The sequence below is a fragment of the Ammospiza nelsoni genome, chromosome 7 (genome assembly GCF_027579445.1).
Source record: "Ammospiza nelsoni isolate bAmmNel1 chromosome 7, bAmmNel1.pri, whole genome shotgun sequence".
Classification (NCBI taxonomy): Eukaryota; Metazoa; Chordata; class Aves; order Passeriformes; family Passerellidae; genus Ammospiza; species Ammospiza nelsoni.
This window is the reverse complement of record NC_080639.1, coordinates 18,574,875-18,696,770: the sequence shown is the minus strand read 5'-3', so window position 1 is coordinate 18,696,770 and position 121,896 is coordinate 18,574,875. Positions and strand designations below refer to the sequence as shown.

The window sequence follows — 121,896 nt, the reverse complement described above, 5'->3', positions numbered from 1 at the left end:
GATCTTGCAACCTGACTTGCACATCACCACACCAAACTTAGATCTGGAACCTCATGTATTCAATTGTAAAATCATGCAATGCTCAACAAGGACATAGACAGGAAACTAATTCCTGGTTGAGTCCTTTCCACACTCAGTCTCTAGTGGTTTTTGACACAGAGATATGATACCAATGCTTTCAGTGCAAACACAATGACTTCAGAATTCAGAGTTTATCTGCACCAACGAGTCACTGATAAGGGAAGCACTTTCCAAAGCAGTTTGGGTTTGTTTTTTCCTTTTTTCTTAAAGGCCAATAAGTCAAGAAAATACATTTTGAAAAGGACAACCAAGCAAAGCTTTCTGGCAAACCCTGTGCAATATTGCAGGAGCAGAGGGACCCAGGCCCTCACCATTTCTGTGGGGTTGCAGCAATGTTTCAGCTGCCGCTTTGCTGCTTGTTGTCAGAAAACAGCTTCTTGGGCCCCCACAGGAAAACTGCTCTCCTTTCTGCTCCCACATGGATGCATTTTCATGACAAATGTGTCTTAAACTCTTCAAGGGTAAGAAAGGCCAAAAAAAATCCAAGTAGTTTATTGTCTGAGTGCTCAAATCAAAAGCAATAATCCAGATTATAATGTTATACAATATTAAAATAATTTCCTTCTTGCAGCATATAACCATTAGCCATACAAAGACAGAAAACCTCACTAAAACACTGGAAGTAATATTGCCTGCATTCTGCCCAGTTCTTTGAAGGAATGAATAACATTGTGTAGGCACTATATTTTATTTCACTTGGTTTTGCATGGAGATAAACAGCTTCAAAAGTTCAGGTGGATCATTACTGAACAGTTGTTTTCCCTATTCTTTCTCCTTTGTTTCAAGGTTTGATCACAGGGCTGCTTGCTCTAAAGATTTCTTTACTGTGTGCACAACAGAATGCCTTCCTGCTGATTGTGGAGAATTCATAACCTCCTTAAAGCATCCTGCTGCTCTGAAAACTTGAGAGTGAAGGGCAGATGCAGCTGCAACAGCTGCAAGACTGCAGTTGTTTCTCAGAGAAAGCCACTATTCTAGCTTTAAGAAATTGTCCCAGATCTAGGGATTTCCTCATCTATTTTTAGCAAGCACAAACAAGACAGATTTGTTGGTGCTTTTCAGACTGCATTTGCCAATCTCCCCAAACTCTTCTTGTTCTGCCTACTTAAATGTGCTGCCATGACAATTTACTCCCACTAAAACAGGGCTGCTCTGGTCCTGTTTCTACTCCCTCCTCTTTCTCTGCAGCTGCACTGGCTGTTGGCCAATGCCAGTGTCTGGGAAAATAACCAGCAGCACTCCAGAGGGACAGAGGAGTGCTGCATCACAGCAACAGCAGCGAGCACAGAGCAGCCCAAACTCTCAGACGACCCTTTTACTGACCTGTGCTCTCAGTGCCCTTGTTAATCAGATGCTTTAATCTGCAGCAGTTTACTGAAATACCATACAAAACAAGAGTCAAGGTTAAGGATTTCCTTACCCATCCACAAACTCCTTCCCAGCCCACCAAACTGATGTCATGCCATCTTCAGAGACTTCTGCAGTGACGTCAGTGGGACAGATTAGATTTCTCACCAGCCTGCAGAACACGTCTCAGAGCCCCCCAGTCTGACTACAGCCCAGGCAGCTGCTGCTGCCAGCACTGTGCAACGGAGTAGGGCAGCATGGACCAGCAGATGCAGGAATTCAAACAAAGCATGGAGAAAGCAGATCCATAAACAACACAACCCCTGTCACAATGAAGTGCAAACCCACAGAAAGATGAAACATTGCAGAGCTCTCTTCTGTTGGCTCCAGGTATAAAGCCAGACTACCTCCATCAGTGAGCTCATATCACGTGCAGGCTCCTATGCCCCACTTACATTTATAAATATATTTAAATAGAACCATAAGGTTTCATTTTTATTATTTATTCTTCCTGTACAAATAAAACCTGTAATTCAACTCTAAAAGCCAGTTTATGGTAGTTACTTTTTCAGAAGTCTATTCCAGAGGCCAAATTTTAGTTTTGTTAATTTTTTAGAGTTTATATTCTACTCTGAGCAGTCAAGGAGGCAAACTATATCATGGAGAAGCTTAAACCGTTCCTTGGTAGTTCATAAGAAGAGTAGAAGGGATGGCTTCCCCTGAGCTCCTTGGAGAATGACAAGCCAGAGGGAAAAGCCTCCTACCAGGAGAGACAGATGAGCAGTCAGGGAAGCAGAAGTGGCTTTCAGCTCTTTTCATACAGTGAAGGCCAAATGGTATTTTAGTATCAAATAACAGTAAGGTGTGGCTACCAACTAGGTATGAAATTTTATCCAGCCCTTGGCAGGGGAAACCTCCCTGACCTGCCTGAGGCCAGCTGCAGAGGCAGAAGGAGCTCCCAAGAGCTGGGCAGCGTGGTGTCCCTGCCACTGCTGGCCCAGCTTGGAGAGCTGCACCTTCCCTTGAACTCTTTATCTTCTTCTCTCAAAGCCTTAATGTGCTGTAAAGTGTGGAATACCAGGGAAAAAATATGAAAACTTGGTGTCAATGTAAAAAAAGCATTTGCTCAAAATATCCAGTAGTTACCACTAGATGGCATTTTGTTCTTGAGAAACCAGCGAGACACAGATTTGGCATTGTTACGCTCAGCAGGAGACAGTACAAAATGAAATTACTTACTTCATTCGGTTAATAATCTATTGTCTATTGTCTTGTAAAACATTACTAACAGAAGAAATTTAGTTTGCAGATTGATAAATCCTATTTATTTAACTATAGCTTGTGACTCTTCAACCCTCCACTCAGGTAGGTAGGGGTTTGAGCTATTGCCAGCATTTACCAAAAATCCCTTCCACACTTTAAATGAAAGACAAATGTAGCCCAAGTCACAGACTTTGAGCATGCCATGGAAATCTGCCAGATATGCCTTGCTCCAGTAACTGTATACAGTATTTCCTGTGTTATTTTTGGATAAACCCTTAAAACAGATTGCAGTATAAAAAGGAGTTTCCATTCAGGAAGAGAGCTGAAATAATAATTTAACAACATTTAGTTATTAATATTATATTTTTCAGTGTTTCATTTTAGTTTCAGCTTGTACAAGCTGTGATGATTTACATTTTTAATCTCCACAGGGTACAGTGTATCACACCAGGGTGTGCAATGAAGCTCTGCTGGGTACAACCTGGGGTGACATATAGGTGGTATTGTTTAATATGACATTGTTTGGCATTTGCAAACCTCTGTGTCAGATTAAACCAAGCAGGAGTGTCTCCTTTACTCTGCAGCAGGGGTAAGGATGTAAGGAGACTGTACATGATGATGCACAGCAAATCTGTGCACTGCTCAAATTTTCTTTGACTAAATTATGTTTACTGACAGAAGCGTTGATGGTCATTAGCAGTGGCTAAATCCAATCCTGCTCTTGTACTTGCTTAAAAAAGACTCATTATAGAAGGAACCTTACTTCACTAAGATAAAATTAATCCTCACCTCTTTCTAAAACAGGCACAATCTTCTTTGAAGTTGGTAATGTAGAAAAGCTGCTTTAAGTCAATTATTTTATGAATTTGTGTGTTGCAAAACTTCAAACAGCTTTATATAGCCTTAATGATTATATACTTGCACTTTTTTTTAGTTTAAATTCAGCTTAGTACTATTCTCCATCAACATAAACTGGACTAGAATATATCAGTAGACATGTGAAACCAAAAGTTTTCAATCTGTCAAAGTTTGTAACAATTTAACTCTGACAAAGAGATGACATTTTCTTCAACTGACAAGACCTGTGGGACTTATGCACCCTCCAGAACATGTCTGAGTGTCTGGCACATTATAAAGTGCATTTCCCTGAAGGAGGGGTGTGTGCCATTATCCAATATGTGACAACAACAACAAAACCTAAACCAGACATGAAATTACAAGAGCAGGTAAAGATTGTGAATTTCTTTCTTGAAATGAAAGAACTGTGCCAGACCTGTGTAACAAGGAAATGTACAGAATTTATATAACTAACTGGTACTTACAATATAAGGGAAGCATCCCAGTCAGTATACTGTGTTCCCATCCCAAGAAACCAGTGCTGTGACAAATACAAGCCTGCAGTCAGCTCAGAAGCAGCATTCTGGTTGTATGGTGACTGGGAACAGAGCTCAAGGCTCTGGGGCCAGCAACCTTCCTACACAGCATTCAAGTGAGTGCTGCATAATTTATAAAAGAGTAAAGTCCTATTAGAATCAGGACTCTAAAAAGTTTGGGTAAATAGTTAGATACAGGATAAAGAAATGTTTTGCATATTCACACATGTATTCAAGTAATAAATTGTAAACTTAATCGCTTAAGAGTCATTAAATATGCGAACAAAATGAGCAAGTGCTCAAAATGTCATGCAGGGAAATAGATAGCATCTCCTCAGTATTTACAAGGATTATGCATTTTTTCCAGGAAAAATCATTAGCCCTCTCCAGCAATTCTGCTGAAAGAAAGGACAGAAAGCAAGAAGACTGAAATATTAGCCTTTTGCTTGTTTTCTAACCATAGCCAGGCTGACTATAAAGTCTCTTGGCATTTTACAGCCAGAATGACTGTGCTTTACATTATATCACCTTTAAGAGTATCTTTCTCAACACAGCATTATGAATAACAGGATGTTTATACTACTTACCTCAAGTGAGATCAAAACATTTCTACCATCACTGTAAACATTTGGAAGAAACAGATCTTCACAGAATGCATCTTTGTGTCAGAGGAAAGGGCTGCTATAATTGAGCAGTGAAATGCAGCACCGTCTTGGTGCAGATGTCTCCCCTCTCAGTTTCATTTTCTCCATTTATTCAGGGTATTTTATTTTGTTTGCTGCTAAGGCAGAGGGCTCGTGCTCTCCTTGCTCATCTCCTTTCTCCCCTGATTAGAATCCCAGATGTAGGACAGATATATTTTCACATTTTCTTTTTAAACATAAGCAAATTAGTAGGTTTTTTTCAAATCACTCAGTTAATAAAATGCAGCAGCCCAGTTGTCTCTCAAAGGCAGTATTTTTGCCGCCTGTAATGGTCTAGAACAAGTGATTCAGCTAAAGGGAGGGAAATACTATTCACTGACCATGCTAGTACTAGCTTGCAGCTAAACAAGAGCAGGAACATTTTGGGCAGTAGGAAAAAACAGACCTTAACTTTCATCTTTCAGGTAGCTAAGCAGAGCCATCAGACCAGCTTTCAGCACATTCCATCCACCTGGGCACAGATGGTGTCAAACGGAGCTGTAATAGCTCATGCTTGTACTGTGATGTACTGAGGTAGCCACAGGCAAGAGTGAGGGGAGGGAAATACGGCTGCCTGCAATCCTGTTTGTCTGAAACTCCCTGGCAGTGCCTCGTTCCTGAAGCTCATCTCAGCCCAGCACTGACAGTCCTCCCTAAGCCAGAGTATTCTCCCTTAAGCTCCTTATTTGCAAACTGAGCATCACCAGGCCCTGCTGCCCAAGGTGCTTACAAACACTGCCCACTCTCTGCCCTGCTCTGTTTCTGCTGTTGGTATTAAAACCGAAGAAGAGTTCCTAGAAGCACGACTCCTGTTCTTGGCTTCAAGCTGTTCTGTACCTTCTGTGCTTGTTAACATTTCTAGTCAGTCTATGCAGCTTAAGCTACTGTCTCTTTACCTGTGGAGTAAAAATTATAAATGTCCTTGCATAATGATTTTACAGTACTTTTCTGATTAATGATTCATCCCCCATTAAATTAAGTTACAGGTAGTTTATCTAAGAACCTCCTCTCCTGTGCCTCCTCTTCCCCCCAAAAATGAAGAGGATAAAGTGTTTATAAAAATACACATCATTGTAGAAAATGGTAATAGAAGAGGGATAAAGATTTTGAGCAAGGGGTAAAATACACTAATTACAGAAACTGGATCAGGTTTATGCATCTTGTTCTACTGACAGCCATGTGATTAGATGATAACTCACCTCACAGCTACAAAGTTAACAACTCTTATCTGGAGAAGGTTGCAGTTTGCAGAGTTATGAAGCCCTCAGCATACAACCTGCACTCATTAGTTGTGCACAGCATCTGCAATGAAATCTTTTGTAACACTCCAAAGTCCTTCCATACCTAAATATATATAATGTATCTTAGCTAGGAAGATATAAATATCAAGATAACATAAGCTTCTTGTATCTATTTTAGCTGAAGACAAGGTACAAAGTGTGCAGAAATTCATTTTCTGACTTCTGGAAATGGAAGTTTGCTATTGAGGGTTAAGACAACTGAGGAGGAAGCAATATGAAAAAAGAAAGAATTCCACATGGAATAGTATAAGCACTTTCTGGGGCTCATCACACAAAGAAAAATATTTTGAACAGGAAGAAAGTAAAGAAAAAGAAAGGTCATGATCCTACATTCCATAAGGGAAGGAAAAAATAAGAGAAAAAAAAAGTCACACTAAACCCTAAACTTAAAAGGAATATTACCACTGAAGAATATGAAACTTTGAAAATTTCATGATAAAATCGTCCAAATCAACTCTACACAGCATTACACAACACAAGTTAAATAAATCCTACCTGTGTTACTTTTGATTCAATGGTTAAAAACAGATGTAAAGACTACTGCAAACCAATCTTACACTGACTGCTCTGCAGCGTAAATGAGCACAGTTCCAATTATGTCTCTACTGAGGGAAGCAACAGGCAGCATATAAATGCAAACAGCCTTCATTAGACACATTGTCATGAGTATATTAATCATGTCAAGAAGCATTGCTCAAGTTTCCTTCAGTGCAATTTAACATACCTTACTTTATTAGGATGCACTTAATTTCACTATGCTTTCTCCTCATTATCATTTATGATGACCAATTAAAATGTTTGTGTCTGTCTCTAAGCAAATTACTCCTGTAATTCAGGTAGCTGAGACCACTGTTCATCCCACACTTCTGTCATCTCCTTCTCTCAGTGCAGTATCTTCCTTTTAGAGGCCCAGCCACTCTTACCATTGCAAACAGAAAAAAATCCCTTACTTAAAATGAATAATTAAGATATAAACCTGAGTCTTTTTACAGCACAGACATTAAGAAGTGGGCTGGTTCTCCTCCCCTCACCCAGAGTACCTGTGTTATAAAGCCTTTTGTTCCCCTGGAGTCACCAGCACAACTCATAGTCAGAAAAAGAACGTAGTGAAGCAAGGGAGGCCTCACACGTTTTTCTCATTGGGTTAGAAGCTGTGTGCAGCTTCACTTCATTTTGTCCATACATGGAACAAATGCAGACACACAGCAACTTTACTCTTTCATTTCCTTCAAAACCTTCATACTGGGGCTCTGGCACAAGCTTTCAAATGATAACAGAATGTGTCATTCCACACATGTTTCCAACATCCATAAATAAGCCCAAACCATTTTTACTATTCTAAACATCAGGTGTGAGGGCATGATTTTTTCTGAACCCTTGACAACACAACTGTGAGCCATTTATCTGATTACAGCTGTTATTTCTGGCTTAATGTATATTGAAATAAGATTAAAATAACTGGAAGTTAGGTGGAAATTCTAATTACACACAGTGCTTTTGCTGTGGAACTCAGGGCAACCAGGAATGGCTGAGCAACATCTGGGATCACCAAGCTATATTTATGAACTCATTTATCTGTGGATTACCTTGGGCTCCTGGAACTAATGATACAATGCTTGTTCCTCAGCAGCTGCTGGAGCTCAGCTGCAGAGCAATGGTATTTACCTTATTTTCTCAAGAAACATACGTGTTCTCATTTACATAACATTACTTTGACATTACAGTAATGACTTCCAGAAAAACACTGATAATTGCAAGGATGAAGAAAGAAGGCTGAAGACAGAGCGGCCTTTTAGAACAATTATAATTTCATTAAAATAGGAACATAACTTAAAGATAGATTTTATTCTCTTTGATGATTTACTCATGCAAACTGCACATAAAAGAAAACAGTACAGTTTGTGAAACATGTCAAATGTAAAGACCCAAAATGCTAAGTACAGAAGTAGTGTGACAACGTCTCAAAACGGAATCCATGGTAGTACGGCTAATACCTGTTCTCTATTTGCTGAACACAGATTTTAATGGTTCTTTTTCCAGCCCCACTGTTAAATTCATTAACTGTTTACACATCTCCTATACACTTATGTAGACTTATTTTACAAGCGCAACAGTTTTGTTATAAAAAAACTCCCCTTATATGATTTAAAAGCCTTTGTGTTTAGGAGGGCAAATTATAGTATGATCAATGAGGCCGCATCTAGTCCACCAAACCTACAATGAAAAGTGACTGTAGAGCTTTCTTGCAGAATTCACACTTTGTGCCTTTGCAATTCATTTCTTTCTCGTGAGAGGTCCATTGTATTTAACCATCCTGGAAACGTTCAATAACTGTTACAGCTTTTTATCTTGAAATTGGGAAAGTAAAGACTTTTAAACACATGAGGTTATCAACACAACTTTCTTAGTTTTAAAATACAAAATATTTAAATTCCCTAATATTTTCATGCTTAAAGCCCTGCAATGATACATATATGACTTAGATACTTTGTCCAGTTTTCAGTACAGTATGGTTGTATATATATTGCAGAAATTATATTTTCCTGTGAATCAATTACATTTTTAGATTTAAAACTGAACCGAATAGAAATCTGATGGCACTGACACTTAAAAAATGCATGGTATAGTGTGGAGAAGGAAGAGCAAATGAACTACACAACCCATTATAAATGCAATAAATCTTTGTTATATACATAATGGAATCCTGCTTTACTGCCAGTTGCTACTATGCATCTGTTTTTGCTATTATACAAAGTTTTCCGACCTGAAAGCACACATCTACTTTTTTTAAAACAACTTAATCTATTGTAAAATATTGTACTGTATTTTGAACATGAGTACAGAATCAAAATAGATAATGGCACATTTAAAAAACTCAGTATCCTACAGATGATTGGATAATGAGAAAAAGTGTACCTACAATCATCTCATCAGAAACAAACTACATCATGGAATGTTAGTTATCCAAGTTCGCACAGTAAATAACATTTTAAAACTGCAATCACCTATCAGCCAGCATCACATTGAAGGCATCTTTAAACATTCAAGCAAAAGACTGCTGGCATTAACTACTGAACCATTCTCACACACACACCACACACACCACATTATAATTACATTGTTTCCAAGATACGGTAGATACTGATTTTTTTTTTCCACAAGAAAGGTATCAAAATTTTTGCTACTAAAAGATGACAGTGCTTACACAAGAATTAAGTACAAGTTAGCTTGCAAATACAAGACAATGACAAAAAAAAGTCGAGTTGTCTGAAGAAGGATTTTAGGCTTTTCTGGCATCCAAAACCATGAGTAAACTCCTTAGTCTGCGACTCAAAAATCCACAAAATACAACCTACTTTGGAATAACAAGTATTCCATACTTGATAACCCTGTATTTTACAATATGCTTACTGGTTTCAGCCTAGCAACAAGGGGTGGTTATAGATATCTATTCTGACTGGAGAATTAAAGCTCTCCTCACACCAGAATCAAGTGTTGGAGTGGGAAAAAAAAACCCACCTGACCTCAATAAAAAAAAAAATCAAATCTATTTAGTAATGATCCTCATCTAGGATTGGTATGTGCATAAGTACTGTATCTCATATACTGTACTGGCCCTATTAAACAAATTAAAGACCCCAACAGTTAAAAGCCAACCAAAATGCTATACATAAAAAACCCAAATGTTTTTCTTCCAATGTTCTTCCTCTCATAATGTGCAAAACAACAAAAAGGCAAAAAGACTAAAAGCAAATTTACTGTTACTGTCTTTCTCTTGCCTAGTGCTTTATGACCTTGCTAACTTTACAAAGTCAATAGGGACTATGCAGAACTTTGGTATAAAAATGTCACATAATATTCCTATCACAGTCTTGGGGATGACCTTTAGTAATTCACCCCAATGTTTGTTAAAATAATACCAAATTAAAAATGAAATAAACCACATTGTACTGTACACACACTTTACACATTAAGCACAAAAAATAACTAGTAAAACTAATACTTAAAAAAAAAGTCTTTCACAAAGAGACCAGAACTGGTGTTCCGTCTTATTTCCACCTGCCAATTGTTAAAGCCAAATTTAAGTTGGATTTTTAAAAACGAATAATTTTAAGCTACAATTTCTCCTAGATGGAGACTGGTCTGTTGTTGGTTTCCCTTTAAAGTCACAGATGTGTATCTAAGGAACTGATGCAAGCAAGTTTGTAATCAACTTCCCGAGGGCTGGGCCTGGGAGGGAGGCGCCAGGACGATCTGGGACAGCACGGGCTCCGAGCTCTGGTCCGCCATCTGCGTGAGCACCGAGGTGGCCACGGCCTCCGCCTTGGACGTGGAGCTGACGCCGTTGGAAGTGCTGACGGAGCTGTGCTGGATCGCCTCCGTGTGCGGGCTGCTGGGCACCGAGATGTCCTCCGAGCTGTCGTCCTTGTCTGCAGCTGAACAACAACAGCAGCTCATTTATTCTGTGCTGGAACGCACCCACCGCCTCCCAGCCACAGCAATCACCCCCCCCTAAATAGCTAACACTCGTGCTGTAATGCAGCACAAATTGCAAAACGAGCTTATTTCCGTTTATTAGAAAGAAAATACTATTTTGTAAGCAGAAAAACCAGACTGCGGTATGGACTAGTCAGGAAACCAGAGCATTTTCACATCTTCAAGGCCATGATTAAAATTTCCTGCCTAGTAAATCAGCCAGTGGGTACTATGCCTAATTCTAATGATGCATGTTCACATCAGTAAACATTATTCACAGACTACAAAATGCTATTTATTGTGTCTGCTTAGTAATCAAACAAGAATAATTCTACATTCAGTAATAAATATTTGCCATCATGACTAAGATATCTGAAAAAATATTACTTACACCACTATATTTACTGGACAATGCTCACATGAGTATTCAGCCTCCATTCTTTTAACAGAATGAAGTTCCATAATTTTACAAATGCCTCTTAATAGGTTTTAAAATCATTAAAGCTGGCTTAAAAATATTTTTGGAATATTTCAGGTGTTCTCCACATAACCAAAGTGAATTAGCCATAGAATTACATCATTTTTTCCCATGACAGACGGTAAGCAGGTTAAAAAAATTACCACTGTGCAAAAATAAAATTTCCAAAATTATCATGACTTAACATGTCCCTCTTGCACAGACATTCTAGTCATGCTAAAATCATCCTTTTTTCCCAGAGCTGCAGAAGTTAGCCAAGGTATTATGCAAACACTGCCGAACTAAAAGTTTGAATTCAAAACTAAAAAACCAAGAACAGAAAATTATCCTACTGTTTTTCCCTCAAAAATAGAAAAACTAATGCTGAATTTTATTGTAACTTTTTAATATCACTTTGTGCTACTTAATGTTTGCAAGTACTTTTCACAGCAGTTTTATAAACAGACCAAAACCAGTATCCAGGTAGCATATTAGAAGTCCCTTTTAAACTACTACTGACTACCCTGACACAAACATAGCCAGAAGCAGGCATGAACTATTGCTTGGGACAAAGCAATGGAATAAAGCTTGATCTTCTCTAGTCTTGTCTTTGCAGTCCCTTCCAGATTTGCTTGAGATTGGCCTACAAGTTCAGAAGTGCCTCAGAGAAACAATGGGAAAGGATGACACTACCACGGGGAGACAAGCAGTGCTGTGGAATCATGTCCTCATTTCCACAAAAAAACAGGCTAACAGCAGCAACTAAAAGGAACATTAAGTGTGAAAAACCAATAGTGAACTAGTGAAATAAAGTTTATGTTTTACTGAGGTTTATATGACATGCTAGCTAGAAAATTTACTAACTTAGCAAGTCAAGACCCCAGTATAAAGATCTTTGAGCAGCCCTATGCATGCTAAGAACAAACTCCTCTTCAAAGCTTGAGAACAACTGTTCTATTATTGACTGCTTCTAGAAAAGAATGGTAAGGTCAAAAAGGATGGGTAGGCAAGGAAACTGCTGATTTTTTTTTCTCAGAAATACTGCCTACAGGAGCAAGGTGGCAATCTCTCCTCAAGTGCACTAAAAGAGCAAAGAGTAAAATGTAATAGCTTGGAAGTTAGAATACTCTTATCCACAAGGCCAACTGTTTTACAGATCCTGCACTTTTTTAAAAACAGACCGTTCAAACATTAAAGGAGACAGATACTGGTGACACAGAACTAGATCTGCTGACAAGTACTGCATATCCAAAGGTTTCATAATAACTGCAAACAGCAAGAAAATCAAGGTATTTCCAAAAGACATTTGTGACCCTTAGGAGAGTTTGCCCATTCAAGAACAGAAAGAATAAGAACAAGTGCCAATTTAGTTGGAAGTATTGAACAGGATATAATCTTTACCATACCTCTAGCAAGACCTACAAGATCTCACATAAAACAAGCAAGAAGGAACACATGCAAACTTTGTTAAAAATAGAAACCCTAGTGCCACTTCCTGAAAAATACTCCATTACTAATTATGAGAGCAGCATATTTTTTCCTCAGACAGAATGAAATGGCAGCAAGTGGGATGACATGTATCAAATACAATCTCTCTGCTGTAACACCTGCTCCTCCTCTTCAGAACTGCTGTTATTCTCCTATGAATCTCAATCTTCCTATCAGCTTCTTTTGCTGATTCCCAATGTCTGGGTTGTCCTGAACCTCCTCATTCTCAATAAAAATGGTTAGTTTTAAATGCTACGAGCCAAAGAAGAAGTTGAAGTACATCACTATCTTTCAGCCAGAGAAGAAAAGTCTTACACTGTTCTGTCTTCTTTAACACATTTCTGAACGCAAAAGAAATGTAATAATATGAAATAATATCACAGTGGTAAAGAACATGAGAAAGGCCTGGTTTTCTGACTTTGATGGGTTCTGGAAGATCCTATAAGCAATGTGAGAAACATTGATGAGTACAGAGGTGACCACCAATGTACAAGAGCAGTGTTCATATCTTAAAGTAGATAAACAAACATGCTGTGCTGAAGACAAAAAAGTGTACAATTCAGGTATTTTCAAATGCCAGGAGGCAGAGAGGGGGAGCCTACAGCAGACAGGTGATTATATAAAACATAGAGCTAACACTAATTTATGACAATAAACTGGACTGGAAGCATAAATATTTGCAATAACTACAAAGCAATATTTAGAAATGAGGTGACACCCTAAAGAATAGCTATATGAATTTTTTTCAATGTCCATCCTAATGTAGTCCTAACTTTACAGGAAAATGGCCAAAAACTGAAAAAACCCTCAATTTGAAGAATTAAAACCAAACAAGAAAATCCACTCAACGAACATAGAAGGTATTTAGAAGTCATCCTATCACAGAGATGGCTTGTTTTCTTAAGCCTGAAGACTGGGAATGATGAACAAAGGCTTTTAGAAGAAGACAGAAAAGTCATACTTAAATTCTGACAGATTCTTTTTTTCTTTTTTTTCTTAGTTGACCGAAGAATTGCCAGGCACAGGACTGTGATTTCAAGAGTATGACTGATACATAACAGAATCATACTGTAGCTAACAATTTAAAAAAAAAATAATTTTAGCTTTTTAATGGCTTCCCCTGCTTTGCCTCACATCAAGGAAAATGCACAGTTCAAATTAGAAATCAATTCAAAGAAATGTTTGCTGTATATTAGAAGGCTGAAAATTTACAGAGCTACATCACATGAACTTTCCTGAAGGCTACGTAGCTCCTAGACAGGCTGTGTCATGAGGAGCAAGCCACTAAGGATATGGAACACAATGTGGGCTAGACTAGGCCATAAGGAAGATTTAAAGAGCACTAAAACAGCCACAGACTCCTGAGGATATACTAAAAAGTACCCTTTTCAAACAGCCAAACATTGCTGCTATTTGCTTCTTACCTACTGTGTTACCACCACAGTAAGCATTGCTTACCAATAGCTTTCAGTAAGGTAAGCAAACCAAGAGGGAGGGATTTCAGTCTTCAGAAGGAAAAACCCACCTAAACCAAAACAGGAGTGCGTACACAAGCACTGACATGATCCTGAATTCCTTTTGCTCCCCTGATAATCACTAACAAGAAAGAAGCCTCATGGTAATTCTCATCAGGCCATGCAGGGACTACAGAGGGACCTAAGCCTATAAATGGTTTTTTCCAGGGAGTTGTCCTTTGTGAATGTCCCCTGCAGGCACTCAAGAAGCATTGCCTGTCCAGAACAGCCTGCAGGAACACAGTGGTTTGAGAGGTTCAAATCATTCAAGGTCTGAAACTGGCTGGTCACCTTCTATCTTTCTTTTTAAAACTAGCCACAGAAAGAACACAAACCGCCCCTTTTAACGCCCCCTACACTGCAGCCATCTATCTATCTATCTATCTATCTATCTATCTATCTATCTATCTATCTATCTATCTATCTATCTATCTATCTATCTACCTACCTATCTACCTACCTACCTACCTACTTTTGTACTCTGTTTTGAAAAATTCTCTTGAATGTTAAAATGTCCTTGTGAAAAATATGGGAAAATATCTAAAAAACCCTCTTTCTCCCTTAAAAAAAACCACAAACTCTGAATACCACAACACATTTTCTTCTCACTAGTTTTCACCTTTGTCCTATTACAAGCCCAAAAAAAACCCTAACAAAATAAAGGGGGTATTTATGGAAGACTTTTAGAAATTATCTAGTATAGAAGATAACATGAAAAATAAATGAACAGCATCTAGATATCTTGTATACAGAGCACTCTCCCAATCCACAGCTGAAGATGCAGTCAGAACCAACAGCATCCTTGTCTGGAAAATAAAGAATTTTAAGCTGGCTGACTCCAAGTAAAATATCCATTTTCTGGTTTCTCTGTCCTGATGACACCGTCTTTTGAAGCAGGCACAAGACTTTAAAATAAGGAAAACACGATCCCAAAAACAATTTTAGAGAAAGGGCTACATGCATTGTTGTGCTTTTCACTTGGCCTGAGAAAAAAATGTGTTTGGGAAATACAAAAGATCTTAAAAAATATGTAAAAGTGAAGGCCAAATGATAGATTATTTGTTCCTATTTAAGGGCATAATGCATGAAAAGCCATTAAATTGTGGACTTGGCTGTTAAAATGTGGTCTATGCAGTGCACAACAGTCAGCACTGCAGGAGATCTTTAGGCTGGGGTCTTCAATTTCTTCCAGAGACAAGACTGTTAAACCACTCACTACATTTTTGAAGCAATTCTACTTTGATTATTTTATGAATGTAATGTTTATTTAAATACACTTTATAGGAACACCATATCATGACCACATTGACTGAAACAATTTTTTCTCTCATAAACTGTACTGTGGATATGTCACTTAGCCAACATACTTTCCTAATAATATTCATGCAGAGATAATGTGACAAAATCCTTTCAGAGGAATGGCATTACAACTATCATTCATGTTAAGCTTTTACTTTCAACAGACTTTCCAAGAAACTGAGCTATACTTCCAATTTCCTTGCATAATACTATTTTCCTCTAAAATGTAGGCTTTTGCCACTGATTAGTATTTTAGGTCTGATTCATTTTGTATTCTTTACTGAATCAGAAGGATAGTCCTTTACTGAGGGCTGAAAACAAGCACTACTAGACAGGCCATTCACTAATCCTTCAACAAAGAAATCCTTGGCACGGAATCACTTTGACAGTTTATGACTTACGATGAAATATTTTACATCCCAATTCAGGAACATGAATCCTCAAAACATCAAAATTTAAGACACCTATGCTTTGTTTTTTGTGTGGGTTTTTTGTTAAAAACCTTGCATGCATAATGCCATCCCCCTAGTAGCTTCTGTATGAAATTATGTTGTTCTGTCAGATAGGAGCCATAATGGCCTCATCCCTGCAGCAATCATTGTTAATATAAATCCCAAACGTATTTCTATACTGTTCCAATTTATTCCAAGATGCTATTTTCTGTCTTGTCAAAATGACTGGAGATCAAAGGACCAAGATTTATAAGCTCAAAACTGACAAAATCAGTATTCTAAATATATATGGCAATACAGAGTTGCTAAATCTCCTGAATCTTTTAAATTAAAAAATATTGCCCATTCTGATGAAATTGCTTACAATGACTACAAGTAAAGATGGTGGCTATTAAGTTTTATCGCAAGCACCTGAGGATCTGTTTGCATGCAGTACAAAATGTTCCTTTATTCTCCTGAATTACTGACACTGGCAAATTAAAATGAAGTGGCTACATATGGCAGAAACAATCTTCACATTTACAAATATCTTGAAATATCACTAAATCATAAAAACGAAAGCTGTGGGTTATATATTATGAATGTTGCCTAATGCATTCCCAGCTCAGTTACTTGTAACAAATTTGTGTACAATGGACAAAATTGGCCATTTATTCTACAGCAGCAGCAGCTGGTTCTGGCACTGTGTATCACAGCCAAAAAGGAAGCTACAAGTCAGCAAAGCATAATTAACCTTTAAAATGCTGGAAGGATGAAAAGTAAATAGAACAACTTAAAATAAAAATATGGACTAGAAAATATTGGTATTGACAGTGTCAGTATTCTCCTCAATACTAGAATTGTCTTCAAAAATACCCTCTCTATAGAAAAGAAGTCATTTAATGTGGATATCAAAACAAACTAGAAGACATTGTACAGTAGGAGCCGTGAACCTGCATCTGATTATTTTAATGGCTTGACTGATCCTGGATGTTATGGTAAATGAGGACAGCTGTTATAGTACCTCTACTGAAATCTCATTACAATGAAGGAAAAACACCCACAAGGACCTTTCACTGTACTAGGCTATGATAAAGTAGAAAAAATGGTTTATAGTGTGCTCTTAATACTTTAATTATATTTTCCAAAGCAGGTGTAGTAACTGATAGTCCTTAAATGTTAATTATCATATGCATTCATTAAACCAACATAAACCTTTCAATGTTATGCAACAATTCAATTTTGACTTAAACATATATTTTTAAATATCACGTAATATTTCCTATCTTCCAATAACTTCAAGCTTATAAAAAAAAGATCTTTAATGTAATATATGTAATATTAGAACCACAGTTCTCAATTTTAATGCTCATTCAGTTCATTTTGGCAGTATTTCATTGATGCAGCCTCAGGCTATAGGTAATGGAACATTACTCACTATGATAGCCAGATTTCTTCTGCATGGCAGTTACAGGGCAATCTTTATGAGCCAGAAGAAGCTGTTTCAGCTGTGCCACTTCATTTCTCAGCAGGGTGACTTCATTCTAAAGGAGAAGAAAGTTATGTACTTTACCAGGCTCAAACGACACGTTTTGAAGGTAAGCATTAAGTTTTATAGGATTTTCAGTTGTTCATTTAGGGGTAGCTGAAACACAAGCAGTTTCAATTTGGTATATACTGAAATATATACATATATTTATTTTATCTTAGAAAATGCAAATATTAGCTGAAACTTGGCTAGCTTTGTTACATTTACTGGGATATGCTTGGGTTTTCCTAAAAAATATAATATATGTTTTTCAGTTTGCAGATGCAGCGTCTACATATAGTCTCATTCACATGATCCAGCTACTGTGAGACGCTTCTGGAAGATTTTGTGATGAATTTTAATCAAAGTAAACCTACATTTAGCTCCACACATTTTAACAAATGTCATGACCAACATTAAAAAAAGGGAAAAATAGAAAAGAAAATCCAAAAAGCCAATGCAGAATAATTTTCTAGTGACTCTATTTATACTTGGACTTCAAAAAAAGAAAATCTCATGTAGTGGAAAATAATTTAGCAAATATTGGTTGATCTCCAGACTGATTTTTATTTTGGCAGCCATACATAAACATGGTCTCTGAAGGAATCATTGATAATAATGACAAAATCCGGAGATGTCGCTAAAGCACAGTGCAATCTAAGAGACAGCACCTGCACAATCCAGTGCCTGGATTCATTTCCAGACTCTGCCTTTCCATTGCTGGGTGACCTTGAGCAAGGTCATTTCACTGCTTTGTGCTCCAACTTGGCCATTTGTAAATGGAGAGCTGCAATACTTACCCTCTCTGGAAAGCAGCTTGGTGCCTAGAGACGAGGAGTGCTATGTAACTGCATTGCATGTGACAATCCAAATTAAGAATGGTGTGGCATTTTGATAGACCCATTTTTACTTTATAGAGTAGAAAAATATTTATGAATCAAATTATCTGTAATGCTTTGTGATCCCCGTATCTGGACACAATATGTGTTTTTCATGGGTTATTTTATTTTGAATATAAATCTTTTCTATTAACACTTGAAGTTATTTCAAATACAAGAACCTTTGCATATTATTGTAATATACCACACATGTGACATAATTATTCAGTAAATGTTTATGTTTCTGCATTTAGAAGCAAGTTAAAGAAAAAAACAAACAGCAGAGGGAAACTAGATGGCATCTGAAATTATGTGCAAAATAAACTACAAGAAAGTCAACCTATTTACTTGCAAGCAAGAAATAAGGCAATGCAGCCAGAGATGAGATGAATTACAAGTTAAAGGATTCCAAAAGAAAACAATTCTTCCAGAACAGAACTTATTAGGTTTAATTACACTAAGTAACTAAAATATCAGATTGTTCAAAGAAAAGCTCCTCTTTTGTGTTCCCTCTCTCTCCATTTAGAAGCCTTTATACCTGCAAAATCCTCTTGAGGTCTCCTTTTCTATTCAGTCCTTTCATGTGTAGAATACCCTTTAAAAACTTTTTATTAAAAGCAAAAGCTGCAAGATGCCAAAAATCTGACTTCACAGACATTTGTAATGAAAGAAAAATGTGACTGCAAACAAAAAGGTTTGCAATGATAGAAACCCAACCAAAAGCCCCACAAATTCTCTACCAGGCGGCACTACACGTCCTGAAACCTCAGGCTGTTAAGAAAGCACAGGACTACTGCCTCCAGCTCTGTCTGCCCTTAGTTCACCATGTTATTTACTGCGAAGCCACAAATCTTGATATGCAGGCAGCTGCACAGAAGTGACAGAGGTTGGGTAGCAAAAACCACACTGATGTAGTTTTGAGACACCTGATGACCTACAGAAGCAACAGTGTCCAAGACTAGAAATTTTCTCTTATGCCTCCCACATTTTAAGGAAGAATTTTATATACAAACAGCACATATAAGCATGAAGTTGCTGTTCATCTGTGGAAGTAAAATTATATGTTTATGAAAAGTTTTTATAATGCAGTTTATAGCTCAATGTCAGCTGTATCAAAAATATTAAGACCACTGCCATCATAAATACAAAAAGCAATACATTACCTTACATTATCCTATTAAAGCAAACTTGAAAAACATGGATCAGCATTCCTATATAAGAGACTGAGGTAATTTCTAGAACAATGGTAGCTGTATATTCCATAACAACACCACTGGTGCCAACAGTACCACATACAATGCACACACCACTTGTGACACTAGAGCAGAGTTCTGTCTGCTGGACACAGGGATGGGGAATGTCACAGAAAGGAATCTGGTTGCCATTTACGTATCACCAGTAAGAACCACTTCTAACTGGTAAAGGGGGCTGTTTAGGACCCATTCTTATACATATTTGCTTGAGACAACAGTAAGTCCTTCCATCTCATTCAAAACATGTGAATGTGTGGTGGTCATTACATATGTGGTTAACCTGTGGAAAACAGGCTACCAAGAAACACATGAAATAAACACTTTTAACAGGTGGCACGAACAAAGATTACTTCAGATTTTCACACTGGAAAGGTTCTCATCATCAGTGAGACAGAACCAAGCGCAGGCACCAACAACTCTTTAAAGTAGTACATAATATAGCCCACATGCTGTTGAGAAGAATTTGTTATGTTCCTGCATTTCAAAATGTGCTAGCATTAGAAAGAACGTTTCTGGAGGAAAGTATATTGACTTGTACCTGCACTCCATCCTTCAAAAGATGCCTTCCCTCCTGCATTCTTACGAAGGGAGGACACAGTGTATGACACATTCTTTTTTATCTGCCTATTCCTCCCTGTATCCAAAATGCAGATGTAATAGTGGGACCATGGGACCACATTAGCCCTTACTCAGCATGGTGTGGGACAACATTTATGATATGTTATTACTCAAAGTATCATCAGAGGCAGGTAAATGTGACTTCTGGGGATAGGGGACTGCCTGTGGCTGAGTTAAACAGCATTCTTCCTGCTTCCTTTTTGGGCAACTTCCTCTATGGAAAAGGATCTTTACTTATGGGCATACTTTCAAAATTTAGCCTTCCTAAACAGCTTCTGCAGCATCAGTACAAATCATCACTCAATTGCTGCTAACTGAAAACCCACTGGGACCTCATGAGGAAGACAGGCCATTCTTCTAAAGCTTCACCTTTTAAGATTATTAAAGCAACAGGGACCAAATACAGAACATGTAATACACTTTGGCATCTGATCCTGCAATGTGGCTCCGTGGCCACTGTGAGCATTGTCAATACCTTCTTATACTCTGCAGGATTTTGCAAGGCACAGAGGCCACACAAGGTGAGGAATAAAATTTAAGACCAACAAACAAGTTAACAATAAATAGAAAACACAGTTCTCAAGAATCAAAACAGTAAATAACCTTCAAAATATTAGAAGCATGAAAAAAACTTACACAGCAGAACCTATAACAAAGGCAGCCTAACTAACCTATATATGTTACTGGTGATGTAATAGATGGAAATTTTCCTTTAAGCAAATATTTGAAAAATACTGCTTCAAAATGAAGTTACCTTCAAACATTTATAAGAAGAACTTGACAGCAGCTAATATACAGAAAAAAATAAATACATCAACCAAGTAAACCTCCTCAAAGTTCATATGTACTGTCACCAGCTTGCAGTCTTACAGCCCTTCCCACTGCCATGGGAGCCTCTGACACAGGCATTGCAGAAGGCCAGTAACAGCACTGAATGGAGTCAGAATTGTTACATGCAGCAATGCAGTGCAGGTGTTCCACTATGAACCTGCTTTTGGAAATGTGACTCTTGGTAAATTCAGCTGGGCAGGCCACTTATACATTAAACTAAAATGAACTACTAAACCCGCATTAAGGCAAAACTCCAAACTTATTAAATTTTCTATTAAATATAAAGTAAATAATCATGGGTCATTACTGCCCAGTCTGCTGATTAGCTGCATCTAATTATTATGGAAATATATGATTGATTAATGTTTTCACATAAAGCACAGTGTAATTATTTCTCTGATATCCAATTTTCTTTTCAAGTTTTGCTGTTCTTTACCATTAACAGTTTTGCTTTTGGTAGACTGTAAGAAAATCTTTCTTGAATTCACTGTTACTGAATTAACACTTGTAAACATTTTGTTTCTTGGACTTATGTGATTTTTTTGTTATAAAACTTGGCATATATATGTGAAAGAGAGTTCACATGATACCAAACATTACTTTCGCTAAAAAACTGAATTATGGCTGATTTTTTTCATTCTCCTTCACTCCTTTCTTTGATTATTTAAGCTACAGTGCTACGTATTATTATGTAATTAATGGACTTAATTGAGGGCACTAAATGAGTATGTCTAAAGACTGAACAGGTGTGAGAAGAATACATATTTGCAAGAAATTTAACTAATGCTTGTGCAGAGTGTCATGACTCTTGGAACACAGGAAACCATTTCACGGTGTGTGCTCAGGTAGGAATCTTTTACATTTCAGGGTCTGGGATGCTGAATATTTTTAAAGACACAAACATGAAGATGACTGATACACTGTAACTTTGATTACATGATAAAAAATAACCTCAACATGTCCTACTTTCCTGTTGATCAAATTGTGATGTTTTCTATACCAAACAGCAGGAGAGGTGAGTTTTCATAGGAAGATGATGATGTGTGAATTTGACTCAGTGAACAGCTCTGATGAAGAAAAACAAGTGACACTTGAACATATCAAACTAAGTCTCACCACATTTTCTAAATGAATGCTTCACAGTTTTTCCTTTCAGCAACTTTCAAAACAAAGCTTTTAGACTTTTTATTCTGAAAACAATAATTTCTGCCAATTTTTAATGTGCTGCTGGGAAACATTAGGAAAGTACGCTTTAATATTTAATAGCAGTTTAAACAAAAGGGTCATGGATTGTTTTACTGGGGAAAAGTACATTCACATGGTGACTTTCTGAGATCAGATGAGGTGGAAAAATGACCTGCAACATACACTGGCCCTACCCTCTTGTATCACACTTCATCTCTATAGGATTTAGGTGCTGCTGGTTAAAATTTACAATGCCACTGCTGTACCCATTCTGTGGGCAAAAGAGGCCCTCAGTATCCACTGATATCAACCTGGCACCTTTCACAAGCATTACATTCACTTTAAAGGCAAAAAGTGAAGTTGAAAAGAACTTGAAGGAAATAAGCCCAAAACTTACTCAAATAACCCAGGCCATGACACAAATAAAGAGCTAGATGTGTTCAAGGTAAGACTATTACTTTGCTCACAAGTGTTTATTCCAACACATCTTGTCATCTTAGTTTAGTATCATAGCCTGAAAGTTACTTCAAATGGAACAAAGGACAGAAGGGTATGATCCCTAAATTTACATATCTTGAAATATGAGTATGTTTTCATCCTCTAATTTTACTGCTATATGCAACTAGTTGTGAATTTCAAGCCCGAGCTGAGCCACCAGTTATAAAACCATTTATATTTCCGATTTCATGCAAAGTTTTGAGGTCCACTGATGAAGGATCACCATGTAAGAACAAAAAAACAACTTCCTAATTTTTCCTTGAAATAAAAGGTATACCATACCTGTAACTGGCCATTTAGTGAGCTCAGGTCCTCAGCTTTCTTCTCCAATGACTGCACCCAGACTTTCCGTTTCTGCCGGCACCTGGAGGCAGCAGCGCGGTTTCTCTCCAAGAACTTTCTCCTTTTCTCATCAGGGTCTTCATTGGCAGCTCTTCTTCGCCGACCGCCTGTATTCGGTGTCTGTGGCGTAGGCTGAGCTGGTGATGCCTGAAAACAGCCATGACTTAACCTACAGCTCTGGTGTAAGCAGCCAGCACATCCTGAGAAAAGCATTCAGGGCATTTCTAAATACATTCAGGTGAAAGCTGTGCCCATTTAACTCTACAGGGATGTTTTTAAATCTTTTACCCATACTTCCTCTCCTGATCATCTTACATTAACGTATTGCATCCAAAACAGCTTTCAAGCTAGATTTAGTAGGAAATGAATTTTCTATTTTTGACTCTTCCCACACACCTAGTCACAACTGAAAAATGACACAATTGCTTATGCCCACTACACAGAAGCTGTTTGACAAATTCTGGCAGCGCTGAGACTCTCTGATCCCTGGATCTCCAGATAGCAAATTCCTGCTCATTCATGTGTTCCCCAGCACTGAGTAACAATTTCCCTTAATCTACCCACATTACATGACAGTATCAAAATACTTCAATACTTTAAATTATACATTAGACTAATTTCACAGTTGTATACAGACCCTAGACAATGATTTAATGTAACAATATAATGGGTCTTAAAATCCTTTAAAGAGATAAGCTAGAACATAACTGTCCACATGACATTTAAAGGTGCATCTCCACATTCAGTCCTGCACAGCAAGAAAGTTTTATTTTTATATTAAAAACTCCAAACATGTATCAGCTGGCATATAAATTTGACATTAATTCTAAATAGCTAAGAATAAAAAAAACCTGGGAACTCAAATCAGTGTTTTAAGAATGAAACACTTGCTATTTTTGATTAATACTAATTGTAAAATAACTCTAAGACAATCAAACAGCAACTTTCATCTTGAAAATTCTGCTATGTGATATTTTGAAAAATATTCTTTAGAAAACCTCAAGGCAGTATGGGGAAAGAGCAGCTTTAAGAAAGATCTTTTTACATTGGGTCACTTTTTTCCCCTGTTCTGTTCCAAACATATTTGTTTTGATACATTATTTGATTTCACTGGCCAGGGTAAGAATCTGAGGCTTTCGTTGCAGATAAGTCCTGTCAGTTCTGGGCCAGCTTTTATAAACTTAATATTATGCTACGAATTCTGAAAATATCTCTTTGAGATTTTTATAAGCATTTTGAAAACACATTACAAGAGGTTTTTAGAAACAGAACAGCTGCAATCCTCCAGGATTCACCAGGAAGTGTATCTTTCCTCCAGCAGCAGGCCCACTTCCAGTCTGACTTAGAGGTTTTGTCTTTTACTCCCCTGCTCTGATCCATCATCCCAAAAGGATAACAAAACACAACTTAAACCAGAGACCCCCTTCCATAGCCTGAGATGATGAAGTACCCTTAATGACACAAATGAAACTCTTCCTGTGGCAGCCCAGAAAAGATCCTTCAAGCAAATTAACACAAGCATGATACCTGATGCAATAAAAAAATGTCTAAGCACACTTATGATTAAAAAAAAAAACAAAAACATAAAACAGATGCAACAGAAACACAAAATAAAAACACTTATTTTTTCAAATATATATATATTGACCAGCTGTAAAAATTTCAGCTATCACAGAATCTCTTAACAGTGAACTTCAGAAATCAGGACTTAGTTCTAAATTTGAGCAGATAGATACTACCTGTTTTGAAATCATCATCTTGGATAATAGGTTTTAGAAGCATTTAAAAATATGTAAGACCTGAAAACATTTTACTGCTATAGAGCTATTGATTAAAAGAGGAGTCTGTAATCTCTATTTTACAGACCAAGAGTATAGAAAAAATATATGTATTTTCAAAATGAAAGGAGGAGGTAGGAGGCACATGCCCCCTCCTGTCATACCGGTGTTTCAGTTGTTGAAGTTGCAGGCTGTTGGAGTGACTGTGGTCGTGGTTCCTCTGACTGAGTCCTAACCAACCCACTTGCATGTCCCTTGGCAGTATCTCCATTTGTTACCTGAGGGTGCTGCTGGGTCAAGGCTGCTTTCAATCTCTGAAAGCAGAAAATAAAGAAGAAAAAGAAAAGAAATATTCTATCATGCTAGCTTGAATGATTAATCATTTATATAAGCAGTTACTTCCACTTTGGAAACAGGAACTCCAACTCATAAACAGGTGTTTCTTTTTACAGGCTTTCAAAAGTGACCTATGTATATACCTAAAAACAGGGGGGTAAATTCCTGCAGTCATTATAAGAGCAATGAGGTTTACATAAGATCCCAGGAAGGGAAGGATGGTAAACTATATGGAGAAGTAAGCAGAAAGCCTCATCTGTAGTGAACTGTGCTCACAAACAGATGAGTGGAAGGCCATAAACAGAAGGTGGTAGTACCAGAAGAGTAACGATGACACATTGTTAGAAAGAAAACAGGGAACAACCAGAACACAAGCATCTTTCCACTTGAAAAATTCTGGTGCTCTCTATCTCTATTCATTGTTAAATAGCTTGTTATGCCTCCACTAATTCATGGTCTTTACAAATACTCACCTCTGCAATCCTTCCTATGGGTAATTACATAAAAGCCAAGATCGTTGCTGAAACAAACATCTAAACACTAAGAAGCTTCAGGTTATATGTAAAGATTATTTATGTAGAAATATGCAAGATAACTACTACAGCATGCTACTTTGCAGTAAAAAACTGCTAAAAGGTTTCATGTTCTTCCTTTACTGCAGACAGCCACTATGAAGAACAGTAATGTGCAAGTTCAGCTGTATCTAATATACCCAAGAGTTATTGACAACCTGATGGATGATTTCAGAGCACTTTACTTTACTGACTGCCTGTTGAAAAACACTTCATTCAACTTTTGGTGAAATCTATTAAAACTGCAATATAATACATTCCATTTTAAACTATTTCGTAATCTTAAGTGATAAAGTGTCCAATTTCAGCAGATACAACTGCTTGTAATTCCAGATTCTTTCTTAAATTTCCATGAGTACTGTATAATTTATCATTAATTTTTTTTGTTTTACTGAAGAATTTACCTTACTAGAGAAATGGTGTTAGAAAATGTTTTTCTACTGAGCACCAGATTTTTTAAGAATCCAATACAAGTTTAAGAGAAGATTAATGACTTAAACACATAAGTTTGTGAAAATTCTGATATCTTGTAACATCATATTTTGAAATATGAACAAAGTGTCACCCACATACTAACATTACTAGGATATCTTAAGAATACTAGAGAGAGGCAGCATTTCGCCAGCTCAGGATAAACAGAAAACTTTGCACCTATTTATGTAGATATTCTCTATAAACTGTAGTATCCAATGTCTCCCAACAATTAAGTCAGTGAAGTAAAGTAACAGCTCTCTGCTACCTTCCATGGTGACAGGCTTTCCTGGATCCTATGCTACAATTAAAACAACAGATTGCAGATTACCTCTGTCAAAACTGCAAAATATTTTCATGTCTGAAATATGGCAAGTTACCATCTTGGTAACTTGGATTTGGTAGCACATACCAAGCACCAGCAGGTATCCTAACTGAGGGCTACAAAGAGAACCAAGAAACTCCAACCCTCCTCTACTGGCCTGCTATTAAGGAATCTTTAGCCAGTGACTTCTGTAGTAGGTCTATTCTGTAGAGATTGCTCTGGACTGAATTAGCAGCACATTACATCAGTTAGGAACCATTCAAGTGCACATGAAAATTAGGAGTTAATCCCAACAGCTAAATGAGCTGTTGTTCCTCATCTCATTTACTGCATCAACTTCCTAAATTCCCCAGAATAAAGAAGACACTTCAGAAAACTACACAAACCAAATTTACTGCAGTTTCCAGCACTCAAATTTAACAACAAAAATTTAGGATAGCTGCAAGCATTAGATCAGGATAATAAAAAAATTAAGATAATATGTCCATAACTTTTAGTATATTTACAGCACTCTGAAAGCCCTTAGATAGTTAACACTTTAATTAAACTCAAGAATTGACTTGTACCTTCCTAATTCTCCTTGGAAAAACAAGCTAACAAAAACATTTCAGTCCCTGTCTCCAGCAGGTCTAAGTATTTTCTAAATGTCTAACTAAAATTACTAAAACCAAACTCTATGATCTAACTGCAAAGTTGATGGCTGATTCCTCTCTCTCTTTAAGTAATCCTGGCGTCTAAATTGTAAAATCTTCTACACAACCACTACCAGGACTACTAGGGAAACATATCACATCCAACTCAGTTTTAAAAATAATGGTTTTCTAAAGAAACTAGCAAGTATTTAATACCAATACGACAATAACTTTTCTGTATGTTACTAAGATAAGATTTTTTGCAGTGTATTTTCATTTATGACTTGAATAACTTTAGAAGCATCTCTTTTATCATAACTTGCTGTTAGGCAAGATGTGACAAATTTTCATCAGTCCTAATCAAGAGAGCAGTGAAAGTACAAATCAGTTAAAGGGTACACTCTCTTCTACTTCAAGCTGTCATACTAGGAGAGATTTCAAAGTTACCATCTCAAAAATGACGCGTATTGGGTTTGCATGGTAACTGATGAGTTTGCACTGGGACGTGCAAACAAAGTTGGACTTTACTTACTGTAATGCCAACATTTAAACATTATATCCTGTAAATTCATAAATAAACAAACTCCTTTTGAGGATTAGATTGTTAAATGTAATGTACTACGAAAACAGGAATGGGAAATAATTAGATTTGATTTCAAATTACAAAGTTTGAAAGTTGAAATTAAAGTAGTTAGGAATCAATAGTCCACAAATGCAGACACATTGTGAAAATCTGAAGAATATTTACAGATTTTCACAAGGAGATTTCCAGCTTGTGTGTTTAATAAGTTTCATATTTTAAAAGGTAATGCTGGAGTAAAATACTATATGGGTGTTGTGCTTCTTATGACAGTTAACCCAAATTCAACGAGAATCTCATTTTTAACAATCAAGACTACAGATACATATATTAGAATAAATGTATATAAGCATTTTTACGTGGAAAAACTCGATGACAACCGAGGGTTTTTGTTATTATTTGGTTATAGGTGAACTAACCAGATAGGTTAATAGCTTTTAAAATCTTTATTAGCAAGGTTTTATCATTCATGTATATCCTTGAAAACAAATCCTCACCACATCTGTCAAAATTTGGTAGGACTGGATCATTCCATCAAGAGCTCACAGAAACAAGATAATATACTCCAGAAACAATTTGTGAAAAACTCAGATCCATATTTCATATCTGCCACAAAAGCTCATCAGAGTAATAACCCTCCTTCTCCTGGGTGTTATCCTACCATCTGCTCCTCTATTACTTATCTTTATTTTGCAACTAATTAACAGCATAATCTTCTAAATTCAGCAAGTTAATTATCATTATTGTGGTCTTTGCAGCATCATCAGTCCTTATGAAGTCTTGTCTCTCCACCCCCAGAGAACATATGAAAATGAAGTAGGTTGTGAGAGGGTCTGTTTCTTTAGAGTAGGCTCATTAGGTGTTTGCTGATTAGCTCGGCATGCAGAGAGACAGGTCAGAAGAATTCTGCTGAACACAAGGTCCCATGCCGGGCTCCAGCAAGTTAATGTTGGTTTCTGAACATTTGCCAAGCTGCCCTCTGTCACTTCTCAGTAGAAACCTCCTGCAAAAAGTCTACTGGTTGCCTACTGAGTGCAAGGTATTTTTTATATTGTGACAAAAAGTTTTGCATGGGAAGGAGGAGACAGAGGGAAACATTCCATATTAAAGCCATTTTGAAATTCTTCAGAAACTTCTGCAATCCACACTGAACAGACTGAATGCTAAGTTCGCAACCACAAGCTGCACACTCAAAAAGGATGTTTTACAGCTGCAACTTGAGGCTCATGTTCCATACACAGAAAACATACAATTACAGATCTTCTCATAAGAATGTCAGAAGCAATTCTACAGTTATTTAAAATCATGCATCCTTATCTTAGTGAGGAAGTTTTTTGGGAGTTTTAAGTTTTTTGGTTTTTTTTAAAGACAGTTATTGCATCTACTTCTAAGCCTAAAAATACTACAAAATTGACATACATATGATTTTACTTAAGTAAGTGAAAGTTAGTTTCCTTAGCACACTGACAAACATGGAATCATGTCAGAAAAACTGACAATTTATATTAAGTGTGCCACAGAAATCTGAAACTCATTTTTACTCCTACTGAATGTCATTCTTAGTATAAGATGTAAGAATATTTTCAAAATAGTAGCAGTAAAAGACAAGGCTGTGTCTGAATAAAATCTCTAGTAATTTTGTACTTCAATTCTACAAGCAGGAGAGAAAAAGGATCCAAGAATGTTCAAAACGATAGTAACAGTGCTTTTCACAGCTGTGAATGGACCGGCTCTGTTCACTACAATAAATTCAATACTTAGGCAACAAAATTAAAATGCAATCTGATTTCATGCAATTCTTTCACAGCACTGGAACACATCAAGCACTATATATGTTTCTGTAGTGAAAGAGACCCTAAGATTGTACTTAATGCACTCCTTCACTTAAGGTCAACTGTTTCAGCTGAGAGCCTCTTGCAAGAATGTCACCAGTCATAAGGATTTGGCTCACTGCACATACAATTTTTAAATTTTTGTCTGTCATCACTTTTATGCATTCCTTTTTTTTAATTACTATTTTTTTCTTCCCAGTTATTAGTCCTTGTAGTTGGTATACATTTTTCTATCTGCTATTTCACTTAGTGAACCTGTTCCCACATACCACTGCTCCTCTATGGAATTCATACAATCATTTAATGTCAGGCAACTTGACCAGTAAGCAGAGAAAAGAGCATTTCAGCAAAGAATGAACAGAGTTTGAGAGGTGACATCCCAGTAACTTGCTTCGCATCAATAACCAAAACTGCCACGCTGAAGGAGTTTGACACTTAGACTGAAAACTTTATGAACATAGAAATAAATACACAGTTTTGATTATTATGCGTTAAACTTGGACATCCCTAATAAAAAAATCCTTTCAAATGCTGTAAGAGAGACCATTTGCAAAAATAAAAGTCTCCAAAAGTTGTCCATTGTGGGAAAAAATTCTCAGCAAGTGCCTCAGTTCCTTTAGCCTTAAAGGGTTGTACGATTTCTAGGACAGCTAAAGAAAAATTTTAACTATGCTATAGGAAGGCATCCAATGTCCACAACCAAAGACATCTGCCAGTTATTTTAAGTTTTAGATTTTGGAAATTAAAATATCAATTTTGTTTGTTTACTAAAGTTCATTCATGAAATTATAAAGAAGAAATACACTTCTTCTTTGTACAATTTGGCAACTCGTAACCGAACAGGTATTCATCAAAATAAAAATTTGTTCTTCTCATGTTAATTCAAATACAAAACTGAAGTTATCTAAATTCATATTTAAATTTCAGATCATTAGGAAAGAAGCACTGCATTCTCTAATTTGACTTTTATCAATCTCACGTTCACTCAAAAAAAGTCTATACAACAGTAGCCTTTAGTAAGCAAGTAAGAGTGAAATGAATGAGGAATGTAATCAGAGCACAAAGTTATTTTCTTACTATAAACTTCTAAAATGTGTTAGCTCCTTGAAATATGCAGAAATAGCCTCTGCAAAGAAAGGCACAGAGCACAAAAGAAAGTGGTTTGTGGCAGGTATTTCATCCGAAACCTAGCCATACCTTCAACTGGACAGCTCCAGATCTGGTAACAATGCAACAATGTGGTGCTATTTCACATTAAATTTACTACAACCAGTTTTTCAGAAATTTTACTCAACTTCTGAAGTTATTAGATCTGTGTCAACTTAGGAAACCTTGAAATAGCATTGTGGTGTGATAGCAGAAAATGCAGATCACCATAATAGCAAGTATGATTCTTCAATACAGGAGAGGTTCAAACAACTACTGCCAACACCACATATGATAAAACCCTTTGGAGATATAAATAAACCATGTTAACTTTCCAAACTCTGTATCCCATACAGTACAATGCTTACTTAAATACCCAAGGAAGCTAGGAAAGTTAGGAATCTATTCCTGCATGTTTTTTTGTATTTGCTACATATTCTACTCTTACGTTTTATAATGCAATACAAAAATTCCATGAGATTACAAGGTCCGTCTATAAAGAACAACAAAAACTTTCCTGAAATAATAAGTAAGAAATAAAGCAGCAGTCAAAACAATTCCAAATACCTATACTCCTGGGAATGCTGTGAAAGGAACATCACAGCTTCAACCCTTCATCTGGCTTTTTGTTCAAAATACACTGCTGACAGACTTCATAGGTTCATAAAATTGTTTAGGCTATAAAAGACCTTTAAGATTAAGTCTGACCATTAAGCCAGAACTGCCAAGTCCACCACTAAACCATGGCCCTAAGTGTCACATCTCCATCTCATTTAAACACCTCCAGGGATGGTGACTTCACCACTTCCCTGGGGACCCTGTTTAATACTTGACAACCCTTTCAGAGAATAAATTTTTCCTAAAAGTCCAATCTATACCTTCCTTGGTGCAACTTGAGGCAGTTTTCTCTCATTCTATCAGTTGCTGTTTAGAAGAGGCCGAGTCCCACCTGGCTACACCCTCCTTTCAGGTAGCTGTACAGAGCATGGAGATCCCCCTTGAGCTTCCTTTTCTCCTGGCTAAACAGCTCCAGCCCCCTCAGCCACTCTTCAAAGGGCTTTCTCTCTCGACCCTTCACCTACTCCCCTGCTCGTCTCTGGACATGCTCCACCACCTCAATGTCTGCCTTGCAGTGACGGGCCCAGAACTGAACACGGAACTCGAGGTGTGTCTGCACCACTGCTGAGTACAGGGGAACAGTCCCTGCCCTGGTGCTGCTTGTCACACTATTGCTGATTCTGGTACAAGCCAGGATGCCACTGGCTTTCTTGGCCACCTGGCCACTGCTGGTTCATGTTAAGTTGGCTGCTGACCAGCACCCCCAGGTCCTGTCCCAACAAGCAGCTTTCCAGCCACCCTGTCCACAGCCCATGGCACTGCCTGGGGTTGCTGTGATCCAAGAGCAGGACTTGGCACTTTGCCATGTAGAACCTCATACAAATGGCCTCAGCCCACTGATTCAGCCTGTCCAGATCCCTCTGCAGAGCTTTCCTACCTTTCTGCACACCAACACTTTTGCCCAGCTTGGTGCCATCTGCAAACTGACTGAGGGAGCACCCATTCCCCTGTCCTGACCAGTGATAATGATACTACACAGAACTGGCCCCAACACTGAGCCCTGGGGAACACTGCTTGTAACTGGCCACCAACTGGATTTAACTCCATTGACCACCACTTTTTGGACTCAGCCATCCAGCCAGTTCTTTTACCCAGCAGACTGTATCTGTCTAAGCCACGAGCAGTTTCCCCAGGAGAATGCTGTGGCAAACAGTGTCAAAGCCTTTAGTAAAGTCCATGTAGACAACACTGACAGCCTGTCACAGATCCATGCTGGCTGGATCTGATCCTGCCTGTTCCGTGTGTGCTACGATGATCAAGATCATCTGCTCCATGACCTTCCTCAGTGCAGAGGTCAAGCTGAGAGGCCTGCAGTTCCCTGGATCCTCCTTCCAGCCCCTCCTGAACATAAGCATCACATTTACCAACCTCCAGTCACAGCTAGCCAGGGCTGCTGGTAAACGATGTAAAGCGGCTTTACTGAGCTTCTGCCCTAGCTCCCTCCGTACCCTAGGGATCCCATCCAGTCCCATAACCTTCTGTGTGTCTTAGGGCTCTAGCAGGTTGGATTAGAGAGGCCTTGCTCTCCTCCACATGGCTGTCTTCCAGCTCAAGGTGCTGGGTACCCAGAGAGGAACTAGTCTTACTACTAAAGACTGAAGCAAAAAAAAAAAAAACCATGAAGTACTTCTGCTTTTTCCTCATTTTTGCCTCTATGCTTCCCCCCATATCCAATAAAAGATGGAGATTTTCCTTGGACATCCTTGTGTTGCTGATGTACTTAGAGAAATATATTTAGTTATCTTTTACAGAGTAACCAGATTAAGTTTTAGCTGGGCTTTGGCCCTGCATAACTTCACAACATCCACCTAGTCCTGAGCTGCAGGTCCCTTATCCCACAGGTCACACACTTCCCTTTTTCTCCTGTGCTCCAGCCAAGGCTCTCTGTTCAGCCAGGCCAATCCTCATTGCTGGCTCATCTTTCAGCACATGGCAACAGCTGCTCCTGCACCTTTAAGATTTACTTCTTAAAACATGTCCTGGACTCCTCTGCCCTTCAGAACTGCCTCCCAACAAGAAGGAGAAATGTGGCTGTAATAGGCAAAAGGACACAGGGCATGTTCCCAGAGTTCAGCTAACTTAACCATACCAATCAATCCACAAATTGCTGTATACCATTAATACATGAAGCATACACTGTTGATTTATTAAATTTCAGTGAATTAGCTTATTTTTCAACATTAAATGTGAACTATTAAGGAAATGAAAAGTGAGCTGTAAAACTAAATATTGTCTTCTCTTGGCTTAACCAGGAACACAAGTGAAAAATAAACCTGCTCTGCAAAGAATTTAGTATGCAGCAAGCAAAATTATTTTTAAGAGAGACATGAAAAAAAGGGTTTGATATCACAAAGATTTGAATTAAAAAATTAAATTGAACTTTGCAGTTAATAAACCATCACGTATCTGCCAACAATGCATCCCATGGCACAGTGAATTACTCTTACTCTTGGAGGCTTTTCTACATAAACATTAAGTTTCTCATTAAATTGCTTTTACTTTCAGGGGGATAAGAAATTACGTTTTTTATTTCTGTGAATAGGCACTATATAAAAGTAAATGAGCATAAGAAATATACATAATTCTGATATTCTTGAATTCTGCTCATGCTTGATGTCAAGAAACAAGGAAAGGAAATACTGCAAATATCCTTTTTACAGTCTCACTTAAAAAAAAGATAAGCAATCATGAAGTGCATATATTAGCTAAATTGTAACGAGAAGGCTAATGAGACTGTTAAATTTTAAGTCTAATGATCTTTGTTTTCCTTTGCATTTGAGTGATTGCTTCTTCCAATGTGAGATCAAAGTCTTCACCACACACATGTATTTCCTCTCTGCCTTTAAATCACTCTAAGAGAAAATCACTCAGCAGTACACTAAAAACCTAATTTCTTGACCATCTAAAAAATTATTTGGAACCAATTCCTCCTGGATTTCAAACAGAATTCAGAGTGGAGTCTTCTGATTCTAAAACATGTTCAATTTCAGAGAAAATAGTTCTTGCTTTCACTTGTTTTACATTCTTCTCTCCTGGATTTAAGGTAAATTAACTTTGTAAGAGCTGGTTACATTTAAGTATTTTCTGAGGTATTAAAAGATTCCTTTTCCCATTCCCAGGGAGACAAGGATGCACAAAAACAGACCTCCTTCCCTTATGTCCTCCTCTACACTATTTCAGAAGTCATTGTGCTCAGCAGAGCAGGGAAATGAAGGAAGATCTGAGAGCATCAGGCAGAGTCAGTGCACCTCTCCACAGCACTTTCAGTATTTGGTGAGCGTGGTCTAGGTGTGCTCACTCTATGGGAATCCCTTTACTCCAGAAAAACCAGACTCACTGTTTCTCATACTGTGGCTTGAGAAGGGAAAACGGGTAAGGAAAGAAAGCCCACAGGTTTAGATCAAGAGAAATGAGATATCTAAGAATGTTAAGGGCATCCTCCCACTTACCAATATCAATGCAGAAAAATATATTTTATCTAGCAGGTGTTCCTGATTCTCTTTTAGTACAAAGCAAGAGCTGAAGAAAGAGGAACACTATTTCACAGGATAGATACTGTTCATGGAGGCATTGTGTAAATATATAAATGGGTTAGTTATTGTTTAATAATAGATCTTCTATTGCTTTAGAACAGTTGGAACAAACAAGACAGAAAAAAAAGAAGCGACTGCCTAATGCTGTATAAAATATTTCAATAAATTGATAAATTCAAACTACCATCTTAAATGGTTACTAATATTCAGTAAAAAGAACTACCCCCCCAATCAAACAAAATCCAAACCCATCTTTTGCTTGTTTTAGACATTTTCCAAATAATTCCCAACTCCCCCCAAAAACACCCAACACAACAGAAACAACCTCCACACAGAATAATTTGTTAACTATATGAGTACTACATATTTAATTGCAAAACTCTTGCCAAATGGATTATATTCAGTTGGGAGTCTGAAAACATTTAAAAACCCTTATTTTTCTTAGTTTAAGAAATATCCTTCTTTTAGGCAGAAACATTCTGCTTCTCTGAAAGAAATGTTCACATGCCACTAATCTTGTCTTTCTCCCAGCTAGCATTTCTGATCCTCTGATACACAAAGTAAGAAGGAGTTTAGTTAGAAAGTTTATTTAAAAGAATGACTAAAAATAAAATAAAAATGGCCATTAAGAACAGAACTAACATAGGCTGGAATTGGAAAGAACTGTAAAATAAATGCAGCTGTTATTTTTCTGGTTTTATTAAATTTGTATTTGCAGAATTTAGACTAATAAAAGAAAACTAAAGCTGTTTTAAAAAGCAATAGAATGTAATTAATTTCTCAAGTTATTCTTCTTGAGGAATAATGGAGTTTTTCACTTACCAATTTAGCCTCAGACTGCACTGGCTGTGGGGAGGAAGGCCCTGGGATTCCTGGGATACTAGGCACCATGGTGACAGGTCTAACAAGCTGACCAGATAAAGTATAAAAATGAAGAAAACCTGAGTATGTTATCATAATAGAGAGCATTTGACAGCACTACCCTCTGAAGCCAAAACAGCTATCAAGGTGCTTAAAACTAAGTTCTATGCTGCACTTATGCAAATCTGCTCCACTTTCAAATTAATATAGCATCATGCTTACTTACTGGAACTGCAGCAGGGACATGCACATTAGAATTTGTGATAGATGCAGGAATAGCAACAGGCATGGTTTGTCCATTAGGAAGATGTAACAGCAGAGGAAAAGGACCTGGAACTGGACTGAAAAAGGAATGAACTATATAAAAGAAAACTTATCCAGAGAAGAGAACAAGTTTACACATTATTTTAAATTGGTTTGTTTCTTTATAGGTGTAATGTATAATTTATTTGGAGATCAAAAATATGAACTTAGTGATGTGGAGAACATGGCATTATATCTCACATGTAGTGAAAGTCCAATGTTTCATGTGTAGTAAAGCACCACATTACACCAAAGCATCTGAAATTCATATATTAACTGCAGAAACAGTAACTGAAAGTAATTCAGATTTTCAAATTCTGCAAGAAAACGTTTTACTAAGATTTATGTAACTTACACTATTGGTCTGTTAGATGATGGAGCCTGGGTGATAACAGTACTAGAAGTTGGTGATGGTATTGCCTGCTGAATAATAACACTCGAGTCAGAACTCGTAAGCAGTACATTGGGAACCTGGAGCGATGCTGGACGAACTATTGTTGATGTAGGCTGTGCAGTCTGCTGCAGCGACACTTCCTGAGGAAAAACAAGGCTTCATCAGTTTGTAAAATACAATTACAGACCACTAATTCCAACTGTTAAATGAATGCAGTTTGATGGAACAAACCAGAATTTCTGTAACATTATGCAAATAGAATCAGTTATAGAATTAAAAACATTCAAAAAAACTCCCTCTGGATGAATCATTTAAACCACCAAAGTAAAATTGGTTTAACAACAGTGATTTTACTTTTACGACAAACCTGGCCCAATTTATTCTAAGGCTACTATTATTTCTTATTGCTTCTAATTCAGTTTTGATCAGATTTTAATTTTTTTCCCCAAGAAACCCATGGTTCTACCAGCACCATCATGTTTACCCACAATCCGCATAAGGAAAATGTTTTATGATGTCCTTATGTACATTTCAGTTTCAGTCCATTGCTCTGGATTTAAACAAGAGAAACATGACATTTATGGTTCAGTAAAAACAATAACAACAAAAACATTTTTGACCCTTTTTCTGTAGCTCTCTAACTAGAGTGATTAAGAGTACTTGGAATGTTATATTCAGAGCTCTGCAAAATACATGCATGTCCTGTATATTTAATCATAGCAAATAAACTTTCTTAAGTGCAAATAAAGAGTAGACAGAAATCCCTATAGCTCTTAGCTTAGCAACCAGGTAAAGCACATTATCAATTGAATGCTGATATTATTTGCTGTTTCTGAAAACCCAGAAAGGCCTTACTGTAACCTATGCCTTCCTTCTCAGGAAACTCAATATTGCCAGACTTCAATTTACCTTCACACAGACTTTTTGGCAAGTTATTTTTTTGACAATGCTTACTGCAATCAATGACACATAAAATCATATTTTTAAGACCAGCAAACTTTAGTTGCTCTGCTGGTAAACAGTAATTCAAAGAGAAATCTCTATACCTGTGTCACACAGACTGCACTGATTATTATTTTCTTTGAATGAAGCTTGAGTTTTGAAAATTTATCCACAAAGCTTTAAGTAGTAAACTCTGAGTTGTCTAAGCAGATTGCTTGTCTTTGTATATATTAATGCACAAATGTGTGGGAACCTCTGAGCAATTCTTAGAACTGTAAGCTTGCTGGCAAACTGTGGGCTTTACAAAAGAAAAGACTTTAGATTATGAAATCTTCTGCCTCCAAAAGCTCAGAGGCTAGATTTGTCATCAGGGTTCACTAGTTCATTCATGCTTTTTCCCAAGGGACCTAAAAGACTATTCACAGTCAATGAAAGTTTTTGGACAATAACAGTGAGCTGTGCTGAGGAAAGTGAAATTGTTGTAGTATCAATCTGGGGTATAATATTTGACAGTTCTTAGCACTACAGATGAGCATTCAGTAATAAGAAGACAACTAGTACAGAATTCTGGAAACAGAAAAAAAGCCCAATCACATTGTTAATACAGGATTAAACACTTCTTTGCAAGTAAGGAACTTGGTATAACATCTTACAGATCTTATTCAGGAGTCACAGGGAGAATATAAATGAGACTGAACTGCTTGACTGTGGGAAATTCAGAGCTCAGAACCAGCTGAATCTGTATGCTAGCATGAACAAGCTGCACAACCCAAGCAATATCATGGTGGTCCTCACATGTGAACAAAGACTACAAGACCATATGTACACTTGATAAAGAATGGACCCTTGGAAGGACTTTCACAGAATCACAGATTGTTTGGAGCTGTAAGTGACCTTTAGAAACCACTCCACTCCATGCCTTCTGCCATGGCTAGGAACATTTTTCATGAGATCAGGTGCCTCAGAGTCCCAGTCAGCCTGACTCCGAGCACTTTCTGAACCCAGCCTAGAAGTTGCTGGTGTGTCAGTAGCACCTCCTACCTCTGGGCAAGCAGCTGGGATTGCCTCCCAACTGCTGCTGAAAGCAGGTAACTACATACAAGTGAGACAGTAAGGGAGGGCATTCTGTCAACACTTCTTTGCTGTTCATACAGAAGGTTAATTAACGCACATTCTAATAAATACTAATTGTAAAACTTGACCTTTCCCTGGCTTGAACACCTATCAGGAAAGGGACAATCTGAAATTTTTAGACACAATGTTCTGTGGAAACCAGATTTCAGCAATAGTCAAAAGATTAATGTCCAAAATTCTGAAATAAATCTGTAGAATTCTGAAAATGGAAACCTCACATACATTTGTTTCTGTGTTATTAAAATGGCAGTTATGCTTTGTTTACAAGATCAGAAACTATCTTCAGCCATTAAAAAATTTTCACCCTCCTCTTTACACTAACTTGCTCTTTGCTACATTGAAAAATGCATGCAGGAGCCTGTTACTGCAACAACGTGGCAAAAACATAAGCTGCAGATTTGAGAAGTATTGCTTTAGAGTAAACTCTTATAAGCATATAAAAACAAAACCATATATCCAATAGTCTGATGAGAGATTCTAATTGATCACTAATGCATTGCACTAATGAAGTCTAAATTTTGTCTGGAATAAAATACATTGTAAATATATTCCCCCAAAGAACAAGAAAAACAGTGCTGAATTTGCAGTCATAAGATTAAATGAAAGAGACCTTAACTTTACCTACCTTTCCTTACAGGACAGAAGTCTAAGCCCACCCAAAGGTACTAGACTTACTAAAAGGACTTCTCCAACTCTTGTAATTCCTATTCTTGAAACTAAAACCCACTGAATGGGAAATTACAGAACAGGATAGTTACTTTAAATGTTCTCAGATGTGCATATTTGCAAGTATCCCCCAATCAAAATCAAATTTCATGCAATAACTTTCCAATGCTATCAAAAATACATAGAATTCTTTATAAAGAAATGTAGATGGCCAGAACTAATACTGTATTTGATTATTACTGTAAGAAAGCAACTGGTTTTAAAGTAATTAAATTATGCAGTTAGCTACCTGGCAACAACTAAGCAACTTTTAAAACTCTGTTGAGGGTTTCCCTTTTAAAGTCCTGTCAATAAACAACTACAATGTTTGAAAGCTCTTATTACTTCAAGGCTTAAAGACTTTATACACATCTAATGATATCTTGGCCTATTCAAAGCAAAGTACCAACTCTTACTGAGCCTAACAGAACTCATGGAACTCTTACAAAGCTAGGAAAATAATTAAGCATACTTTTTTTGAGAGTCTCCAAGGAATTATTTTGACATCTACAAGGACAATTAGAACTGCCTTGCACAAACATAAATAGGCTGTAATCATTTATGACTACTAAAATATATGCAGCCAACAAAATGGTTACAGTTAAAACCATTTATGTCCTGAAAAGATCCCTTCTCTCCTTCAATACATCTGCACAAGGAGAACAGAAAAATCTAACTAAACAGCACTCTGCTCACATTTGTCACTGTCTGCAGGTCACATGGAGCTGTACACTCCAAGCAGCACCCCCAGCCTTGCTGAGCTTGTCGCTACAATCAGACACGAGAATGGCATTGAGCAGCAGCACTGGCACAGTGACACACCCAAACTGCACCATCACTGACACAAGTTTATAAATACTGCTAAGCATTGAGATAGAATTTTCACTTGTAATGATGCTAATGAGATACTGAGCCATGATTGTATGAAGATAGTAATATTATCTTATGCCAAAGTTAGATTACTTGGAATAGGTATTTGCAGCAAAAAAATAAACTAACCTCTGAAATAAAGACTTAAGATTTGAACTGTGATTCACTTAATCCAAGCAGCTCTTAACATTTAGTCCTTTAAATGCTTTTACTATTTTTGAGACTGCATGATTGCCTTGATTAACCACGATTACTTGTCCTTGCTAACTATGAAACTCAGGAAAACTTAGTAAGGACAAATCTGAATTAAAACTCTTTACAACTTCTGTCACACACTTAAGGTTGTCCTCCCAGAAGTTACTCTGGCAGTATTAGAGTTGAAACAGAGAGGTTCAGAATGGATCCAAAGAAAAACATTCTGCCCACAGGAACAGCCTGGTACTGGAGCAGGTGGCACTGAGGCTGGGCAGCCTCTCTCTCACAGAGGGTTCAAGACCAGACTGTGCAAAGTGCTGAGTAACTTGGTCTCATCTTAGAAGTAACCCCAGCTTTGAGCAGGATGTTGGACAGGAAATCCAGCAGTCCCTTCCAGCCTGAATTACCTGGGACCTGAAAAAGTCTTGCTGATTCCTGGGAGTGAGGCACCTAAGCCCCTCATACACACACTGCCCACTGAAGATGCACATAAGGACTGACTAGAGCTATCTCTATGCTTTATTATGGTCTGCTCCTAATGTCTGTATTTATTGAAGACTAGAAATAATTAACTCCCTAATTCTGCTACATTTTCTGTACTTCAAGAGAGCTCCACAAGATAAAAACACTGCAAATCACATACTGAAGTCATCACTACTATGATGATGCATAAACAACAATAAAGAGCCCTTTTAGTCTTTTCTAAGATAGCATAAATATTAAATTTTATTTCTTTTTTGGCTTTACTGGATTGCCAGCTTTACTGGGAGCAATTACTCCAGTGAACAAAGCTAACTGAAGAATTGAACAAGTTACCTATATTTCCACTGGAATGTAGCAAATGAAATCTCTCTTCCTTTCAACTACAGTGTGGCTATCCCCATATACAATAAATTTACAGATTATCAGAAAGTTGAAAAATAAATTCCAAGAAGAGAAAAATAAAGGTTCTGACCTTTTCATCATTGGTAGTAGACTCTGGATGAGGTAAAGGACTATCTTGATGAGTTGTCTCTACAACTGAAGGTTCTTCAATTTTATTTCTTATAATTGGTGTTGCAAGAGGGGACAAATCTAGAGGCATCTATGAGCAACAATGTAAAACAAAATTAGTAAATGTTTTAAAAACAAAACTGAGTGAGAAAATATAAATAACTGAAGAGAAATATCAGCCCATTACAAGACAGAGGTGCTGATGTTTGAAAGGTCTTGATGCAGATGCATTATCAGTCAAGGCTATTTTACCAGCACCTAAATGAACACTAATCTTCAGTAACACAAATGTCTTTCAACACTTATGTTAGACAAAATGTTTTCTTCTTGAGAATTAAAAACATTCCTAAAGTTTTTGCATTTCCAATTGCAGCTAATAATTATTGAAAAAACAAATTTTATATTACTACACAGGTAAAATTCAGCAGGACATCTAAAATGCCTTAAAGAAATTGAGCTACAAAAGTACTTAAAACAATACTATAGATTTGAAAGCCTATATTCCTGTCTAGTCTGCTATCCAAATACTTTTGGAAGAAATTTCCCCCATAGAAGTTTTTCCAAATGCTTTTATTTTCAATTAAATTCCTAGCTTTCCTGTGCAATATATTACTAATAGACAGGGAAGACTGTAAGAAGAAGAATCCCTTCTCATATCACAAATGACTATGAAATATTACAGAAAAAACTCAACTATCAATGCCCTAGATTTTCCACACTTTATTAAATCATCCAGAGATATGGCAGGACTGTGTTTTTCCTTGTAACACAGAGGGCAGCTTGGAAAATTAGTATCAATTCAAGAAATAGACAAAATGTTTAATATAATTTACAATAGATAGAGCCTTCTCCAAGACAGTAGTGAGTTATACAGAAAATAGTCTTGGTAAGTCAAAAATCAATTTTACTATATGTCATGGTCTAGAAACAGTCAGCATACAGCAACTAAAAAAAGTAAACTTATAAATACATTATTTGATACAGCTGTTACAAAGTAAGATTGAGGCTTGGTCAGTAATGGATAATAATCCATCCTACTCACAAGTACCCCTCAAAATCTTTACTGAAACAAAATGAAGCCACTGATTCTGCAAAACCCATAAAAATGGATATAAAACCATATTTTTAATCACTACCTATAGAAGTCAACCAGGTAATCAACTAAAGACAAAATTAGTCAAAGGGGACATTGAACAAAATTTTTTACTTGCAGAAGAATTTAAATGTTTAAGTTCCTCATCAGTTATGACCGGGAAGCATTGATATACATAATGACAGTAACACTTAAATTATGGCAAATTCCTCACAAAAACATGAAGTTGCTAAACAGATACAGCTCAAGTTTTTACAATATTTCAATCTGTACACTAAAAAATAAGTAGATCTTTATGTTGTAATCAACAGTTTCTGGGTAAAAGTGATTTCAACACATAATGAATATAACCATACCCAAATTACTGACACTTTATAAATTTAGTCAGTACTTAATTCTCATTATCATGATGACTGATTCTTACAGTAACATCAGTATTCAAAACCAATCAAAATTATCTGTGTTCACATACTATGGTTTTCATGGGTGTTTTTCCTTGTGCTAAAAACTTTGTGTAGACTCCTTTTCTGTTTATTCAGGACCTCAGGAAATTTCAATCAAAACTAGTGGCTAACTTCAACAGATATAGATTAGATACTCACATGATTAGGACAATGTGTCCCATTATCAATGCTAAATATGAAAAATTATTCAGGTAAACTAAACTTCAGAAGAGTAATCACAGATTTGTATTCTCTACATACAACACATATAAGCAGCTAACATGATTATTGGCAATACATAAATCCAAAGTTTGCTTTTTCAATGGAATTTCTGATATTAAAAAAGTGGAAGCTCTGAGGAAAAAAAATGTTTTGAACATACTTTTTTAATGTCATCTTCAGAAGCCTTTTTAAACTCATTTTCAAAAGGACTTGCTAATTCATTGAATAGGCCCACTTCTTCACAGTTCTTCAAGAATCGAGTTGGTGTTGGTGTCTGATCTGAAAAGAAGTGTATAAAACCCCCACAATTTTATTTTTACAATACCATTTATGAACCTACTTGTCCTAAATAATTTTCAGAATATAAACAAACAGAAAGAGGCGAGGAGGTGGCCGGGATCCCTCGGGCTGCATTCTGCCCTGCAGGGAGGCAGCTGGCAGGCAAACTCCACCTGCTGGAGACCATCACCCCGAGCCTGCAAAGCACCCTGCCAGCTCTAGCAGGAACCACAGCATTTCCTTTGGGGCCACGAACCACAGGGAGCCATTCTCGAGTGCACAGCACAACACTTCAATCAGCAAGCAGACTCTATTTGCAAATAGAGGTAAGGACTACATGAAGGCTTTTAATCAGAAAACAAATGAGAGAAGTGCACAGCTGAAAGCCAGGTCGCTTCCTTTACTAATCTAACAACAGCAGTGGTTACTTCCAAGAGCACAAACTTCTAAAGGAAAGTGTGACTGTGCACAAGATTGCATTGACTCCTAAGATGCCTCTGGATCAAGCTAGAATCATAAGACTTCTGGCATCTGGGTGACTATCCCATGAAGAAGTTTCAAAAACTTTATAGAAAATTCCTGTTAGTACATAAATTTGCCTTATTTCACTGTTATTATCAGGTCAAAATTAACTATACTTGCCAAGAAGTTACTTGCATTTAAAATACTGTAAAGCGGCGTGATTGCGTGGACTTATTATGCCTGGTGTCTGCAACAGTTATTACACTGGAATGTGGCTGCACAGAGACACTCCCATGATTTCATTTTTAAACATCTGATTATTGGAAAGGTCCCTTTGCTTGTGGTGTAATTGACAAGGAGTACATCCAGAAATTTAAAATTTTTAACTGCTAGTTTAGGAGCAATATTTTTTAATCTGCTCATTGTAACACATTAGCAATGTACAAGGGAAAAAAAAATAGAAAATGTCTGAAAGTCTTTCTGAAGTTCATTTAGGCTGCTCCACCACTGAAAAAAACCCAGACTGACTGTACCTTCAGCATACTTAGCACATGCTAAGTTTGCATGCGCTATCATTCAAAAATTCTCAAATGTATAATGCAGTCAATCATCCATTGGTGATTACTTCTGATCCTGCACAAAAGCTGTAATTACTAAGGGTATAACATGAATTCAGAGGTGGGAATAAAGTATTTTGAATTTAGGCCAAAATAAAAACAAAAGATTTGATCTTTCTTTTACTATCCCATTGGAAGAATAATCACTGATTCATTCTTCTAATATCACCATGACATGTAAAAGATGCTACGTATTTTAAAATTTAAGAGACAAGTAATATCAATGAAAAATTAGAACTGAAATACAGTTTAATTTAGTTACAGGTCCTCTTAGGAGTAGTCTTTACTAGCATGTTTTTAATAAATGCTTATATAATTAAATCAATTATATAAGTATTGATAATTTTAAAATATTTGGATTATATATCAGATACAAATAAAAGTAACTTATGGAGAATACTGGCTTCAAATTCTGACATGCACTATGTAAGAAAACACTGCCTAAGCACACACTGCAGATAAGTTTAGTGCAGAAAATGGATCACATTCTCTAAACGTGAATCTATGCATTATGCACAGAAAATGCATAAAGCACATGCCCATTCCAGCAGAAAAGTGACCAAACCTAATATAAGTGTATGCTTACCAGCCACAATGACACTGTCATTCCGAGCCGGCCCAAATTTCAGTGTCATCTCATGTTTGTGTTTATGGACAGCCAAATGATCCTCATTGGTAAAACGCTGCAGCAGGAAGTTTTAAGAAACAGTTGTAATTGGGAGTGTGAACACAACAAATGCCATTCCACAGAAAGCAACTTTTACAACATGTTAAACTACCATTACTATGTTAAAATACAAACCTCTATGGCAGATAGATCTTGTTCCTTGGCCAAGTACCGAGCAGAAATATTATAAAACTCAAATTATGTTAGTAATAACTAAATATACCAGGGAAATTGCAGTGTAAGTACTTGCATTAATCAAAAGTCCAAGATAACATTTCAGAGTGCTGCAGCCTCCATCAACCATCAGCAAACAGCCATTTGCTGTATTAATGGATCTTGACAACGTCTAGTAATTGATCACCACTACTTGATTACTGCATTGTGTGTATTACATTAATGAGAATTGATCTGTAATCACAAACTTCACTGCATTTAATAGTGTAAAGATAAAATAAAATTAAATACTATAGCTCCTGCCCCTGACAATTTACTACATAAAACAAGAGACAGGTAGAATAGGTAACACTAGAACAAGGCCAGACAAAAACACTGTGAATTATCTAAACCTTACCAGCATTTTAAAAACCTCTCAGGTTTGCTCATTTCATGTATACTTTCCCCAATATTTGGGGTATATGCTATAAAAAAGCAGTAAGCAGACAAACTAAGTTCTGTAAAACAGATATTCTTACTTTCACTATTTGTTTATTTTCACTAATTTGCTATGCATCTGTAATGGTGGGTGAAATTAGTGTTTCAATTGACATAATCTAAGAAAACATTTCCCAAGATGCAGCTTTCCTAAAAACAACACATTTTACACAAAACATTGAAATTCTTAATTTTGAGCTCCAGTTTATGTTTCTGGTTATGCCTCACTAATTTAAGTCATTCCACATATAAGAGATCCATGTCAAGAATCACCTCTCAGGAACTAACACTCCAACTGAATTCACCTCAGAGTACAGTAATTCAGAATGTTTCCATGAGAAAGGACATGTGCATATGGAACTGTGAGGGAAATTAAAAATGCATGATCACTGCAAGACAGGGTGAAACAAGCAAGGGACTTTTTTCTCCCTTATAACTTTATTGCCCTAAGCTCCAAATGCCCAGCTCTCTGTAACTCTTGCACCCTATCTCTGCATACAGCATAGACGAGAAATTTATGCATTCTATCACACCAAGAGACTTAAGTCTGTCTTTCTGTCCTCACTGAGTGGGGGAGCAGCCCTTCCAGAGGGAAGATGATGTCCAGAGCCTGCCTTCCTCTCTGCTCTACAGTACAAAGCTGACATCTGCGACATGAACTTCTCTCTTCACCTTCCCTGGAATCACTGGCTGGTGTAGACCTACATGCTATAAATTCTTGCTTTTCAGCAAAACAAATACTTAGTAGCAATTATCATAAGCCCCTTTTCTTCAATCTGTAAAAATACATTTCATTGTTTTACTTTTATTTGAACAATGCTAATAACTTCAGTTCAGACCATTACCTGGCCACATCCAGGGGCAGTACATAAAAAGGGTTTGTCATCACTCATATTCCACAGGTCGTTGTGCTACCTGTATTAAAATTAGAATGTAACAAATTTAACAAGTAATGCAACAAATTATCACTATATCAACAAGCTATTTTAATATTCTTTGGGCGAGAATTTCTGCCTTGTGGCTATAGTAATATTCTAAATACCCATGATTCAGAGCATGGATTTCAAGCTCGTCAGGAAGCTACTCAAAATCTACCACACAGTTACACCTCAAGCAGAAATCCACATGTTCACATGTAACATGACTAACTGCAAAAAGTATCTGAAAACACAGTAAGAACAACTTGTCACTGAAATCAAATACATTGTAATAATGATCCAATTCTCAGCTAAAAAGAGATCAGAGCAGCAGACAACACCATGCAGTCAAGGTTCTGGTGCCAACGGATGAAGAAGTAGCGTTCATTCCTCAGCCTTTTCACAATCCTTATTTAAAGCTCATCATTAGAGATAAGTTGGCACATAGCCCTTAATGTAAACTGTTATGAATTTAATTACAAAAACATGTACTTTAGTAATGTTTCAGCTACTTAATTACTGACAGGCTAAAAATACTTAATAAAGAAGTAAGGTATTAATGATATTTGGTGCTATTTTGCATACTCACCCCACACACTAATACACATACCTGCCAGATTTCACATATAAAACTGTTTCATATGGCAAGCTATCATATCCTCCTTTTCATGGCAATAAACTGTAACTAAAAGAAGATATTAATTACTATGCATGCTAAAAATATAATAATGAATGATTTTGTAAATATAAATGAGAAAATGTCCACTATTCACCCATGAAACACAACAATTTTTCAAATAAATAGTTTACTTCAATACATCCTTTAATTAGTTGTGGCATCTGTGGCTTTGCCTTGGAGGAAATACATTCATCTTTAAATGAGAATTTGTATGGAGAACTAACAATGATAGTTCTGAACACTATTTAGATTGATGAAGGAAATAAAGGCGAATAAAGATGTTTTTATGATTAAAGAGCACAGGCAGAATAAACCCATGTCATGCCCAGCATACTGGTCATGTAGAGTTGCAAGGATTCTCAAACTGTCTAACCATCCTAAGAATGTAAACTTCTGGTACACATCTGGGCACTAGACACAAGACTTATCAAGTAAACATAAGCAAATAATTTCAGACTGATTACCTCAGAGATCTGTAGGAATACATTATCTGATCCTTCTGGATGTACCTGTACAGTAAAAAAACCACTGTGTACAGATCTTTTTGGACAGTCTTTCAAAGAGGAGGAGATCTTGGTAATTTTCACCCAACAGCAAAGAAAGAAAAACCTGGCATGCAGGATACTGTAAACTGTCACTTCTAAATATATATGTTGCAAGGAATGGGGATAGTGAGCTGAGATCAGAAGTCAAGAGAGATGTATGGCTGCCAGAAACTTCAGTCTTTGGCACTGACAGCTCAGGGAAACATTTACATCCCAAAGAAAGGATGCCAAAGCAAATCAGAGATGAAGACTGTTCCACTGTCTGCGAAGAGTTCATAACATGTCTCAAGTTTCTGAAGGAATGAAGTATTTTTTTAACTGTTCAAACTGTGAACTTGGTACTTTCACTAATAATGAATATTAACAAAATTATAGGCAAGTCTGAATACACATGACTAAGGCTTCAGGGTAAGAAATAAGGTCCTTATCCATGACACCTTAAGAGTATATCCTTTCAACATGTGGAACTTCAACACAGTTAACAGCTATCCCACTATTCTTCAGCAATGCAACAACCTCATTTCTTCAAATGCAGGCTCAAACTAATAGAGTTAGTCTTGTTTAGATCTCAAGAGGAATTAGTTTTTGTGAACCTGTCATCATAGGGCACTGTATATGTATTTAATGGCTACATATGCCACCATATGCCAATACAGACATATGGATAAGTATTATGACCAGACAAGTAATACCCATATCAGAAATGTCTAATGGTGGAAGAAACAATTATGATTTGGTTTCTCTAAATCCAAAACATGAAGGTTTTGATTAACTGAAATACACGTAGGACATTTTTATTACTCTATTACTATGTCTCCTTGTCAGTCTCTGAGAGATGCAGTTTCAGCCATAAAATCAGCTCCCTCCATGCTTTCAGTATTTTTTGTAGGTGAGAAGATGTAAATCTTTTAGGTCCATTTATTTTCTCTTTTCAAGGAATATTACTAAATCTCATATTTGCATGTGAAATTCCTATCTGGTTCTATGTCTTAGTTTGTGAAGCCTGTGAATTTTGAATGCCTGATATACAAGTAGAAAATCAATCCTTGTGAAAAAGAAAAGCAGCGCTGTCCTTCTGGCAAATTTACTGGAAAAAAGTTGGAGATAAATTCATTTCCTCATCTTTGTAACATTATTTGACTGCAGGCCAAATGGAATTTCGTGAGGTAATCCCTTGTAAAGAGATTCCAGATAACATCTGAAGAAAAAAAATTATGTTGAAGCACTGAAATTCTTGCACCTAAAAGAAGTTCACTTGCATTCTGAGCAAGACCCTGGACATTTTAAATCTAAACAGAAACTGGATCTGACAGGATGGGAAAACAAAGGGCTCGCATTTGTTAGTGCAGCCAAATTGGTAAGAATGTATTTACCTATTACAAAGGCTTGCAAGGCTTGCACTTAGAACAAAATAACTCCATGCAACAGTGGAGGCTGAGGGGCAACTGCCCGTCAAGCAGCTTTGGGGCAGAACCTGTAACTCACGGTGGACAACAAACCCAACACGATTCAGCAGCATGTCACTTGTAGCACTGAAAGACAAGAGGCCACTGGGATGAATTAACAAAGGCACAGCAATGAGATGAAGGGAAGTGATTACTGTTCTTTATCTGGCACTCTACAGCTGAAGTGCCATACCCAGACAGCTGATGATCTGGAGAGAAAACATCTGGGGCCCCATCAGAACAGTCAGGAGGCTGGACTATTACATAACAAGAGGAAGCAAAGTTTGCTCAGAATGGAGAAGGAGGATCTGCTTGCTGTCATAAAGTATCTAATTATTGATATAGAAAAGTCAGATCCAGACTTTAGGCAGAGTATAATAAAAGGACTGAGATGCAACATTCATGAGACACATCAAGAAAGTTAGGAGCAAGTGTACAGGAAAAGGAAAACACAGCGTTAAAAAAAAAAAAATCCCACAACACTGGAACAGGTGTCAAGCAGGGCTGTGGAATCTCAGCCTTGCAGAAATTCAGAATTTGACTGGATAAAATTCTGTGCAATCCAAATTAACTCTGAAATTTAAAACATGCCATCAAGACATCATAGCAAGGAACAGAGGTGAAAAATTGTAATGGACAATCCAAACTTGGGTAATGTTCTCACACCTTTAGAAGACCCTGCAAGGTCAAAAACCTGTTGCTGCTACAAAATACACACAAACCCCATCCTTTGCATCCTCTTTTCCTTCTGGATTGCATGTTGCCTGACATAACAAAACTAACACAGAGAAGGCAAATTTTCAGGAAAAAATGTTGGTAATTGCCACTCTAATTTCAAAGGAGTCTCTCTGTTGTAGACTGACTGCTCAAAGTGAGAATATCACAGTAAGAAAGAATAATTCAGAAAATACCTCTCCCCTGAAAACCGAAACAGCAACTTAGATGCCTTTTTGACAAAAATGTTACTCACCCACCCAAATGAGAAATGTAACACATGAAGTGATAACCCTGTCCCTAGAGGGGAATTAGAGTCACCCTGGACTGTTACCTAGGCAACAGCTAACACCTTGTCCCAGAGAAAAAAAGAGAGCTCCTGCAGGAATCCAATATGAATGTGAAACTCCAGCCTTAACTCATCTCTTCAGATAAAAATGAACATTCAGTGAAATGATTCTTACTACAGTCCACTGAACCACAACTTGCTTCTGTAAGCTTCAAACTCCACATTCCTTTCAGTAGCATAAAGAAATCCATATGTAGAATTCCAGTCACACAGTAACAGCATCACAGCTGAACACAAGGAAAACTTGAAATAATCTTTATAGTATAATCAACTTCAGTACTAAAACCACACTAATAACCTCACCTTTTTGGTGTTTGTTCTGAACTTTCAACACAGAAGTAAAATACACTCACATCATGCCTATTTAAAATGTAGCAAGCCTCTTTCGTGATGTTTGGAATGTAAACGGTACAGTAAACTATATAAATAAGTATATATCCGTCTTGAAAATATATCTAATATGGAGAAAAAAAAAAAAAAAGAGTTTCCAAATAATTCACTAATACTTATTTAAAAAATAAAAATGTCTCCATAAAATGTCACATTAATATGTATCTAAATGTGCTACAAAAATAGCTTCAACAATTATCTGCATATTTCCATAAGATTTTAATTAAACACCTTGGGTACACTTGATGGAAACTATTACTACATAGCTGAGGCTTGTTTCCAAAACCTTTCAGAAGACAATCTTACAAAGAATAGAAGCCTACACTGACTTAAGCCATGTTTTGTTGGCTTATTTAAGTGGTAAAGATTCTTCTGATTTCTCTTAATTGCGTACATACAGGAGTATGGAAAATGCAACTGACACTTTGTTTCAAAATTTTTCCACTGAACACTTAAGCAGCTGTTTAAAATGCATATGTATCAATAGTCCTTGCAAAAACTTTTTCCAATTTGCTGAGAAAAGTAATTCTTCACACGTACCTACTAAAGACTCAGCAGACTTGCAGCTAAAGCCTCTACTTTACCTGTAGAAAGCAAGGTGTGTGTGAAAAGATGTCCATGCACAGAGCTGTTCACAGGCTGTGCACTCCTACCCTGGGATTCATTATTTTAAGCACTGTAGCAATACAGAGGCTGCCCTCCTGTAACATCAGGGCTGATACAAACAGCACAGAGGAAAATTGCCAGAACTGAGCACACAAAAGACAGCTATGAATACACGTAACCCCACAAACAAACAAAAACTGTGAAACTTTTGAAGGACAGCACTCTTCTTCTGGCCAACATGCAAGAAGAGATGCATATTTTCACAAGTGTGTCACCCTCCTAAACTGGACAGTCCACAGAGGACAATCTGTCAGTCTGCACCTACAGCAGTAGCTGATTTATCTCCTGCTGCCCATGTGAGAAGCACGCCCAAGCCCCACAGCTACACTGACCACTTGCAGTGGCTCCAGCCCACAAAACATCTGTGCACTGTGGTTTGAAAAAGGTGAGAGATGGACAGAAACTGTACCAGGCCATTGAGACAAGGCAGAATTACAGCAGTACATCAGCTACAGACAGAGTGCTTGTGTTACAGCACCACTGATGCCTTTTCCTACGGATGTTTGCACTTCCTCAAGAGCTGCCATGTCTAGTCAACATTTCCTTTTATTCATCACATTGCATCTGGGACTGTGCCCCCTTTTACTGCAAGATACAAAGCCTCACTGTATACAGAATTATTAACTCTTACCAAACTCATCTGTTGAAGTCATCATAGTGTGTAACTACTTTAGGTATGGTAAGACTTTACTTTAAAGCTTCATTTTATAATAGCAAACTGAAGCATAAAAGAACCAGGTCAAAATTTTAAACTTTCACCAACTCTTAAGAGTTTTACTTAAGAGTACATACTTATTCAAGGTAAAGTGAATGGAACATATTTGCCACAGTAAAGAATAACATTCTCCTAATGGTTACCTGGAGAGCTGAATTTAGTGTTTTGCTTAGCTCCTTCCAAGATGTCCACAGATGGGGAGGAGGTAGACATTTTTATTGTCTAAATTTAAACACCTCACAATTAAGAGATGGTTTTTTCATGCAACCAAGCCAACAATAACAAAATTCAAAATGAACATGGTGTCTTCATACTTTCAACACGTACATACAGCATTCATTTAATAAATTTTAATCACTTCCCACACTTTGAAAGAGTCTATCTTTATTTCCACAATTTTCTGCACACGTAGATTTGCAAGTTGTGATTTCAGTAAAAATCAGAAGTTAGTAGGCAGAATACACTACTTAAGGAGGAACATAAATTTGAAAAAAAAGTCATTTGTATTTTAAAAGGAAGTACTCTACTTACCTAGAGGGACTGGAGCTATATTTTCTGTTTCCTATAAAGCAAAACAAGAAGAGGTGAAGCAAAACCAGTGTAATTAATACTTGACCATTTCATGACACTTCCAGAAGTGATCTGCCTGTATTTTGTGCAATATTGTCAAATATGACAGTCCTAAAAAATAAAACTGAAAAATGAAGGAAATGGAGGAGATACAACCTGAAAATTTAAAACATTCCTACTCATAATGAAAGTGGGATTGGCAGAAACTAACCTTGTAGATTCTGCAAGAAAACTATAAACCCTAGTCCAGAGCATTTAAAGTTCATAACTACCAATGGCTGGCAAACAGAAAAACAGGAGCTTCTTCCTCATATTACACTGCTAGCACAAGGTTCAATTTTTTTCTTTTTAAAAGTCAAATGTTAGGCACTTTTTGCTGATATTATTAGTTAACTGCTAATATCTGATGTCTAAAGTTAATTCCATACCTTCCACCATTTGTCTAAATTCTATAAAGGACAACACATCTGGACAAGAAGAAACAAAATGGATGATTGACTTAATTTCCAATAAGAACACGACAGCCAGTAGGACAGATAGTCACAAATACAGGAACAAAGCAATTTAACTCCTTCAGCTGCAGGAGTGGCTTCCTCCACAAGAAGATCCATTTCTGGCAAACAGAGAGCACTAATGGCATAAAGAAAGGTCCTTGGGCTTAACATCTCCTGCTGGCTGAACATGGTGGCTTCTAATTCAACTCTCTGGCTTAAGCATTCTTCAGAGACACCCCTGATCTTTCTTTAATTTACTAAAAATTCAAGCTGTTTGAATACAGCACTTGTAGATAAGCAAAATGCCAATGAACCTCATAAAAGAAATATAGAGGGGTTCATATTCCTCCCATCTTCTCACAATTTGCTTACAGAGATATTGGGCCTTGCTTTCCCCAGTTCATTTATCTAAGTTTGAACATCTTCAACCTAACAAACATTAGAGATCCAACCTCACTTTTCTACACTTGTTTCAACAAAACTTAAAAACCAAGCTTACCAAAAAGTTACTTGCTTTTCACATTTTCTTCGATTGCATCCCCAAAGTCTAAAATTAAATTAATTAATTGAGAATTTAACTCTAAAAATCTTTAAATATATCAAATATCTCACTACAGGATTCCTCTTGCTCATTAACACAGAATGATCTTTTTCTTTTCTGTAAGCATTTACATAAATGACCACTGGATTTACCTAGGAAGGAAACATAATATATTGCTTGGAATGCCTTGCTTAAGCAAAGCTCTTATCTCAAGTGAATCTAATGGAAAAGTTCTCAGGCTGGACTGAAGATGACACTGAACAAAGCTGAAAACAGTACATCATAAATGTGAAAAAAACCCACTGATTGCATAATTATTAAATATTGACTAATATTTTTGTAACTAACTACATCCAAAGCCTCCTTAGAGTGCATATTATATGTTAAACAAATACAGTTCAGTTATGCAGAACAATGGTAACCTAAAATCTATTCAATATTAAAATAGCAGTTAAAAATATTGAATCACATTTGCTCCTTTGAAAATAGAAAATGCATAATTTTTATACAGGCATTCAAGTCTATGTCAAGAATCCATTAAGAATGCTGATACTATAAATAACTTCAAGATAGGAAACCTTCATGGAGGTAAAAATATACATTTGTAAGATTAAGTTAATTAAGAGTAGAAGAAAAAAAAGCTGATGACAGAAAAGGAATTTTTAGCACTAGGCCCATTCAAAATTTAATGAAACAAGAATGAAAATAATACCACAGTTCATGGTGTTCAACATGGTCACAAAAGGAAAGCAGCATGAAAAGCAAGATTATTAATAAAAGTATGTATGATGAAATTTAAGATCTGAAAGGATCTTATATTAGATGCTGCATAGCCTAGAAGTTTCTGGAAAAAGACCTACCAAACATATTCCTGTCTCTAGAATTCAAATCAGGGTAGAAATATCAACTAGATTGTAAAGATGATCAAAAGCTCAACTACTTGATTAAGCATTAGCATACAATGTCAGTACTGAAACATAAAATCCCAATGGATTTTTAAAAGAGCTGCTTCACTCCATGTACACATTAAGGTCTCATTATTTGACAATTCTTTTGAGGCATTATATAACAACCAGTCCCTGACAAAATTATTGTTTAGTTTTTTAACAAGACAGCTTGACAATTTTGATTCTGGATTGCATAATTATAAACACTTCAGAGTTAATTCAAGTGAATGCCAAACTGGAGTACACTTTGTCCCTCTGAAATGAAGTTCATTAACAGGCAGCAACCTGTTTCACTGGATGGCTAAAGAAATTCCACCTGGAACACCTGAGAAGAGCAGAACCACAAGGACTGCTCTGATCCTATCAGCTCGTGCTGAATTTAACATCTTACCAGACCCAGCCGTCTAATCACCCAAACTTCAGAACATGTGTTTTTATTACCTCTTACCCAGCTTTATGCTCAGCAAGAAGTGTGGATGTGACATTCACTGCCATGAGTAGAATACGTCAAACAGAAAACAAAACCACTGTTTTAAAAGGTGGCAAATAAAACACGTTTCAGCCATGTTTGTGGTCGCTGTTTGGAAAGAAGGGGATGATTCAGAATGCTCAGATTATTCAAATTCCTCACTTCAGCACAAGAAAACAGGTGACAGTATCACTACTGGAAGATAAACACCCCTGGGAGAAAACAACAGGACAAAAAGCAAGTGAGGCACACAGAGTGCAAGAATGGGGCACATAAACACACTAATGGATCTCCCTCCAAAAACAGGGATGCAAAACCGCTGGAGAATGAGTAAGACCGCAGAAGCAACATGGCAGCACACATTTCCCCTAACTCCAAACATGACGTTACATCTTGACATAAAACATTTGTGCCTTAAACACCGTGCAGCTATCGCTAATCGAGGGTCTGTGACATGTTTTTTCACGTGAAAGCCGCAGAGACTTTTTATTTGACAACTCGAGCGGCATTACGCACAATAATAGGCAAAGTCAACGAGGCAGCAGCTCCAGGAGGTTCAGCTCCATGGCCAGACACCAGGCAGGCCGGCACCTGGTGCCGAGGAGCTGTTCTTACCCCCCGCCCGGCATCCCCCACACCCGCACCCTTCCCGGCACCGGCACGGGCAAGTTCTCCTCCAGAGCCGAGGATGGATGGAGCCGGGGCCTCCCCGGAGCGGAGGGAGGCGGAAAGGCGAGGCCCGGCTGCCCGCTCCTCCCGCTCTCCACGCCGCGGGCCGGGCCCGGGGCGGCTGCCGGCGATGCCCCGGCGGGGCACCGCTCCCGGACGCGCCGCAGCCCCCGTCACCCACCCACCGACCCGCCTCGCCGCCCCGCGCCCCGGGCCGCCCGCCAGGCCCTACCTCCGGGCGGGTGCCGGTGTCCGCGGCGCCGGCCGGGCCGCCCCGCCCCGCTCTAGGGGCGGCGGGAGCCGCAGGCCGCGCTGGGGGAGGGGGCTGCCGCGGAGAGGAGCGGTGGCGCCATGTTACTGCCTCCCGGGCATCCCCCGCCCACCGCCGCGCCGCGCCGCTCCCGCCCCGCCGCCCCCGCCCCCGCCCGGCCGGCGCCGCCGCAGCGCGGAGGGAGGAGGAGCCGCCGCGCCGGGCCGAGCCGGGCCGGGCCGTGTTTACAAACTCACCCGCAACGCCGCCGGACCGCACATTAAAGGCCGGGTCCCCCGCGGGCTTCCGTCACCTCTCGCGAGAGCCGCGCTGACACCTCCGCGGGGCGGGGCGGTCACGCGGCGCGGGGGCGGGGGCGGGGCCGGCCCCGGTCCCCACAGCGACCCCGGCCGGGCCCGGACATGGCGGGACTCGGGCACGGCCAGGCCGGGCACAGCCATTGCAGGGCCAAGCGATGGCCGGACTGCGCCGCGGCACGGCCGGCACCGCTCCCGTGGTGGGGCGGGACTGCTGCGGCCGTGGCCGAGGGGAGCTCAGCATGAGGTGCCCGTCCTCTGCAGCGGGGTGTGCAGGACGGCCGGCAGCTGAGGACTGCAGGCAGCACGTAGTGAATAAAGCACTGCAAGGCCTCTCTCAGCGGCAAGGCTTCATGCGCCTGTCACATCCAACTTTTGGAACAATCAGCGCTCCAAAGCCCTGGACTGCCGAGATTCCCCATCTCTCAACACACCTGCTCTCATGTGCCTGAAGCCATGGGTGTGCTAAACACTCACCTTGGTTAATGTATCAAAAATGCCGAAGCACTGTAGAATAATGGCAAACGCCTGTATTTTACACAGGAGGAACTAAAAGAATTTTGGATTCGTTAAAAAAGTAGCATAACCCTATATGGCAACACAGTTTAGCTAGTGTACTCTGAATCACACATGAAGCCTTAATTCTGTGCATGTGCATCATTTGATCTTGTTCTGAGACTGATCTAAGATTGCAAGGCCGTAACAAAAAAGTACTTCTAAAAAAGTATCAGTTCCAGTAAAATACATTTTGGCTGAGTTTCTCTGAACTTGCACAAGACAGTAGGGTATGTTTCATTTCTTGTGTATGGTTTTGGTGGGCACTGTACAGCACTTCTGCAAAGTTCTTTAAGATATGGCAGGATAGAAAGCACTGCATTAAAGTACACTGTTTAGTTAAAGGTGGAATTATTCTTTAAAGTAGCACGTTGCAAGAACTCAATTGTACATGCAGAAGAGAGGAATAGAGATCTTTCTTCAGAGAGCAACTGAGACCTGTATTGGAAACAACTATTTTTTGATGGCTTAGCTTCACCATTACACAGCAGCAGCAGTCCTAAGCCTGGACTAAGAAACTGAACTACAGGTGCCTTTCTTCAGTGTGAAATTCATGCAAAAATCAAAGAAAAGGAAAGCAGGAAAAGGGAAAAAAACAGCAGCAGGATGTTCAATTTTACCTGCAGCATGGGATGAATCACTTTTACCTGCAGCTGTAACTTAAGAGCCTAATTGGTAACTTTAACATTTTCTTCATTTTCCATTAGAATAACATGGATATTTCAGAGGTTTAGCTGGCTTTAGCTGGCTTCATCTTCAACAATGAAACATGAACAGTAAGTCTTTCAATCCGGAGAACCTACAAGACAAGTTCATGAGCTGACCATCTCTGAGTTCAGCATGGTCCATGTCAGAAGAAACTGAAAAAGGTTTTGGGGAAGTAACGCCTACAGTAACAGAAGATTTCTTGATGGAAGCTCTTACAGGAAGATCAAGAAATCTTTGTTTTGCTGCCCTATTAAGGCAAAGAGACTGGGTTGGGGTTTTTTGTAAGAAAAAAAGTCTTTTACACATTTATAATTGTTACTTTTGTGAGCATTTTGGCAAACTGAGGGTACTCCCTGTCAGACACTCAAATTGACCAACTGAGCTCTGTTGGGAAGGGATTCCATGTGCCCTGTAATAGTTCACCTGTCAGTATTTGCCCATCACTGACTAACTCTAAGCCCCTTATTGTCCATAAGGAGGATAATCCTCAGTGTGAAGGTTTGTTGCCTTGTTTTGAAAGTCCTCAATTAATCTTTATCTGCAGAACCCAGATCTGATTCTGTCCCCACTGGTGTAGTTAAACAGCCACTCTGCCTGAGTTTGGCCTATGCTCGCCAGTCTAAGAGTGAGTTTAAAGGCAAAAAGCTTGGGGAGATGCTACTACTAAAACAACCTTCACATCCACATTTAGAATCACCAAGATGTCCACTGCCTTTTAGGCAGATCCCAAGAAAAAGGGTTCATGTTGAAAGGGTGGTAAAAGATGGGACGTAAATCCAAAACTCATCATTCGAACCCTGATTCAAACAACTCACGGTGACTCAGGTGCCTTTCTTAGTGCAGTTACAGAGCAGTAATTCAGCCAGGTCTTCTATCTCCACCAAACACCATTACAACTCAGCAGAAACATTTTATATGCAAAAAAATTCCTCAGCTGAGTTAGCAGAGCTGGAGCTGGACTTGACCAAGTCAAATCTGAAGATGCCTGTTTGGCCAAATCTCAGTGGTAGCTGAAGCTTGAATAAGCTAAGTCCACTGGACTGTCCATGATTTGAGGAAATAGACTGCCACCTCACATGCCTGTAGAGATCACTGCTGTACTGAAAGAAGAGAAAAAAGTTCACCACCTACCATGACAGCAATACAGAGGTGAAATTTAGAGTCCAGAATACCTTTCAGCCAGGACAAATGCACTGTGAGCTTTGCAAATCAGTGGCTTCCAAGAATGGGTAATAGCAGGTCCCTAAAATCAGCACTGCATGAGCATGGACCACACGGAAGATACCTGCAATGTGCTTCACCTCCTACCTCCTCACTCCTCAAAACCCCCACTTCCTGATCTACTCATGTAAGACACTACTAATATTGTTCTAAAGCTACTAATTTGCTTCCTATTCTACACTTCTGAAATTCACATATATAAAAGAACATTCTCTGTATTGCAGATTACTGTTTTCTACTAAGAACTTGTGGGGCAAGTTATGTCTTGTGCTAGGTTCTAGAATTTTGCTACACAAATTCTACAATCATTTAGGTTGTGAAACACCTTTAAGGAAAGGTGTTTTAGACCTTTAAGATCATTAAGTCCAACTGTTAACACTGCAAAGTCCACCATAAACTAAAGTGGTCTAAAGTCCACTAAACCGTATTTCTTTGAATACCCACTTGGTACTTTTTAATTCAGATTAAAACAAAATCTTACCCACACCTTACACTTATTTTAGTTATTAATAATTTCTGCATTTCCTCCAATAAAAATTCCTATATTAATTCAGTAATTACTTAACAGCAAGATGACAAAACATTTAACAAGCTTGGCTTGCATTCTTACAAAGTTCAGCTTTATTTTTTGTTATATATCGGATTATTTAGTATTCTGGATAAGGTTTGAGATGCTATCAAGCCCCGCACCAGGTAGGTATAGTAGCACACAGTGCTTTCCTCCAAGTATGGATGACACCATAAATCCATTTAGACTGCTACAAGAGAAGCAGAGGTAGATACTGCAGCTATTTTTTTTAACCAAAATGCTTTAATCCTAATGCTCTTCAAAGAATGTGTGAGATAATGCAAGGCTGACTACAAAACTGGAAAGCTGGAAGCTCTTTGAATTAGTTGATGCCAAAAATGCAGTAACTAAATGAAATATAATGTCCATGTATCACAACTAAATTCCTTGGACTGCACTAAAGCAGTTGTATATTTAGCTCAATGGGGACACTGGTCAGATCCAAGTGCAAAGCCTACCATGGTAATCAAAATATCTGGTGTGTGTGAAAACTGATACGAAGTGTCCTATCACCTTCATGGATTTCTGTTTGGCTCCTTCTATCAAGAGGCGCCAGAACGTGTGTCAGCTAGCTTAAGCAAAAACAAAAACACAAGAGAAGGAACAAGGCCAGAAGTACAGACTTAATCTCTGCATCCTTTGATCTTTTAAGTATATGCCACGTTAATTTTAATAAATGAAATGTTTGACTGGAAGAGTGCTATACATATGTCATTATTAGGAGCAATCCGTGGAGACTGAATTACAAAATGTCATCTTCCAGATACCCTAGTGAGAAAGACAATAAATGAAGGCAACAAGTTGACAGTTAAAGTTGTTATCTTTAATGAAATGACTTTGGAAATAGCATTAATTTCCATGACACCAACATTTTGGGAGTCCCGTAAAATGCAGTTACATTCCAATGCCAATATTACAGGCAGATCTCCATTCACATGGCAAATAGGATCAAGAAAGCAACCATCAGACAGAAGAGACCCATAGCTTCAGACAGGGCGAATCCCAGGATAGCATATGAGAACAGCTGCTGCTTCAGAGAAGGATTTCTAAAAGAAAGAGAAGGCGTAAGTCTTTTTTATCCTTACAATTAAGATGTTTTTCATGCAGTTTAACCTCATAGTTCCTTGCAACAGATACTGAAATGGGAAAATCCAATAAATCCAAGCAATTTTTTGCAAGGATCTCACTGAAGACAAATTAGCTGGCAATTAAGACTAGACTCAGGTCTAACTTAGAAATTTATTTCACATCTGTGACATGAGAACCACACTCCCAAGGAATTTCATGTGTATTATGTTTTAACCAACTCTCAAGGCAAATACAGGAACTGAAACCACTTAAGAGTAGGAAAAAACTAACAAAAAAAGTTGAAGCAGTTTGTTGCAAAAATGCAATGAGTATGCCTTCAAGAAGTGAGAGGAGAAAATCTCCAATATAAATCTATGAAGCAATGTTCTACCACTGCTTATTGACATGTTCATGCCAAATTCAAAACTTGATATAAGAATTTTGTATTGAAAACACTTGTTTCTTGAAGTGGAAAGTGAGCTTCCTTGTCTTCGAAAAGGCTTAAAAATCTTTACCAAGAAGTTAAGACTTAACTGGTTGAAAAGTAGTGAAGAACATGAGACTTCTTTTATGCCTGTATCAGTTCTGCTCTTCCATGATGTCATGTGAACTACTTCTATTACTGGAATGTTGTACAATTACCTGAAAGTTCATCCCTACTACAAAATCCTCACCCTTGCCCCCTTCAGATTTCTAGAAGGAACTCATTTGCTAAAACAACTGCATATTCTGAGATGCAAAGCTAAATGTGTTCAAAAACATCCATTCCTAAACGATTCTGAATATGAAGACTATTTAGGACTTTTCCTCTTACATGGGGAAAAATACAGGCTGGATTTTTATTTCAGTTCTGGAACTGAATGCTCAAACACTGGACTTCAGGGACCAAAAGACCAACCAAGTCTAATGATGCAATTTCTTTCATGGCTCTCCTCCAGGAAGAGTGTACAAAGTTCTGAATTTAACAACAGAGCCATCCTGATGAATATGGTACAGTTTCATAAGATTCTCTTCAGCCATGTGTATCAGTAACAGTAATAATTAACAGAATTTATTACACTACCATTATATTTTCTACAGTTCAGCTGTCTCAAGATACATCTGCATACAATTAAATACTTTTTAAAGAGAGAGAGATTGATTACCTGGCATAACCAATGATTAGACTACCGAAGACTGTTCCAATTCCAGCACCAGAACCAGCCACACCTACTGTGGCTGCACCAGCACCAATGAATTTGGCAGCAGTGTCAATGTCCCTGCTGATAGCACTAGTCTGGAATTCCCTAAGTGCTAGTTGGGAGACAGTATTTTGGGCCCCGATAACTGTTGACTTGCCCTAAAAACAAAACATAAGAAAACATTATATTCAGACAAAAGACCATGTGACAGCATTATTATGCAGTTTTAAAAGTTGTATTAGATCCATTGTCTACTTATTATTCAGAGTGATGAGACTGTTAAGTCATAAATTTCAGAATGTTACCTGTTCCACCTGAAAGTATCAACTTTAAACGTCAAAGACTTCTCAGGGGAAAGAGCAAGACAGCCACGAGTATTATTAGGTGTTTGACTTAAAGCAAGTTTCACACTATAGGTATTGAGTTAGTACAAGTGAACTCTAGGTTGAGGACATTTAGGCTCACCAGGTAATTTAGGAAGATACAGAATTTTGTTTATAAGGTACCTCTCCATTCTTGACCTCTGGCCTAGACAACACAGATGCCGAAATTGGTCTGTACAAGACTCTTGATCCAGCACGGATCTGTAAGAGGAGGAAAAAAACTATAAAAAAATGAAACATTTGATCACAGCAGTTCCATACAATACTCTGTAAGACAGTAAGACTATTAGCTACTAAGCCATTTGTCTTCCTTGAAAGACAGCAATCTCTGAAAGCTGCATACACAATAAACGATACGGAAGCAAGCACTGCCATGCAATCTGACAGCGCCGTTTTCAGAAGATATATAGTAAATAGCCACACCATTCAGTGAACATATACATGCATTATGCTGACAGAAAATGGAGCAAAACAGCGACAAAAAATCCCGACCGACCGTGAAGCAGTGAAACACATTTCAAAATGAACAAATAAAAGCCATCAAAATGATTTTCCAAGTTGTTGAATGCACAGATGTAACCTAGACTTTTAAATTTAGCGAGGCACAAATGAATGAATCGTTTTTCACAAGCGGCCTGCATGTGTCCTTGGGCTCCCAGCAGTCTAAGGTCATATCGGCTCTTGCACAAAGCTGTTCCTGCAGGGAAAACCTGGGCCTGGACCATGCACAATGAGACCTTCTGCAGGCCAGAGAGGGCATTTTCATGCAGGACAATCTTTTACCTCCGCAAGGACAAAGAACTGCGGCCTTGCCCAGGACAAGCAACAGGCTGGAGTTTGACCTACAGCGAGGCTCGGAGCGCAGCAGGCCCGGGAGCTGCTGGCGGCGCTGACCTCCCCCTCCCTGGGCCCCCGCTCGCCCTGGCAGCGGGCCCCGGCCGCGCCAAGGAGGCAGGAAGGAGAACGCGGCCCTGCCGCAGTCTGCCCGACCCCCGCCCCCACTCCTTCGCTCTCGGGCGGGCAGCGCTGGGCACGGGCCCGTCCCAGGCCGCTGCCGCGGTGCTCGGAGGCCCGTCCGACCCGCGATCGCCCCGCCGCCGGCACCGACCCCGCCGCCGACACGGACGGGGCCGGTGACGAAGCGCAGGCGCCCCCCGCGCACCCCCACTCACCAGGGAGGGCGAGGTGGCGAGCTTGGCGCAGGCGAACATCTTAGCTGGCGGCGTCCCGGGGCTCAGGATCCGGCGTCTCTGCAGAGAGAGGGAGAGGGTGAGGGTGCGGCGGGCGGGGGCGGCGATGGGCGCGGATGGCGGGAGTGGCGGGGCTCTCACCGCTGCGGTGCCGCGCTCGGGCCGACGGGCGGGAGGGCTGGGCCGGCTCTGCGCAGGCGCGGCGGGGCCGGGCGGCGGAAGGGGCGGAGCGCGGCCAAGGTCACTTTGTGCCGGCGCCATTGGCGGCGACGGGGGGCGTGGGGTGTGCGCGTCGCTTCCTCGCGCAGCCGCAGTGCGCCCGCCGCGCGCTGGGGGCGTGGTTCGGCCGTGAGGGCGGTACCGTCAGCGTGTCGCTGTGGCACCGTGAGAGTGTCGCCTCGTCACCGTGAGGGTGCCACCGTGAGAGTGGTACCGTGAGAGTGTCACCATGTCACCGTCAAGGTGGCACCGTGTCACCGTGAGGGCGGCGCTGCCGAGGGCGGTGTCAATGTCGGTGTCCCTGGCGCTCGGGTCACGGCAGGGAAAGGGGGCGCGTCCGAGGACACCCGTTGTGTGCAAGAAGCCCCTACTGTTCCATTAGTCATTTCTGCACCATGAGCGGATTCACACCCAAGTAACGAAAGAATCCTTTGTAATCAAGATTAACCGAAATAGGATTATCTTCACTGAGCTGAGCATGTGTTCCTGAGATTCCCACTTTAATCACTTACATGTACTTTGATGTTTTTCATTTGATAATGAGATTGTTATTTTAATAGTAATTTGCAATTGTAAGTGGTATTAGTGCCAACTAGTAAAAATGCTGAAAAATCGACGTTGTGGCTAAAACCCTGGGAAACATTTATCTAAGTTGTACAATTTTCATTGGATACAATCTGCGCCATAAAAGGAAATTCTAAAATTGTGTGCTGCCAGAGGTCTCCAATGGACCAAGTAAGGGGCTGTGTGTGTATTTGGGGATGGGAACAGTCTCAGGACGGGTGCTGGTCTCCTGCAGACTTCTAGGACAATTGATGTTGCTGTCACTGGTTAATCCACAGGTGCCACAAAGCTGAGACATGCTCCATATCAGCAACCTGAACACCCCCCTACAAACTTTCAAGGTTTGAAAGGTGCTTTCAGCAGCTGCCTACTAGTGTTAACCATATTGTTACTTTTATAAACTACAACACACTGTCTTCTGATCCATAGGTACAGGGGAGAGAAATCAGTTGTAAGTCCAAAGGTGAGAGGCAACAGAACAATTTGAATTTCCTGGCCTTCTGCTCCCTGCCTCAATCCCGCAGCAAGCTTGGTTTGGTTCCAGTGTGCATCCAGAATCTTAGTAACAACAGTAAAAAGTCAGTCTGTAAAAAGGCCAGCAAAAGAGGTTATAAGCCAGTGGTTTTGGTTTTTTAGTTTTTTTCCTTGTCACAGCTTACACACATTTTTTTGGCAACTGAGGTGCATGGGCAGATCTGACATGTCTGCCACATGGTTCTTCCATAGACGAACACTAAGAAATAAATATCAGTGGCAAAACCCTTTAATGTTTAGGCAGAACTTTTCATTCAATAATTCAGTCATTCATTCATTCATTCAAAAAAATCCAATCCATATGCTATTGTGGGAATAAGTGTTTCCATCACCATGAATAACACCATAAAGCAAAGGCGAATGCTGCAGTGTTGGAATGACTCAGAGGTGACATGCTGCTGCACAGTGACATTTCTGAAGATGGGTACTTCACCTTAGGAAGTGCAGCAGCCAGCAGGGTTCTGCAACAAAGGAATTCACTTCCTCACAGAAGGAAGCACAGCAGTTAGAGACATGCTTTCTCACTGGGAAACTGGAGGTCTGGACCTCCAGGCATGAAACAAATCTTCCCTCAGCTCTCATGAATGGAGAAGAAAGTGAAAATGACACTCCTGTGTACACACAGCACAAAGTCACACGGACTCAAAACCGCATTAAACAAAAGCACTCTTCTTTCACAAAAGAAATGCTCTCTTCTGTCACAATTCCCACCCCAGAATGTTTTCTAAAGATGCATTCACAAGCCATTTGTTGTGAGCCATGTCAAAACCACTATTAAACACTGGTTTATTGTTGCTTTTAAGGCATAACATCTGATATTGTACTGTAAATGTGACTCAGCTGTTCCTTTCAGGAGGATTTTGAAGAGCTGTTACTGATCTCTGGGGGCCAGGCTGAGTTTAATTCAAGAAGAACTTCATAAAGAAACACTTGTTACTCTCACACAGTTTCCTATCCTATGGCTGACCTGCTGTTAGGTCCCCAAGGAAGGGCATCAGTGCACTAAAGACAGTGTAATTTCTAGTTGCTCACTACATTTTTGAAAATCTTTTTAGGCAGGTTCTGAGTTTTCCAATTGTCTCTCCCTGTCAGGACCAGTTATGCACATGGGCAGTAGCCAAGGATGCCAGAGGAGATATTCTCCCCACTTTGCCCTGGGCAGGGAAGACAGAGTGCAGATGATTGAGCAGTACCTGGTGCCTGAAGAGCCAGTCCTCTCCCACAGCTCCTGTGGCCTTACAATTCCCTGCTGCCGAGCTAGGTTTGTGTCAGAGCAGTAAGAACAGCAAGTGATCACTAGCTGTGGTTCCACCAGTATGGCCTTCTCCTTTCCCAGAAAGGAAAGAGAAATTTTCCAAGATTTCTAAAAAACCTCTCTTGGAACCATAAGGCTTCTCGCAGTCTTTTTGTCCTTATTTTAAGAAAAGAAACATCTGTTTCACCCTCACTGCCAAGCAGCTCATTTGGTTCACTGATGGATCCATGCACCAGTCCTAGAGTGACATGAACTTTCACTTTATAACTCTGAAATAAATTGGCATCTACACATATCAGGCTCTGAATATTACCATACACGAGTATCAGCAGAATGGATGTTGCATATAAATGGCATTTTTCTGGTGACTTCTTAGAGTGCTATCAAGCCTTATATTTGTCCAGAAAGCAGGTAATAAGGCAGTTGGGAACAGTACCCATAAACTGGAATGCTTGCCTGATAGATATGGGCTGGTTTTCCTCCAGGTACAGGCAAATAATGGTAGTTGCATACTGGTTCAGTTGAGCAAGTACAGTCCTGTGCAATGCTAAATAAATGAGCATGTCCTGAGTGCTTTGCACTAGAGGGTCTGCCAGAATTCAACATTTATTATTAATAACTTATAAAACATGAATGTCTATATCTGAACGTTCTATACTTGCTGAAGGAGAAATCTTGGCTAGTTAAGAGAAATCCCATTGTCCAAAGCCTAAATAAAATGTTCTGCTGCTAGATCGAAACCTATTCCTTCAGGTTAAATTTTATCTCCCAGCAGAGGATTATTAACTCAAAACATGTCACACACTCATACTAGTCTTTTTTTAAAATCTGTTTTGAAGAGGAGATGTATCTGAAAAAACAATATATTCCAATAACTCTTAATTGTTGGAACACCCCCAAAGGATGAAATTGGATCAAAGGCCTCCTGAGATTATCCTAATGTTGTGAAATATTTTAAAACTTAAGGTGTATTACCTCAGGGTTGGCTCTCTTGAACATCCAGATTTATGATGTACTTTGCAGGGCATTGATTGATATTGATTTACAAAGTCAGGGGTTTTCAGTGTTTTTCACAGCCTGGGCCATGTTTCAGTTCCACTCACAGCTTGAATCTTCCTCTTCAGGACTCATAGAACTGGAGCAATGCCTTGTGGAAAGAAAAGATTCATAGAGCAGAATTAATACATTCCAGAGTATTGAAACCATTTTTGCTCTGGGAAGAAGGAACAAAGCCATTATTAGATGGCTCTGCTTAAAGTAGAAATTCTCTTGGTGGCACTCTCTTAATACCTGTTTACCTTACCGATTATTAGTAGTTGGCCAATTTTGATATAAGTAATGTTTTAATTGCAGAGTTGGCTGGATCATAAGAGGTTCTTCATGGGAATACAGATGATAAAGTTTTTTCTCTAAATTCTAAACTTCTTTACAAGAAAAAGGGAGAAACTGTCTCTTCAGTAATCTTTGTCCCCAAGAGTACTTATCCAAGCATTTTTTCCCCTAAAATTTGGTTTTTTATAGTCTCAATGGCTTTTTTCAGTGAAGAGCAGGAGGCAATTAACAAAGTAGAGCTAATTTAGGCTGTAGAGCATTCTGCTCAACATTCCATTGATTATTTCAACACCTGAGTCCCAGAAATGGATGACATTAGCCACCAACATTGTTCCATGTTCATACTTGGCAAGATTTGGAATGTGTGCTAATACTGTTGAGAACATTCATGCAATTTGAATGGGAAATCATTATAATCCTTATCATCTAATTTTTGGGTCTTTAAGGTCTGCTTTAAAATATCACAATGATTATATAAGTAGGGTATGCTACACCACAGCTATATATGTCCAAATGGGATGTTGTCAAGAGGAAAAACATTCTGCTTCAGCAGAAATTCAGTATGGAAAAGAGGAAAACTCATCTTCATTCTGGCTGTTGGATTCTGGTAGCAAGTGACATCAAGGCTCCAAGACACCTTGCCAGAAAAGACTGGCAGAGCTATTTTCCCTCTGGATAACAAGCCCTGTTGTCTAGCATTCAGGTTCTACTGGTTACTTTTACAATGCTGTACAACACTGTAAACATTAAAAATACACCCAGCCTTTTGTAAAACCCAGAATGTCACAAGGTGGAACACAATCCTGTACTTTTAAAATTAATTTTATATGTCAGCAAAAATTATAGTTTTTTCTATAAAATTATGATTCCCTATTTTAATGTAACTTTTATTTATATTCCATACAATCTTATAATTTTTTAAGTTGGAAAAGCCCTCAGAGATTATTGAGTCCCACCACTAACCTTTGCAATGTAACTTAAAGTGGAAGGAAATGTCAGGTTCACAAATAGTTTCACTTTGTGCTTCACATCTATTACACTGTGTGTGTCAGGATTGTAACATTCAGGGTGAACTCTCATGTGTTTAAAAATTATTATTATGCATCTGCCTAATATTTTTTGGAAATTGATTTTTGAGGAAAAGCTGTAATAAAAAAATCCACTGATATTTAATCAAAGTAATTTTTATAAATGCACAGAAGATTCAGAATATTTAGAATGAATATACCTCTTCATGTATTTTACAACATTACTTTAGAAAATAAACTCTTTTAACTAAACTATGTTTTCTTACTCAGATGACTCTTGATATTCCTCAAGGCTGTGTTGCAAAAGCAGCCCATACCTGAAATGGCCAGTCAGTTCACTGGATAACACACATGTGGGTTTCTAGGTTACAAAATATCACTGGATTGAATAAAAATAAATTCAGCAATGCTTTTTATGCTGCTAACAGTACTAAACACCTTTTGAACAGAAAACAAATTTCAGCTGTAAGCTGACACTATTGGCTGCACTGGTTAGAGCAGATTGGCAATCTGATTTTAACACCTTTCTTATAATACATAGTACAGACAGCTGAGACTTTGCCCAAATTAGAGCCATTTTTTGTCAGAAGTATCCATCAATTTTTATAGCTGAAGTTGAAGAGATCCAAAATGAAAGAATGTTTTCTTAGTGGGCTCTTCTGGAAATACAGGCTTTTTGTGCAGGGAAAATTGCAACACCAGATTCTTAGCTTTTAAACAAAAATACCTAAGCATTTTTTTTTAGATTTCTTGTTTTTCCTGTTTTTCAGAATTATATAAATAATCCTGGACAAGTGTAATACATTTTTTTTTGTGTAATACGTTTTGGCTGTTCATAATCTGAAAAGAGAAATGGGAAATGTAGCCGCTTAGTGCTCAAAAAAACCCTACAGGAATTAGTAAATCTTGTTTGGAGACTAAATTAGTGTTTTGGATAACTGCTCAGTTATGGCTATTTGTGCCATGTAAAAAGCAAAAGCAGGGCACACAGCACTGTGGCAGAAGGACTTTGCCTTCCTCCACTTCTTCACAGAGGCTCCACATCCAGCTGATGATCCCTGGTTAGAAGGGAGATGGGACTACAGCCCATAAATACATGCAAGGTTCATCTGCTTAATTGTAAATGACACACCTCCCAGCTATGAGTTTAGATTCTCATATCCCTGCTAATTGCTTTGAACTCACAGCCTGAAAGGCAGAGTACAAATGAACATTATTCATTATCATCTGAAAGCTTTTCACTCTGAAGCACTCAGCAGAAAACCTGTGGAATCCTTTTGACTCCAGTGCACAGGTTCTGCCCTCTAGGACCTGGTGCCAGTCTGAACCCACAGAAAAAGCTGCTCTGATTCTGTCATGCTTTGCATGGCTCAGATGATCTATTTTTAAATGACTGTAATTGAGTTTGCTCATAGTTACAAAAGAGATCATATATTCTCACATTTCATACCTAAAGTAGAGAAACTCTGGACAGCCTGCCACTTCTAAATTCTTGGAAAGGGCTCTGTCCCTAATACTCAGACTCAATGAACCTCCTGGTTCTCTGGCATGCCTGTATTCATTCCCATCTGTCGTGCTGGCATTGTTCCCACTCAGAATTATCTATGCCAATTTCAACAGGGCATAGGTGCTAACCAAACATGGTTTTAGAGGGACAGCTTTCATAACACAGCAAGTGCCATCTCTTTTGCCAGGAGATCCTGCTGTTTGCAAATAATTCCAGCTTAAGGCCACATGCTTCATTACATGGGATCACATCTGTAGATGCTTGTGGGTATTATTAAAAAAATCAACAAATGTCTATTCTATTTCTCTTACAGTTTGGCTCAGTGCTTGGAATTTTGCATGTGGAGAATGAATGCTCTGCACCTTGTTCACGGGATTGAGCCATAGGCTGTTATATACTCTGAGCAGTCTTAACAGGTTACTGCATCAAAGCTGGGACAGTAAACTGCAGAAGTTTACCAGAGCTGTGCTGCTTTTTTCAGGTGCCTTTTTCACTGCTTTGTGTCTGTAGTATATTCTGAGAAGAGAATGACAGAGCATTGCTTTTTGCACCACAGCTTTTTCCTTTCTAGGTTCTCAACAGATTTTTGTGTAAGGCATATTCTGCCCCCACCCATTTGTAAAATGGCACATATGTACAACAACATTAATATTGCTTATTACAGTTACTAGTCTATATAATGCTCTGTATAAGATACATTATATTGTAGTGATATATTATACATATCATATTAGTATATTGTAGCTGCACTTGACTCCTGTTTTGCCCCCTGAACAGATTACTTTCATTGGCAGAATTACAGTGTACTGTATAAAGGCTAGAAATAGCTCAGGAAAGAGCAAAATCTCTTTATAAGCCTCAACTAAACAGCTCAAAACTACACTCAAATTTTAAAATATAACTTTGCAGTTAAGCAAAAGAACATTTTGTCCAACATATATCTCAGAAAATACTATTTGGAATAAAGTAAGACTCAGGCTACATAATTTCCAGCTATGTGTTTCCAGTCATAATTTCTGACTAGATATTCTGTTGTGCAGCCAGGATCCATGGAAAATAAAGCAAAAATTGCAACCCCTTGACATCCATAGTGTTTTGGCTGAATAGCACTAAGAAGACCCTGGTTCACATGTTGTACATAGAAATGTATTTTTGCAAGTCAGGAAAGGTCCTGTCAGTTGTTCTGTTTATAAGCAAAAACCACCTAAGGCTGTTTCTAGTTGTATTTTACCTCTTCTTAAAAAATGTTTAATCTAAGAATGTGCAGAAGAGTCAAACATTTTAGAGTCCTAGCATTTCAAGGATGTAGAGTGACAAGCAGACACATGAGTATATTGAAAAATTCTGTTGGGAATCAAGGTCTAAAATAATCAAACATTTCTAATGGCTGTACATTTCAGAGGAGTAATGGTACATTTCTGATAATTTTGTTGTTTAGCATGTTTTTGAAATTGGGTACAGTTGACAAGAAACATACTTAATGTGCTTTTCCTGTGCTATTGATAACTTCAAAATACTGCATTGAGCTCAAGAAATAAAAAATAAGCCTAATTTTACAGTACATTTCTCATCAATTGTAAGTAAGCTTTACGTCCTCTCACCTGTCTTCCATCCTTAGCCTTTTCAGCAGCTAAGCTGACCTTGAGGGCTGCCAGTGCTGATTTGTTTTCCATACCACTTGGACTCAGAGATACTTTGTTTTTCTTTTCCTTATCTTCTATAAGATAAGGGAAGATAAGTCTCCTAAAAGTACTCCCTCATAATAATTGCATACGTGAGAAAACACCCTCAGGTAACTGTAGCTGAGTGCCAGAAGAGATGTGTTATTAGTAGCATGGAATGGAAAACTTCAAGGCACATGCTTGAGAGAACAGAGGTTTTCCAATCCAATAGCTCTTGAGGGGTGAAAAGACAGTTCTACAGTCAGACAAGGAGCTGCCTCATGGGAGGGCTGTTGCAATTTTGGGTGAGTTGTATTTTGACGGTTTCTTACCAGCCATAACAGCAAAGTTATAAAGCTGCTGGTCAGAGTCTCAGCTCTGAGATGTTGCAGTGAACAGCCAGTCCATTATCTCTCTATACAAACCTCAAATCTATCCCCTAAAATATGAAATCAGATGAGGTACACTTGTTAGGGAACACCTACCAGCAGCATTGCCAGGGCACACAGCTGAGGAGTTGTAAAAAATGACTGGTGCATGTCTAGGCAGCTTGGAAGCTTTGGCTCATGGAAACTGCTATCTCTAGAACAACAATAATTAAAGATAGCTGATTTAAAAAAAACATGTCTGGATTGCTCCAATTCATGGCTGGACTGTGTTTTTAATGTCTCTAAAGTGACTAATAGTGTGTATAGTGACATCCAGTGTTCAGTTAGATCAACCACAGGTCTGTGTTCTGTAAAGCCTTTCAATTAAAAGATTTATTACAGACCCTATTTAAAATGCCTATGTAAAGATAGTAGATAACCTGCCAACTGCAACACACCTCCACAATAAAAATTTCTTTCCTGGCTTGTTGGGGAGCAAGAATGGTGTGCCTCTTGTATAATCCTTTAACTTTCTTTTTTTTATGACAGCAAGCGTCTGATTATTCCCAGGTGGTTTTGATTTCTTCCTTCTCTGCTTCTGTTGCTGTGAATGTGGCCATTAGGGCACAGCCATAAAGGATGTGTTCACCACTTCCTTCTCTGTCTGTCTCTTAACAGAGCCACAAGTCCACCGTCTTCTATCCACATTAATTCCCTGAGGTATCCACACAGTATTTGTGTTGACTGCCTTAATTTTGATCTTCTCTAATCATTCCCTGCCAGATGGCAGTTAAAGTTTAATGGTCCCTGTAAAAATAGTTCCCTTTCTTCTTTTAATCAGTCATGTGTGTTTGCTTAGCTAACTGTTAGATGTTCAGAAAGCACGAAGGGACCACCAACACAATTACTTCAAAATACACATCCGTATTGTGATTTCAGGGTTATGTAAAAGTGAAGGGCTATAGTGTAACCAAGATTCCTGGAAATTAGTATGGGCTACATGACCTTAAATTTTCTTTGTTTAGATTTATTAAAAAGATTAATAATTTGTGACATTTCACATAATCAAAAGTAGATTACTTTTAGTATTTTCTAGGCTCAAATGTATTTTCTGTGCTAGAAAGCATATCAGTATTCTGCTTTAAAGGATGAATTGAGCAATACACTTCAGGATATGCTCAACTTTAAGTACATGTCTGTGGCTAATGATAGATGATAGGGCCTTGAGCAAGGTACTTCGACGTATGCTTCATCTTAGGCCCCTAAGTAGTTCGTATGAAATAATTTACCTTCTTTTCAAGAGTATGTATAGACACCTAATGACACAGAAACTGAAATTCTCCATTATGTGTTTACTTGATTGAAGCTCATTAGAGGTTTAGGCTTTTGCTGAATTGAGAATTTAATTCAATTGCATATTCATGCTATGCCTAAGTAGCAAATCACTTCAGAGGCAAATGGTTTAAGCTATATCAGACACCTATGGAGTGAGCAGGTAAGTTTATACCCCTGAGGAATATGGACAGCCTGGGAAAGTGATAAGCTAGGAGTCCAATCCAGCTCACAGTACTGCCAGACAAATGGGTGCTGTGGAATTAAATGGAGACTGGATCAGGCTCTGAATGCCTTGCCTAGAGCAATACAGGAAATATATGGCAGAGTCACTAACAGAACCCAGATCTCTCGATTCAAATTAGACTTTTTGTATCTAACATCTGTGTATGCTGCAACTGGATGTGTCATCACAGCCTGCACAAGCCAGCTTCTAGATTAAAGCTGGCATGATAACTCCTACGCACACTGCGGGAATCACACCCCCTTACACATCCCAGGAACATGAGACTTAGCAGAAGTGCAGAACCTCCTGCATTCTCCTCCCTAGTAGAAGCCTGAGAAAATAGGAATCCTTGTACCTTCCTTGAAAGCATATTTTAACAACCATTTCCAGAAGTTTTCAGATATGACAACATGCACTACAACAGTACTCTGAATCTTCTGATCACCTAGTGCTTTTTGATTTTGCTATCAATGCCAGGAAGCTGGACAAAGGGAACTGCTCCAGTTCCAATTTTCCGCATTATGCCTTTATTAGCAATAATTTGGTTCTAACATAATAGAAATTTTGACCCAAAGGAAAAATTCTCTGTCCTCCGTCTAGGTATTTTTTCCTCAATTTCTTTCTACATGTGGGTTTTTTTGGTAAGATCTAGGCCTGAGGGCAGAGACACGAATGGGACAGTTTGCATTATGACAATAACCAGATGACCTCGTTGAGATCAGAGCCTCAGGGTACTGGATTCTGGCAAAAACATAGTAAATGTTGATCTCTGTGAAAGAGAACATGAAGTCTAAATACTCAAGTTCTTCGGTAACTTTGGGATGGAGGGGTTGATTTGTCCACTGTCAGACTGTGGCCATTGCAAATGACTCACATCATTTTTTGTGCCTCAGCCAATAGCTTAAACCCGGCAGCATCTTTCTTCTCTACTTAGAATTAATTAAAAGCAGACCCCAGCTTTGTTAATTTTGGTGCATCAGAGTTGTAAAATCTATCAACTGTGGAAGAGTGGACATACCTTTAACTCTCTTTCCCCTAGTTTCCTCTCCTGTTTCCATATCAGACAAACACACACTGGTTCCTTCCTTGGTTGGCTAAATATTGTGAGCATAAACAAGCCAAGCAGAGCTTGCTGGGCAGATGATGGCTACTAGCAGGTGTCAAAGTGAAGGCATTCCCCTGTGGACACAACCCATCATGGTTGGGCTGATGCCCAGTTCATAGGAGGGAACATGAATCTTCCAAATGGAAAGGGAGATAAATTGCACTAAACACTCTAATGATGATAATGCAGGGAGACAGATGTGGTAGCTGAGCGTTCGAATCCCTCCATGCGCTCTTTACTTCTGCTATACTACCACATCGTGTACTGCTGACTAATGTAAGCCAGATGCACAACCAGAATGTTGCTTGAGTTTATACTCTCAACATCTCCAGATCTGTACATCTTATAGATAGAAACATTTTTCCCTGGCAAATTCACACAAAGGTCATTTTTACGAGCTCATATAAAGAGTGAATTGGAAAGCGCTCACTGGTGTTTCTTTCAGCTGCACCACTTGTGTTAAAGAATTCTTACTATAAAAATCAGGGCAAGCATAGCTCAGAAATCGGGATTCTGGGCAAGGATTTTTGTTGCCTTGTCCCTTGTGGGGCCACTCACACCTTTGCAAAGAGGGTGCCATTTAAAGGCCTGTGATTTAGAAGTGGTTTGGATCAGCCTTACGTAAATGTAAACGATATAATGATTTCCCAAGGTGAAAGGCAGCAGAGGAGCAGACAGAGCTCTGCCAAGTGGGGTCAAGTGTGGAGCATACGCAGCGACCACGCAGAACGTTTATACACCTGGTATTGTACATGCCAGTTGTAAAGGCAGACAGCCAAGATAATGAGCACTGTGAGAATTACCAAGAGCTCCTTTTTGGCCCAGGTTCTTGCTTGTAATTGAAGTACTATCCTCTACTGATCCTTCAGGTAGCATTGGAATGATTATATCCATGCTTCAAGGGAGAATCAATCCCTACAGGATAAAAGAAACTTCCTTTACATTATAGCTCTGTGCTAGAAGCAAGCTATGGATGTGACTCATGAGTATTCTTAATAGTTTTTAAAGAAAGTGAAATTCCTAAGTGAGAATTTGATTTTAATTTTGAAAGTGATTTTTATGTGTGCTCCAAGATGACTAGAAAACTGTATGAATGTTTACATATATATGTTATTAGAACATATAATGAAATGTACATTAAAGTGTCTTTGTTGCATTTAGTAGAATATATATTTATAAATATTTCTGTACAGTAATAGGAAAAAATAAATTAAATAATAACCATCCAGTAGTATTCTCTGTTACTCTGTACTCTCCATCAATTTTAACAATAGGCTATTTATTTTACTTTACCCAGATTCTAATGTATTCACAGACAAGGAATGGTTATAAGACACCTGTAGTCTTATTCCTGGACAACAGATTTTAGCTTTTTTATATCCTAGTGAGTTCCTTCTCTACAATACTGAATTTTAAGGAATTGGAGGCTACTCTGTGATGTTGAGAATTTGCTTCTATGTCTTCAGCTGCCAGCCTTGAAATATTTTTTATATACTTGAGAAAACAGTCAGACTGAAAAATGAAAGACTGACTTGGAAATCTCATTAAAGTTCATGTAATTGTCACTTGGCTTTCCTTGCCTTCCACACTCTTCATTGTGGTTTTACTAACAAACTGTTTAGGACCAACGCTTGCTTTTGCAAGGAGATCTGGGACAATTTTCTGGTTCTTATATAATCAAATTTATTTTTTATTCTATTTATTTTATGAGTATGGGGCATCTGAGTTCAGAAGCATCCTTCAAAAATATCCATTTGGGAAAAACATTCAGAGACTTAGAGAGTAGTAAACCCAGGAAGCACTGAATGCTTAACTGAAAAATCAGAAATATAAGCAAAATAATTATTGGAGCTGCTGAGAATATGCAGGTTTACAGAAAACTATAATGCCAAAATTGTTTGCTGATAGTTCTTTTTTTTCCCCCTTTTTTTTTTATTTTTCCCCCTGAAAGATCGGTGATGGACTATAATGAAAGGGAGGAACTGTTGCATTAGTTTGAAACTGAAATTAAAAAACAGTAGACCTTTCTGCAAATAAGACACAGTGGAAACCCCCTGTGATCCAAACCAGACTGGGAAAAGCACTACACTTGACTGCACAGCTGCAAGGAATGAAGCAAACTGGCCTCTGTTTGTTACTGCTGATTTTGGTCTGGGAAGACCCATACTTAATGAGTAACATTAAATACATTATTTCTATTACACTTTTCTATTTCAAAGCATGGAAAAGACCTCCCTTTTGGCTGTCTGTTACTGCTGAAGAGCATTACATAATTAATTTCTCTGTTTAGCAGTAAAGCATCCTTTGATTTACACAAAACAAGTAGTCTGGTAGAATAAAAAAACCAAAACACCACAAACAAACCAAAAATGGAGACAATTTCTACTACTAAATTACACTTTAGCAACTAGTGGAAGTAGACTGACAAGTCTGATATAAAAGAATCTTTCATATTGCCTACTATCTTTTTATTTTTTGGTAACAGTAAGAGATAGTTTAACAGAACATTTACATCTGATTTGATGCAGAAAGATTTTTGAGAAATAAAAGCCCAAATTATAGCTGAGAGAACTTCGGCAAAGAAAATTCATCTTTCTCAGAGGAAACAATGTAAAGAAAAATTAGTGGTTGTAAAATGTATCACTAGCTCAGAGTTCCTAAGTGGAAGTTAGGCTGGTCTATTAAACTGGCAGCTTATCCTCTTGGAATATACTGTAACCACCTAACTCAGAGGAAAGCACAAGAACATTAAAGAACTGCTTTTGCACCTGTTATATTACACTTTGCATTTTTAATGCTTAGCAGAAGCTGTTGGTGTTTAAAAATCTTCACCAAATGTATCCATGCAGCATGGAAAAAGCTGAAGTCATTAAACCGCATATCATACAACAGAATCATCTTGCATTTAATGACCAGATTTCTGAAGCAATTACTAAATTTGGCCCAAGCGCTGGCCTAGGGGGAAGCCAAGTTTCTCTTCATTGAGAGGAATGAGCCTGCCTGGTGTGCAGTGACTGCGGGTGCCACGGGCAGGTGCCAGGCAGGGCGCGTGAGCCCAGCCCGGCACGGGCGCGCAGGCAGAGCTGTCACCGTGCAGCACCTACCGGGGGTGCCTCCCCTGCCAAGGCCAGCCAACCTTTCTGCAGGGGGCACAAAGAGCCAGCCTTCCCTTTTCAATTGAATGCAATTGTATTTTCTTCACACAGTCTACATCCTCGAGTTTTTCTCTCATTTTTCCCTTGTGTTCCCATGATAACTCTACACAGAGTAAACATTAAAATTTGTTTTTAACTCCAGACAGGCATTTTGTAAATGCCAGAGATAATGAGACAGCAAAAGTTTGGAAAAAAGTAAACAGCAGTCATAGCAGAATTGTGTTAAAGAAATTGGCTCATCTAATCTAAGATAGTAAAATGACCAAGTTCCAGGGCTGAATTCTTCCCAGAAGTAACATCATGACTTCACTCAGGAAGCATTACTCAGTAGGATTACAGCTGGAACATTTTCAACCTTAAGGATTCATCTTCAGAAACATCATTCTTGGAGTGCAAAATATCCTGTACCTCCCAGTCCTAGAATAGTTCTTTGTTAATAACTCACATTTCTGCTTATCATAAACTTGAATTTACTTGTGAGTCATTCTGCTGTTCAGGAACTATGTAAAATACTAATTTTATGCCACTAACGGTTAAGAGTCCGAGGAATTAAGCTTTCATTGAAATACAGAATTTCCCTACACACACTTGAAAATCCTGTCTCCAATATCAAAATATTTAACTTTTTTTTTTTTTTTTTTAATGGAAGAAAAATCCATTCAGTCACTTATGGCCTCCCTGTAAGGTTGATAACCTACATCCAGAGAAACAAGATAATGTCATCTACCGTGGACTGCTCTGTGTGGTGAGAAAAAGAAGTTGTTTTTATTTACTTACTTAAAAAAAACCAAACCAACAAACAATACTCAAAACCCCCAGAAAACTGGCACTAATTGAAGCATGCAAAGCTGCATGACATGAACAGCTTTGGGGAGCTTTTTCTCTAGGTGTTTTAAACATGCTATGAAAATTTCTTGCCTGGTGAGGTAAAATAATGGATTGACAAAAATACAAACTCTACCTAGAAGGAATTGCAGTAAAGGAGTGTCTTTGTCCAGAGTGCACTAGAAAAAACATAATTTTCATAGTATCCTGATTTTCTTTCTATTTCACAAGAAATCAAACTGAGCCAGAGTGTCCTTTATTCCACTCATAAATGCTGCGAAGAAAACTGACAGTCCTTTGGCTTCTATTTTTCTTTAAAACTGATATGAGGTGGTGGTCTTGAATAAATATTTTCATCTGGAAAAACACGTTGAGTAATGTTTTTGGCCTCATTTTTGACCTCATTTAAACTTAGATTTTTTTCTTGAATGTCTGTCATTCTTCTATGATTGTGAAAATGTGGTGCTTCCTTGGATGATCCCTTGGATGCCTGCATGGAAATTAGGTTAAAGTAACTCACCCCTAAAAGAGATTAATTCAAGAAACTGGAACTATCTATAGTTTCCATTGCATTCCTCTCAAAGATGCACTTGCTGACACTGGTGGTGGTTTTTTGTGCCGGGCAGCCAATGTAAGAATTATGAGTTATTGGAAAGCTTTTCTGTATCTATCATGAAACTGTATTTTAATGTTAGTAGCTCAGATCACTAATCTAAGCCTGCCTCCTTGTGTGCCTGCATGCGAATTTGTAGTCAGCACTCCTATTATCAGGTCACTGCTTCTGAGTGTACCCTCACAGACCAAAATGTCTCTTGAGGTAAAAGTAATTTAGTTATGTAGTTCTCCCTATTATTTCAGTCCAAAAAGCTCAGCTTAAATAGAGACTATCAGCTGAGTTGAAATGTTTTTTGCAATATGCACTGATGTGCGACCAGCAGACCTTTTTTCACTAAGGTGTCTTAAGTAGACTTGGATGGATCTTTAGTTTTAGCTGTGCTACGACATTTCCTTGAAAGCTCTCTTATCCATAAAAATAAAAAGTAAAAGGGGAGATACTTTTTCTTGTGACTGAAAGACATTTGGCTGTTGGTATTTATGTCCTCCAGTTTAGGGAATAATGAATGGGAAATACACAGGCCTGATCACCGTGTGCTTTCCTACTTGTGTGAAGGTACAAGCTGTGTGCTAAACACTAACATCAGGCTCAGATGTTAGTGTTTAGCACACAGCTTGTACCTTCACACAAGTAAGTAAATAAAATCAGATTCTTCTTATGGATACCCATGTAGCAGTGAGTGAAAGTTGGGTAAACAGATTAAATTCTAAAATAATATGACATTGCATCCATTTGCCTTGAATAAGAATTTTAAAGTATTATCAATTTACTGTAATTCAATCCTTTAGCCCTTTACCACGTTTTTATTATGAAAATAAGAATACCTTTCATACACAGAGTGTTAAACAAAGATTTAGTAGGAGGTGTGGAGTGGCTTGGCTGGGAAATCATGTGAGTATTATGCACATACATCTCCTGAGTAAACTGCTTAATGTTTCAGTTATTCTACTTCTGAAGAATTTCTGTTGGCAACAGGGCATTGGCCATACATTCACAGTTTTGGGCAGAATCCGTTCTGGATGCAAGCTTGCATCCTGATTTTTATCCAATGACTGCTTTGAAATGAGGATGTTTTTACATGAGATAGTTCAGCACTTTAAAAATAATCATGGTTGAAAATACATGAAATTGCAGTATGCCACATAGAACATGTCAGATAAAGAAAGAGTTCATTTTGACACAAAATTTGTGGATATTAGCTAACTTGCACCTATAAACAGTGAATATTTTATTTTGTATTCTGGAGCAGCTGTAACTCCATGATGTTGATTGTAATTTCGTCTTTCACCGCCAGCAGAGGGAGCAGCAGTGACTGAGCTGCACAAACCGTGGGGGTTTAATCCACTCCATCAGCCAAATTCCCTCTGCAAACACTCTGAAAATAGTGCTACCAGCAGCAACCACAGAAAAATGTCTAAGGGTAGGAGTGATTCTCGAATACCTTTAAATATTCATATTTTCTTCAAAATAAACTCTTGTGCACTCCCCAGTTAAATAAAGAGTAGCAACAGCTTTGTGAAAACTACATGGCATATGAGTGGTATTTGGAGTAAGATCAGAGATCTGACTACACAGACCATGGCAATCACATCTCATAAGCTAAAACCATGCTTCCAAAATGTTTAGCAAACTCTGTTTCTGATTTTGCAACTTAAACCTCAGTTCTGTGGGAAGACACATTTCAAATATGAAAACTAAAGTTACTCAAAACCTAAGATTTTGAAAGATGTTGGAATACATTTCAAAATTGCCAGTTGTTGCAGTTTACTTTCAGACAGTGTTAAAAGTGTCAGAATCATTAAATCAGTCTTCAACAGACATTTTATCATTTTCATGCAACCAATCTAGCAAAAAAAATGAAAAAGGAAATTCACAGTTGTTAAAGAAAACATGTAAGAGAAGATTGAATTTAAAGCAGTGTAGCCCATCTCCAGAGCTCTAGGTCTGAACACTTCTCCTGGGGGAGAAGTAACCCTCTGTTACACAACTCCTAAATGAGTTCTAATACACCAGTGAATATTTTGGTTGGCTTTGATGTTTTACCCATTTCAGTAATCATCTTCACTGAATATGAACACCCATACTGTTGTCACTTAAGCTTATCTCCCATATTTTCTCCATACAGCAAAAGCATTTAATAGCAAGGAATCTGAGAGTTAACCAATGTCTATGTCCCACAGACATCATCCTAACAAAGACATTGTAGACCAGATGACAACACTGTGCACATGAACTCTGTCTTCCTTCAACCTTATCAGCACCTCTGATGGAAGATACTCTGACTACAAACCTGATGTGTTTATAAACACAGCCAAGCCCAGCAGCTCAGTCCCTGCCAGGGTCCTGCCAGTTCAGCTCATCCCAAAACTGAAAGCTTAGCTATCAGCAGCAGCCTGACCTTTACTACATTATTTCTGATGAATGTAAAGCAGTGATAATATTGGGGGAAAGGGTAGTTATGGAGACTTCTTATTACAGGCAGAGAAAAGATCAAGGATTTTCTGGGGGTTTTGCAGGAGGAGGATTGAGGGATGTCAGAGTTCTGGGTTCTCCATCACTGGTGTCCCTCACCTGCCTGTAGGAGACAGTGCCTAAGGAAGCACTGCTGCAGGTTGCTTTCAGCCTCTCCCACCTGCTAAGGATCTGGTTAGAATGCCTGGCAGGTGGGAGGTGGACACATGCTATCTGAAATGTTCAGAGTATTGTGAAAGTAAATTGTACTTAGTCACCAAAATTTCATTTATCCACTCTCAGTTTCCTGACATGTCACTGTCACTCTGGAGTCTCTTCTTAGCTATTGGTGCCAAGAATATGAAAAAATTAAATCTTCTTACCTTGGGAGGCTTTACAAAAATGACACACCACTCCTCAAAACCCAGATCAGCATGGCCCTCCCAGTTACTTATTTGATTGATGGCTGGGCATTGACTATAGATTTTTTTTTAATATCTGCAAAGAAAGAAATTTCATATCTTTCCTCACCAAAAGTATCTCTGATAAAGGTCAGTGTTGCTCCATCCAAACAGCTTATTCAGTGGGCTATGCTGCCATATGGGCTAAACAAAGTCACAAGGCTTTATTTGTTGTTAAACAAATATAATTTTTAGCCACTTTGAAGAATGGGCAAAGGATGGATTACAGGTGTAACTGTATAATTTCTTCTGTTTATCACACAATACACAACACTGCAGTTTGGTTTGCAGCATGTGATATTATTAATTTATACAAATTCATGGTAATAACTAATATTAAAATCACTGTCATTAATTTTTGCCACTGCATTCCATGAAAGGGAAAATAAAGCACAGTTGCACTGTATATTTAACACAACCTATTTTAAAAATTTTGTTATATGTGATTCCTCTTGAATTTTTAAAATAATTTTTATAATTTGCTGGAATTGTCTACCATGTAGGAAAAGAACCAACTATTTCAGAAGTCAGAAGGATGAGGAGCACTACTAACAGTGCTACTAAGTCAGTAATTGAAGTTCTGTGTATCTCTTTCATATAGCTCTAGTCACTGGATATTAATGAATTATATGGTATTTACCAATGCAGCTAAAAGGGATTCTAATTTGTTGGATCCATAAGATATTTTTGTCTGCATCCAATAAAGGTGCCTAATCATCTTTAAAAAATATTGCTTTACAATGTTGCTTCCTGATCACTGTGTGTGTCACTACTTAAATCAGAGATATTTTTGCCACTAGTACTAAAGTTTCCACATGCTATAAGTGCATACATATTCATTAGCAACATGATTGTTTACTTTCCTATGGCTTAATTTGCCCAAGTATACAGAAATCTGCTGTAATGTTTTCATTGAAGATGACAAATATGCAATGATACCCTAGGCTGTCTGGTTTCAGTTGTGATCCATAAGGGCATGTGCCATTTAACAACCAATAAAATATGACAGGCATATACAGTTCTGTCTGAGCAGGAACGGAAATTTTATTGCTCAGGTTTTAGTCACACATGCCTTACATAAAGTTGTACAGTCAGATCAGTATTTTATTATTACTTACCATATGTGTACACCCCCTAGGCATGGAAGAGCAAGCTCAAAAGCATTAACCTTATCTGCAGAAGAAGAAATTACTTCAAATAAGTTTATAGTCAATACAGTCTTTCTTTAGGAACAAAACAAAAAAAACTGGAAACAAATCTACAAAGCTCATAGACTTCAGCCACAAAAGGAAGGAACCAATATTAGTTTTATTATCTTCTTTCTTAAACACCACATCTCCTCTCACACACTGAAGTAATTCAGTATGGATCACTATAATTCACTATGGATCACTGACATCAATAAGTGCTATCTGTCATCTCCCTACCCACTGAATCCCCCAAAACTCCTGCTATTGGGGGTCTTGGCCTCACACAGAGAGAACGTTGCTAATTTTTTCGTAAGGTTTTGTGCATAAGTTTATCAGAACCACCAGGTATGCTGTTCGGGGATAGATCCATGGTGAACAGAGGACTCAGCAGGACACATCTGCACTCTGTTCACACTTCTCGGGTTCCTTGTACAGCTCAGCAGGGGAGGGCAAAGGGAAAGGTGATGATTTTGAGGCACTTCTGCAGTTACAGAAGAATTCCAAAACAAATTCCACTGTCTTGTTATTTCAGACTATATGATGATATTTTCTTCAATGCACATGTGAACCAGAATTTATTTTTATGAGGTACTACGGGTGTTTATCTCCACCAGTTGAAGAAGTATGCTAACAGCCTGCAAAGCATTACAGGGGCAGGATGTGAACCTACACAGGCTATGAATTTATAAATGCCAAAGGAGTGTAGTAGTAGCAACATGCAAATTGAAGTTCAGAAAGCCAGTAAATCTTACTTTAAGATCAGCTGATGCAAGGTACCAACCTAGTTAGTTTTTGGAAAAACAAGTACTTTTGCGGCACCAGACTGAGGGACTGAATGATCAGTAGGCAATGAACTGACAATGATTGATTCATGATAGAAGAAAGGGACAGAAAATAAGTTGTATTTCAGATTCCAGCATGCAACATACCAAAAACACTGAGCAAGGTCTCTGAAAGCCAAGCAAGGAAGCTTGTCAGATTTTCTTTTTCTTTGGGCACTTTATCTATCAAGACAAACTGAAAAAAACCACTACAATATCTTCATTTAAAATGTTCTAGATAATTTTAAGTCTGAGATATTTTTAAGCAACTTTGGCAGAAATAAAGGAAAATTGAAGAAACAGCATCAAGAATACATAAGGCATTTATTCTGAATAAAGTTGCTAATCTCAAACTTCAAATAAACTAATATAGTGTTCACCCAAGCAAAATTTCAGTGCAAGTAATGTAGAAAGCAGAAAAAAAGTGTGATTTTTCTCTGCAATCACATATTCACACAGAAGTAGTGTTTTTTCATATGTAACCAATGCTTGGTGACTTTATGGCTGACTATAGAAGTCTGAGGATTACAGAACCATTGCTTGAAGAGTAAACACTTGAATTAGTTGCTGATATTTTTTTCTGATTCTATTTTTTTTTTTTTTTAATAAAGTGATTTAGGGTTTGTGAGCAGCTACCTATAATAAAAAACAATCCATTTGAAACACTGGAGAGTGCAAGTAGAAGGTGTTAATTATAGCTAAATGCCCAATTCCCCTCCCTCCTCTGGGCTAAACCCTACAGTTTTAGGCTGCTTTCATTTCAGTAACCATTTGATCTTTCCCTGGAGAGGATTTTGTACTATTTCTTTTAATCTTCTCTGCATGCAGCTCAAAACTGGCTTGCTGAACTCAATTTAAGTCAGCGTTTGCGTTTATGAGGAGAGGATCGCAGGGTCTACAACAAACCAAATAAAAATAATGTTTATAAATGTCAGTTAAAGAAAATTGGTGAAGTAAAGTTAGGTGCATATGGGTGCATACATACAAATTTTAGAACGATCCTGTTAGTCCCTCTGCTCACTATGATCTGTAGGGAAAATATAATTTAGAAACCTTAGACCTTTGGTAAGCTTTTACTACAGTGTCTTTTCACAACAATAGTGAACAATTAAGCAAGCAATTTAAAAACATTTTGAGAATAAAACCCACTGGTGTTTCACTCTATACACGTAAGGATCTTCTGTGACTGTGAGTAATTAACCAGACAGAACAAAGTTAAACAAACACATAAATCTTTGCTGGGTGGACATTCTATGCATTAAATAATGCAACACGTCCACTGTCATCAGATAACGCGCACTGTGCTAAATTCCAGAGAGCCACATTTTGGCACTAGCATCAGTGCCAAACTGACTTACCTTGTGACTTTTACCTCTATGGATCAAGTCTCCAGAAATCAAAATGGCTCAAACTAGATGGGGTTTACCTTAAGGTAAAAGCAGGTCATGCAGTCAGCTAAAAAATTGCAACATGTGTTTACCCACCTCAAAATATTGCTCCATATCTCATTCCTTTTGTAAGAATGTTTATAAATCCACAAGACTTATTTTCCACATCCATTATTTTAATAAAGTTCCAGAGAGACATTCATTTCCCAACTTCAATACTGCAATAGGTTAATATGCTGCTGGTGCTAGCCAGAGTCATGTCCACAGTTGGGTTCAAGCAAAGTGACAAATCAGCTGCAAGATCCAAATGCACACAGGAGAAGTTACAGAAATATCCTAATTATGCTTACAACAGAAAAATATACTGACAGAAGTACTGAATAAATATTTCACAAACAAAGGAAAAATCAAGATACAAGGAAAATAAAAAAATAAAGAAAAAAAGAAGAAAGGAGAAATCTAGCACAATATGTACTGTCTGGACCCCACAGAACAAGGAATTCCATGCATTAATAAAACAAAAATACAGTTGGTAACTTAATTTGGATTGCCCCTACCAGTCCAAATAAAACCCATCAAAGCAAATTTACACTTACACTCCATTATAACTGACTAATTTCAGAATTGTTGAATTTAGGAGAATTATATAACTGGAACCAGAACTTAATGTACTGAGAGTTGAGTTTTACTAAGATGAAATATCAACTCACGTTTATTATGAATGTTGGTTGTTTTAATACCCTGAATTTAGATACAGAGGATTAGATGTAATGTGTTCTTTCCACATATCACAAGTAATCCAGCTCTTTTTACTGTAAATTCTGCAAGATTTTTTTCTTACCTAAAAATACAAGCAAATTGTTTAAAATTAAACCATTTTTTCAGCACATGTAAAAATGTGTAAATGACAGAACTGGCAGTATGATGATTGCTTTACAGATAGCATTTTCTTCATCATCTTCAAGGACATCCAGATTTATGATCTAATCACTCAGCCCTTTAACAGGATGCATTTGAGTTTGATTAAAAAAGAAACAAACAGCAGAGTGGATTTATTAATGAAATCTGGGTGACCTTTTCACATAAGGAATGCTCTCAAAATAGCAACTTTAAAGCTGAATATGGTCTCCTTAGCTGCTTTACCTTCTCCCATCCTAGTGTACAGCATGCTTTTGGTGTGCTTTTTTAAATTGGCAAGTGCAAATTTTGGGAAACCATTTCCCCCTCCCCCTGCTTGAACTTTAATTGCTTAACCTACATCCTAATTCAAGTTGCTCATAAAGCTCAGCCTTTGTTGTAGGTCCGACAGCTGCATTATGTCAGTAGCAAGTAAAACCTTCACAGAGTTCCGGAATGCTGCAAGACATTTTATAGGTGCTGCAATAAAAGGCAAATTGAATTTACAAAAATGCATTTGTCACTGATTAAAAACTTACAAAGTTAATTGGAAACACAGTGTAGGTGTTGCCACACAACGAGAGGTGTAATTGGTGGTTTTAATTCAGCTGGAGCATGGGGCAGAGTAGCTGTTCATGTAAGGCCAGCAATCTTTTTCATATTCCTTTTCTCCTGAAGAAACAGGGTGTTTTTACTGGAAGACTTGCATGAATGGTCAATAGCATTAAGATGTCAGCTAAGGAATAGGGACCACTTCCATGCTCAGCTCTCAAGGCTGTATCCAAGTGAAATTTGAGAGTACCAGTCAGTGCCCATTAGTAATTGCAGGGTCCATTGGGAAAGTTTTCCAGGCTTTTTCTTGTTTTAGGTTGGCAAAACTGACACCACTGTAACAACCACTGCTTCAGCAAGTGAGGAGGGGAGAGGGAGGTACCCAACAGCCCTGGTAGTCAGCACCCTCCCCCTGGAGCTGAGTGAATTATCTCCACATAATCCACTTAACCTTTGCCATTGTGGGACCTGGGAAGCTGAAGGTATTTTTAAACTTGAGTCTTTTAATTGCCATTTTATAGTGTCACTAGTCCAGCTCAGCTGGAAGGAGGAGGATTGGAAAATAGTTCAATGAGGCAATAGCTTTTCACCTCAGCTAGGAGTCCTAATTATTATTGGTTTTGTGGCTCACTGTCCTCTAAGCCTGTGGGGACAGTGATCTACAGTGAGGCCACAGGTGATGGAGTTTCTTTAATGGATCACCATTTCTGGTTAACATGGCTAAAATATCAGAGATTCCAAACTACTTACAATGTTTAACTTGGGTAACAAACATACTGTCATCAATTCTCAATATGCAGAAAAATCCAAGTGAACACAAAATGTTGTGGAAACAGCTCTGTGACAATAAGGTTGAGTAATATGACAAAGTTCCTTTGTAATTTCTATTCTTGGCAAGCTCCACTTGATATTAAATTTATTATTTTATTATTTACTTGATATTAAATTTCCTTAAATCCCACATAATCCCTTTATTGGAAAAATGTGTCTTGAACAAATGCTGAAGGATGCTTCTGGGTAGTTTTCCAAAGACAAGCTATGGAAAATTTAATTAGGATGTGATTAGTTCAGTAGATTGCAATTGCCTGTGAGAGCCTTCTGCTATAATTTTATTCATGGCTGCTTAAAATTTAAATAACACTAACCTATTCTATTGGTGAATATTCCACTGCGCTGGGCTGTATGTATGTCCACATTTCAGAGATCATCAAATCAGGTTAGGAACCATGCATGTGTTCTTCACAGAGACACTAAGAAATGGACACTGCACCTTTTCCTGGAATTTTACAAAAAGCCATAAAGAGTTAAGCATTCAGCTTCTCTGTACATCTAAATTTTAGAGTCATTGGATCATATAGGTCCCTTCAAGATCTCTGGGTAAAAATGGGATACTGATCCCTTTTATTAATACTCAGGAAATTCTCAGTCCTATAGGTTTGACTCCTTATTCTGTTTACAGTTTTAAGCTTCCCACCCACTGGTAGAGACGAAGGGAGCACATGGATATCTCACACACTGTGTGCACTCATACTTCACTGGGCAAGGATGTGGCAGTGCTATAATGTTAGTTACTTTGCAGCAATGCAGATAATCAGTGTCCATCATGCCTGTGCTATATATACCACTCCCCAAAACCCCAATGGTGCACACTCCCAGAGCGTTTCTGAAAGGGAATTACTAACTCAACCATCTCCCTTATTAACATTCTTTGGCACATACTCAACCAATAGAACACCTCCCTGTGTGAGGCTTTAGCATCAGTACAGAAAGAGAATTATTCTGGAAAATTCATGTCAAAACAGACTTGCTGTTTCTCACCACAGTGTCTGTGTCATCTTCTTGATCTTTTATTAATGATAAGGAAGTGAACAGCAGTAGTCAGGACTCAGAAGTAACAGCAGGGATGGTCCAAATATTCCATTCCCATTCCTGTTTCTAAAATTCAGCAATATATATGGGAAAGTCCCTATTAATATTTTCACTTGCAATCTTTGAAAAGAAATACAGAGTAGACTAGGAGAAACAAACAAATAAAAAAGGATTTCTAAACCTAAATGTATACTTTTATCCAGGCCTACTGAGCAAGAAAGATACCCACTTTGTTTGGTATCCCTTCTCACCTTCACATGTTTGTATCAGATGCTCAGCTTTTCAGAGAATTTAGATAATTGAGAGGAAGAGAGAATGCCACGGAAGACTGTAGTCATGTCTGTGACTTAGCCAGGTCCTCCGCTGGGACAGTTCTGGGCTAGAATTTCAGCAGATTTTTGTGAATTTTTTTTCTTGACCCATATACCAAGATGACTAAAATATATATATAAGAAGGAAGAAATTGAATTAAATAAAAGACAAAGTGTTTGGCCTACTTTTCTAATTTTTCTGTTATTTCTGTAGTTAAGACTACATTGGAATGATCAGCATTAATATAAGATTTTGCAGTGAAAGGACGGGCAGAAAGACGGGACTGCTGTCTTTGATTCAAGACCAAAGGGGCAGCACATCAGCCATACCTTTCTTTCCATTAGACAGCTTCCAGATACAAAACAGATTGAACAAAACCCTGTATTCATCTTGATATTTGAGTGTTCAGAACCAATTTAAGTATCTGATCTGATTTGGATGTTAATGTAAATTTTTTAGATGAGGATTTAGAAACAGAGAGGTTTTGTAATCAAATGATAAAGATTCTCTTGTTTCCAACTCAACCTAATTTTCTTTAACTTTCCCCACTCCTCTTCTCTTTTGTATAGAAACCTTGGAGGCATTTCCAGGTTATACATGAAGAGCTGAGATTCTCCTCTGAGAAGATTCCTTTGTGTCTGGCTATGGCCATTACAGACACATGCAAGTCTTAATACCTTCCCCCTGATAAATCCATGGAAGAGCCAGAGAGCCACACCCCGGGCACCTTCTGTCCCAGCCCTCATGTCCCAGACAGGCTGCCATGGCTGCAGCCATGACTGGTGGCGTGCCTGGGTGCCCACTGAAACACCCTGGCATTAGCAAAGGGCTTTGTTCTACTGCACAAATGAGGACTGGTAACTGGTATTTGGGGGTACAATTCTGTATTAAAACCAAAAGCTGTACAGATGTCCCCCCAAGTGTTACAGACTCCATTCTGACCCTCTGTACTATCCCTAAAGTCTCCCACAGCCTCATGACTGGGAGAGGTTTTTCTTAACAGGAGTGCAGGAGTGACAGGTAAAACGTGGTGAGGGTTTTGCCTTGGCCTTCAGCTTATCATCTTTCCTGAACAGCTGTGAGCATGTAATATATATATATATATATATATATATATATATATAGCTTACATTCATGTTTCCTCTGGTAGGAATGGTCACAAGATTGAGAGGGAGAAAAAGCTTTCAGAGCTTTACTGGCAGCTGCTGAGTACAGGAGCTGATATTACCTAAAGTGATCTTTTACACAGCCAGGGAAAAGTTTCTTTTTTATGTTCTCTTTAGCAGCTTAACTTTGCTTGCAGCTGATCAGAATGATGTCTCTGAGTCACAATAAGGTTCTTAAGATCTCAGTCATACTTTTCCCCACGGAGGAAGAGCACCTCTCACTGTCAGCTGAAGGACTGTGACTCCAGAATAAAGTGAGAGCAGAAATGAAGCCTTGGGAAGGAACGTGGTGCTTCCCTCCTTCCTGCAATCGGCTGCAGCTGACCAAACAGCAGACAGACAGCTCCTAAAATTGTACATGTGCATTATACCATAAACTAAATTGGAAGTTACATACCCATATACCCACCACCTCCACCATATTCATCTCTGCCGTATAGGTGCATATATTGCTGCCTCTCATACAAAAAAATTCTTTACCTTTATATGCTTGAAAATACCAGGGTGGTGGAACACAGTGTTGAACAATTTAGCCAATTTCATTCTTTCACTTTCATGAAAATGAGACATGATATTATTGCTATTAATTTAATAATATTATCCGAAGCTGGTAAAATCCTTATCACTGCTATCTGATCTCAAATTAGGGAAAAAATAATCGCCCATTTCTTACAAGACCTTTATAGTTAAGCCAGGTCAGGTTGCCCAAAGAGACCTGCAAGATCTCATGGACAGGAGCTCAAACAGTTTTGATTAATGAACCTAAGTCATGAATTGCCATCTCCTTTCTGTTACCATCACCCCTATCACTAGCACAATTCATAAGCTTCTTTTGTGTTTGAAAATAAATGTATGCTGTACTTGCTCACCTGCTTAGGATGAAATGTGAGGGAAATTGTCAAAACAGAAAAGGTTCACAGTGTAATCAAGAAACAAAGTATTTTTTCCATCCCATGATAGGTTCCTTGTACCACACTTCCTTCTCAACTAGAAGATGTTATTGTAGTGGTGAGGAGAGATAGAAATTGTGATTGCATTTCAACAACTTAGGGCAGATATCATATGGTTTATTATGGCTTATTATGGTTTAATATGGTTTAATATGGTTTATTTTAATTTTCAGAAAGGGTTGTTTTTTTCATATATGATTTTCTGAGTATAGGAGTAATAGAAGAATGAAACAAAGAAAATGAAGATCTATGGGTGATGCACCAGTTGTTAGAAGGACAGAAAACAGTGTTTGGAAAGTAGGAGCTGTGAATATTTGCAAGTCATTGATGAAAAGCAGCTGGAAGAGATGTCACAGAAGGACAAAGAGAGACCTAACGTGGTTCTTCAAGATGTAGATGGAAATTCTGGGAAAAACGTGGACATTGGTAATAATAGTGATGCATGTGAGATCAAATCTATTTCTGAGGCAGCATGTTTGGCATGGGATGTACCCACCCTTAGGAAATATGGTGACATATCAGAAAAACTCTGAGGGAAAAAATCCCTGAAAGTGGGAACACACCTTTCTGTAGAGTTTTGTAATAAGCTGTGTCTGTTTAGTTCAGTTAATTAAGATAGAATTTGATCATGGTCCATAATTATCTACAGATGAAGACATCTGATACCTATAAACAGACACAAGTATAGGAACATCCAATGACTGAAGAAAAGACAGCGAAGCATAAAGCAAGAATAAAGTGCAAAAGGTACTTAAACACTGGAACTATTTCCACATGGAAGATTCATCTTCATCTGAAGATTTTATATCAAGTTTAATGTCAGTCTGAAGAGACAGGCTACCTTGCCAAGAACTCAGAAGCTTGATGCATGGACCGTGAGGTGAATTTCTACTGCCTCTTTTATGCAGGAGGCCAGGTACTACAGATGAATGCAGGGTTGATGAAGGATTAATGAGAGCTTGTGATCATTGCTGATAAATGTAAGCTCCTTGAGAATGAGTATGTCTGCCTATTCAAAGATTAAATAAGAGATTTTGAAGATATTGTTTGGTTTGGCTGAATGAGCTGTTGTTCAGTTATATACCACAAAACTTCATTTGTAATCAGAAGAAAAGGCATATGATAATTTGTTTGCAATATGAATCTGCAAGTCTATTGACAGGAGCCAATTGTCCATAAAGTACAGCATATTACCTAAACTACTAAAAAAATAATTACCTAATTATATAAATATTTTAGAATTCTTACCCTGTAACTGGTTTTCTGGTTTAGCCAGAGTGTCTTTAGAGTCCTCATCTGTGGAAGCTGCTTCAGTATGCAGAGCTCCTAATAAATGGAAACAATAAGAGAAGCATTCACATTATTAATGTAGTTTTATGTTGATTAGAGATCAGTTCTGCTGTAACTTTTTATTATATTCTGACCAGAACAATAAGCTATATCCAAGACAAGGACATCAGAAGTCTAATCAGTTCAGTATTTTCTTTGAAAGTCCTTTCCAAATTATTCTTGGCAGAGTTTGCTTCATGAAAACTAAGGAATATCAAGTTCATGGTGTTATGAAGCAACTCAATCCAAGATGCCTACCTTGAGTGGCAGTAGTTTGCTTAGAGCTGATTTCTTCATACACTTTACCATGTTGTTTTGCCCTTATTGAATTTAGCTACCATTTTATTGCCCAGACAGTTATTATGATGGCTGCAGGCAATTTCTATTTATGGTTTTACATTTGACTATTCTCAATAATAGCATATCTTCAAACTTTGTCCTTGGATAAAATAAATCCTTTTCCCAGCTTAGCCCTTAATTGAAAAAAAGAGAGAAATAAAGGGAAATATCTTTAAATATATACGCAAATATAGAAAAATGTACATTAAGACACCATTTCATCTGCTATTTTTCTTCTTTTAATTTCCCTCAGACATTTTCAGGTTAGTATTATAAAAAATTTCAATCTCTGTGGAAAATTAGTGACAGATTATGAATATTTCTTTAATCACAGATTCTGAGTATTGGTAACATTATTTCTAAGGTATATGCTATCTGACTTACAAATCTTACATTTTATTGACTGTCTCATTTTGCTTTCTTTCATATTTCATATTTATGATATGTCCAAACATACCCCTGTTTTGTTAAGTAGGAATCTGTGTGGTCTTTGATATAAGGCATAATTTATCTGACAAGGAAATATGAGATGGTGCCCTGCATCTGCATTTAGTTGATGGATTGAGAATTTTTAGCATTGCAACAAGACAGATTCTCATCCAATGTGTCATGGAAGGAGAGTTCTCTTAATCTGTTCTCCCGTGAATTAAAATACATGTATATGTATTTTGAGGAGCAATTTTTGAAGTTCTTTATTGGAGGTAGTTAGCAGGGTTTTCATACATATCTGACATTCAAATACTAAAAGTGATTGATGCTATTATCTGTTCATAAGGGTATTTTTATACCCATGAGAAGTGAGTGCTCCATTCTGACAAGTCTTCAGAAAATATCACTAACATTGCAAATGAAGACTAGCCCTTGGTAGCACATTGAGGCTGGATATAAATATAACCTTTTACTAGCAAGGCAAGCTTGATGTGAGTTTGTGCTTGTAATTAAACTTTCTGCCATCTAAACATCAGTCAGCCCCATTAAAAAATTCTTAGTTCCTAATTGCATTATTCTTCTTCATGGTTTTTCATTGGGGTGTATGGCACACCAAGAGCTCTCAGAGACTCCAGTAAACTGTGGTATGATTGAACTTGCCATCTTATACAGACTTCTGCTCATTACTATTTCTGTTTATCATCTTCACAGCCCTTCCAGCTATCACTTAAACTTATGGGATGCCTTCAATCTGAGACAACTGTCTTTTAACACTTACGTATTTTTTAATGCCAATGCAGTCCCTGGTCACTGGTACTTCTTGAGACATTTTCATATGGAATATAAAGACAGGTTTTTGGTCATATTTTCTGACAGAGTTCTGCTTCTTAAGTATTATAAAGCTATTTTAGAGCCCTGGGGATGCTAATACACCTTAACAGAACAATGGCAATCTGTGTTATAATCAGTATCAAGACTGCACTTGTAAAAACTTCCTGAAAGGCAAATTTTATATTTTCATGACATCTTACAGAGCCTCTAAGGACTGAACTGGTAATCTAGAAAGCTTGTCATTTGTTGTCTGAATAAGGATTGCAAAAATCAGACAGCATATTTCAAAATTAAAATGAAAATAAAGGTAAGGTATTATATTACAATGGCCTCCTTCAATTGTAGCTACCTCTCACTGGTTTTTACCTTGCCTGCAGATTTGTGCAATAAAATAATTGACATTTTTCATCATTATGTCTTTATATCTTTCATGAGAGAACCACTTTCCTAGTTATCTTTATTCAATGCTGTAAAAAAAAAAAAAAAAAACAAAAAAAAAAAACCAAAAAAACAAAAGTCCCTTACTTCATAAAACAATGCCTTTTAAAAGCTTTCAGTTTAGAGCTAGTGTTAGGCCATGATGGATTTCTGTATAGTTGATTTCCTGATACTGTTTCTTACTAACCTTTCCTGACAGCTTCTGGATTACTCTACCTGGTAATTTGCACTATAATAATGGCTACAGTGAGATGTCTCCTAACTATTTCCCTTATTTTTAACAAGATTCTTAACACCCTCTGTAGGTGACAAAATGCAGCTACAGACATAAAGTGTCCCCTCGAGGAAGGCTGTTCACAGATGCCACCAGTACTTTAGTAGTGCGACTGTTAAATGAAACAAAAACAAAGAATCAGATTTTCTAAACATCCAGTTCAAATAAAAATTTAATTAAAAGTTATGAAGGCATTTTACTGATTAACAATCTTAGTAATTAAATACTGTCATTGACTTTTTTTTTGGTTGGATTTGTTCTTCCTTGGAGATCTCTAATTGTGGTATGGCTTTACATTTATTGATAACTCTTTTTGATGAATACAGATGCCACCTTTTATGGCAGTCGTTGACAGAGTAATCATATTGTGAGAAATACCAGGCTTCTGTAGTAACAGGTGTTGCAGTTATACATGCTGATATCCACTGGGAAAATGTGTTTGCTGCTATCATGGGTACACAATAAATGGAAGGTGCAATAAAGCACGAGCTAACATTTTGAAAATCCTTACAACTCTAGGAACTTTATTGCAGATTACAAGCACTTTGATCTCTGTCCAGTACTTAAGTCTTAATTATCAGACTAATTGCACAGACTATGTTCATTTTCAGTGGTAATTCTTTTGTGAAATGTTATGTGAAATGATGTGCTATGGAGGAAAAGGTTCTGCAGTTTTGCCCAGGGCCACTGCAATGCAACTGTTTGAGAGACTACAAAGCAAATCCAGAGTCATCAATGCCCAAGTGTGTAGGCTCTGCCAAAAAGCCAGATGCTGCTATGGGGAGCATTACATATCTTTTCTAGTTTGGCACTGGGTCCTGCTGTGAGCAGCCACGTCTAATGCCTGTCTGTAACTTCAGATTCTACTGGTGCCTAAATATCAGCCTTTTTTGGTCATGTGTATAGATGAAGATTCCCTTCGAATCCCTCTTCCCCACCATTAGTCATTCAGATTGATTCCAAAGCTAATTGGATGCTAATTTCTGAGGTGTGTCCTCCTCACTCACTCATGAGGTAGCGTGGTACCTGTGCTCACTCCATGTACATTTTTCTCCTTCTTCTGATTATGGTTAAGGAACCTGATCAAACCAGACTTCTCAAAGAGAATCTTCTTCACTGAAATTGTCTGGTTTTTGTACAGTTAGTTTGGGGTTAAGATCCAACTTTTTGTTTCTTGCCACTTATAAAGAGTGGTAACCATTAACCAGCTGCTCAAAAGACTTACAAATTGAAGAAGAAATTTTATCATATCCCACGTATATTGAAGGCAGCAGCAATACTCCCATAATTTGATTTGAATTAATATCTCACTTTCAAAGAAAAAATAAAATTCCTTCTTTTTATGTGCCCCACTCTAGAAATTAAGGTAAAGCAGCATTGCCTCTATCTAAGAGTTCCTCCAATGTGTTCCTTGTGTTACTCCTATGATGCACACAATGAGGGTGGCCCAACCACACTCCTTCCTGCATGGAAAGGAGATAAAAGCAGCATTGTACTTGAAATCAATAGAAGTGACTTGTGGCCAGGGATGGGAGCGTCTGGCTCCAGAATTATTATCTGGTGCTAAGTGCTGACAATGCAATAGGATCTTTACAAGAAATAAATACACTGAGGGATCTCCAAAAGCCTAATGCTATCCTGGGAAGCAAGTCTGTAGGGACTGCTTGTATGGAGTATGATGGGAAGAGACTCACACCCACAACTTCTCTGAGACAAATGAAGAGCCCAAACGGAAGCATCTCCTGTCACATACAGAATGAAAGGCTTTACACATGGGCCATTCTAAGCACTTGAACCAACAGTGTATTTGTCTGAGTTCAGAAAGTTGTGAGTGGGCCAGGGACTTGGACACATTTTCTCAAAGTTACTGACTTTCATGTATTGATGAATTTGAGGATTACCTTGCATTTAACTGCAGTAATCTGATGATTTTTGGTAATTCATTGTTTGATCTAAGACTGCTGATATTCATTGTTGTTCACATAGTCATAGCTAGCTAATTTTTAGCTGCCTGCTAAAAAAAAAAGAAAACTCAAGGGAAATTTTGATGCCTGGCATAGTCAATATTTTGAAAAACAGGAGCTGTTTATAGAGGAGGCCTTTTCACTGACTGCAGAGGAAGATGAGCCTGCCTACATTAAAGCTGGTATCTCTCCCCAAACCCCTTGCTCTCCCCCTCCCTGTATATCCTAATTAATTTGAGTCGCTACACAGAGCCACTTCCCAGGGAGGTGACAATCCAGGCAAGGAGCCCATGGGTTGCTTTTGCTATTCACAGGGAGACCTAAAAGCAGTAGGAAAACCATGACATGGCACAGTAGTGTGGAAGACATCATCCAGTCTGTAGTTTGAGTCATGCTGGACATTAGTGAGATGCAGTTATTCAATTAGGATAAAAGAATCATGGATAGAAATGAGCACATCCACTCCACTGAGAGACACTCATGGAGGCAATTATGGATATGAAATGCTGCCAAAGCTACCTGCTGCTGGAATTACCAAACCACAAGAGCAAAGAGATCTAGCACAGCCTCCAGCTATGCACCTACAGACAGAGTACCAGAATGCCTGCAGTTAGGGAAACAGGTGCTGTTCTGCCACCTTTTTCTGATGACAAAGTTGTAGAGCACCAGGCTACCCAGGACAGCCCATTCAATCTCACTAACATCACGTGCAGGATCCACAGGAGCAGTTCAAGCACAGGACAGAAGGATGCTACAGGAAATTCTGACATAGCAAAGGCAGAAGATACAACAATTACTTCCCTTAAAATCACAAAGACTACTGCAGGATGTTTCTTATAACTTCATTGTGACTTTCCCAGGAAATTTTTTTTCCCTGTATATTTGATTGTAGCTTCACTTCCTCCCTTAGTCTGGGTCTTGGGGTAGTAAAAACTATTTTACTCTTGAACATAAAGGAAAAGCCGTTTCTTACGGAAGGATTTACCTGTTTGTGGATGATAAAAAGCAAATATTCTCAGCAGATGCTGAGACCATCACAAACAACTGCTATTGAGAAAAATGGAATCTCCTTTTATTCCTGCAATCATCATAACACTGTCAATACTGGCTGGCACCTGAGCGGCCTTGGAATGACCTAGTGCAGTCTAATCCTCACCTAATCTATTCCATAGTTACCTGCAATGTCTGATAATGCACAGAAAAGAAATTTGTAAACAGAAAACAGCATCCACTTTTGTTGTTATTGTCTTCCGTTTGGTTCTTTGGGGGGGATGGTGGTGACAGGGACAGGTGCCACAGGAGGTCTGCTAGAACAGCAGATCACCTAGGTAACACAATTTAAAATATTTTCATTCCCATCATACCAGAGTGTGATTATACAAGTATTTGGTTCTAAGTGATCCTCTTACCTAGCTGACATCTGTTTAACTATTTTATTCACTCTGCAGCTATTTACTATCCTAGTGAATCAACTGTCATGTTTCCAGGGTCCCAGTTCAATATGATACTCAGACTTTTACCATGAGTATGAACCTACTAATACAAGCCTAATGATAATAATGTACTGAGTCAAGACTAACATCTCAGGAATATCAATGCATTTTAAATGATAGCACAAGAAGCCTATATTCTTGAGGACTTTAAAACCACAGTGAAATACAGTTAAAGCATATCAGTGCTTACTGTAACTGTAAAACTGAATAAGGGAATTAAAATTAGTGGGGAGGTTTTTATATGGAGGCAATTATTGAAATCCTGCCCAGAAAACATGCTTAATACAACAATTGCTTATCAATAATCTCCTATTTTAAATGTGGAGCATTAAAAAATGCTCCACATTTAAAATAGGAGATTATTGATAAGCAACTCTGCTATTTATTTATTGAAGATGAAAAATAGCTTAACTCCATATTGTAATAGATGATAATCACAAATTTTCATCTGGATATTCCCACACTGGAAGAAGCTCCTGGACAAACAGGAATTTTGTCCCCAGCTGAATTCTGACTGCCAGGTTTAGATGGGTGAGACATGGCTTTCTCATCCTCACCAGAGCAGACACAGCAGCCTATCATGTTCCTGTTGCTGCCAGCTCTTTGCTAATTTGTACAGTGATAAGCACCTATTTCCATCGCTCCTGGTAATCTTGTCATTTCCATGATGTCATCAGCGCAAGTCAGAAGAGAAAAGGTCAGTGGTACAATGACGAACCGTATATAAAATGAGCCATTAAAAAAAGAAAAATGGCTAGACATTTAAAGGCCCAAGCTTGCCACAGCACAGTAATAGCTATCCTGATCATCTCAGAATGTATTTCTTATGTTATTCCCATCATAAGCAAAAAAATTCTCTCAGCATTGCATTTTCCCAGAGTGCTGCTTCGTTTACTGCACAAGGGAGTTATGCCCAGGGAGACCGTTGTCATTCTGGACGAATGTACTTTTAATAATGGCCCCTGCGTGGATTTGCTGGATTTTTTGAGCATCACATTCTGCATTATATTTTCTCCAGTGTCTATACTACTTAACAGAAATAAGAAATACATACTTATATGTGGTATATAGATTTTTTTCTCCCTTTATGTAGAGAGAGTAACCAAAAGGAGTGTAACAAAACCTTTCTGCACCAGAAATAAAGTCAAAATTCAGGGAAAAAACCAGTGTTATAAAACTTTTGACATAATTTGACTGTGTTTATACATAATGGGGGGAATAAGAGAGAGGAGGGAGAAAACAGAGAGAGACAAGGAGCCACACTGAGAGATCACCACCAGGTAACTAGTGCTGTGTTACTGCTCAGCCTGCAGCCAGACCCTATGGCAGGCACTACTCAAGGAGCCCTCTCTTGTTCTTGTGTTATTGTTACCAGTGAAAGCAAACCTGGAGAAAAAATGATGCCATTTCAGAAGGTAACCCATTGAGGACTTTGGCTAAAAGTGAACACCTGGGGATTGAAGTAGGTGAGCTGAAATGTTACTGTGTCCTTGGCTGCAGGGACAAGACCCAGTAGATGAAAAATATCATGTGCAGAACAAGGAATGCCTCTTTGTCAGATCTTACATATTGTTTTGGAACAGAGATCTCAAGAAATTTCCAGTATTACTGGCTGCTTTTCCTTGTCCTTCTCTCCAGCCTCTCTCTTTAGAATTATGATTCATGTCCTTTCAGTTAACTTCAGAGCACATCACCCTGCTCCACTTAGCCTGCAGCTCTTTCCAAACTGACAGAATCAGCAGGATTTGGTATGCATACACAAGCGTATTTATCTGCATTTTAAATTTGGGATAGTCGGAGTACTTTGTGGATTTCCATCACTACTGCTTACAAAACTAGTGATGAGATCAGGGATTTCATTGTTGACAAGTAAACGCTTCAGTCAATGATTCATTGCTACATTTCTATGAGATGCTGTTGCTGAAGTCAGGAAGTCAAAGAGTGGAAAGCACAGTGCTGTTCCATGCCAGAACCGAGGGATGATCAGCAATATGCTGTGGATAAGAGTGAACAGACGCTTGCCCTCATGGCTAATGCTGGCACAGTAAGGCAGCAGACAGTGCTGCTTGAATTACAAATTCTATTGCTTTCCTTATTTATCAGTGATCTTTGACCACAGGCAGTAAAAGGCACAGATTACACCAATACAACACACAAATTATTCAGCTCAGTAAAGACTAGGGAAGGCTGTGAGCTTGAACTTAACTAAACCAAATACAAGATGTGCAACAGTGTTTGAAATCCACTGCCAACCAAGGGGAAGTAACACATGCAAGAAAGAACACCTCAGGCTTCTCATCTTTTAACTCCAATTGCTTTGGAGAAGGGCTTGGACATTGTCTGAGTAAATGTACTACTGACAAGCTGACTCTGTGAGAAAAGCTAATGGACTTCCTCCACTTTGGCTTTTTAAACTGTGTTACTCTGAAACTAGATTTTTGTATCTCCTACAGCCTGGGTATTGGCAAATGCAGCAACCAGTTCCTTGCAGGATTACAGTCCCTATATCCTTCAAGCTAAATATAGCCAGTTTCATACCACCATTTGCATTGCACTTCTACAATTTATTGTTTTGTTTTTGAAATGTGGGGAAGTCATGTGATTTTTTATGAAGATTACACCACCAGTCTATTTGTATTGTATTTTTAGAGACATTGTATTGATTGAAAGAGAACTGGCTAACCTGAGATGTAAACAATGACTGGCATTTGCCTTAACCCATGTGGTTAATATCACTGATTTGTCATGCTGAGTGATGTGAGAAGAGGAACGATTGGTTGCTGATTATTGAACAGCTCAACACAGGGCACATTTGGCACCTCAGATGAGAGGCTATTTTAATGAGTAGCACTACTGCCAATTACTTAACGGCCAGTGCTTCCTCTACAAGAGATTTTGTACATCTTCAAGATGTTTAACTAAATCCTAGCTCGATAACAGATTGCAAATAAGATGGTTAGATTTGAGGCTCCGTGCAAATATATTCCTTTAACATCATTTCACATGCACCTGCCTGCTAATGGAGCCTTTCATTCATTCTTGGCTGATGACTAATTAACATAACACACGGCAGTCAATTTAAGAAATGTTTAGTCCTTTGTATAGGTTGACAGGCTTGTGTAATTGAAACATTCCCTTGTACTTTTTATTTACTTATTTGATTCAGGAATGAAAATTTTACCAGCCTTGAGAATTGCTAGAAGAAATAAGGCTGGAAAGAGACACCTCTCATCAAGTACAGCCCATTATAATGACACTGTTTACTTTCAGGTCAAAGCTGTAGGTATCAGACAACCAGGAAAATATAAACATAATGCCCCTGATTGAATCTCAGCACTTAAATATCTGGACTTCAGTATCAGAAAAAATTCCTATTTTATATTTGAAATATTTTTTTTCTTTTTCCAGAAGCATAAACAACATCCATGCTCAGACCATCTGTGAACGTCTTAAACCATAAAGATACTCCAGCCCATCCAGCCACTCAACACCTTCCCTCTGCATATATGAGCTTATATGTGCATGTGTGATCTTGGGATGAAAACACTTAGTCCAGAAAACTGGGATTACCACTATTCCCCTCAAATATTTTTAGTTGCTGCTGATCAGGAGTTATTTTAACTGGCAATTAACAAGTAGCTAACACATTTCCATTTCAAACATGACTAAGTGATTTAAAGCTGTACCCAAGTTAATCCAGACTTTCTAGTGCACCGAGTCTGCTCATATGAACATGGCACCTTCAATTGCAACAATGTCCACTACCTGCACAGGTAATGACATGACAATGTTTTCCATTTTCCCACGTGTTTTGTTGGGTCAAGTCAGTTGCTTATTGTAGTTGCCATGGTACATGTTAGTAATGTTAGAGAAGCAAAGTAATGTTAAATAGGCAAAATCACATAATGGTGTCTTTTTGACAGAAAATGTGACTGAAAAATACGTACGATTAACATATTATTGATGTGGAGACACATACCTCTTCTAATAATGGGTCCATGAATTTTGTTTAAAATTATATTTAAAGTTGACTATTTATTTAAACATGTATTTAACAGAATCAGGGTACTTGTGCAGGAAATTCCAGAAGTTCCTTTCTCTGCAATTTTATTGTGCTGCCTAGAAAGTCATAACAACACCAAAAACGTTTTCATTTACTTTGTGATTTAATTTGTCCCATTCGTTATTTATACTTAAAAGATTCATTATAGAATCTGCCTGTAAACTAGACATTGAAGAAGTGTGAGCTTTTGTGAGCCTAATGGTTCATGATAGATTTCCAGCTGTAACACATATTGCTTTCATTTTTGTGCAGGTTAGCACACACCTTACATCCAGAACAGAAATAACACTGAAGTACCCTGAATTTCATGGTCACAGAGCCTACCTGAGTGAAACCTCTTTGCAAATGCAAGGTATCTTTAGGTACACTAGCGCCGTAATTTATGGGTATTAAAAGTAATAATTTTCTTCTACTTTTCCTCTAGATATGTAGGGTATTAAAGGCTTCTAGAAAAAAAAAGAGGTTGTAATAATATGTTTGGGATTCTGAGTTTGAAGGACCTTTATATTTTTTTCCTGATGAAATATTTGCTGTTTTCAATCACCTGGGGGACATTGTCTAGATGAAGCCACTGAAATATGCTCCATCAGTCTCAAAGGGTTTTCCTAGCCTACTTTTCACCCTCTTCTTGCCAATTAAGCTGCCACATTATGTATGATAGCAAGGGTCACTTGTTTTTTCCAAGTGTTATTCTGAATTGGTGAAGATGACTGCAGCATACCAGTCTAGTGAATAATTAGAGTGTCTTAAACTCCCAAATCCCCACCTTGCACTGCCACATACTAAGTATTTTTAACCTCAGCTCCTGTATTCTAGGAGGCTACATGCATTTTTGCCAGAAAAAAAATCACTGTGGTATTCTGTGCTGCTTGTATATTATACTAAAGACCTACTGGATCAAATAACTAGAGAGACGATGTTGAAAAATAGGAAACATTTGAAGTAAAAAGATATGCAACACAGGACTTGCCTCCACAGGGTAAGAAGCAACATTGCTCTAGGACCTCACAGCACTACTTACACTGTATCTCGTGAATATCCCTTCAGGCTTTGAATTTGCATACATCAGTTTAAACATGAGAAAAAGGCAATTCTTCTCAATGCTTTAAAACCATAAGTGTTATTCTAATAATCCTAAAGCAGTAGTCTCCCCTGCACTCAATCAGAGTTTTATACCCAATGGCAATTATTTGTTATTTTTTCAAATAACCACCCCAGAATATCTGCAGAACAGCTTTGCCACTGCATAACCTCAGAACAAACTCAGAGCAGAGAACAGCATAGGTCAGTATGTTTCCTGCAGTGAAAGACCTTTATGAGCCTAAACCAGCCTTTCCAAAAGGCAGACAAATATCCTAAATGTTCAGGCTTAATCCACTGCCCAAGACATTGAACAGAAAGACTGAAAGGAAGAATTACTGACACTGGGTGAAGTTTTTAGTGAAAAAGCAGAAATGCTTCAGCTTGCCTAGCTTTCCTCACATAGCTGTTAACAACGATTGCCAAAACAAAGGAGAAAATGGTACAGTAACAAAAGGATGAGTGGTGACCTTCCTCCCTCTTTTGCCTCATTTTTCAAGTTGGAGCAATGATGCATCCTGTGGCCAAACTCCTTAACTGATTCTGTACTCTCATTCTGTACAGAGCATGAGAACTAGATTTGCAACATAGATCAAACATTTAAAACCAAAATTAAAAATGCTAGCCACCAGGAAGTACTCCAGTAGCTGCCAGTCATCTTTCTCTTTTAAAATGTAACCACAGAAGTATAACTTCCCCCAGCCTCACCCTCTTCCTTGTTACACCCTCTTCCTGAATCTCAATTCAAAGTTGGTTAGGAGCTATTAATTATTCTTGGTTTACCCAGCTCTGGCATAATATATCCCTTATACTGAGAGCACCACTGGACTCTTATCTCAAATACAAGTAAATATCCATAATTTAATGGAGTTGTTCTTCTGAAGTGGGTGTAGCCTGTGATTTGCTAACCAAGAGGCAGGCAGCTTGTGCTAGGCAGAGAGCCACACGCTCCACTTGTCTTATGCCTTCGGTCACCATGATCTTTTGGCTACAAGAAATCACCTTCTTCTCAACTCTGCCGGAAGCAGCATTATTTGTTACTTGCAAAAGTTGCTGGAAGTGGAAAACAGATGGCTGATTTCACAAACAGAGAGATTCTGGGCTGCTGACAGCAGAATTACAACTTAAACCACAGTCTATGCCTTTTTCAAGCTATTGAAGGTTGTACAGACTCACCCAGCCCCAAATACATAGGTGAAAAGATCCTCTCTGCCTGTAGGATATAGCATACCTTATATTTTAGTGGGTTTTCCCTTTCCCCTAGTACACGAAAATTTTTCAACTCATCATCCTTCCAGTAAGAAAATTTCAGCACTGGTTTCTATGTATGAGTTTGCCTTCTGTAGATAGGATTTCAGCTGGCAATTCTGTTTTTGTTTCTTTCCCTTTTGTTTAATAAAATTTAAAAAATTACATGTGGTAACAATACTAAAAGAGTACAGGCAAAAACAACCCAAACGTAACAAATCCATATCAATGTTTATATACTGGGTCTTTAAGATATTCTGAAACAGTGTAGCAAGGGTAGTAACAAGCAGGTAATTTAGATATAATGTTTATTTTAGAGTTAGTGATAAATCACTGTGAGATAATAATGGGAGCATATGTCTCCAACAGCTTTTCAGAAAAGGTGTTCTATTCTAAACATAAAGTAGTGGACTAAAGAGATAGTGAAGATTTATTTCCTCTTTCTTGGCAAAAATAGATTTCTTTCCTTAGCATATTAATGATGATACATTAAAAATGTTTACAAAATACCATCACTTGAAATTATGAAATGAATGTAATTAGGTTGCCTACAAGCCCTTAGGGCGGTGAACACCAGCTTAAGCATTAGTGAGACAGATTGCAAGCCAGGATTTGAGTTGTTTCCCTCATGCTGAGGAGAAATGGAAACAGTAGTGCAACTGAGAGCTGTGCCACTGCATGAAGCGTAAATCTGAAATATGGCAGGGAAAAAAATGTCCAGCAAAAGCTAGCACCAACCTGAAAACCCATCCTCATCTACAGCACTGGTAACTTACATCCCTGACCAAGGTTATCCTGGAGAACATTCACTATCATCTATTTACTAAACAGAGTTTGGCAACCATGCATATTTCAAATATATTAAACATACATGCACTTGAGTAAAAAGATCTGCAAAAAGAAGGGTAGGATGTAACAAGAACAGGAAGTCCCAAGTTTAAAATTGAGTTTGGTTTTGGGATTTTTTTTGCTATGTACTCCTCTCAGTAAGTAATTTTCTTTTCTTTGTATTCTTCATGTAAAAGTTGATGAAAAAAAGGCTTATGAACCTGTGTTTCAGAGTCATCATGCAGCTTAAGCAACTGATGCTTAAGTAGTTCCTTAAACACAGTCTCAATCTTTAAAGATTTCCTAAAAATGTTGTGCATTTCTGAAGCTGAATATTTCAGAAGCATTCAAAGTTAACTGATATTTAATCTGCATTTTTCAGCTTGCCTATCTGCCTATACAGTATAAAGGCAATTTCCATACTGAATATGATAACAAGACCAAGCTGTAACTCTGCAAAACCCTTATGGCAATAATTACTCCATTAAGCACTTGTCCCAGGTCTTGAGAAACATCCCGTGGGATTGGAGTCTTGTGTAAAAATTAGGTAAGATAATGTAATGCAAGATTCTGTTACATACATATCCCGAAAGGGATTTGAATATGAATAAATTACCAGTAAGAAGTTATAACTCTATAAAATCCCTATGGCAATGTTTCCTTACCTAGTTCAGAAGGTGAACACCAAGCAGGCTGGCTTGGACTCACATGGTGAAGAGAATTAAAAGCCTTGATGAAAAGTTGTCTGGCTTCTTGGAAATCACCCACCCAGTGAAATCTGGGAGTTGTGTGAAGGTATGTAAAGAAACATAATGAAATGCAGCATAATGGATGACTCTATTACATGTCATAGGCTGAACAAGGGTCACATTTACAGTGCAAAGGGAACTTCCAGTTTCATATAGTAAGTCCAGACAGATCTGAGCAGATGAGTGCTGCAGACAAACCTCTCTAACCTGGAGGAGCGTACACTCCTACGGGAATTACACTGTTACACATAGGCTTTTCTATGCCCAGTGCACATCAATCAGGAAGCACATTCCTGTGCATTTTTGAGAGGTTGCAAGTACCCTTTCTTCCCTCAGGTTGCAGAGTTTTGTCCTTGGACTGCCTTGTCCCTGGGCAGGCATCACTCACAGACACCAATAAAATGGGGTTTTAGCAAGTTTGTGACAACTGCTGAGGTACAGAGGACACATGACATTCTACATACACCTGGGCAGCACAGTTCCCACCTGGAACTGTATTCATCACTGCCAAGCAGAGCATCCAAACAGAAGCACTGACCCTCACATGAACATTTGCACACTACATCTGAATTTTTGTATTAGTTGTGCTACTGTGAACAGCCAGAAGACAAAAGTAGAATGTTTCACTAGAGAGAGTCCACAAACAAATCAGTGGACCTGAAATGTTGAACCACAACCTGTGTCACCAGTGTCCTACCTTATGCTGCTCCTCTTGAATGCACGAGAAATGCTTTCAGCTCGTATCAGAGGGTCATCCAACTCAGCAGCCAAGTCCAGAACGTTGTTTCTTTGTGCTACTTGTTTCCACTTTCCTGAAACATTTAACACTTAGTTAAAGTGGGCCTCAAAACCTGGAGCTCTCTGAACAGAGACAGACAGGTGTACTGAGAGCAAGTCCCAAAGGACTCTTTCCAATTAGCATGGACACTTGCCACAGCACTCTGGGGATGGCTTTTGCTGAAGAATTAATCCATCAGCCTAGAGTTACTGAAAAAAGAGCTAAATTAACACTAGTATTTAGGGGATTTATAGTGTAAACAACAAAACTACAGGATGAGGGAGTCACTTTGCTGCATTATTAAATCAGTGTTCCCCTTTAATCATGGTTTAAAATCCATCTTATTTTCCTGTATCTTGTAGATTGCAGGAGCAACTACATGCTTTAACCATGGCACTCCAATTATTTTCTATGTTCCAGTAACAGTATTTTGTAGTCTGATATTCCCATAAAAGACAGAGTACATTTCTGTTATCTATATAACTAACCTCAATGTGGCTAGAGAAAGCTAAAAAGAACAGCAAAAAAAGTATCAGATTACTAGCAGAAGTTAAAAAACAAGAAGCAAACAAAAACCTTACCAGTTTTAGTCCTTTGCAACTAAAGTATTCCCAGACTTTACCAGACATGTTAGAAACACTTAAAAGCACTTCCCAGATACCCAAGAAGTGTAAATTTTCTCTCCTGCAAACTTAGCACTGAAGAAATGGAAAAGCAAAAGCTTGATATTAGAATTTCTAATAATTAATTTCTTACTTTAATATGAGGAACACTTACCCCACCAAGTTCTCAAACACGAGCTTCTTGAGTTACTACTATTACCCATCTGAGTTTATTTCAAGGACTAAATACAAGGTCCTGAGTCTGATTTCAGGTGTCAGTTCCTAACTGTAATTAAGAGGGTTAAGGATGTACCTTCAGCTCCATGGAACTTGTACAAAATCTCAATGCATCTGGTTTAAAGAACAATATCAAACAGCCATGCTTGTCACTTAGCACAGGTCCTGATTCCTAATCACACTAACACCAGATGGATGTGCAAGCTCCAGTCCTGCTCTGACCTGATAAGGTGGTCCAGCTGACTGGGGCAGGAGAAGGCCACAGTGCTGTGGCCTCTGAGACAGAGCAGTGAAAACTGTTTGTATTAAACAAACTGGGAAAATGTATTTGTTTAGCTGCTTCATTGTGGAAAGAGATCCTCTTGCAACAACACAAATCTATCTAGTTTCAGATCAAGCAACTCCTCATTTCTGTATCAGGTTCTTTTGAGGAAGTCAGGACACTCAGGGTACCACCTCCTGATCATGTGCTTTCCTCAGGTGACTGTTTGCTGCAATTCATGTTTCCCTGGGCACAATGATTCAGATTTGGCAGCTGTGGAGTTTCAGGGCTCATCCCTAGAACCATATAAAATATCCAGGGTACCTCAGTCCAATATATACTGGTTGTAGTTGGAAGTTCCTCACTTTCCATCTTTGTACATCAGGATGTGTTCAGCCATCTCTTGTACCCTCAAAGGAAGGCAAGAGGGCTGGGCTAGTCCAGGGCTCTTGGCAGCCCAGCTGCCGTGAGTCTCCTCTGTTCTGCTAGGAAAGTCATGCCTCTTTGTGCTTTGGAGTATCCAAAATTAGAATACCAAGTGAGATGTGGAACCACCAGACAATAGTTATCTCCTGCTGTGTATGGAAATGTGCTGTATGGAGTAGCAGCAGAAAACACTGAAAACAGCTTATCTTAGAATGTGGCTGGATGCTTTCCTGAGAAATATTTAATTCCTGCATTCCAACAACATAACTTCATCTCCAGTGAGAACTTTGTATCTCCTGGTTTATAGGATTAACAAAAAAAAAAAAAAAAAAAAAAAAAAGATAGTTCCTCCTTCATTTTGTGAGTTTAAAATGAAAATACGGATAGTCAGAAGTATCAGAGGTCTTAAAAGCACACAGAGTGTTTCAGTTCACCTGGAAAATCTATTTTAAGACATAAAATCATTTACAAGTGAATAAAAAAATAACCTCCCCTGAGGGAGGGACATGAATTACAGTTACAACATATCTATATCCAAATTTGTAGGATCCATACAGAGGAGCTGTGTAAGCAGGCATCTGAATTTTCTGAGGCTTTGGATACATATTTTTGATCAGAGTTGTCTCTTTTCTCATTTTGTGTTCCAATGCTCCTCTGAGGCTACTCATGTACCAGACTGGCTTGAAGTGGTACATCTGTTCCTTCATTATGCTTTGCTCAGGTCTTTAAATACCTGGAGCAAACCCCAGACTCCAGATTTACCTGCTATTTTAATATAGCTGAACTATCTTTTCTCTACTTGGCAGTCACTGTTATTGCACAGGCTGTATAGTTGAAGATCATAAATTTTTCCTTGTGCCCAATAAATGCATTCTTTCAATAGGCTAATGCCTGTATCCTGCAATTATTCCAAACAGGTGGGTACTATGACACTTGCCATTAGCCAGCCTGCAACACACAAAAGTATTGATCAAGGCAAAGATGCACTTCTGACTTGTGCTAATCAATGTATCAGTTCTCCAAAGGTTTTTACAGTGTAATGAGCAGGAAATATATATACCACTGCTAAGTTTCTCTCTCTTCAGGGAGTAACTGAGTGCACTTACAGAAGAGCTGATGTACTGATTCGCAGTAAAGCGAAATGACATCTCCAAATAAAATTTTAATCTTAAGTATGTATGTAAAGTTTTGAGGAACACTGATGGGCAAACTTGCAAAGTTTGCAGAATTATAGGACTTAATATACAGCTATGGAGCTCCTATGCAATTGTACTTTTTACTGTGAGCTTTCCAAAGTTAACTGGAGTTCAACCTGCTTTTAGACACCCCCCCAAGGAAGCCAAATGATGCCACAGGAATTGGGTTTTTTATGAGGAATTAGTAGTTTCTGCTCCCACTAAGTGTGTTATTGAGCTTTTCACTTTCAGAGATAATATTCTCAAACTCTGTATTAGTGGCTGATCTTTAATTTACACACTTTGCCTTCAGTTCTGGTAGTGCAGCTCTGTGTTAACAGTGTCAAGAAACAATCACGCATTGTCTGTTTATTTTCCAAAATGTGCAAGTCTGTTCTCTGCACACAGCCATGAAACCAAAGCGTGCTGAAGGCTGGCATTGTAATCACACTGCATTCAAATTTACAGTCAAGATTGAAGACCTCTTATTCAGACCAGATTTGTTAAGCTTCTCTCCACTGATTCTTTCATTCAATTTTCAGAGAATTATACAACTTATCTCCAGTCAGTGGTGTGATTTGTTACCTTCAGTAAAGTTTGATGTGCTGTTTCTGGAAAAGCAGCAGATAAAGGGCTTTAATAAGCTGCACTCGGGATTCTGAGTCAGTGCAAACCAGTGCCGCCTCTAGGGGAGGTCGTGAAGAGTGTCTAAGGTTACCTAAGGTTTAAGTAGCACAGCAAAAAATGGCATAGAGGGAAAAAAACATCCACTGAGAACTTTTGTTTACAGTGAACCAGTTAACCTGAAATAGATGATAAAAAGTATACTGCAAGCAATCCCTGCAGTTTTTACTGTAGTCTCATAGTTGTATTCTTTTCATAATGACAGGATGGGAATTCAATAATTCTCCTTTTGTCTGGATCTCAAAGTCCATACACCAAATACACTCATTTGGCTCTTAAGTATCTCTGAACCAATGCTAGCACAATTTTATAAAGTCTTTTCATACCTGCATGCTTATACCAGTTTTATGGAAAAATATAACAACACTATCACTAGCTGACCCATTTCTTACTGCCTACTCTTTTCAGGGGGCAAAACTCCTTCTGAGAGGCACAAAAGGAACCTAGGAATTCTTAATCTCAAAATTGAATGTGTAATCCACCAGCACAGCATGAGTCATATATTTTAATGCCCAGTGTACACAGGCATAAGTGTACAATTGCAAGCAGCTAATGGGTTTACTCTTTTAATGGAGGAAGTCAGCAGCTAATCTGAGGGCCTGGGGTTCAAAAACTACCCGTGACCCAACTTAAATTATTGTTTTATTAAGCAAAGACTTAAACATGATTGATATAGTGTAAGCTATTTAATCTGCCGTTACAGAATTATTAACATTCATCCATCTGTTCTATAATCAAAGATGTTAATAAAGTTATGAAGATAATAGTATAACAAGTGTTTTTGCTAATCCTAAATTGTTGGGATAGTTCTCATCTGGGAACAGTGAGGGACACAGCAGGGGTAAGAGTCCATCTCTATTAGGAGTGATTAGTACAACTTTAAGCTATAATTGCTTGGATACATTCACACAGGAGACTGCTACCCAACCATTAAATATCCTTAAGAGGATGATCTCTTGTACCAAAAGGTCCAGCAGTTTTTCTAACTTTCTGACAGTTGGGAAGTTTATCTCCACCGAGTGCCTAGAGGGTGGAGATACACATACAAAATGTTTCAGAGGTGGCTGACAATTTAAAAAAAAGAAGAAATTGATATATCATCTTTCCAAGCATATTTCTCTAAGTGGATGCCCAGCAGTTATGTGGCATGAAGGTTTTACTGAGCTGAAGGCACCTTATGCAGTTTACTGTCTCCATAGTCACCCTGGAGAGTCAAGAGCAGCCTGGCTGTTTGGCATGGCCACTGGCAAATCAGCTAGAACTAAACCTGTGGAAAACATGTGACATCTTCCCTTGAGTCTGAAAACCATGGTGTACAGCCCCAGCATGCTGTTCTTGGGTGCCTGCCAGGAAGAGCTCCAGGCAGGAAGGGTCTGGCAGCTCATGGGTAACTATCAATTGATAAAGCAGCAAAACAGTGACACCTCATCCCTTCCACGGTGCTCTGCACTCTCTTCCTCAACCACGTCATGCTTCCAGTTAGTTTGCCTAAACATTCACGAAAAGTACACTGAGGTCTGGAACTCAGGAAAACCCTCTTTTCTCCCCACAAATATGCAAACAGAGGATTCAAAAGGTAAAACTGATACCTCAAGATAGCAAGAACGGCATTGCAAAACTGTGAGCTTGCAGAAAGTTATCAACACAACATGCAGATGAAAGAGTTTTAACAATCCTTTCTAGATACTGAGTTTAATGGCCAGTTTTGATTTCTGAGAAGAGTTTAAGATGCACCCAAAGGTGCTACTGCAATTTAGCCAAACAGTCAAGTGAAGTAAACACCACTCAGAGGGCTTTGATGCCATAAATAATCATGTCTATGTAAGTGATCTTCCTTAACAATTACACAATTACATTCCACACATTTTGATTTCCTTAAAAGTCAGGTTTCTGGTAAGCTGGGTGGGCCTTCCTATCATTTTCCATATAAATTTTAAATTGTCCCAAAATTAGTATTTTTCTCTTCGGCACAAAGTTTTTTAATGGAATCTTCTTTCTCTCTGGTTTTTGGTTGGTTTTTTTTTTGGGTTTTTTTTTTTTTTTTGGTGGTAGGTTTTTTAGGGGTTTTTTTGTTTTGTTTTTTTTTGCTATATGCAAAACTGGAAACATATACCCTCCTCAGCTTTATTAGTAGGCTAGACAACCCTTGTACACCTGGAGCACACCCCTGTTCTGAAATACAGCAACATGCAGAAGCATAGATGGAGCCCTGAACATTTACATCTCCGCTCTATCTGTTGCACTGGCGGCTTGAACTAGTACATGCTGACTGATTAAAGGGAACTTTCACTTCATCTGATGTTTTTAATGGAATTCCAGATTACAGCTATTCCAGAGTTCTTTTTAATGTTGCATTAAGTTTTATTTCAAACTTCTTTTTCCCTAAGTTCTGACTATATAATGGTCCAGAAATGCTCCAAACCATCAGTGCATTCAAAATTTACATCCTCTGCAGTAATGCAAATTAATGTATCTGTTTTGTGTCCAGGTAGTCATGAAAACATTTTTCAGCCCTTTACATTTGATCAGCCTTTGAACCAATACTCTCTTTCCAAGAACTTTCCCTCTCAGTTCAGCTAAATATCTACTCTTTAGCCAGTTTATTGCTCATCTTATTCTTTCTCCAATGTTTTATTGATGTTTCTGTGACATTTCACAAAAACATTAGCTGAACTGCTGTTTCAACACCCTTTACTCACAGTGCCACGTTCTACCTTTCAGGCTTTTTACCTTCAGGGTTCTCAACTTTTCATAACATTGTATTCTACTTCTTATGCCTTAACAATCAGAACTGAAGGAGAGTGAAAGGGCAACAAAAGCACACTCATCAAAAAAAAAAAAGAAAAAAAAAGGGTCAGGAAATATTTATTCTTTCTTCAAAATTCTGAAAATTTTTACAACTTAACTCCAATACAAATGCTTAAAGTAGAAGGTAGAAATAAGGAATGATAATTAAGATATGAAATGAAGACATGTAAAATACAAATATTAAATCTAGAATCATCTAGAAACTTCTCCAATGCCTTTCCAAGATTGCTGCTCTCTGTTGATGTCCTTACAGACTTTAATGATTTTCAAAGTTTTATTCAATGTTCCTAAGGAAGAACTGAACAGAAGCTGACCTAGGACTACAGTAAGTTTTGACATCTTATTTACTCAATAGTGAGGTAACTTTCAAAGATAAAATATCTGGTTTAGTTTTCCTTCTGAATAAGTAAGCTTTGTGGGTTTTTTCCTACTTACCTCCTTTCCTTTTTGCAAGCTGCATCCATTGCTGCCACAATGAAGGTTCATCTCATGAGCAGGGAATCAATGTTCATGTGTTTATCTACAAAGGGAAATAAAGGGGAATTGGTTTTCTATCTTTTTCCACCAACTTTGGAATCAGCAAATAGGCCTTCCTTTATTTTATCAACAAGTCAAATATATTTAGAATTCTATACTTAGCTTTGTTTACATTTTAAGTCACTTACTCTGGTAACTGTTTTGTTACACTTGGAAAGCACGTCTAAGCTGCAGGTTCTCGATACAGCTGTAAAAATTAAGCCTCTCTACCTGTAAACAAGTAAAACCAGATAACTGCAATATAAAAAAAATATTTGCCTCTTTCTCCTGCCCTAAAAAGAACAGCAAGTGCTCAGATCTACGTATGCATCAAAGAAATGAATGTCCATGGATTGAAGTGAATGCAATAGAGGGGGTAATACGACATCTAGTTCAGATTAAACAAAAATGCTGCTGGGGTGCAGTGTTGTTTCTACTGCTTTGACTGCTATAGAAAGAGCACTTGTTTAAGAGGAAAAGGTGCCATAAAACTGCAAAACCTTCCTACCCCACATTTGCAAGCAGGTGATTATGTCAATCACCAAGTCTATACACAAAATCTGCATGAATTATCTCTCCAGTTAGATGTTTCAGCAAAATGAAGATGTGTAAGACATTACAGCAGGTCCAGCTCAAACCCTCCTAGTCGAAATGGCCTGATACAGGAGTGTGGTCTTCATTCTGGATCACCATTGCTAAAGTTTTCCAAAGGTCTTATCCATTTGCCTCACAGCAAAAATCATGAAATGTCAAGTGTTCTCTGTGTCTCAGTGCACTGAGTTACAGTCTGGATTAGAGCCTAAATCCAGAAGATGATAAGTAGCCTCCTTGCTGCTCTATTTAGACAGTGTGAGATTGAGACCTTCTGTTTCAGCCCTTCCATAAAACACAGAAATAAATGGAGCAGTTTATTCTGCAAAGATCCTTGAATTCCCAGAGCTTTCTGCATCATCCCTAGGGTAAGTATCACCTCTACTCCCTACAGTAATGTTCCAGCCTTAAAGATTTGGGCTGAAATGGAGCAGTTAAGACTCACAGTCCTTCCCAGTGCTTGTGAGTCAGCCAAGGTGGCAACTTAATACCTTTTCTAAAAAGCCAACTGGTCAAGTACAATGCCTATATACTGACAAACCAAAGTATGTCTGGTTTGTGGCCTCCTAAAGATCAAATTACACTCTTGTGATCAGAAGCATATGATTAATTATATGAGGCTTACAAAACAGCCAATGGTAGATAGTGGTAGTATTCAACCTGCTCCCATTTCTTCATCTTTCAGCAGAAAAATTTCCCATTGCAGTGCATTACAGTATGGGAAATAAATATAATCCCTCTATCAACACAGCTGTATAAACATGTCAGAACCACTCTGAACAGGAAAAATTACTAAGAAGCTCACATTATAAAAACTTAATATCGGACCATAACGCTGAACACTTTGTAAAGTTTTCCCTTCATTTTATGAAAGAGATTAACTGGATTCAAGGTGGGCTTGCAGACAGGCTATTGTAAATTGGACCAGAAATCATCAGACACCTACAGTCTGAATTTGACCCCATTATATTAAACAAAGAGCCCTGAGAAATAATTGAGCTGGGAGCTGCACAACAGCCTAAACCCCTGCTGGCTGACAGTGTCCAGCAGAGAACAAATGAACCCACTACTAATGGTAGTCAACAGCTTCTTCAGAAGACTGAACTTATCAGCCTCTAAAGAAAAAACATTATTAAATAACCAACATGATGCAGAAAGCTGGCCAAATTCTCAGCTCCTGTAAATTGCTAAAGCTCTCTTGTAATCAAAAGTCCACTGAGAATTTAGATTATGACCTTATCAACTTTCCTTACCAAAAGGAGTATGTGAAAAGAGTAACAAACAAGCTCCAACATTATTCTGTGTGTAGGCTCTCACATTGGCATTACAGATGGGAGGCTCTCTCAGCAGTCTGGGTGCAATGGCAGAGTCCCCAGAAGCACTGATGCACGATGATCATACATTATCATGCACACAGGTTGACTGAACAGGTGTGCTCCTCCCCAGGTGAACGTGTCAGCCTCTAATGCACCAATAGCTCATCAGAAAACACCGGCTCTTCATCACAGGCTCTGAAGTTGGCTCTTCCCCAGTGATGGCAGCTGTTGGAGAGATGGAGGCAAGATCAGGTTTTTCACTTTTGCATTTTTAACATAGTTGAACATTAAGTAGTTCTTGTTCTAGAATAAATAGTGTAGATCTACTGCTATGTGTTTTACAGGCATAATAAGGAGTACTGTGAATCTACAAACATAAAAGTCTTGGTGACTTTCTGGCAGTGGTCACTGCTATCAACTATGGTTGGTGACATTCATGCTGCAAATTAATGGAATAAAAACCAAGCTTCCTACCTAAATTAGCTGGAATACAAAGCCCAGCTGTTTTGTGGAGAAAAGAGAATTAAATAAGCCATGCCCCTCTTAAACTTCCTAGCACACTATGATCTCTCTATGAACCTGCCACATCTCTAAAAAATGCTTCCATTCTTCTGCAGAAGTCAAAAGAGCAGGTAATTGGAGCAGAACCTGAAGGTGCTTCCCCAAGCCAGGCTTGAGCTGCTTGCTGCATGGTGCTCAAGCAGCTTCCCCTGGGGCAGGACAGACAGACCCTGCACGACTCTCCTCTCTGCTGAGCTCTGGCCTATGGACAGGGCAAACCCTGCTGTCTCATCAGATACAATGGTGGACAGAAGGTCCTCCCTTCCCACCTGGGGTAGTTTCAAGCTTCACTCATTCCTCCACACTGGCCTGAGCTGTCTGCAGGGCTTGGCTTTTACAGGGTTTATAGTGGGGAAGAGAGTGGCCAGCACAGAAATCTTAGTTAATGCAAAAAAAGAGCTTGTACTTGGCTGGGAGTATCTTGCATTTTGTGAGAAACAAAATATTTGGTTTATATTTAAGCTCTCACAGTGAACATTTTTTACCAGAAAAATTGATCAGTGAAGGTCTTCTCAGGTTCTACCAAATGCCCTTCTGAGTACTGGAACTTGTGGAGAAGGTCTGAATCTCAGCACAGGCTGATGCAGAGACAGTGTATCATCTGCAGCATGTATACAGAGTACACCAATAATTCCAGTGCCATGTAGAAGGTCAGGCTGATTAGAACTCTTTTGCCATATTCTGCGTTTTGTCTTTTTTTCCTGCAACTGATCAGGGACTCTCAGAATTAATTAAATCTCTTGATGTACTTAGACAGCTTGTGGAATAAGTGGTAAGATGTTAGAGATACTGAACTTGTTCATTTGATTTCATCTCTGTAACCTGAGCTCCAATTTAATGCTGTACTTCTACCCTCTTGAAGATTAATTACTGTGTGAGTTAGCAAGTCATCCCACCAGCTTTCATTTGTGAAGAGTGGAAGTCAGTAGAAATGTAATTCAGGTATTACTCTGGCTTTGTACATGACCGGTGAAAATTCAAAGATTTAGCAGTTAAATATATTAACACTACAACACTCTTTTCTTCAAGCCAACTCTAGGGCCAACTCAAGCATGGTTACAGGTGAAGGAAAGTGACTAACATTTAAATTCTGTTTTCAGTTCTCTCAGTACAGACAAACTCAACCACAGCTCCCAGTATCAGAGGAGTTTTCAGGATTTACACTTGTGTTAGTGAAGAGATAGTAATTATTCAGATTTTAATTTTTTAAAATCATATCACAGCTTTGTATAAATAACAGCCTTAACATTGGCAGGAGCATCACAGGACTGATTTTACAGTTGTAGCCTGTGATTGTTCCTGCTGGCTCTGCAGCTCTGAGCTCCAGGGTACCAAGGTGTCCTGTTCAAGATACCCTGCTCTGGACCCCTAATCTCTCTAAATAATATGAGGTAAATGGAGAACTCAGTGAGACTCCATGTTCTTATAGCTCTGCCATGAGGACACTTCAGCGCAGGGGACCAGATGGCATCAGGCTTGTGTTTGTGCCAGTAATACAATTCTAGTAGCAAAAGAAAGCTCAACAGCTTGAAATAAAACAAGGTGGAGATACAGGAAAGCAAAGGGGTACAGACAGATGTTTCAGTTTAAGAATGACACATTCAAGAAGCTTTAGATTGCTGGACAGTAACTTATATTGAAATATCATTACCAAAATAATATTAATTCGGATTTCTCAGGCACTCAAAGAAGCATATTTTTTTGTCAAAATGAAATTGATTAATTTCCATTCATTTTCAGAACTGCATAAGAGGTGCAAATCTACCCTTAAACACACCTGAGGTTTTAGATTTTCTTGGTTAATGTATTTAAGTCCAGCGAGCTCAAGCACTAGTCACATACAGAAAAGTTCAGAAAGATGCTACATGCAAGCCCAGATAAACCTAAGTCTGGATTGCAGCTTCCACAAAGCTTCCTTTCCTTACTTCCAAGAGCAGAGGTAGCTTTGTGGACAACCACTCTTTGTAATCTCGGCACTTGTCACAATTATACCTCACAGAACAAAAAGCCCTCCAAACTTGTGCTTCCTGATGTGCAGAAACCTGCCTCAGCCCGGTGGGCTCTTATTTTGCCAAGGAAACACCACTTATCCATCCCTAGGATCACTGTAGTTCTTACAATACTGTCGATATTGTCCCTGCCCCTTGCAATGCCCCCTAACTAGGTTGCTCTGCCAATGGCATCCACATCCCCACCCTCAGTATCTGACACACAGTTTTACGCAGTCTGTGCACAACACAAACACCAGTTATTCTTTCCTGGAAGGCCTTGTCCCAGGAGGGCTAAAGGAGGCTTCTCAATTTAGACCCTTAGGGTTAATGGATTTTTCCAAGGGATTGTTACCCCCAGGATTCAATCTCTGCATCATTTCTCAATACAGCTTTAAAATATTGCTTACAGCACTGTTAAGAACTCATAGCAGTTGCCTCCAGGAATACTGTTTGTTTTCTTATGGCTCTTTTAGGTTCCTTCAGTTAGACACCCTAGAAATGCATCCAAGCACAAGCATCACTGTCTGCTTTAGCAGAGTACCAGGCTGTCTGTTACAGAAAACATGCAACAAGTCTTGCATTAATTCAGACGTCCATCCCTTATCTTGACATCTGAAAATGGCACCTTCTGGCAGCTTCCCCTTTGGTATTGTCTTTCTTTTAAGGATGATGTATAGTGGCAATTTTGCTTTATCTGCTAAGACCACCAGCAAAGTGACAAACCTGGTTTTTTCATTTGAGTGTTTTTGATAAGTCATTTGGGCTGCTTTAGTGCATGGTAATATGATGTCCAAAAAAATCCAATGCCTGTCTAAATTAAAAAAGGGATGTCTGATTTGTGTTGCCTGTGTGCCTTTGTAAATATTTGTGAATTTTCTATATTGCTGCAACATGTTGAAATTTTAATGTTTTATCATTTAGTTAAACAAACTTTATCCTAGTGCTATATTACATCAAACATCTTGAGTATTACATCATTTTTACATACCTAAAAATCCATGGTTTGATTTCAGTTCAGCAAGATCTGTCCCGCAAAGTAATTTTTAATTGTGATGGGAATCCTGAAAGAACCTCCTACTAAAACTTTTTGTTAGATTTTCTAATCTGAATAATCCATTCAGAAATGCATTAGTAGTAGAATAATAATTTTCTTCTTTCTATAAAACTTTTAGAAAGAAATGGTCATTAATCTACTAAGAAGTTTTTATATTTCTCATACCATAAAACATAAGGCTTCCAAAACCTCTTCACAAGGCCTGGATCTGCACCTGAAAGTACTCAGTAGCAATGGTAATTCATATGTTTCAGAAACAAAGGAGAAAATTACATGTATTAAAAAACACAAACTATATTATATGCAAGCTAGGGGTAGCCAAGCAGTAGAAGGCGTTCGCTCTGTTCTCACCTTTGAAGGAGCCAGTGGCTCAGAGCAGCTGCTCTGGCTGCTTTTGTTTGTCACATTGAGGAGGAAGAGCAGGAAAGCAGCAGCTCTCAGAGCTTCTCCTCCCTGGGGTAAGAGGTGGAGGCTAATTAGGAAACCCTGCTAGTGAGTGACTACTCTGGAGTAGCTAAAAAAGATGTCTGTCATTTTATACTGTCTTAATAATGCACCTTCTTATTTCATCTTTTCTAACATCTGCCTGTTTCTGTAAATCTATGCTTTCAAATGAAAAAGAAATCCTATAATGTAAAATCTTATCTAGTGTTGAAACAGATAAAGTATTCAATATTCCCAGTGCTGATATCTTTAAAACTGGGGTGCAAAGCTTCTGCCTCAGCATCCAGCATGCTGGTGTATTCCTTCAAAGTGTTAAGAGAGGAGAAGACTAATAGGTCTTTTCCCCTGAATGATATAGCCCAGTTTATGAGCTGGAAACCCATCAAAAGAAGCTTTTAGCTGCTGTCATCACACATTGTTATGCCATATGATCTCCCTCTCAGTCTGCAGTGTCCCCCTTGAGCTAAGGCAGAGAAGACAATTACAATTCTTTCTTTTTATCAAGGAAAAAAATAGAAAACCACACTCCAGCACTATGTTCTTGTCCTTCCCCAGCCTGGCAGCTCATTTACTTCTTGCTTTGGTGCCAGGTTAACTAATGATGCTTGTTTCCCCAGGCTAAGAGGGTCCACATAGTTTCATCCAAGGGTCTTGTCTGAACAATACAGTTGTTACAAGGGCCAAAGCAGACCAGTGTTTGGTCACCATATTAAATAGCTAATGGTTAATGGTCCATGTTTTCATCCTTCAGGCCCAATACTCCCGAGGGGTTTGCAGAGCTTACCTCTCTGAGATTGTTCTTCTTCTCTGAGGTTGTTCTGATGTCTTCTTACAGCATCTTTTACTTAAATTTATAAGCAAAAAGCCACTACTTACAGTCTTGACTTTTGAAGACCAGTAACTTCCAATCAGCCAGGCAAATAATCTTAATAAATCTTTTTTTACTTTTTGTCTTCTCATTCCAGTAAAGAACAGGGGAAAAAATAAATCTGAATTTTCTACAAAATGGAAATTCTAGCCCCTCACTAACACTAAATGGTGTAAATGGTGTAGAGACTCACCTTCCTATCAGCAAAGTGGCTTTTGATTTTTTGGTTTAAGTGTTTCACTTTGTGTCATTTTATGTCACAAAATGATAATAATAATAATCAGAAGACATCTGTATTGGGAATCACCACACCTGTCTTTTTGGGAAGTTCGTATTTTGATACAAATCCAAACTTTGCACCTGAGGCCCACAGCTAGAAAATGTGAGCACATTTTGGAAAATAAAGCGGTGTTGTGGCAATGAACATCAAATTAGATTGTCCTGGAAATTGTAGCAGCAATGACTTCAGCTTGTTTAAAGGTGTGAGGTTCTGAAGCACAGACAAAAGCCAAGGCTGGAGGAAGTCATCCAGCCTAGCTAGAGCTGAGTAAAGGCAGGGGCCCAAGCCCAGAGCTGAGATCACTGGGAAAGCTGACTTTCCTATGCTGTTACTCCCCTGCCCGCCTACACGTCTGACACAGAGGTGAGGTGACAGCCAAGCCCAGCACAGTAAGAGCAGAGGCCAGAGAGAGATGTGGAGGGGGCTGCAAAGGCCATGAGCAGCAGAATGATGTGAGCTGGGTGGGAGCCCCATCCTATCCCAGCAGACATTCCAGGCACCATTCTGAAAAACTGGAACCACATTACAGGATACACCCTCCAAATCACTGCACTGTCCAGTCCTTCAGGCAAAGAGCCATCTCCCCATATGTTTCAGGCTCAATTCATCTATATGTGGCAGGAAGTGCTTGCCATCAGGACTGCCTAATGCTAGCACTGGGCTCGTGTAGGGGAAGGGCTCCAGGACTCCTCCTCACAAGGCCAGTACTGTCTGGATTGGATATGTCTTTAGGTGATTATAGCTGAGAAACATTCATATTTTAATAAGGAAAGGACTACACAAGTTGGCACAGTGGGAGTTTTGCCTGAAGTCTGAGAGGCTGGAGGTTCTCAGAGCACAGGGTGTGCTCTGCCCCACAGCCAAAGCCCAGGGGAGCTGAGCTGCTCAGCAGTTAACAGGTTCAGTGGGGAAGGCTCTTAGGCACCTTTTTTTGGCAAACAAACACATCCCCCACCCCCTTCCACTTAGCAATACAGCGCATGGCTGTTTTTATTATGGTTCTGTTACTTCACACAGTGCAGCTTTACTTCAATAATAAAAATATAGAAATATAATTAGCATCTTTGTTTCAAGGCACTGAGTTTTTAAATTACCATGTGTGACAACTGTTATGGCAGTGAAATCATTAAAATCATGTAAATACTTAAACCATGTAGGCCTGGGAGATTATAGTTTCATTAGAGAAAAGGCTATAAAGTTAGACCTAGGTAATTACCTTTCCCATTAATGCTCGAAAATTCTTTGCTCCACTGAGAAGTGATTGTGGTGCATCATGCCTTCTGTGCTTTTACATTCAAACTGCAGGAGCTTTTATTTCATCAGCACAAACTGCAAGGAAACAGCGGCAGCCTTCCAGGTGTACTTTGCAAATTGGGGTTTAAATGTGGAACACATCAAATTAA

At 38.4% G+C, this 121,896-nt stretch overlaps 2 protein-coding genes across 6 annotated transcripts; both read right to left on the bottom strand.

The window, feature by feature from the left end:
• Window positions 1-7,834: 7,834 nt before the first annotated feature.
• On the bottom strand, window positions 7,835-56,171 carry ATF2 (activating transcription factor 2). 5 transcript variants are annotated; one of them, XM_059475576.1, is made up of 15 exons: window positions 55,843-55,860; window positions 52,452-52,482; window positions 47,561-47,605; window positions 47,028-47,102; window positions 46,346-46,415; window positions 44,769-44,865; window positions 42,985-43,103; window positions 41,029-41,157; window positions 36,189-36,367; window positions 35,757-35,871; window positions 35,492-35,578; window positions 24,789-24,938; window positions 22,787-22,993; window positions 17,152-17,257; window positions 7,835-10,484 (listed from the first exon to the last, which is right to left on the bottom strand). In XM_059475576.1, exons 5-15 carry the CDS (start codon window positions 46,391-46,393, stop codon window positions 10,258-10,260), a joined length of 1,464 nt encoding a protein of 487 aa, XP_059331559.1. In that variant the 5' UTR covers window positions 46,394-46,415; window positions 47,028-47,102; window positions 47,561-47,605; window positions 52,452-52,482; window positions 55,843-55,860; the 3' UTR covers window positions 7,835-10,257. The 5 variants fall into 5 exon arrangements, with proteins under 5 accessions (XP_059331559.1, XP_059331558.1, XP_059331557.1 ...); XM_059475575.1 differs by lacking the exons at window positions 47,561-47,605; window positions 55,843-55,860 and adding exons at window positions 53,484-53,531; window positions 54,921-55,313; XM_059475574.1 differs by lacking the exons at window positions 47,561-47,605; window positions 55,843-55,860 and adding an exon at window positions 56,118-56,171.
• A 3,859-nt stretch (window positions 56,172-60,030) lies between these two features.
• ATP5MC3 (ATP synthase membrane subunit c locus 3) lies at window positions 60,031-63,272 on the bottom strand. The gene is made up of 5 exons (XM_059476483.1): window positions 63,193-63,272; window positions 63,034-63,111; window positions 61,985-62,062; window positions 61,443-61,636; window positions 60,031-60,275 (listed from the first exon to the last, which is right to left on the bottom strand). The coding sequence occupies exons 2-5, from the start codon at window positions 63,070-63,072 to the stop codon at window positions 60,161-60,163; spliced, it is 426 nt and encodes a 141-aa protein (XP_059332466.1). The 5' UTR covers window positions 63,073-63,111; window positions 63,193-63,272; the 3' UTR covers window positions 60,031-60,160.
• Window positions 63,273-121,896: the final 58,624 nt, after the last annotated feature.

Coding starts and splice junctions, on each gene's coding strand:
- ATF2 (XM_059475574.1), bottom strand. CDS start 46,393: ATGAGTGATGACAAACCCTTTTTATGTACTGCCCCTGGATGTGGCCAG. Junction 43,104..44,768: donor TGACAGTGTCATTGTGGCTG/GTAAGCATACAC, acceptor ACTTCTTTTCAG/ATCAGACACCAACACCAACT. Junction 41,158..42,984: donor CTGAAGATGACATTAAAAAA/GTATGTTCAAAA, acceptor TGTTGCTCATAG/ATGCCTCTAGATTTGTCCCC.
- ATP5MC3 (XM_059476483.1), bottom strand. CDS start 63,072: ATGTTCGCCTGCGCCAAGCTCGCCACCTCGCCCTCCCTG. Junction 62,063..63,033: donor TCGCCACCTCGCCCTCCCTG/GTGAGTGGGGGT, acceptor CTCCTCTTACAG/ATCCGTGCTGGATCAAGAGT. Junction 60,276..61,442: donor CTAATCATTGGTTATGCCAG/GTAATCAATCTC, acceptor TCTTTCTTTTAG/AAATCCTTCTCTGAAGCAGC.